Source organism: Podarcis tiliguerta, assembly GCF_965153285.1.
Source record: "Podarcis tiliguerta genome assembly, chromosome: 10".
NCBI classification, from domain to species: Eukaryota; Metazoa; Chordata; class Lepidosauria; order Squamata; family Lacertidae; genus Podarcis; species Podarcis tiliguerta.
In genome coordinates this window covers 64,846,944-64,990,664 of record NC_139543.1, presented here as the reverse complement: position 1 = coordinate 64,990,664, position 143,721 = coordinate 64,846,944, and the positions used below count along the sequence as shown (strand labels likewise).

At 46.4% G+C, this 143,721-nt stretch overlaps 1 protein-coding gene and 1 long non-coding RNA gene across 8 annotated transcripts in view; both read left to right on the top strand.

The window, feature by feature from the left end:
* Positions 1-54,647: 54,647 nt before the first annotated feature.
* Positions 54,648-130,689, top strand: GATA3 (GATA binding protein 3). 7 transcript variants are annotated; one of them, XM_083402279.1, is made up of 6 exons: positions 54,648-54,816; positions 73,726-74,406; positions 83,143-83,682; positions 108,507-108,652; positions 123,111-123,236; positions 129,312-130,689. In XM_083402279.1, exons 2-6 carry the CDS (start codon positions 74,166-74,168, stop codon positions 129,594-129,596), a joined length of 1,338 nt encoding a protein of 445 aa, XP_083258405.1. In that variant the 5' UTR covers positions 54,648-54,816; positions 73,726-74,165; the 3' UTR covers positions 129,597-130,689. The 7 variants fall into 7 exon arrangements, with proteins under 7 accessions (XP_083258405.1, XP_083258406.1, XP_083258410.1 ...); XM_083402280.1 differs by lacking the exon at positions 54,648-54,816 and adding an exon at positions 57,541-57,559; XM_083402284.1 differs by lacking the exon at positions 54,648-54,816 and adding an exon at positions 72,654-73,494 and having other exon boundaries at positions 129,320-129,515.
* A 12,819-nt stretch (positions 130,690-143,508) lies between these two features.
* The window catches only part of LOC310659275, a 22,989-nt gene continuing 22,776 nt past the window's right edge, over positions 143,509-143,721 (top strand). The window contains exon 1 of the long non-coding RNA XR_014502707.1: positions 143,509-143,721. This exon is cut by the window's right edge and continues 289 nt beyond it. This is a non-coding gene — a long non-coding RNA (uncharacterized lncRNA).

Here is a 143,721-nt window from a genome sequence, read left to right as displayed (position 1 = left end):
TGACAAACTGGAACGTGTCCAGAGGAGGGCAACCAAAATGGTCAAAGGCCTGGAAACGATGCCTTATGAGGAACGGCTAAGGGAGCTGGGCATGTTTAGCCTGGAGAAGAGGAGGTTAAGGGGTGATATGATAGCCATGTTCAAATATATAAAAGGATGTCACTTAGAGGAGGGAGAAAGGTTGTTTTCTGCTGCTCCAGGGAAGCGGACACAGAGCAATGGATCCAAACTACAAGAAAGAAGATTCCACCTAAACATTAGGAAGAACTTCCTGACAGTAAGAGCTGTTCGACAGTGGAATTTGCTGCCAAGGAGTGTGGTGGAGTCTCCTACTTTGGAGGTCTTTAAGCAGAGGCTTGACAACCATATGTCAGGAGTGCTCTGATGGTGTTTCCTGCTTGGCAGGGGGTTGGACTCGATGGCCCTTGTGGTCTATTCCAACTCTATGATTCTATTCTATGATTCTATGCGGTCCTGAGCCATTTAAGGCTCTATAGGTCAAAACTAGCACTTTGATTTGGGTCTGGAAACGAATTGACAGCCAGTGCAGTCGGACAAGGATTGGTGTAATATGCTCAAACCATCTTGCCACCAAATTCTACACTAGCTGAAGTTTCCGAGCCATCTTCGGCCCTACATAATGGTAATAATAATAATAATAATAATAGACTGTAAGGGCTCAGGCGGCCTTTAAACTCTGTGTGCTACCCAAGCAGAGCAGGCGAAAACAGCCACCTGGATTTCCCCCACCCACCTTAACAATGGTTTTCCGGATGGTAGTCAAGTGGAAAATACTCATGCAATCCACCCACGCCCAAGCGGTTGCAGTATCCGCAGCCACACATCACAACCACGTGGGACTGCAGTGCAGGAGTTGTCCCTTCACAGCTGGGGATGAGTGAAGGGTGCCTAAGTGAATCACAATTTGTACATACTGTGGCAGTGAGTTCCCCAGGTCAGCACTGTGTCCCATTAGATTCTGTTGCCTGCCTTGAGGCTCCCACGTAAAGCAACGGGATTGTGATTGATTTGCATGTTTGAAATATTTGACTGCTGTCCGTTACTCAGCATCCTGGTCGGAAGCCTCCCACTGAACACAGCGGGACTTGCTTCTGTGTGCATTTTTATTAATACAGTGCTACCTCGGGTTAAGTACTTAATTCGTTCCATAGGTCCATACTTAACTTGAAACTGTTCTTAACCTGAAGCACCACTTTAGCTAATGGGGCCTCCTGTTGCTGCCGTGCTGCCGGAGCACGATTTCTGTTCTCATCCTGAAGCAAAGTTCTTAACCTGAAGCACTATTTCTGGGTTAGCAGAGTCTGTAACCTGAAGCTTATGTAACCTGAAGCGTATGAAACCCGAGGTACCACTGTATATCCAGAGTGTTTCAATCTTCCCAAAGGTTTTGCTCTGAACTGATAACCTGCAAAAAACTTTTCTCCCCTTTCGTTCTTTCCATCACTTGGTTTGTTTCAGCTTTTCTCTCCCCCTCTTCCTCTTCGTTACCCCTTCCCACACGAAATTAGACTGAGGGCCACATGCAGTCCTCAGGTTGCAGGTTGCTCACCCCGATCTAAACAATAAAAGTACTGATGGACAGAAGCATTCCTCGGCCCAGTATACCTGAAGGAGCATCTCCACCCCCATCATTCTGCCCGGACGCTGAGGTCCAGCGCTGAGGGCCTTCTGGCGGTTCCCTCACTGTGAGAAGCAAAGCTACAGGGAACCAGGCAGAGGGCCTTTTCAGTAGTGGCACCCGCCCTGTGGAATGCCCTCCCACCAGATGTCAAAGAGAAAAACAACTACCTGACATTTAGAAGACATCTGAAGGCAGCCCTGTTCAGGGAAGTTTTTAATGTGTGACATTTTAATGTATTTTTAATCTTTGCTGGAAGCCACCCAGAATTTATTATTTGGGCGGGGTACAGATAATAAATTATTATAATTATAAATTATTATAACTAAGGGGCCAACACTGAAGAGGCCCTCTTCCCCAGTCAGCTGGAGGAGGACTTCTGAAGCAGATACTCAAAGATCATAGAATCGTTGTGTTGTAGAGTTGGAAGGGACTGTGAGGATCATCAAGTCCCCACCCCCTGCAATGCAGGGATCTGCTGCCCAACGTGGGGATCAAACCCAAGACCCTGATATTAAGAGTCTCATGTTCTACCGACTGAGCTACCCCAGTTGTACCACTCCTGGATACAGAAGAAAGCAGTGCCCTTCCTAAACACAGGGGTGGGCAACCAGTTGGCCTCCAACTCCCATCACCCCCCAGCTCACATGGCCAATGATCAGGGATGATGGGGGTTGTAGTCCAACAATATCTGAGAAGAAGGCACAGGTTGCTCACCCCTGCCTTGATATGGAGTTAGATCTTTCTTCAGCTCCCATAAAAGGGTCCAGGATCTGGAGAAAGAAGGGAACAAGGAATGAGAAAGTGTTGTGTTTTGGAGCTTGAATCATGCCCGGCTACATTTCCACAATTCCCTTAACAACTTAGGACCAGTTTACCTATGAGATCGTCTTACCCCACATGTGCCCTCTCGACCCCTTCAATCGGTGGAATTGGCACTACTGCAGGTGCCTCATAATACCCGTTCCACATTTGTAAGAATTCAATCTTTTAGGGTGGTGGCACCTAGACTTTGGAATTCCCTGCCTATTGAGATCAAGCAGGCCCTTCCACCGTCCTCTTTTCGGAGTCTTTAAAAACACTATTGTTTAGATGCGGGTGGCGCTGTGGGTTAAACCACAGAGCCTAGGGCTTGCCGATCAGAAGGTCGGCGGTTCGAATCCCCGCGATTGGGTGAGCTCCCGTTGCTCCGTCCCTGCTCCTGCCAACCTAGCAGTTCGAAAACATGACAAAGTGCAAGTAGATAAATACCGTATTTTTTTGCTCTATAAGACTCACTTTTTCCCTCCTAAAAAGTAAGTGGAAATGTGTGTGCATCTTATGGAGCGAATGCAGGCTGTGCAGCTATCCCAGAAGCCGGAACAGCAAGAGGGATTGCTGCTTTTGCTGCGCAGCGATCCCTCTTGTTGTTCTGGCTTCTGAGATTCAGAATATTTTTTTTCTTGTTTTCCTCCTCCAAAAACTAGGTGCATCTTATGGTCTGGTGCGTCTAAAGCGCAAAAAATACGGGTAAGTGCCACTCCAGCAGAAAGGTAAACGGCGTTTCTGTGCGCTGCTCTGGTTTGCCAGAAGCAGCTTAGTCATGCTGGCCATATGACGCGGAAGCTGTCTGCGGACAAACGTCGGCTCCCTTGACCAATAAAGCAAGATGAGTAGCACAACCCCAGAGTCAGCCGCGACTGGACCTAGTGGTCAGGGGTCCCTTTACCCATAAGGCACTTTCTGCATGTGCTGTAGAGGGAAGCAAGGGGCAGATGGGACTCATCCACCTGGGAAAGTAGCCCATTTAGGAGAAGTAAAACTCTGATCTGAAACCTCTGCTGCCTTGCGGGATATCTTTGGGAGAAGAAAAAGCTAGGGAGCAAATCCTATACAAATCTAGAGTCCCTAAGATGGTTGAATGGCTCCTTGTATGCCTCCTTGCAGCAACTCCTGCAGCCAAGCTGGTGCCAAACATATTAATCTGCTTTCCTTTGGACCACATCAGCGCAGTCGAGAGGGAGGTCTTGCTGTCTGGGCCACCCAGGACCTCCAGACACACTGTCCAGGCTTGTGCCCTGTTATGTACTGGGCTGAATCCTAGAATAATAGGATCCAGAATGCAGCAGTCTGATTGGTCCGCAGGAGCCACCCAATCCAGCTCCAGGTGGAAGTGAATCAGCGATTTGATTGGCCTGCAGGAGCAGCCAATCAGGCTTCTGGAGGAGGTGAATCCGCAACCTGATTGGCCTACAGGAGCAGCCCGGAATTAGCCAATCATGCGGGGCCCATTGTGTAAATAATGTATATATATAGCTAGACATTTTGGGGAAAGTTTCATTCATTGCTACAATGAGCTGAATAAAGAGCATAAAATTCACACTCGACTCTGAGTATATTTCATGCCCCAAGGAGGCTGCTAACACAGCAGTTTGGCTTCACTCCCAAAGGCGCACTCCATTGTCTCTTGAGACAAACGGATGCCCACAACAGCCTAGATGTTTAGAAAGCTGTGGTAGTTTTAGTTTGATTTAGTTTTTTTAATATGTATATGTTTTAAAGTATGGTTGTGACTTTTTCTTGTTGTTACTGGTTTATCTTTTGAGGGTTGTTGTTGTATTTTTTGCAATCAAGGAGTGTATAAATTATATGCAAAGAAATAAAGAGATAAACAATTCCGAGCATTGTGCCATTTTTCATTCCGAGCCTGTCTCTGTAACTCGAGAGATAAACCTTAAGAGATAAACATACATAAAGGGTAGTGCCTACACCTTAAGACTGTTTTTCCTGATTTCCAGGCCTCATTAATCTGCAGAGGAAATCATTTTCCCACAATGTAGGTCCTGGTTTGTTTTATAATATATGACGATAGACCATTAGAAGCTGTGAGCATTCCGGACTATAACGTCCTCTCACTTTTTCCACCCGTAAATCATCAACACATCCGACAGGCTCTCCTGATAGCGGCTTGATCCCCACATCAACTCCTCTATCTCTGATATTCCATTCATGCTGTTGTATCTTGCATGGACGGATGTGGAATGTCTAGCTATGACCCCAAGTCTGGAGGGATTCTCGGCAAGTTGATTTAATATATGCGTTCCACTTTTCCAAAAACAGTTCTGAGCTCAAAGGCGGTAAAGGGGGTTGTCACGAGAATAACAGCAAGGGGAAAACAAAAAACGTTACAATCACTCGGATCAAAAACGCAATAATGTATAGATAAGGCAAAAGAGCAGATTCGGCAAACGGTGAACGCAATTTGAGGCAAACTCGTAGCAATTCAAAGTACAGTGGTAGTTGGTACTCAAATGCCTTGGTTCCCAAACGCTGAAAACCCGGAAGTACCGTATTTTTTGCTCTATAAGACTCACTTTTCCCCTCCTAAAAAGTAAGGGGAAATGTGTGTGTGCGTCTTATGGAGCGAATGCAGGCTGCGCAGCTATCCCAGAAGCCAGAACAGCAAGAGGGATTGCTGCTTTCACTGTGCAGCAAACCCTCTTGCTGTTCTGGCTTCTGAGATTCAGAATATTTTTTTTCTTGTTTTTCTCCTCCAAAAACTAGGTGCGTCTTGTGGTCTGGTGCGTCTTATAGAGCAAAAAATACGGTAAGTGTTCCGGTTTTCGAACGTTTTTCAGAAGCCAAACATCTGATGCGGCTGTCAGCTGTTGTTTCTGGGGCACCTGCACCAATCAGAAGCTGTGCCTTGGTTTTTGAACATTTCAGAAGTCAAACGGACTTCCAGAACAGATTAAGTTTGGCACTTTTGTTTTTGCTATTTATTTTGTGTTTTTGTTTTTGAGGTTTTTTCAGTTAATTTGTTTTTGTGACTGTGTGAAACCCAGTTCAGCTACTGATTGATTGATTGATTGATTGATTGTGTGACTGTGGAAATGGATAAAAGCCCCCCCATCCAAACAATGACTATCATCACTGCAGATAAGAAAAAAAAATAATTTGAATTTTTATCATCTACAATAAAGTCTTATTTATTTTATAGTACAGTACATTGATTATTGCTTTCGTTTTATGGATCAATGGTATCATTAGTTCATGCTTCCTCAACCTCGGCCCTCCAGATGTTTTTGGCCTACAACTCCCATGATCCCTAGCTAGCAGGACCAGTGGTCAGGTATGCTGGGAATTGTAGTCTCAAAACATCCGGAGGGCCAAGGTTGAGGAAGCCTGAGTTAGTAAAATTCATGTTAAATTGCTGTTTTAGGGGTTGTTTTTAGAAGTCTGGAACGGATTAATCCATTTTGCATTAATTTCTATGGGAAAGCGTGCCTTGGTTGTTGTTTTTTATTAATTTTTTTATTAAATTTTCCAGCATACATTTATAGTATCCAATCTAAATTTATCACATTTTTTCTCTTTTAGACTTCCTTCAACCTCTCTGACAATCATCCATTATTCAAATTTTTAAATACGCATTTCCTAATTTTATATTGCATTTTATAAACCTTCACACACTTAGTTTTCATCAATACAATAGTCCTCTATCATTTACAGAACTTCTTGAAATCCCACTAGCGTTCTTTGCTCATCACATACACATTTCAGATAGTCTGAAAATTTTCCCCAGTCTTCAATGAACTTTTGATCTTGTATATATCTGATCTTTCCTGTTAGTTTGTCCAGTTCAGCATACTCCATCAGTTTCATTCTCCATTCTTCGAGCGTCGGCAGTTGTTCCTGTTTCCATTTTTGGGCCAATAATATTCTCGCTGCTGTTACTGCATATTGGAGAAGTTTACAGTCCATTCTATTTATTTCATTTCCTACTATTCCTAGAAGAAAAGCCTCTGGTTTCTTAACAAACGTATATTTCAACATCTTTTTCATCTCATTATATATCATTTCCTAGAAGCCCTTCACCTTCTTACAGTCCCACCACATATGATAAAATGTTCCTTCTTTTTCTTTACATTTCCAACACTTATTACATGTTTTATACATTTTTGCCAGTTTCACGGGTGTGATGTACCATCTATAAATCATTTTCATAACATTTTCCTTTAACGCAGTACATGCCGTAAATTTTATATTTTCATTCCACAGTTTTATCCAATTGTTAAACTGTATATTATAACCCAGATCTCTGACCCAGTGTATCATAACCGATTTAACTTCCTCATCTTTTGTATACCATTCTAGCAAGATTTTATACATCTTGGACAAAATTTTATTTTCATTGTTTATTATTTCTATTTGAAATTTCAATTCTTTTTCCTCATAACCTCTTTCTTTTAAGTCCTTTTTAAACATTTCGTTAACCTGATAATAATGCAACCAATCATACACATACTCTTTCACTTCTTCATAGGGTTTCATTTTCCATTTTCCTCCTTCCTTTATAATCAATTCTTTATATGTAATCCAGTTCCCCCTCATATTGACTTTCTTAAGACTCATAACTTCTAACGGAGATAGCCAGTGGGGAGTTCTTGATTCTAATAAACCTCTATATCTCTCCCATATTTCTATGAGAGATCTTCTAAAGATGTTGTTTTCGAAGCCTTTATGGATCTTTCTTTTCTCACACCATAGATATGCCAGCCAAATCTGTTATCCAAACCTTCTAAGTCCAATAACTCAGTATTTTTTAACTTTATCCATTCTTTCAACCAGCAGAGACATGAAGCTTCATAATATAATTTCAAGTCTGGCAGGGCAAAGCCTCCTCTTTCTTTCGCATCCGTTAATAACTTATACATAATTCTTGGCTTCTTACCCTGCCAGATATATCTTGAAATTGCTCTTTGCCACTCTTTAAATATCACTGTCCCCTTAATTATTGGAATTGTCTGAAATAAGAATAACATCTTTGGCAGCACACTCATCTTAATCGTTGAAATTCTCCCCCAAAAGGATAACTTCATTCGGCCTCACACCTCTAGATCTTTCTTTATTCCCTTCCGCACTGGCACATAATTATTCTGAAACAAATCAATACTCTTGGGGGTTAACCAGATTCCCAAGTATTTAACTTTTTTCACCACTTCTATCCCTGTTGCATTGTTTCTATCATACCTTGATCCATATTTTTTGCTAACATATTAGTTTTTTTCTTATTCAATATAAACCCTGCCACTTGACCAAATTGTTCAACTTCCTCCAAAACAACTTTTGAACTTTCCGGCAGTTCTTCCACTGTTATTACCAGATCATCAGCAAAGGCTTTTACTTTATATTCATTCCGGCCTACTGACACACCTTTTATTGCTTCATTTCTCCTTATTGAATTTAGGAAAATCTCCAGAACCATTGTGAATAACAATGGTGAAAGAGGACATCCTTGTCTCGTACCTTTTGATATTTTTAATTCTTCCGTAGTCATATTGTTTACAATCAGCTTAGCTCTTTGTTCAGTGTATATAGCTTTTATTCCATTAAAAAATTCATTCCCCACCTCCATGTGTTCTAAATTTTTTAACATAAAATCCCAAGATATATTATCAAAGGCCTTTTCTGCATCCACAAATATTAACACTGCTTGTTTCTCATTCCTGGCTGTCAGATATTCTAACAGATTGACTATATTCCTTATATTGTCCTTCATCTGTCTGCCAGGAAGGAAACCCACTTGATCTTTATGTATAACTTCTTGTAACACCTTTTTCAACCTCTTTGCTAAGATACTTGCAAATATTTTATAGTCCGTATTTAACAATGAAATAGGCCTATAATTTGGTTTTGGAATGCTCTGGTTTTAGAACAGACTTCCGGAACAGATAAAGTTTGAGAACCAAGGTACCACTGTATCAGAAATGGATGCTGTGGCAACTGTAGTTCGGCCAGGGTTGCTTGGAATTGTCATTCTGTGAGAGGTAGGCTGCAGCAGTGCCCGAAATTTTTTGAGGAGTGCAATGCACTTTGCATGTGTTTTAAAGGCCATGTCCATGCCTTAAAGTGCTTTAAACATTCCCTGCTTTCTCCAAAGGATTCTGGAAGCTGCAGTTTGCTAAGAGTGCTGAGAATTGTTGGGACACCCTCTAATCCCCTCCAAGAGTTACAGCTCCCAGAATGAATCCCTCCTTCCAGGGAATTCTGAGAATTGTAGCTCTGTGAGGTGAATAGGAAAGCCTCCTGAACAACTCCTGGCACCTTTAACAAACCACAGCTCCCATAATTTTTTTGCGGGGAGCCATGACTGTTTAAAAAAGGGATGCGGGTGGCACTGTGGTGTAAATCACTGAGCCTTGGGCTTGCAAGAAGGTTGCGGTTCGAATCCCAATGACGGGGTGAGCTCCCATTGCTCGGTCCCTGCTCCTGCCCACCTAGCAGTTCAAAAGCATGTCAAAGTGCAAGTAGATAAATAGGTACCACTCTGGCGGGAAGATAAATGGCGTTTCCGTGCACTGCTCTGGTGTTGGTGTTCTGTTGCGCCAGAAGCGGCTTAGTCATACTGGCCACATAACCCAGAAAAACGGTCTGTGGACAAATGCTGGCTCCCTCGGCCAGTAAAGCGAGATGAGCGCTGCAACCCCAGAGTCATTCGCGACTGAATTTATCTGTCAGGGGTCCTTTACCTTTACCTTTATGACTGTTTAAAGTGGTATTACAGCACTTTAATGATATTATGTGAATGTGTGTGTGTGTGTGTGTGTGTGTGATCCTCCATTTGATGGTGCAATGTTCCATTTCTCCTAAGGGAACAGTCTTCATTGGTTTTTAGTTATGCAAACTTCAGGTTCACCCAAGTTTCCTTATTGTTTCCTGCTGCCTGAAAGCTGGAAACAGAGGGGATTGCTATACCTTCCTCTATGAATTTATAGAAGCATTTTTGGAAAAGGCACTGTGGTCATTACAGACCCTCCAAGTGTCCCTATTTTCCAGGGACAGTCCAGGATTTACAGCAGCCATACCGGTTTCTGATTTGATCCCAGAATGTCCCGCTTTTCTTAGGACGATCCTATTTTCACTGAAGAAATGTTGGAGAGTTTGGAGTTATGTGACTCCTGAGCCAAGTAACTAGCTTTAGAAGACATCTGAAGGCAGCTCTGTATTGGGAAGTTTTTAATGTTTAATAATCTATTGTGTTTTTGTATATGCTGGAAGCTTCCCAGAGTGGCTGGGGCAACCTAGTCAGATGTTGTTGATGTTGTTGTTGTTTAGTCATTTATTTGTGTCCGACTCTTCGTGACCCCATGGACCATAGCACACCAGGCACTCCTGTCTTCCACTGCCTCCCGCAGTTTGGCCAAACTCATGTTTGTAGCTTCGAGAACACTGTCCAACCATCTCGTCCTTTGTTGTCCCCTTCTCCTTGTGGCCTCCATCTTTCCCTACATCAGGGTCTTTTCCAGGGAGTCTTCTCTTCTCATGAGGTGGCCAAAGTATTGGAGCCTCAGCTTCACGATCTGTCGTTCCAGTGAGCACTCAGGGCTGATTTCCTTCAGAATGGATCGGTTTGATCTTCTTGCAGTCCATGGGACTCTCAAGAGTCTCCTCCAGCACCATAATTCTAAAGCATCATTTTTTCTGCGATCAGCCATCTTTATGGTCCAGCTCTCACTTCCATACATCACTACTGGGAAAACCATAGCTTTAACTATACGGACCTTTGTCGGCAAGGTGATGTCTCTGCTTTTTAAGATGCTGTCTAGGTTTGTCATTGCTTTTCTCCCAAGAAGCAGGAGTCTTTTAATTTCGTGGCTGCTGTCACCATCTGCAGTGATCATGGAGCCCAAGAAAGTAAAATCTCTCACTGCCTCCATTTCTTCCCCTTCTATTGCTAGTCAGATGAGTGGGGTATAAATAATAAAATCATTGTAGCTGTTGTTGTTATGGAATAGGACATCCCTATTTCATCAGAGAAATGGTGGAGGGTGTGTCATTACTGGACCGTATCTTGGGTAGTTGTGGTTTTTACCTTTCAAACCCTAAATGGTCCTGGGTACTTGAAAGGGACTCATCGCAAGAGTTCAGAGCTAAGTTTGACTACAAGAGATGTCATAAGATGCATGATCATTGTCCCTTTGAAACTGCTTTCTTAGCAGTGAGGTTTTTCCAATTTTAGTCATCCTCTCCCCAACTTAGCTGGCTTCCTGGTTTCTCTTTTAATTATTGCTGACTTTAAAGTTGATATGGGTGCGTTTCTAAAAATGAGCTGCGATCTTAATCAATGTTAGCTGCTTCAAAGCCAAGGGGTGTTATCCAATTAAGTTATAGTCAGGCCAGGCCTATGGAAAAATAATAGCTTTAAGTTACTCCAGTCCATTGATTTTGGTGGGTCTACTCTATGATTAACACCGAACCTCTCTGTTTATTTATTTACATTTTTATAAACGCACACTTTGGCAGGAAATATAACAAGCTGGGATTTAGTGTAAAAGCAGAGGGTTAAACATATCCATGGCATATTAAAGAAAAACTGGTTGGTGGGGGGAAAATGTCACAATTCAAAAGCCAACTTAACGATACAAGTTTTTGGGCAGAGTTTCCAAAAGAGATGGTTAAGTTGTTTATGTATCCTGCTACAATCAGAATCCTGTATGTGCAGAAGTGGAAGGAAGAAGAAGTCTCAGCGAAAGAAGAATGGATTCTAAAGTTAATGGACTATGCAGAGATGGCAAAGTTGAAAGCAAAAAGAAGAGATCAAGAAAATGAGAACTTTGAATGAATGTTAGAAGAATGCTGGAATGAAGTTCTATGGTTTTAGCAGAAATGTTATAAAGAATTAAGCAAAAACTGATTGTTAATGGGCCAAAGTAGAAAATTTAAAGTTAGATTATGTTAAGATAAATTATAGAATAAAAAATTGAGAAAGATGGAAAGGATTTGCTGAAACAGCTAATTAAACTAGAATACAAAAAAGGGAGGTGTGAGGAGGTCGATGAAACAAGTAAATGAAAGGTAAAGATATGGAAATATTGGATGTGTTTTTAAATGTTTTTGTTTTTCTTGTTGTTTTGATGTATTGTTTTTTTGTTTTCCTTTTTATTTTTGATGTATTGTTTGTTAAATTTTTTATTTTTTTTTCTTTTCCTTTTTCCTTCTGCAACTATTAAACTTCTAATAAATATTATTTTAAAAAAAAAAGGAAATGAGAACTTTGTCGAAGAGGGGAGGTTCTTTTCAGCCTACTTGTGAATAAACTAGAGGCAAATGAAATCGCGAGCAGGATTTGAATAATAGGCAAGGGAAGGGGAATAAATGAATGATTGAAATATAAGTTGTAATAGAAAATAGAAAATAAACGGCGGTTATGGCCACAGATAAAAAGAATACAACAGGTACATCACGGACGTAAGGAAGGGAAGTCAAAATAAAAGAAAATACAGTGGTACCTTGGGTTAAGTACTTAATTCGTTCCGGAGGTCCGTTCTTAACCTGAAACTGTTCTTAATCTGAAGCACCACTTTAGCTAATGGGGCCTCCTGCTGCCGCTGCGTCGCCAGAGCAAGATTTGTGTTCTCATCCTGAAGCAAAGTTCTTAAACTGAGGTACTATTTCTGGGTTAGCGGAGTCTGTAACCTGAAGTGTCTGTAACCTGAAGCGTGTGTAACCCGAGGTATGTAACCCGAGTTTTTCCGCTCATTCTCTCCAACCCCCTTTTATTTCACTAGTCCCATAAACAGGAGACTGTCCAACACACACACACACACACACACACACACACACACACAGACACAACTTTTCAGATCCATACATTTCACTGATTTTACAATCATTTTGGCATTTTAAAACTTGACTTCCTTCCCCCTCTTTCTGCGGTTCCTTAAATTTATTTTTATTTATCTTCTACATACCCAAAGTCACTTAACTTACTCATTTATTTATCTTTTTGAAATGTATACTCTTATGTAACTGCAGGTTATTACAATAATCCTGCCAGTGCTTTTATCTGTTTACAATTTATCTGTAAATATTCAATAAACCATTTCCATTCTTTTATAACAAGTTCGTTATCTTGATTTCTTGTTTTTTTTCCCCTGGTAAGTTTCACCATTTCTGCATATTCCACAAGTTTCTGTATCCATTCTTCCTTTGCCGAGACTTCTGCTTCTTTCCATTTTGGGACAAGTCACATTCTTGCCACTGTGGTCGCAGGGAGACTTGTCCACTTTGAGATTCTCAATAACATACATTGGTACCTCAGGTTACAGACGCTTCAGGATACAGACTCCGCTAACCCAGAAATAGTACCTCGGGTTAAGAACTTTGCTTCAGGATGAGAACAGAAATCGCATGGCGGCAGCAGCGGGAGGCCCCATTAGCTAAAGTGGTACCTCAGGTTAAGAACAGTTTCAGGTTAAGAATGGACCTCCAGAATGAATTAAGTTCTTAACCCGAGGTACCACTGTACTCCGATCAAACTACAGTGGTACCTCAGGTTACATACGCTTCAGGTTACAGACATCGCTAACCCAGAAATAGTTCTTCAGGTTAAGAACTTTGCTTCAGGATGAGAACAGAAATTGTGCTCCGGCGGCGCAACAGCAGCAGGAGGCCCCATTTGCTAAAGTGGTGCTTCAGGTTAAGCACAGTTTCAGGTTAAGAACAGACCTCCGGAACGAATTAAGTACTTAACCTGAGGTACCACTGTAACTGTGCTGGCACAATGCACACAGGTGTGTGATGAACTGGGAACATGTGATCCACCTCTGGCATCGAGGGACCAAGAATCCGCCCTGGCACAAGGAACCTTCCTAAGATTTAATCATACTCCTATGGTTTAATTGATCATCCCTTTCAACAGCACGCTCAACAGCTACCCAACGCACGAGACGGACCACAACATTGTTTGCGAAAATTAAAAATAAAGAAATCTGGGGAGCTTTGGGGAAGAGAAGGGAATATATGGCAGATGTATCAACAAATTCTCTGCGCTAATTGATGGGGCTCTCTATACATCATCCTGTATAAAGGGCCCTTGCGCAGTAAATGCTGATGTTTCGAGCCGCCCAATAGCATTTTGTTAACAAGTAGATAACGGAGGAGCAAGACGTGTTTGTTTAGCTGCTTATAGATAAACCCCGCCGTGTCTTTGTTAAGTTCCCCTCCCCCACCCCCATGACTGATGGCAAACGCCGAATGCAATAAATAATACTCTAGAGCCCTGATTGGCTATCTGAATGTAGCGCATCGGATGCAACAGGGAATCTGCCGGAGAAACAGGCATGCATGATCACAGCGCATTTCCTTTCCTTGTGATCATTAAGGTAACAATAATAGGTCCAAAATAAATGCCAGGCAGAAAAAAGCATTCGGTGCGACACCAGGAAAAGGTGACCGAGTGGAAATAATAATAATAATAATAATAATAATAATAATAATAATAATAATAATAATAATAATTTATATCCCGCCCTCCCCAGCCGAAGCCAGGCTCATGGCGGCTAACAACACTAAAATAGTGCAACATTATAAAAATTAATTAAAATCAGAATTGATGGCAACCAGAAACTAAAGTTTTGTAAAGATTCCCAAAGGAGGGAGTCAGGCTGCACCCTGACCAAAGGCCTGGTGGAACAGCTCTGTCTTGCAGGCCCTGCGGAAAGATGTCAAGTCTTGCAGGGCCCTAGTCTCTTGTGACAGAGCGTTCCACCAGGTTGGAGCCGCAGCTGAAAAAGCCCTGGCTCTAGTTGAGGCCAGCCTAACCTCTCTGTGGCCTGGGACCTTCAAGATGTTTTTATTTGAAGACCGTAAGTTCCTCTGTGGGGCATACCAGGAGAGGCGGTCCCGTAGGTACAAGGGTCCTAGGCCGTATGTGATTACAGTGGTTCCATACCCACCAACATTTCTCCGATGAAAATATGGACATCCTAAGGAAAAGCGGGACATTCCGGTATCAAATCAAATCATTTTGTCCCTGCAAAATAAGAATTGTTTTGAAAATGAGAAATATTTTGGGGAGTGCCAAACTTTGTCCTTGCTTAGGGTGCCATATTGCCAAAGTCCACCTCTGTCAGTCATTCAGTCACATGGGAGAAAATGGGTCTGATTTATACAAGACACTGGGTGCTTAAAGACTATCAGAATTTCAGACTTATTTTTCTCAGGGCGTCCAATGGAAGGAGCAAAACTCGAGGCGGAGGAGCCAGCACCAAGGGAGCGAGCTATTTTCTGCTCAGTCTCAGAGGAATTGCTATTAGTTCCACCCTATGATCATCAGGCTCCAGCCCTGGGGCAATAGGAGCAGTCAGACTGCAGTCATAAACCCTCTGCTCTGATCCAGCTGGGCTCTGCCCCTTGACCTGACAAGTCCCACCTACTAACTGCCAAGCCCCACCCCCTGAGTCTCCAGTTCTAAACCTCAGGGAAAACTGGTGACCCCACCATCGTGGAATTCTGGGCCGTGGTCTCAAAGCATTGGTTGGGACAGGGATGGAGACCCTCTTGTTGCACTCCAACTCCCATCAGCCCCAATCAACATGGCCCATGTTGGGCCTTCTCGGTAGTGGTGCCGGCCCTGTGGAATGCCCTCCCATCAGATGTCAAAGAAATAAACAACCACAGTCATACTTTGGAAGTCAAATGGAATGCGTTCGACTTCCAAAAGTTTCGGAAAACAAAGTGCGGCTTCAGATTGGCTGCAAGAAGCTCCTGCAGCCAATCAGAAGCCGCGGAAGCCCCGTCGGATGTTCAGCTTCCAAAAATAGTTCAGGAGCCAAAAGTTTGGGAACCAAGCTGTTTGAAAACCAAGGTATGATTGTAGCTGACTTTTAGAAGACATCTGAAGGCAGCCCTGTTTAGGGAAGTTTTATTGTTTTATTGTGTTTTTAATATTCTGTTGGGAGCTGCCCAGAGTGGCTGGGGAAACCCAGCCAGATGGGGCTGGGTATGAATAACAAATTATTATTATCATTATTATCATTATCATCATCATAATCATTTCAGCTACAGAGCCGCACCCACCCAGTTAGGTGGTGACTCTTATGCCTTAAATGGACTCCATCTTTTCTGGCATCTTGTTGTTGGCATCTGTCTACCTTGAGAGACAATGGAGTAAGCCTCCAGGGGTGAAGTCTAACCATTGCATTAGCAGCCTGGAAGTGACCTTTCTAGGCGGCACAAGCCTGGGCAGTGTGCATGGAAGACCTGGGCTGCCCAGATGACAATACGCCTCTCTTGGCCTCATTCACACAGTCCAAAGGAAATCATTGCAACATATTTGCACCAGCTTGGCTGCAGGAGTTGCCGGATAATACCCATTATAATCAGATATTAAGGCGGATATCGGGTTTTTTGGATGGGAAAGCTAATATATTAACCCCTCCCTTCAAGCAACATGGTTCGTGCCATTCAAAAGCCTGGCTCCCTTTCATGCCCTACATTGATTTCTTGAACATTTTAATTTCCTTGTTTTTATTTATTTGGGGGGGGGGGTGTTGTTTTTTAAACTTCCCCACCGAACCGAAGGGACAAAAGGCAAACCAAAATCACTGATGTGAAGCCTGCCTGTGTAAACATGCTCTGCCCAGGCTCCAGGTTCTCGATTTGGCCTTATTTTTATTATTATTTTGTATGTGTATGCAATTCAGGAACAATATTATCTGCCTCCGTTATTGCGGCCTGCGTTGCTGGGTGCATGGCCCCCCTCCCTTCTCATTCACGGATATATATATATATGCAAGTGCCAAACTAGCATCTCAGTTAAGAAAAGGGAGTTGCAAGCAGAGGTTGCGGGGGGGTGGGGGCAGAGGAGGGACGGACAGAGGGAAACAAAGAATAAAAGTTTAATAAACGTGTGCTGTGCTGGGATGACTTTGCTGCGACCTTTGTTGCAAATGGTCTATGCAGGCGGAATAATGGTCTCCTTGCAGAGAGGGAAATGGCTTAGCGCTATCATGGTTGCCTCGGTAACCATCAGAGTTTCCATCTAGCAGAGAGAAATGAGTTATGAAAAGGCTTGAGTGAGGAAGGGATTAACACATGATCCCAGGGACAGCATGTCAATCAAAATCAGCGGAGAAATTACACTGCTGTATTTGAGAAATTTCTCCGGAAAGGCTCCCTTAGTGGGATACAGAATATATGTATATATTATACACACACATTGGTCGGAGGCGTATTTGTAGGCGGCAGCATCTATCTGTGTCCTCTGTGATGTGATATACGGGATCCGTCCTCCTGTCTGTTGCTCTTGATATATGTAGAAATATTATTACTGCATCATGATATGCCAGAATTTTTTTTCTTCTGTTGCGTTTTGTTCCGGGTATTTGGCTTTAAATGTTCAACAAGCTGCTGGCACTACATATATATTTGTAAGATGCTTAGAGTTTTATATATATCGGTAAAAAGTGATGAATAAATGCAATAAATGAATTGCATTGAATGAATGAATGAATTTAATAAATGAAAAAGCGATGAATAAAATCAATAAATAGAAATACATTTTTTGTTTGTGGACATTGAGATATATATTTTTTTTTGAGAAAGTGATGAATAAATGCAATAAAGAGAAATATGTGTTTTGTGCTTCTCAGATGGGGGGGGGGGTAGAAAATGATTTTTAAAAAGGAAATAGAAGATGATACCAGCCATTATGGTAAAGGGACCCCTGACCATTAGGTCCAGTCGTGGCCGACTCTGGGGCTGCGGTGCTCATCTCGCTTTACTGGCCGAGGGAGCCAGCGTACAGCTTCCGGGTCATGTGTCCAGCATGACCAAGCCGCTTCTGGCAAACCAGAGCAGTGAACGGAAACACCTTTTACCTTCCCGCCAGAGTGGTACCTATTTATCTACCTGCATTTTGACATGCTTTCGAACTGCTAGGTTGGCAGGAGCAGGGGCAGAGCAACGGGAGCTCACCCTGTCGCGGGGATTCAAACTGCTGACCTTCTGATCGGCAAGTCCTAGGCTCTGTGGTTTAACCCACAGTCCCACCAGTGTAGAAAGGCATTTATTTCAAGGAACCAGCATAAGGAAACGGATATTTGTGGTGTGTCCATACAGAGATATGTATCTCTATCAGGGATGGCTGCTGTGTTGTCCCATGCCAGGGTGTGTGTACAAATTAGCAGTTTAAAATGCAGTGAGGTTGTATCTCACACACACTGCCTTACAAGATGCAGTTGAACATCAGAGAGGGGGGTCAAGGTCCTTGCTCTGGGGAGGGGGGCGTCAGGAGCGGAAATGGCCGCACATGGGTCCACGTTCTTTCAGCGGCTAACATGGGCAAAGCCAAGCATCAGGAGTCGAGGGGAGAGCTGGAGCCCGAGGCGACCCCAGAGAAGTCATACCACGAGCTGGTGGAGAACATGAACGCCATCGCGCTGCCTCTGGCCTCCCGCAAGTCGACGCACAAGCTGTACAAGTTGGAGGATGGATGGCGGCTAATGGATTGAGGTTGAATCCTGACAAGACAGAAGTACTGCTTTTGGTGGACAGGGGGCGGGCTGGTGTGAAGGACTCCCTGGTCCTGAATGGGGTAACTGTGCCCCTGAAGGACCAGGTGCGCAGCCTGGGAGTCATTTTGGACTCACAGCTGGCCATGGAGGCACAGGTCAATTCTGTATCCAGGGCAGCTGTCTACCAGCTCCACCTGGTACGCAGGCTGAGACCCTACCTGCCCACAGACTGTCTTGCCGGAGTGGTGCATGCTCTAGTTATCTCCCTCTTGGACTACTGCAATGCGCTCTACGTGGGGCTACCTTTGAAGGTGACCCGGAAACTACAACTAATCCAGAATGTGGCAGCTAGACTGGTGACTGGGGGCGGCTGCCGAGATCACATAACACCGGTCTTGAAAGACCTCCATTGGCTCACAGTACGTCTCCAAGCACAATTCAAAGTGTTGGTGTTGACCTTTAAAGCCCTAAATGGCCACGGCCCAGTATACCTGAAGGAGCGTCTCCACCCCCATCGTTCTGCCCAGACACTGAGGTCCAGCACCGAGGGCCTTCTAGCGGTTCCCTCATTGTGAGAAGCAAAGTTACAGGGAACCAGGCAGAGGGCCTTCTCGGTAGTGGCACGCTCCCTGTGGAACGACCTCCCACCAGATGTCAAAGAGAAAAACAACTACCTGACATTCAGAAGACATCTTAAGGCAGCCCTGTTCAGGGAAGTTTTTAATGTATGACATCTTAGTGTATTTTTGGTCTTTGTGGAAGCCGCCCAAAGTGGCTGGGGAAACCCAGCCAGATGGGTGGGGTATAAATAATAAATTATTATTATTATTATTATTATTATATCAAGAAAGCATTGAAGGAGAAACAGATCCAGCATGGGGTGAAAGAGGTCCAGAAATTCATCAACAAAGGCGAAAAGGGGAACACAGTTCTTGCAGGAGACACACTTCCTGTTGATGTCTATTCCCACATCCCCATCATGGGTGAAGACAGGAGCCTTCCATATGTCTACATCCCTTCCAAAACGGACTTGGGAGCAACTGCAGGTTCAAAGCGACCAACGTGTGTTATCGTCATCAAGCCCCATGAGGAATATCAGGAAGCCCATGATAAGTGTATGGAGGAATCATAGAATCATAGAGTTGGAAGAGACCACAAGGGCCATCGAGTCCAACCCCCTGCCAAGCAGGAAACACCATCAGAGCACTCCTGACATATGGTTGTCAAGCCTCTGCTTAAAGACCTCCAAAGAAGGAGACTCCACCACACTCCTTGGCAGCAAATTCCACTGTCAAACAGCTCTTACTGTCAGGAAGTTCTTCCTAATGTTTAGGTGGAATCTTCTTTCTTGTAGTTTGGATCCATTGCTCCGTGTCCGCTTCTCTGGAGCAGCAGAAAACAACCTTTCTCCCTCCTCCATGTGACATCCTTTTATATATTTGAACATGGCTATCATATCACCCCTTAAACTCCTCTTCTCCAGGCTAAACATGCCCAGCTCCCTTAGCCGTTCCTCATAAGGCATCGTTTCCAGGCCTTTGACCATTTTGGTTGCCCTCCTCTGGACCCGTTCCAGTTTGTCAGTGTCCTTCTTGAACTGTGGTGCCCAGAACTGGACACAGTACTCCAGGTGAGGTCTGACCAGAGCAGAATACAGTGGCACTATTACTTCCCTTGATCTAGATGGATGTGGAGGCTCTTCCCCTCTCTTTGCGAAGAACATCAGTAAGAGATGCTACTAAGACGGACAAAGAGGCACTTGCCTGGGCAGTAGCATGACCCTGATTTTAGAGGAGCAGGTCAAGGAAGAGAATACTGCAATTGGCACTGTCACCAGCCCTGTGGCTCATACCCGCTTCAAGTGCCAGATATTAAGCAACTGATTTAGAAAGAAGTTATTGACTTGTCTTGCATCAAGGGAAGTTTGTGAATCTTGGGTGGAGAGATTAAACTAATTTTAAAGAAAGAGAGTGGGGGGCGAGATGACTTCACTTGACACCCACGACTTTTCCATTTCCCCGACTCCTACTGTGGCAAACTGCCTCACTAAAGAATGGGCGTGAGGCAACATGACCAGGTCTGGGTGATTTAAACTTAGGCGCTCCCTATCAGAAGCAGCTATGGATTAGGGGATTCTCTCTGTGTGCGGTTTTTGTTGTTTAGTCGTTTAGTCGTGTCCGACTCTTCGTGACCCCATGGACCAGAGCACGCCAGGCACTCCTGTCTTCCACTGCCTCCCGCAGTTTGGTCAAACTCATGCTGGTAGCTTCAGAAACACTGTCCAACCATCTCGCCCTCTGTCGTCCCCTTCTCCTTGTGCCCTCCATCTTTCCCAAAATCAGGGTCTTTTCCAGGGAGTCTTCTCTTCTCATAAGGTGGCCAAAGTATTGGAGCCTCAACTTCAGGATCTGTCCTTCCAGTGAGCACTCAGGGCTGATTTCCTTCAGAATGGATAGCTTTGATCTTCTTGCAGTCCATGGGACTCTCAAGAGTCTCCTCCAACACCATAATTCAAAAGCATCCATTCTTCAGCAATCAGCCTTCTTTATGGTCCAGCTCTCACTTCCATACATCACTATTGGGAAAACCATAGCTTTAACTATACGGACCTTTGTTGGCAAGGTGATGTCGGTAGCGGTTACTAAAATTCAGCAACAAGGTCAAGGACACTTACGGCTCAGTTGGTAGAATATGAGACTCTTAATCTTAGGGTTCTGGGTTTGAGTCCCACATTGGGTGAAAGATTCCTGCATTGCAGGGGGTTGGACTAGATTATCCTAGTGGTCCCTTCCAACTCTAAAATTCTATGACATCATCATTATTAATTGAATGTATATACCACCCTCAAGGCGGTTCACAGAATATTGTTTATTGTCTGGAGGAGGCATCCTGTAACCATGCATTTCTTGAACTGAGAATAAAGGTGAGGAATGATGGAAACAAAACTAGAATTTTACTAACAAACCCTCTCTGAGGGACGAAGCCTAGCCGTTTCGATAGTAAAGGCACAGCGCTTTGCTCCAGTCAAAACTTCTTAAGAACTTCACTTAACTTTCCTCTGTTTCTAACCAATCCAGTTCTACCCAGAATGGCTATCTGTTTGAAGCTGCCTATAACATGCCTCTAGCATGTTCCTAAGACGTCTCCCCTTCCCTATGCAAATTAAACCAGTTTGTCTTGTCTAACAAACCCCTTCTGTATACCTGAAGGAGCGTCTCCACCCCCATTGTTCTGCCTGGACGCTGAGGTCCAGTGCTGAGGGCCTTCTTGCGGTTCCCTCACTGTGAGAAGCAAAGCTACAGGGAACCAGGCAGAGGGCCTTCTCGGTAGTGGCACCCGCCCTGTGGAACACCCTCCCACCAGATGTCAAAGAGATAAACAATTACCTGACATTTAGAAGACATCTGAAGGCAGCCCTGTTCAGGGAAGTTTTTAATGTGTGACATTTTAATGCATTTTTAATCTTTGTTGGAAGCCGGCCAGAGTGGCTGGGGAAACCCAGCCAGATGGGCGAGGTACAAATAATAAATTATCATTGTTACTAACCATCCTATCTGAAGATGCCATTGGGACATTAGGCTTTCAAGGCAGCCACTCGACCACTCGGTTGCGACATCTCCAGGTAGGGCTGGGAGAGAATCCCGCCTGCAGTCCTGGAGAGCAGCTGCGGTCCAGTGTAGACATTATTGAGCTAGATCAGGCTTCCTCAAACTCAGCCCTCCAGATGTTTTGAGACTACAATTCCCATCATCCCTGACCACTGGTCCTGCTAGCTAGGGATCATGGGAGTTGTAGTCCAAAAACATCTGGAGGGCCAAGTTTGAGGAAGTCTGAGATAGATGGACCAATAGACTCATAGAGTTGGAAGGGACCCTGAGGGCCACGTAGGATGCAGGAATCTCAGCTAAAGTATCCATGACAGATGGTCATCCAACCTCCGCTTCAAACCTCCAAGGAAGGAGAGTCCACAATCTCCTGAGGGAGACTATTCCACTGTCACAGTTCTTCTTGGTGTTAACACTGCATTCCTGCAGGCCACCAGGGAATCAGCTGAAAGGCCATCAACATGGGATAAGACATCCCCTACCACTCTCTGGAAGCCATTTGGGTTCATTAAGTGGTAGGGATGGCTCATTTGAATCAGTCCTACCTCTCTGAGGAGGGGAAGGCTCACAGAGAAGTCTAGCTGCAGCAGGAAGTGATCTGACCATGCCACTTTTTTGGTGTAATGGAACTTAGTGTCAGATCACCCACTTCCATAGAGGTGAACATCAGATCTAAGGCATGTCTACGGCTATGAGTTGGGCCAAACTTATTTGGGGACAACCCCATGGAGGCCATGCTTTCCACAAAGTCCTGAGTGGCCCCTTGTAAGGTCGTGTTGGCATGGATGTTAAAATAAAGGTAAAAGGTAAAAGTAAAGGACCCCTGGACGGTTACATCCAGTCAAAGGGTTGCAGCGCTCATCTCGCTTTCAGGCCGAGGGAGCTGGCGTTTGTCCACAAACAGCTTTCCAGGTCATGTGGCCAGTATGACTAAACCGCTTCTGGTGCAACGGGACACCATGACGGAGACCAGAGCCCACAGAAATGCTGTTTACCTTCCTGCTGCAGTGGTACCTACCAGTGGCGTAGCGTGGGTTGTCAGCACCCGGGGCAAGGCAAGTAATTTGTGCCCCCTAACCCGTGGATTTGCGCCCCCTAACCCTAACCCCCAGATGTTGCACCCGGTGCGGCCGGCCCCCCTGCACCCCCCACGCTACGCCACTGGTACCTACTTATCTACTTGCACTGGCATGCTTTCAAACTGCTAAGTTGGCAGGAGCTGGGACAGAGCAATGGGAGCTCACTCTGTTGCAGGGATTCGAACCACCGACCTTCCAATCGGCAAGCCCAAGAGGCTCAGTGCTTTAGACCACAGCGCCGGACCATCAGACTAGGAGTCCCCCCCCCCTCCATGCAATAGTGTATCAGAGATGTGCAATGTAATCCTATTCATCCCTCTGGTTCATAGGGTTTACATCTGGGTAAGCCATGCATCGCAACCCTTAAAGGTTTTACTCAGAAGTAAGTCATATTGGTTTCGGTGGCAATTACTCCCTAGTAAGAGTAAGCCTTAACCTCCTTCATGCTGCCATGGTCAAATGAAAGGGCCAGTGAGATTCCAGAAAAATGAACCTTTGCTTTGCAATCTTCTTCACTCATGATGCGTTAAGTACTTATATACAGCAGCTATAGGACCATAAAGAAGGCTGATCGCCGAAGAATTGACGCTTTTGAATTATGGTGCTGGAGGAAACTCTTGAGAGTGCCATGGACTGCAAGAAGATCAAATGCATCCATTCTTAAGGAAATCAGCCCTGAGTGCTCACTGGAAGGACAGATCATGAAGCTGAGGCTCCAATACTTTGGCCACCTCATGAGAAGAGAAGACTCACTGGAAAAGACCCTGATGCTGGGAAAGATGGAGGGCACAAGGAGAAGGGGACAACAGAGGACGAGATGGTTAGACAGTGTTCTCGAAGCTACAAACATGAGTCTGACCAAACTGCGGGTGGCAGTGGAAGACAGGAGTGCCTGGCGTGCTCTGGTCCATGGGGTCACGAAGAGTCGGACACGACTGAACGACTAAACAACAACAAATAGGACTTTGACTGTAGGGTATTTGCATGTTGTATTCGATGAGCACGCAACCTGTGTACACAAACACTTGGGCTGCTCACTCCTACAACTATTGGCAGGTCATATCATTGAGGGGTGAGCTGTCTGTCTACCAGAGTACACAGTGACTGAGCTCTACAAATCAGCAAATGTACGCTATTCCACGCAAATACTCGCACACATAGGCGTAGCCAGGAGGGCAGCTGCCCTCCCAAATCAATAAAAATACATAGCTAACTGAAGTTCTGCCCTCTGCTAACAAAAGGGGAGATCACCTGTGCCTGGTTAAAGGGTAGCATGTGAACAAGTCCTCCGTCTTCTGTTTCATGCTAACCACCAATGTCCTGTGTGTTCAAATCAGTGTTAATTACAGCCTCTATATGATCACCGTTATCACCATCATAATAGTTGCAGTTCCCACTCCACCCCCATCGTTTTGCCCGGACGCTGAGGTCCAGCGCTGAGGCCCTTCTGGTGGTTCCCTCATTGCGAGAAGCAAAGCTACAGGGAACCAGGCAGAGGGCCTTCTCGGTGGTGGCGCCCGCCCTGTGGAACGCCCTCCCATCAGATGTCAAAGCGATAAATAACTACCTGACATTTAGAAGACATCTGAAGGCAGCCCTGTTCAGGGAAGTTTTTAATCTGTGATATTTTACTGTATTTTTTGTTTCTATGGAAGCCGCCCAGAGTGGCTGGGGAAACCCAGCCAGATGGGTGGGGTACAAATAATATATTATTATTATTATTATTATTATTATTATTATTATTATTACTATTCCCACTGATTGTCACACATATAGCATGGATGATGCTTTGCAGAACAACTTTTTTTAAAATAGCTTCCTGCCCCAAAGAGCTTGCAAATCAAAATATTGATAGAGAGGAAGATAAAGGGGAAATGAGTCATCGTTGTCGTCATCATCATCATCATCATTTATACCCCGCCCATTTGCCTGAGTTTCCCCAGCCACTCTGGGCAGCTTACAGCACATCAAAAATTGCAAAACATTAGACATTAAAATTTTCCCGATACAGGGTTGCCTTCAGGTGTCTTCTAAAAGTCAGATAGTTGTTTCTTTCCTTGACGTCTGATGGGAGGACGTTCCACAGGGCGGGCGCCACTACCAAGAAGGCCCTCTGCCTGGTCATACAACATATGGGAAGGGAGAAATTATGTACTGTATCAGCCTCTTATATCCTTTTTATTAATGGTAGCTAGGCTAGAGATAGCTAAAGCCTGGAAATTAGCAGAAACTATGACCCTGGAAGCAAGGCTCCATATCTGAAATGTGGCCAGAGTAACTGACCTTGGCAATGAAATTGTCCAATGGGAAAGCAAAGTTGGTGGATTCCGTTTCCCCCTCCCCCGCTGTGTTCTGGCACTCTTTTTCTGGATTATATTAACATAAACTGGGGGAAATTGTGCATTCTTTCCATTCTGGGACAAAAACTGACTTTGGAATCAAATAATAAATAAAATAATAAATAAAAATATCTGTCTCTTTGCTGCAGGAAGTAATGTATGCAATATAACTTGCTGAATTGGGTACTCTTAACTGAATCTGGGAGGGGAGGGGTAAGATTTGGAGTGGAATGTTACCCACTTTTGATTTGATTTACCTGACTAATTTTCAGCTATGCATTTTAGTGTGATTCATTGATGTGTTTGTTGTTTGTTTGGGTATTATTATTATTATTATTATTATCTGTCCTTCACACTAAGGACCCAGAGCAGCTTATAGCCATTCAAATACAACACTGAAATAACTTACAATCACAGAAATTAGGCAAGTCCTGAAAAATATACAGTGGTACCTTGGGTTAAGTACTTAATTCGTTCTGGAGCTCTGTTCTTAACCTGAAACTGTTCTTAACCTGAAGCACCACTTTAGCTAATGGGGCCTCCTGCTGCCACCGTGCCGCCGGAGCACGATTTCTGTTCTCAGCCTGATCAGTGTTTGCAGGGCAGCGGCTGAAGAAGGAGCCAAAAGGGGTTTCTTGTGTGTGTGATTCTTGTGGCTGATTAGCTGCTTTCCCTGGTCAAAGGTCAGAGGGGGCAGGGTTTCTGTTGAGGCAGGTGATTAGCTGTGGGAGGAGCTTATCAGTGTTTGCAGGGCAGCGGCTGAAGAAGGAGCCAAAAGGGGTTTCTTGTGTGTGTGATTCTTGTGGCTGATTAGCTGCTTTCCCTGGTCAAAGGTCAGAGGGGGCAGGGTTTCTGTTGAGGCAGGTGATTAGCTGTGGGAGGAGCTTATCAGTGTTTGCAGGGCAGCGGCTGAAGAAGGAGCCAAAAGGGGTTTCTTGTGTGTGTGATTCTTGTGGCTGATTAGCTGCTTTCCCTGGTCAAAGGTCAGAGGGGGCAGGGTTTCTGTTGAGGCAGGTGATTAGCTGTGGGAGGAGCTTATCAGTGTTTGCAGGGCAGCGGCTGAAGAAGGAGCCAAAAGGGGTTTCTTGTGTGTGTGATTCTTGTGGCTGATTAGCTGCTTTCCCTGGTCAAAGGTCAGAGGGGGCAGGGTTTCTGTTGAGGCAGGTGATTAGCTGTGGGAGGAGCTTATCAGTGTTTGCAGGGCAGCGGCTGAAGAAGGAGCCAAAAGGGGTTTCTTGTGTGTGTGATTCTTGTGGCTGATTAGCTGCTTTCCCTGGTCAAAGGTCAGAGGGGGCAGGGTTTCTGTTGAGGCAGGTGATTAGCTGTGGGAGGAGCTTATCAGTGTTTGCAGGGCAGCGGCTGAAGAAGGAGCCAAAAGGGGTTTCTTGTGTGTGTGATTCTTGTGGCTGATTAGCTGCTTTCCCTGGTCAAAGGTCAGAGGGGGCAGGGTTTCTGTTGAGGCAGGTGATTAGCTGTGGGAGGAGCTTATCAGTGTTTGCAGGGCAGCGGCTGAAGAAGGAGCCAAAAGGGGTTTCTTGTGTGTGTGATTCTTGTGGCTGATTAGCTGCTTTCCCTGGTCAAAGGTCAGAGGGGGCAGGGTTTCTGTTGAGGCAGGTGATTAGCTGTGGGAGGAGCTTATCAGTGTTTGCAGGGCAGCGGCTGAAGAAGGAGCCAAAAGGGGTTTCTTGTGTGTGTGATTCTTGTGGCTGATTAGCTGCTTTCCCTGGTCAAAGGTCAGAGGGGGCAGGGTTTCTGTTGAGGCAGGTGATTAGCTGTGGGAGGAGCTTATCAGTGTTTGCAGGGCAGCGGCTGAAGAAGGAGCCAAAAGGGGTTTCTTGTGTGTGTGATTCTTGTGGCTGATTAGCTGCTTTCCCTGGTCAAAGGTCAGAGGGGGCAGGGTTTCTGTTGAGGCAGGTGATTAGCTGTGGGAGGAGCTTATCAGTGTTTGCAGGGCAGCGGCTGAAGAAGGAGCCAAAAGGGGTTTCTTGTGTGTGTGATTCTTGTGGCTGATTAGCTGCTTTCCCTGGTCAAAGGTCAGAGGGGGCAGGGTTTCTGTTGAGGCAGGTGATTAGCTGTGGGAGGAGCTTATCAGTGTTTGCAGGGCAGCGGCTGAAGAAGGAGCCAAAAGGGGTTTCTTGTGTGTGTGATTCTTGTGGCTGATTAGCTGCTTTCCCTGGTCAAAGGTCAGAGGGGGCAGGGTTTCTGTTGAGGCAGGTGATTAGCTGTGGGAGGAGCTTATCAGTGTTTGCAGGGCAGCGGCTGAAGAAGGAGCCAAAAGGGGTTTCTTGTGTGTGTGATTCTTGTGGCTGATTAGCTGCTTTCCCTGGTCAAAGGTCAGAGGGGGCAGGGTTTCTGTTGAGGCAGGTGATTAGCTGTGGGAGGAGCTTATCAGTGTTTGCAGGGCAGCGGCTGAAGAAGGAGCCAAAAGGGGTTTCTTGTGTGTGTGATTCTTGTGGCTGATTAGCTGCTTTCCCTGGTCAAAGGTCAGAGGGGGCAGGGTTTCTGTTGAGGCAGGTGATTAGCTGTGGGAGGAGCTTATCAGTGTTTGCAGGGCAGCGGCTGAAGAAGGAGCCAAAAGGGGTTTCTTGTGTGTGTGATTCTTGTGGCTGATTAGCTGCTTTCCCTGGTCAAAGGTCAGAGGGGGCAGGGTTTCTGTTGAGGCAGGTGATTAGCTGTGGGAGGAGCTTATCAGTGTTTGCAGGGCAGCGGCTGAAGAAGGAGCCAAAAGGGGTTTCTTGTGTGTGTGATTCTTGTGGCTGATTAGCTGCTTTCCCTGGTCAAAGGTCAGAGGGGGCAGGGTTTCTGTTGAGGCAGGTGATTAGCTGTGGGAGGAGCTTATCAGTGTTTGCAGGGCAGCGGCTGAAGAAGGAGCCAAAAGGGGTTTCTTGTGTGTGTGATTCTTGTGGCTGATTAGCTGCTTTCCCTGGTCAAAGGTCAGAGGGGGCAGGGTTTCTGTTGAGGCAGGTGATTAGCTGTGGGAGGAGCTTATCAGTGTTTGCAGGGCAGCGGCTGAAGAAGGAGCCAAAAGGGGTTTCTTGTGTGTGTGATTCTTGTGGCTGATTAGCTGCTTTCCCTGGTCAAAGGTCAGAGGGGGCAGGGTTTCTGTTGAGGCAGGTGATTAGCTGTGGGAGGAGCTTATCAGTGTTTGCAGGGCAGCGGCTGAAGAAGGAGCCAAAAGGGGTTTCTTGTGTGTGTGATTCTTGTGGCTGATTAGCTGCTTTCCCTGGTCAAAGGTCAGAGGGGGCAGGGTTTCTGTTGAGGCAGGTGATTAGCTGTGGGAGGAGCTTATCAGTGTTTGCAGGGCAGCGGCTGAAGAAGGAGCCAAAAGGGGTTTCTTGTGTGTGTGATTCTTGTGGCTGATTAGCTGCTTTCCCTGGTCAAAGGTCAGAGGGGGCAGGGTTTCTGTTGAGGCAGGTGATTAGCTGTGGGAGGAGCTTATCAGTGTTTGCAGGGCAGCGGCTGAAGAAGGAGCCAAAAGGGGTTTCTTGTGTGTGTGATTCTTGTGGCTGATTAGCTGCTTTCCCTGGTCAAAGGTCAGAGGGGGCAGGGTTTCTGTTGAGGCAGGTGATTAGCTGTGGGAGGAGCTTATCAGTGTTTGCAGGGCAGCGGCTGAAGAAGGAGCCAAAAGGGGTTTCTTGTGTGTGTGATTCTTGTGGCTGATTAGCTGCTTTCCCTGGTCAAAGGTCAGAGGGGGCAGGGTTTCTGTTGAGGCAGGTGATTAGCTGTGGGAGGAGCTTATCAGTGTTTGCAGGGCAGCGGCTGAAGAAGGAGCCAAAAGGGGTTTCTTGTGTGTGTGATTCTTGTGGCTGATTAGCTGCTTTCCCTGGTCAAAGGTCAGAGGGGGCAGGGTTTCTGTTGAGGCAGGTGATTAGCTGTGGGAGGAGCTTATCAGTGTTTGCAGGGCAGCGGCGCGCGCCTATCGGCGCGCGCAGTTTGAACCATCTTTTAGATTTAGGGGAGCTAGTCTCAAGCCCAACGACACATTCTCAAGATGGAGGGGGAGGGAACAGCTGCAGTCGCCTGCGGTTCCTGCGCAATGTTTGCCATCTTGCCAAAGGTTGCAGGCAGCTTTACCTGCAGCAATTGCATGTTGATTGCCCTCCTAAAAGACAAAGTCCAGCAACTGGAGGAACGTGTAGCTACGCTCCAAAGAATTAGAGAGCTGGAGCTCTTCTTGGAAGCAACAGAGCACACCGTCTCCACCAAGGAGGAGACAGGGGACTCCCCTGAGAAGGAGGCTAGTTCACCAACACAGGAGCCCGATATGTGGAGAAACGTGACTCAAAGAAGTAGGAGGCCCAGGGTTCGCTCTGATTGTCTAGAAATACACAATCGCTTTGAGGTCCTCTCCCCTAGCATGGAAGACGAAGAGCAGACTCCATTTGAGGATCTCTCCCTCATTACAGTCGATCACGTATATGAAGATGAGCAGCAAAGTCAGTCCTCAGGGAATGTGCAGGCGACCTTGGAACGGACCGCTCACGGAAGAACCCTGACCAAACCTAAGAGAAGGCGTGTAGTGGTGATAGGGGATTCCTTACTGAGGGGAACAGAAGCAGTGATCTGTGGGCCTGACAAGATGTCTCGGGAAGTGTGCTGTCTCCCCAGGGCTAAGATCCAAGATGTAACTGAACGACTGCAAGGAATCATAAAACCCACTGACAAATACCCCTTCCTCTTGGTTCATGTGGGAACCAATGACACTGCAAGCAATAGCCTCCAGAAGATCAAAAGAGACTACGAGGCTCTGGGCAGGAAATTGAAGCAATTAAATGCACAAATCGTCATCTCATCTGTCCTCCCAGTTGAACGACGTGGCCCAGGGAGAGAGAGGAAAATAGTGGAAGTAAACAGCTGGCTTCGCAAATGGTGTAAACAGGAACGGTTTGGATTCTTAGATCACGGACTGCAGCTTCTTGAGGATGGACTTCTGGCAAGCGATGGGCTGCACCTCACAACGGTTGGGAGGAATGTTTTTGCCAAAAAACTAAGAAACCTCATCAGGAGGGCTTTAAACTGACTAATGCGGGGGAGGGAGACAGTGCTCCTGAAGGTAGGAGTCTATTAATTGATGAAGATGATCATCCAAATGTCATAGACCAAATGGAGCAAACAGCAAGCAGACCTAGTGGTGGGAGGAAAAAATCCTTAAATAAGAGACACGGGGGAATGACTAATGGACTTCAATGTCTGTACACTAATGCACAAAGCATGGGAAATAAACAAGATGAGCTTGAGCTCTTGGTACAGCAAACTAAATATGACATAATAGGCATCACTGAAACCTGGTGGGATAAGTCCCACGATTGGAATGTAAAAATGGAGGGATACAATCTATTTCAGAGAAACAGACCAGACAAGAAAGGAGGAGGAGTGGTGTTATATGTCAGGGATGTGTATACCTGTGAAGAGATCCAAGATTTAGAACCTCAAAGCCAAAGTGAGAGCATTTGGGTCAAAATTAAGGGAGAGAAGAATAATAGTGACCTCATTGTGGGAGTTTACTATAGATCCCCAAGCCAAACGGAGGACATAGATGATGCCTTCCTGGAACAGATGGCCAAGCATGCAAAAGGAAGGGAGATAGTAGTAATGGGGGACTTCAATTACCCAGATATTTGTTGGATGTCAAACTCAGCCAAGAGCATAAGGTCAAACAGATTCCTCACTGGCCTTGCAGACAACTTCATTGTCCAGAAAGTGGGAGAAGCAACAAGAGGAACAGCCATTTTAGATCTGGTCCTAACCAATGTCGATGACCTGGTTAATGGGGTAGAAGTGGAAGGATCATTAGGCGCAAGTGATCATGCTCTTCTGAAGTTTACTATACAACGGAAAGGAGCAGCCAAGCATACTAGGACTCAATTTCTTGACTTTAAGAAAGCCGACTTCATAAAACTTAGGGAAGTGCTGGGTGAGATCCCATGGACAGTAATACTAAAAGGAAAGGGAGTTCATGATGGCTGGGAGTTTGTTAAGAGGGAGATAGTAAAAGCACAACTTCAGGCAATACCAATGAGACGGAAACATGGAAGGTGCCTAAAGAAGCCAGGGTGGCTATCTAAAGAACTTTTAACTGAGTTAAGATTAAAAAAGGATGTGTACAAAAAATGGAAAAGGGGGGAAACCACCAAAGAGGAATTCAAACAAATAGCCAGCACGTGTAGACACAAAGTCAGAAAAGCTAAAGCACAGAATGAACTCAGGCTTGCTAGAGAGGTTAAAAGCAACAAAAAAGGCTTCTATGGGTATGTTCGTAGCAAAAGGAAGAACAAAGAAACAGTGGGGTCACTCAGAGGAGAAGATGGTGAAATGCAAACAGGGGACACAGAAAGGGCTGAACTCCTCAATGCCTTCTTTGCCTCAGTCTTCTCCGATAAAGAAAACAATGCCCGACCTGAAGAATTTGGAGGAAATGATTCAGCAGAGGAAACACAGCCCAGAATAACTAAGGAGATAGTACAAGAATACTTGGCTAGTTTAGATGTATTCAAGTCTCCAGGGCCAGATGAACTGCATCCAAGAGTATTAAAAGAACTGGCAGATGTGATCTCAGAACCACTGGCAGTCATCTTTGAGAATTCCTGGAGAACAGGCGAAGTCCCGGCAGACTGGAGGAGGGCAAATGTTGTCCCTATTTTCAAAAAGGGGAAAAGAGAGGACCCAAATAATTACCGCCCAGTCAGTCTAACATCAATACCAGGGAAGATTCTGGAGCAGATCATTAAGCAAACAATCTGTGAGCACCTAGAAAGGAATGCTGTGATCACCAATAGTCAGCATGGATTTCTGAAAAATAAGTCATGTCAGACTAACCTGATCTCATTTTTTGACAGAATTACAAGCCTGGTAGATGAAGGGAACGCAGTGGATGTAGTCTACCTTGATTTCAGCAAGGCATTTGACAAGGTGCCCCATGATATTCTTGTAAAGAAGCTGGTAAAATGCGGTCTTGACTATGCTACCACTCAGTGGATTTGTAACTGGCTGACTGACCGAACCCAAAGGGTGCTCATCAATGGTTCCTCTTCATCCTGGAGAAGAGTGACTAGTGGGGTGCCACAGGGTTCTGTCTTGGGCCCGGTCTTATTCAACATCTTTATCAACGACTTGGATGATGGACTCAAGGGCATTCTGATCAAATTTGCAGATGACACCAAACTGGGAGGGGTGGCTAACACCCCAGAAGACAGGATCACACTTCAAAATGACCTTGACAGATTAGAGAACTGGGCCAAAACAAACAAGATGAATTTTAACAGGGAGAAATGTAAAGTATTGCACTTGGGCAAAAAAAATGAGAGGCACAAATACAAGATGGGTGACACCTGGCTTGAGAGCAGTACATGTGAAAAGGATCTAGGAGTCTTGGTTGACCACAAACTTAACATGAGCCAACAGTGTGACGCGGCAGCTAAAAAAGCCAATGCAATTCTGGGCTGCATCAATAGGAGTATAGCATCTAGATCAAGGGAAGTTATAGTGCCACTGTATTCTGCTCTGGTCAGACCTCACCTGGAGTACTGTGTCCAGTTCTGGGCACCACAGTTCAAGAAGGACACTGACAAACTAGAACGTGTACAGAGGAGGGCAACCAAAATGGTCAAAGGCCTGGAAACAATGCCTTATGAGGATCGGCTAAGGGAGCTGGGCATGTTTAGCCTGGAGAAGAGGAGGTTAAGGGGTGATATGATAGCCATGTTCAAATATATAAAAGGATGTCACATAGAGGAGGGAGAAAGGTTGTTTTCTGCTGCTCCAGAGAAGCGGACACGGAGCAATGGATACAAACTACAAGAAAGAAGATTCCACCTAAACATTAGGAAGAACTTCCTGACAGTAAGAGCTGTTCGACAGTGGAATTTGCTGCCAAGGAGTGTGGTGGAGTCTCCTTCTTTGGAGGTCTTTAAGCAGAGGCTTGACAACCATATGTCAGGAGTGCTCTGATGGTGTTTCCTGCTTGGCAGGGGGTTGGACTCGATGACCCTTGTGGTCTCTTCCAACTCTATGATTCTATGATTCTATGATTCTATGATTCAAAGTTCTTAACCTGAAGCACTATTTCTGGGTTAGCGGAGTCTGTAACCTGAAGCGTATGCAACCTGAAGCGTATGTAACCCGAGGTACCACTGTACATCTCAGGTGCCAAAGGCCAGGGTGAAGTGGCAGATATTCAGCATTCACTGAAAGCTGTGTCATGAAGGTGCCAAGCACACCTCTTTTGAAAACCACAAGGGTAGCTGCCCACCTCTTCTGAAAGTTAGTTCTCAGAATTTTGCCACTGTGTGTTACCCTTGGGGACAAAATTGTTCCCCATCCCTGGTTTAACTAGCTCTACATTCTCTTCTCAAGAGTGACCAATCAGCTTTCCTGCCATTGCTTGTCCCCTGCACCTCAACAGCAACTGAAATTCAAAGGTATAGGTAAAAAGGTAAAGGACCCCTGGACGGTTAAGTCCAGTCAAAGGTGACTATGGGGTTGTGGCACTCATCTTGCTTTCAGGCCGAGGGAGCCGGCGCTTGTCCACAGACAGCTTTCTGGGTCATGTGGCCAGCAGAACTCACTTCTGGCACAATGGGACACCGTGACGGAAACCAAAGTGCACGGAAACGCCGTTTACCTTCCTGCTGCAGTGGTACCTATTTATCTACTTGTACTGGCGTGCTTTCAAACTGCTAGGTTGGCAGGAGCTGGGACTGAGCAACGGGAACTCACCCCGTCATGGGGATTCGAACCAGAACCTTCCGATCGGCAAGCCCAAGAGGCTCAGTGGTTTAGACCACAGCGCCACCCGCGTATACTCCCCTTGAGCATGGAGGTTCCATGGCTCACAGGACTGGGGTCCTCTTAGTGGGTGGTTCCCTAGATCAGATGGGTGGGCAATGTCTTGCTCTTGATGGGGTTGCACATTTGCACAACTTGGGGTTAGGTTACTTCCAGATCCTTTGCTGTCACTCGAGACTCAGGTGGCCTCAGTGGCCCGAAATGCCTTCCATTAGCTTGCGCTGGTGGCCCAGCTGCGCCCCTATCCGGACAGAGATAGCCTAACTTCTGTTGTCTAGGCTCTGGTAATCTTTAGGTTAGATTACTGCAACACGTTACACATGGAGCTTCTTCTGAAGATGGTTCCCAAACTTCAGCTGGTGCAGAATTCAGCAGACAGGTTGCTCATTGTAGCAAGACGGTTTGAGTATATTACACTGATCCTGGCCTGATTGCACTGGCTGCCAATTAGTTTCCGGGCCCAATTGAAAGTGCTGGTTTTGACCTATAAAGCCCTAAAAGGCTCAGGACTCCAATACCTAAAGGACTACCTCTCCCCATATAAACTGCCCCACATCCTGCAATAATCATCTGAGGCCCTTCCACAAAAAGTCTTGAGGGTGACAACACAAGAATGGGCCTTTTCTGTGGTGGCTCCTCACTTGTGCAATGCTCTCCCCAGGGAGGCTTGTCTGGCGCCTTCATTATATATATTTAGGCACTAGGCAAAATCAGTGTTCATCTCCCAGGCCTTTGACTGATTAAACTATCTGTGGGCTTTTAAACTGCGGTATATGTGCAGCCTTTTATTGGTTATTATGTTATATATTTTTGTGCTTTTATATTGTAAACTGCCCCGTAATCCCCCAACAAAGGACAGAATAGAAATTTGATTATTTAATAAATGTATAGCTATTTGTTGTTGTTTAGTCGTTTAGTCGTGTCCGACTCTTCGTGACCCCATGGACCAGAGCACGCCAGGCACTCCTGTCTTCCACTGCCTCCCGCAGTTTGGTCAAACTCATGCTGGTAGCTTCGAGAACACTGTCCATCTCGTTCTCTGTCGTCCCCTTCTCCTTGTGCCCCCCATCTTTCCTAACATCAGGGTCTTTTCCAGGGAGTCTTCTCTTCTCATGAGGTGGCCAAAGTATTGGAGCCTCAGCTTCACGATCTGTCCTTCCAGTGAGATGTATAACTATAATCATAACTATAACTGGTTATGATTATGTATGATAATGATTATGTATAACTATAATCATAGCTGTAACTGGTGACTGGTCTGTCTTCTAAGGATTGGTGATATCACATTTTAAATTAAGAGCCTTATGTGCTGGTTTGCATTATTTATTATTATTATTTAATCCCTTTTCTTACAAAATGACCCAAAGCAGCTTACAAACCGTTTCCTGCTTGGCAGGGGGTTGGACTCGATGGCCCTTGTGGTCTATTCCAACTCTATGATTCTATGATTCTATGAAACCCAATATAAACACTAAAACCAATTACCACAAACCAACCAATGAAAAACTACCCCCATCTCTACAAATAAAAAACAGGTCTTATAAGACTCACCCCACTAAAAGAGGCAACAGGTATCACATGATGGCTGCAACTTCCAACTGATGGTTTGCATGTGTGAAACAGAGACATCTCAGTTTTGATGTACAGGTACATGATCATACAGTTTCCATTATTGCTGGCAGAGAGGGCAGCTCATTCATAGATAGCACCAGAGGGAAAAGAAGGCGCAAGGGCCCCCATAAGGAACTTGCCCACCCCTCTCATTGCTGGACCTCTTGGTTTACTTATGTGCTCAGAATCTCCTTTCCTTTAATAAAATGTATGATTAATATACGGGTGGGGACACGGGTGGCGCTGTGGGTAAAAGCCTTAGCGCCTAGGGCTTGCCGATCGAAAGGTCGGCGGTTCGAATCCCCGCAGCGGGGTGCGCTCCCGTTGCTCGGTCCCAGTGCCTGCCAACCTAGCAGTTCGAAAGCACTCCCGGGTGCAAGCAGATAAATAGGGACCGCTTACTGGCGGGAAGGTAAACGGCGTTTCTGTGTGCTGCGCTGGTGCTGGCTCACCAGAGCAGCGATGTCACGCTGGCCACGTGACCCGGAAGTGTTTCCGGACAGCGCTGGCCCTTGGCCTCTTAAGTGAGATGGGCGCACAACCCTAGAGTCTGTCAAGACTGGCCTGTATGGGCAGGGGTAGCTTTACCTTTTTACCTATGATTAATATACACACTTTCTCACCCAGGTTCTTAAGTGGGTTTTAAAGAGGGAAGTTAAAAGAAGGCTAAAACTCATTTACGTATTTTAAGAAAATAGTTCTAACCCCGCCCCTTTTAGGGCAGAAGAAGTATATATATTTCCTGTTAAACAACAGCCCCCTACAGCAATACACCATCAAAGAAAAAAAGAGTTGTTAAAAACATCAGAAGCGGTTAGGTAAAGGGGGTTCTCTTTGCGCTCAGGCAACCAGCTCAGACCATGCCTTGTCGGTCTGGGGAAAAGGATGCAGCACCGCGGCGGAGTATCTGTCCTGCATGCAGAAGGGCTGGGAGAGACTCCCCGCCTGAAATCCTGAAGAACCAGATGGACTGTCTTCCGTACAAGGCAGCTTCGTATGTCCCGTGTTGAGGATGGGGGCTGTCTGTAACGCGAGATGGGTCTTTCTGCCTTTCTCAGAAAGAAACTGGAGGGGGGGAATCTGGCACGCGCGACAAGGCTCGCCCCTTGGCAAACGGCGCAGGTTACTGGAAATGCAGCCCGTGCGTAAAACGCCCACCCCAATCTTTCCCTCCCCTGTGGGCTGAAACCACTAGGCCGCCCTGCCTCTCCCCTTCCCACCCTTCCTGTTCCAAGCCCCTCTTCTTTCCCTGTGTCTTCCCAGAAGCCTCTGCTCCGGCCTCCGCGGCGGCTCCGGCTGCCCAGCCCGCCTTGACCTCGGGCCCCCCCTGCGCCACTACCATCGGCCTCCTTGACAGCGCTTCGCGGGGAAGCGCGCCTTGGCGCTGCTGCAGACCCCGGGCCAGCGCAGCCCTGAAACCCAAGCCCTCTGCGCGAAGGGCGGAGGGGAGCAGATCGCGAGAACCTGATAGCTGGAAACTCTAGTCCTCTCCAAAAGCTCCCTGGACGTCTCGGGGACGGATCAGGAGTCCGCCGAGCGCCAGCGAGTCGCCAGGCAGGGTGTAAACGTTAAATGTTCGCTATTTGTTCCAGGAGATTGGCATGAAAGTCGAGTCCCCTCGGCCTTTTCCCCGCCTCCTCCTCCTCTTTCCTTCTCTCTCTCCCCCACCTCGGATCTCACAAACACTCATTCATTAAGGACTTTAATAACCCTGCCGGCTAATAACAGCCCCGATTCTTTGCGCGCGCCTCCGCCTCCCCGCCCAGCACCAAATGTCCAGACACCGAGGAGGCAGAGCGAGGAAGAATGGAAAAGGATCTCCCTCGCGCGCTCTCGCCTTTCCCATTTACTCCAACTTTAATCTCTCTCGCCCGCTTTTGCCTATGCGTGTGGGTGGTGCGTCCATTTGCAGAGGCGTTAGTCAGTTTGCAGTTTTTTGTTGTTTAAAAAGCCCACAAGACAGAGAGGCTGTCTTTCGTGGCACCTTAAAGGCTGGAGTCCACTTTGTCTGTCGCTTGGCGGTCCTCAGAGAGAGGTAGATTACGCACACATGAGTGAAAAAAGTGCATGGTGTAAAAGTTGGAGTTTAATGGCACTAGAATGACGACCCCTTCGATTGCTGAAGGGTTCCTTTGCGGGTCTGTTCTGCATTATGTCCTTGGCGCAGAGTTATAGCGGGTTAGTGGTGGATCGATGACGAGCAGTCCACACACGTGTTCCCTCCTTATTAGCTGCGATGCAACATATAGATTTGCGCAAGGGCGTTGTGATGTGTGCAATTGTGCTATCCATCCTTTCCCTTTCCTTTCCTTTTCACAGCTGCCACACACAGGGTCGACCTTTTTCATTGTGCTATATCTCAGCTGCCCGAAGTTCTCCTTCCTGGTCAGTCCCTGCTAGTTCTGTACACACACGTGGTGAGGGTTTCTTGCCCTAGTGTGCTCCAGTTGGAGAACAGCCTTGACCAAAGGTGTCATGGGCTTTGAAGACGCCCGAACTCAGGACGCAAGGGAGAAACGTGCTAAGAGGAAGGCACGCTTGGCAAATCCACACCGTGATCAACTCCCGCCTGGAAACCAATGTCCCCACTGTGGAAGGACGTGTGGATCCAGAATTGGCCTCCACAGTCATAAGTTACGGACTTATTGTTAAAACCGTTTATGGAAGACAATCTTACTCAGCTACGAGTGATCGTCAAAGAAGAAGGGCTTCACTGTACAGCAGGGTTGAGGAACCTGAATCCCTCCAGATGTTGTTGAACTCCCAATTCCCAATTTTTGGAGCATCGCAGTTCTCCACCCCTCCCCACACTTTACACACATCCTTGTGTTGAACCACAACTCGCATTTCACGGAATCAGTGGCGTAGCGTGGGTTGTCAGCACCCGGGGCAAGGCAAGTAATTTGCACCCCCTAACCCGTGGATTTGCGCCCCTAACCCCCAGATGTTGCGCCCGGTGCGGCCGGCCCCCCTGCACCCCCCACGCTACGCCACTGCACGGAATCATAGAACTGCAGAGTTGGAAGGGACCACGGGGATCATCTAGTCCAACCCCCTGCATTGCAGGAATCTTTTGCCCAATGTGGCAAAAGTTGAACCCATAACTTGGAGTCTCATGCTGTACCGTTCTATGCTCATCTTCCCAGTCTGGAGAGATCCCTTTGGAGCACAATCACACTCACATTTTCGTAATCTTACCGTGAATAATTTTGTGTGGTCTGTAAACCATAGCTGTTGACGTTTCCCCCTTTTAAGGGAAATTCCCTTATTCCGAATAGGATTCCTCGCAAGAAAAGGGGAAAGTTGACAGCTATGCTCTAAACACAGGTGCCCCCCTCTTTGCCTCTAATTTGAGGTCTGCATTCCCCAACCTGGTGCCCTCTAGCTATTTCAAACTACAATTCCTACAGCTGCCTCGGGCTCATGGGAACTATAAAGTTCAAAATACATAACCCTGAACAAGTTGAAATGCATGGGTCCAAACACAAATCCTTGGGGCACCCCACTTCTTACATCCTTCTGAGTTGAGAACTGTCCATTTATTACTTTACTTTGCTTTCTGCTACCAGTTCATGAGGACTTGAGCTTCTGCCCTATTAAAGGTAAAGGGACCCCTGACCATTAGGTCCAGTCGTGACCGACTCTGGGGTTGCGGTGCTCATGTCGCTTTATTGGCTGAGGGAGCTGGCATACAGCTTCCGGGTCATGTGGCCAGCATGACTAAGCCGCTTCTAGCGAACCAGAGCAGCGCACGGAAACACAGTTTACCTTCCTGCCAGAGTGGTACCTATTTATCTACTTGCACTTGACGTGCTTTTGGACTACTAGGTTGGCAGGAGTAGGGACTGAGCAACGGGAGCTCACCCCGTTGCGGGGATTCGAACTGCCAACCTTCTGATCGGCAAGTCCTAGGCTCTGTGGTTTAACCCACAGCACCACCTGCATCCCTATTACTACTAAGTTTATTCAAAAACCTTTACTTGGGGACTTTGACAACAGCTTTCTGAATGTCCAAGCAAGCCCTATATCTCAGATATCCCTATCAGAATGCGTATTGACACTCACCCTGCAAAAGAACTCTAAAAGGTTAGTCAAATTGGAATTATCTTTGCAGAAGCCATTCTGATGAAGGCCCCAGTCTGACCAAAGCTGGGCCCTTTTAACCACCTGATCCCTTTTAACAGAAGCAGGCCCCATCCTTTCAAACGACCTTACTCCCAAGTAAAAGCATATAAGATTTCAACCACAGATAGCAATGTGAAAGATTACTGAAAGGAAAAAATGTGTGTGTTTTCTTGATTTCAATGAAGTGTTTATTCTCAAACAGGCAACTTAATTGATTTCAGTAAAATCTTTTTTTTTTAAAGGTTAGTGAGGACTGCAGCCTTAAATCGCCCCACTGAAACCAATGGGGCAGTCAAAGTCCTTCGTTCAGTCTGGATATTTTGTCCAGTGTCTTTAAAACGAATGTTCAGTACATAAATATGTATGTATTACTGATCATAAGATATAAACTAGGTTCTAAGTGAGTTTTCAAATGACTAATTTCCATTCAACAATGCAATAAACAGATATATTTTCTGCAATCAGTGACAAAGGTTTCGTTGCCCTGATTGGATCGCCACCCAATAATAGGCTGTTACTAAAAACGGGACTTTTTACTTTCACTCAGTATTGGGCCCCACCCAGCGAAAGTGAAACTATCTCCAGTCCTGATGAGTCCAGGGGCTTAAATCTCTGCGGTTAAACGCAACAGAACTTAAGGGTTCTGTACCCACTTACTCGTGAGTAAGCCCTATTGAGCGCAAAGGGCTTACTTCTGAGTAAAACATATAAAACGTCATCGCAAGGCTGCAAATCCCACTGAATTCAATGGGATTTACTTCTGAGAAGACATGGCTAGGCTTACATCGTTAGGTGTCCCTCTGTGACTGGATCGAGTCCAAGAGTATTTATTAGGATCGAGAGGCGGTTCATCTTAAATATGCGTGAGAACTCGTCGTCTGACTTTTAAAATTATTTTTTAAAAGAAGTATCCGGTGCAAACTTTTCCTTTGGAGTGTTTTTGGAAGAGAATAAAATCCGAACGGAGAAGTTGTAAACTACTTTGATATTTTTTTTAATGATAAAGCGGTATATATTAAATAAGTAAGTAAGTAAGAGCGACGGTTCTCCACACCACCGTCTCCTTAGTCTGGTTCCGCCCCTTCCGCCTCTGAATGTGACTACTCGAGAGTAAACGGTATGTGACGCATGCAAAAAAGAAGTTCTCTCCAGTCCTCAGTCCTCTAAGCCAAGCAGGCACGGGAGAACCTTTCGTTCTCCAGATGTTGACGAACTACAATTCCCATCTTCCCAGTCCATTGGCTGGTGCTGGCGGGAGTTGTAGTGCAGCAACGCCCGGAGGGCTAAAAGTTCCCCATGCCTGCTCTAAAGCAATTGCATCTTCTTCCACACCAGCCCCAACTCGGTTAATGAATGCAAATTCATTCCTCTTGAGGCTGCTTTCAGGCCTGTTAGTTCCAGTCACCTTAGAAGGTTGGTAGCTTGGTCCTGGACTATAAAAGAAGGCTGATAGCCGAAGAATGGATGCTTTTGAATTCTGGTGCTGGAGGAGACTCTTGAGAGTCCCATGGACTGCAAGAAGATCAAACCTCTCCATTCTGAAGGAAATCAGCCCTGAATGCTCACTGGAAGGACAGATCGTGAAGCTGAGGCTCCAAGACTTTGGCCACCTCATGAGAAGAGAAGACTCCCTGGAAAAGACCCTGATGTTGGGAAAGATGGAGGGCACAAGGAGAAGGGGAGGACAGAGGATGAGATGGTGGGACAGTGTTCTTGAAGCTACCAGCATGAGTTTGACCAAACTGCGGGAGGCAGTAGAAGACAGGAGTGCCTGGCGTGCTCTGGTCCATGGGGTCACGAAGAGTCGGACACGACTAAACGACTAAACAACAAAAGCTTGGTCCTACTAGAGCCAAGCCGGTTGAGTTTAAGCCAATACTCAGTATGGTTGCAATCTCTACACCAGTCAAATTCACAGCACAATTGGTGACTGTTGCCGCTGTTAGATCTTTTAGCGGGTTTAGCGCTGTCCAGACTTCTATAATGGGGTTAAAAAACAGGTCTCGGTCACCAAGTGGCTTACAATCACATTTTTGTTGTTTCTTTTCCCTTAGAAAAAAAGGAGACTTCGGTTTCATCCCAAGAATTTCATGTTAACTGGCTTATAGTCCTTGTTTTTTTTAATGTAATCCATTGATCCAAGGCAGGAGATTTAGGATCGGGATTATTTAGGAGTATATAGGAAGCCACTTAATTCTGTATATCACTCCTCTGAGTGATGGTTCTTGCTTCTTTCTTTTTTTGTACGGGGTAGATTTCGAACCCATCCACACACACACACACACACACACAATTTTTGTCTAGGGCTAAACGGATTCGATTCCACCTTAGCTATGGCCAAGACCGAAATCGGATGGGGCCCGGAACTCCAGATTCATTAATGCGGAGTAAAAGAACATTGGTCCGGATAGGTTCCGAATTAGACCCTTGGTGGTGAGGGCAGGAGCGGATGGTGTCAGGAAGTGCAGATCGGTTCATCGGAAATTGCGTTTCAATTCGACCCATCGGTTTCAATAGAATTAAACAGGCTTAATTTAAATGCAAGTCTTTCGGGGTGAAAGGGTTCAATATGAGGAATCACTGAAGTGCCCACATGAAAGGCAGTAAGTTCTCCTGCCGAGCTCCAATGCACTGACTTAACTTTCGATAAATGAGTTTTGGGCTGGCACGCTAGTGGGGATTGCCCTGGTCGCGTGGGCGTCTGGATAGTAAAATGCCTTGAATTTAATCTGCCTTTCACGCGCGACATTTCCCCTACAACAGCGTACAATAGCACTGGAAGAGTCCTTAGTATCCCAGGGGGGTTCAACCTCCGAGTAAAACGGGGTCTGGAGCGTGCGCGTCCTTGGAGGGGAAACGTCACGTGTGAAGATAATGGAATGGTCGCGTCCGGAAACCTGTGTCCCTCTAGATGCTGTTCGACTGCCACCTCCCTCAACCCCAGTCCGCACGACCAATGGGCAGGGGTGATGGTAGCTGTAGTTCAACAACGTCTGAAAGGGCACAGGTTCGAGAGCCGAAAACGCGCATCCTCCGGACTACTGGAACAGCCTCTTGAACTTGCTCCTTGATGGCCATCCCAAGCGGGAAAGGCCCAGATGCGGGGTTTGCTCGTCTCGGGACCATTCACACGTGCAAGTCAACACCCGAGAATGACGCCGTCACGTGTGAACCAACCCCTAGCCCTAGTATTTTCTTTCCAGTCCCGGGAGCGTTTAGGGTCTCCGCCTTACCTGGAAATGTCCCACTAAGACAAAACTTCACGGCTCTGTGGATGCACATCAAAGGAAACTTGCCGACATTGTGAGGTTTTATTTTTCTGGTTCAGTGATCGGATGGCGCCTGATAGCGGGTGACGATCAACCTTAGCCACGCTCAGAGTGTTAAATTGCCCATTGATTTCAATGGGCCCATTCTGAGTGTGTCCAGTGTTGGGTCTCGCCCAAAGTCTTCCTCCCATTTTGTCTGTGGGGAAGGACTCTCCTATTCACGCTCTCCTCCCCCCCTCCCTTTTTGAAATTTTCTGGTAAAAGGGTGGTGGTGTTTTCTTTCTTTCCTTTTTTTTAATGAACGGCAGATGTGAGATATTCAATATCCTATCGGGGACAGTCATAATATTGGAAGAGGGGAGGGGAAAAAAAGACTTGCCAGCCTCTGAAGATCCAAATTGCAGGCAAAACAAAGGGCGGGGGGATGAGGGAGAGGAGGGGAGGGGAGAAAGACCGGGAGATGCTCATCAGCTAATTACAACTGCAAATATTATGCAAATGGCGCTTGGCAGCGCAACCGAGGAGGCGAGTTTAAGAGCGGAGATAATGCGAGAAAATGAAACATGCATCCAAGCGCGGGAAAACGTCCAGGAGGATAGGTCCTCTGTGAGTCACGGTGGGGGGATATTGCCTTTATGGGTTTTGATTAAAGATTATCTAAATTCCATCTAGTTATATTGCACCTGGTATGTACCGCAGAGGATGCAATGTGCACAGGTATCTTGAGAATGCCATACCCGTCCATATTTGCAGTACTGTCATTAAATAATCGATGCTATGGGCAACCAAAACCGTAAAGGATCTAGAACATCTCCCCTGTGAGAAATGGTCCCGAGGCTTTTGACTTTAGGGGAGAAGGGGAAGACGTGGTTGAGGTGCAAACAATTAAGGCATGAGTGGGAGCCTAGTTGCCAATGCCCTGGGGTCCTGGGCACCTGAGCACCCACAAAATTCCCCACAAAGGGGCTGGGCACCCACAAATTTCGGTGCCATGGCCATGCATGCTGCACTCCTGAGTGGGAGAAAATGGATAGAGATCAGTTGTTGTTTTACTACAGCTTCCTCTAGTTAAACGAAGGGGATTTGTTCCCAGAAGAGGTAATAAGGACCACCAGCTAAGGGTGTCTTTAAAAGACAAGTAGGCAAATTCATGGAGGCCATGTCAACCTGCATAGCTCAGCTGGTTAGAGCATGGGTAGGCAAACTAAGGCCCGGGGACCGGATCCGGCCCAATTGCCTTCTAAATCCGGCCTGCGAACGGTCCGGGAATCAGTGTGTTTTTAAATGAGTAGAATGTGTCCTTTTATTTAAAATGCATCTCCCGGTTATTTGTGGGGCCTGCCTGGTGTTGTTACATGAGTAGAATGTGTGCTTTTATTTAAAATACATCTCTGGGTTATTTGTGGGGCATAGGAATTCATTCTTTTTTTCTCCAAAATAGTCCCGTCCCCCCGGCAGGTCTGAGGGACGGTGGACCTGCCCCCTGCTGAAAAAGTTTGCTGACCCCTTGGTTAGAGCATGGGGCTGATAATGGCAAGATGCAAGTTCGAGCCTTGTAATGGGGGCAGCTGCATATTCCTGTGTTGCAGAGGGTCCCTTCCAACTCTACAATTCTGTGACAAGGCTGTCGGTGGTTACAAGCCTGTGGCTGTTTCCCACCTTCTCAGTCACAGAAGCATTAGGCCTCTGGGAAATGCTAGTGGAGAGAGATTGCTGTTACGGTCAGGTGCCACTTTCGAGCTTCCCATTGCCCTCTGGCTGGCCACAGTGAGACGAAGATGCCGGACTTGGTGGGCCTTTCGTCTGATCCAGTTATAGGGCTCTGCTAACGCACCATATGGGAACACAGTATGGAGCTGGAAAGAGGGCAGAAACAAATAGGGAATGTAGTAAGGAAAAGGCTGCAGACTGTTCTGGTTCTTGTTTGTTTAGAGGTAGGAGACGGCACGAGGGACGCGGGTGGCACTGTGGGTTAAACCACAGAGCCTAGGACTTGCCAATCAGAAGGGTGGCAGTTCGAATCCCCGCGACAGGGTGAGCTCCCGTGGCTTGGTCCCAGCTCCTGCCAACCTAGCAGTTTGAAAGCACACCAGTGCAAGTAAATAAATAGGTACCGCTCCGGCGGGAAGGTAAACGGCATTTCCATGCGCTGCTCTGGTTCTCCAGAAGTGGCTTAGTCATGCTGGCCACATGACCTGGAAGCTGTACGCCGGCTTCCTCTGCCAGTAAAGCAAAATGAGCGCCACAACCCCAGAGTCGTCCACGACTGGACCTAATGGTCAGGGGTCCCTTCCCTTTAGGAGACGGCACAGCTTTTACAAAATTATATATAGCGAAGAGAAAGGAACCTGGCTTCTCCCAATGAAGCTGGATGGTTAGAAGGCTCAGGGCAGACAGGAGGAAGTATGATAATATCTTCACATAGCGCGAAGTTAAACTATGGAACTCTCTGCTCCAAGATGTGATGAGGGTCACCATCGTGGATGACTTTAAAAGGGGAATCTACAGAGTCAGGGGGGAAGAGGCTATCAATACCAGTCATGATAGCTATAGGTTACCTCTGAGACCAAAGGGAACATACATTTAACAATAATAATAATTATTTTATTATTTATACCCTGCCCACCTGTCTGGGTTGCCCCAGCCACTCTGGAAGGCTTCCAGCACATATAAAACATAATAAACTCTAGTTGCTAGGAAATGTGAATGTGGAGAGTGCTGTTGACCTCATGGACTTTGGCTTGATCTGGAGGAGTCACACACAGATGTATACTTCCCTACATACGCATACACGCAAGGTGTGGATATAAGGGCATCATACAGTCAGGACGTGTGGGTCCAGAATTGGCCTCCACAGTCACTTATGGACTCATTGTTAAAAACATATTTATGGAAGACAATCTTACTCGGCTATGAGAGATCGCCAAAGAAGAACAGTCAGACAACACAATCCTATGCATGTTGGCTCAGCTTTGCTGGGTGACAATGTCCCAAGGCTTGCAGTCAATGCTAAGCCCTGCTGATTTCAGTGGGAGAGGTTAAGCCAATAGAGAGATAAACCCAATGTGCTCAATGACACTAGGATGCCTGGATTTAAGCTGCCCTAGGCCCTGACCGGAAGCACATTCACTTGGTAATGAATTCCACTGAAATCAATTGGATTTACTGCCTAATAGTTTGAAGCAGGGTGCTAGTCCACATGATTTCAAGCATTCGGAATTCACTAGGTGTGGATGAGGCCAATATTCTGAACACATGTGTCAGTACTTGAACTACTTTTGCAAATACTGTAATGGCTTCCCTTGGGATTGTGTATGTGTGTGTGTAGGTAACACAATCTATGGATATGTTCCTAAGTAAAATCTAAGATACCTTAGCTTGAATCCATGGTTTTAACTTGAAATTTCTTGGGGAGGAAGGTCACAGAACATACTTCCTAGAAAGCCTTCAGGGACCAAACACTCCTTGCTCGCTTACTTGGGAGCAGCTTCCACTCAACTCCGCAGAACTTAAGCACACCTTGGCAAATTGCACTGTAAGCACGGAGAACCTTTGTTTACTAGTAAACAAGGAAGCCTGGACCATAAAGAAGGCTAATCGCAGAAGAATTGATGCTTTTGAATTATGGTGCTGGAGGAGACTCTTGAGAGTCCCATGGACTGCAAGAAGATCAAACCTCTCCATTCTGAAGGAAATCAGCCCTGAGTGCTCACTGGAAGGACAGATCCTGAAGCTGAGGCTCCAAGACTTTGGCCACCTCATGAGAAGAGAAGACTCCCTGGAAAAGACCCTGATGTTGGGAAAGATGGAGGGCACAAGGAGAAGGGGACGACAGAGGATGAGATGGTTGGACAGTGTTCTCGAAGCTACCAGCATGAGTTTGACCAAACTGCGGGAGACAGTGGAAGACAGGAGTGCCTGGCGTGCTCTGGTCCATGGGGTCACGAAGAGTCGGACACGACTAAACAACAACAAAACAAGGAAGCAAACAGAAACGATCACCTAGATCCCTCGTGGGTGGGGGGAGAGAGGATCAGCTCAATCTACCGCTTTGAAAAAGGATCGTGAGATCATTATCCTCCTTGCCTGTGTGTCTCCCCCCAGCCAGCCCCCTCATCCTTCGAGGAAGCGCTCTCTTTTTTTCTTTCTTTGATGCTCGCACGCGCGCCTGCTTGGAGAGACAAGGCGCGCGTGGGTTGAAGAGAGCGCTGGGAAGCCTCCAGCAATCAAGCCCATAATGAATCCGATTGGATGCTTTTTAGAAGGTTGCTGGCAAAGGGACGCCGCGCGTTAGGGAGCCTGACACCTTTCCTCTGCCGAGACGGGGGAAGCAAAACACACAGGGCCCCACCGAGGCACCTCTTGCGAGGCTGACAGGAGCTTGGGCGCGTTTCAAATGCGCACCGGCCAATTTAGAACCAGCCTTGATCCGGAGGCGTCAAGGGCAACTCAGGAGGGGGAATCGGAAAGGGCAACGAGCCCGCCGCCCCTCCCTTCCAAAAAAGGAAAAAACCCCTACCCACCAATTTTGGAACCGAGCCGGGAAATTTCCCTTCGCCCACTCCCCGCCACCGAATTGCAAACGACAAAGATGCTTTTTTTTAAAAAAAAAAGGGAATTCCTGCTGCACGGTTAACCAACGGCACAGAGGAAGTAAATAAGGCATTAGCTTATCGGAGGTGGGCTAAAGATAGGGACGTCGCGATCGCGGGTGGGTGTTAGGAAAATAAAGGTTCCTGCCGATTGGTGGTTCCTTTTCAGAGATGTTTGGCCTCGATCCCTCCTCGGGAGTAGTTCTCACTGAAACCAATGAGGTCTCCAGCAAGAGGAACTGTAGCCTTTAGCTAAACACGCCTGCTAGAGTGTAAGCCTCCTCGGGACTTATTCCTGATTAAAGAGGGGTAGGATCCGGCTTCACCAAAGCGGCTTTCCTTTTTTTGGGGGGGGGGGGTGAGCTGGAGGTCCTCTGAACGTGTCGCTAAGTGTCAACAGATTCCAACGCTCTCCCCACTTTCCCGATTTGCACGCATATAATAATTTCAGGGGAATACCTCTTTAAGTCTTGGCAAACGAGAAACAAACACGTCTCCGCGTTCATTTGCATACAAAGCAGCCAAAAGATTTGCTTCAACGAATTTGGAGGGGGGGGGGGGAGGAGAGAGAGAGAAAAAAGAGGGGAGGGCAGGGGTTCTGATTTATAAACAACAATGAAATCGGTCGTCCAAATGGCGAATCGATTTTTTCCCCTGTTGGTTTTCTGCACGTGTACTTGTGTTTGGGGAGGGGGTATATGAGGGCGGGAGGGGTTGAATAAGGAAAAGAAAAAGTATATAGACAATCACATTTTTTTATATAAAAAAGATGCAAATTCCACCTTATCTCGGCTTGGCTCTGTGCTTTCCTATATATATATATATAGAGCCAATCGATTTTTTTTTTTTCTTCATATATGTGCGCGGGAGGTGTGTATTTGTGAGGGACTAGTAAAAGGAGGGGGAAAAACCCTATACATTTTTTTTTATTTTTTTTTAACAGATGCAAATTTCATCTTATCTTAACTTGGCTTTGTGATATGTGTGTGTATGTGTGCGCCCCTTCGAACCCCCCTTCCGTAAAGTAAATAATGAAAAATTTAAACCCTTCTCCGTTCTGAGAACATAAGCGAGTCGATTTTGCTAATTTCGTGCTGAAATTGACACATTAATTAAAGAAGCAGTGAACATCTCGGTTTGGGGTATATCAGATCTATTTTATATTTTCCCCAATTAAAATTTGCTTTTTTTTAAAAAAAAGGAAGCAGTTTTTGCTGTCCCCAAAAAAGGGGGGAGAGTGGGGGGTGGGGGGAGAGAGAAAAAGAGGGCTCCTTCTTTTTCACAACGTTCCCCATCGCTTTCTGCCATCAGATCCATTGTGATGTATTAGATGCAATAAATTATCCCAAGTAACAAAACATTGGAAGCTGAAAGGTTGATAATCTGGAAACCAGAGATAAGAATTCATTATTCTGAATCATTATGAATCCAGCGTTGCCTCTGACTCCTTTCTTAATCAGCTCCTCTGATCCTGGATATGTGAGCGGCAAAGATAAGGACGAAATCATTTATAATTCTTCACCTCGCCTAATATTTTAAAATAAAGTCAGAGGCAAGGAAACGTCATAAAACACACGCGCCCGCACACGCGCGCACGCTCTCTCTCTCTCACACACACACAGACACGCGGGCGAAAAGATGGCAGGCTCAGAATGAAAAATCACTTCGACCTTACTTGAGCCCAACAGCAAGATTTAATTAACACCGCCGCCCCCACCCACTTAATCGCTACCCTCCCTCGATACAAACGTGCACTTATTTACACGTGTATTGGGAACCGAAATTTTAAATAACAGGAGACGTATATTTTTTTCAAGAGTGGGGATTTTCAAGTGTGCGTTTCTGTTTGTAGGAAATCTATAGCTACCTTCATTTATTCCAAAGGCATTGATTTAAACACACAAGCACACACATTTTTATTTTTTTAAATCCCCCATGTCTTCAATAGCAGACATGTTTTAATTCTAGGTCTAACGGAAATCATTTCTAAAGGCACAGACATAAAAGCAAGGAATCGATGGTGGGAAGAGAGGTAGAGGGAGAATAGTGATAAGGGGAGAGGGATCGTGGCAGAATTTAAAACAATTAAGAGCCTGCGATCCAGTGGGGTAGATTTGTTGCGCGAGTCCCATTGAAATGAATGGGAGTAATTCAGTTCGAATGGAACCGAGAACTGGTCCTCGTTCCCCTTCTATCACAGTGCTTGTGATAGCTCTGAGTGTGTGTGTGTGTGTGTGTGTGTGTGTGTGGACTGTGGTTACGCTGCTCCGGATCTTTAGCATGGCTCAAAGCCATCACACAAACTATGGCGCTAAATAAGCAGGGAGAGGAAATTATCGATAGGATTTCATCTCTGTTTGTGCTTGAGCATAACACGTGCGTGCGCCGGTTTGGGAGAAAACGTTGCACTCAGTTGGCGGCGGCCCTTTTACAATGTGAAGGGACCCCTGAAAACTCTTATGGAACGATTGCCATAAGGGGTGGTCCGGCAACGTAGGAAAAGAAGACGGCCTCGTTCAGGCGATGGTGACTGAGGTTATTGGGTGGCGAGAAGGTGAATGCACACGACCACATTTCACGAAGCTAGAGGAGAGAAAGATACCTGGTTCTGGAACAACCGGGGACGCAGTGAAAAACTCAGTGGTGGGCCTGTGTGCGTAGGCCTACCTTTAAGCAATACGTTGGGGATCAGGCCCCTAATCCCCTTCCCATGAACATGCTACACGTGAGAGTTACACGGATTTCCCAGAGTCTCTCCAATCCAGGCCTAAGGCTCTCGCCCTCCCATGCCGGCACACTTTCTGAGGAGCCCGTGGTACTGAACTCGGTGGGACTTACCGCCGAGTAAGCATGCAGGGCCTCACACAAAGTCCCAGTCTTAGTGCTCTAGTTAACGGTGGCGCCAGGATCGTGGCTTTTACGCTGGAATCCCACGCGCGCTCTCTCTCGCGCGCCCCCGCATATACACACGTGTGCGTTCCTGTGAAAAAGAGGTCATTCTCAGAAAACACGAATCCTATTCTATGATTTCTAAGCCAATGGTCTACCGCAATCAAACATCTACGCTCCAGCCATCCATCTAACTGGCGAGAGGGACTTAAATTGGTCCTCTTTCGTCTCAAGCCGCGTCAGTAACCTTTGAATCGCCTGCCAAAGCTTTCGGAGGGCTCTCTTTCTGTGCGTGTGAACGGAGGCGGAGAGCCACGTGGCTGCTTTCTGCTAGTACTAAGGGAGAAGCCGACCTCGGTGGGCTCGGTTCGGAGGCTGAGGAAGAACCCCCATTTATTTTGGGGTGGGTGGGAAGGATGGATGGAGACACCATCAGCCGAATGTGTGTCTCTCCCCAAGCCCTTTCCCAAACTGGGGACGTACTCGAGGATGTCACAATGAGCGAAATTACGCGTGTCAGTTTCCAGAGCGGGTGGGTTTGCCGAGACAGATAGTAGACAGCGCCACTGGGGAGGGAGACTTTCGCCTTATCACCCAAGACATCAACCGATCGCTTTCCTCCTTTCTTCCTTGCTTATCTATTTCCCATATATACCATTAATTTCATTCTCCAACCGCCACCCCCGCCATTTTCTTCATGGCACTGTGCTAACCCAATCTCAGGTTCTCTGTGTTTATGCCCCCCCCCCCCAATTTCTCTGGCGCCCTCCCATTCCCCAAATTCTCTTCCCTTCTTTCCCTGCAAATCCGCCTTTTGTGCTTACATTTCCAATTCCATTCAGTTTCAAGACCACCCCCTCTGCCTTACCCAACAGCGAGCCACTGATTTGTTTCTCTTATTGACATTATTATTATTTTTAAAGTTTATGATGATCCGTGAGTGGCATTTTTTTTTTGTTCCAGGCAGACACGCTGAGGCCGCCGCCGCCGCCTTCCCTCCCGCCCCCCCAAAACGATCTTTAATTTATTACCTTAATTGAATTTGTTTGCTAAAGATAGACGTGGACGTCAGATCGCGTTACCTTTCACCTTAGAAAGGGAGAGTCACTTAAGAAGTGGAGATAGGAAACTCCCCACGTCAACAGAAAAGAGGGGGGCGGGGAAGAGGGGACGGCGCGGGGAGAAGATATTTGCTAGGTATAAATGTGCTCATTTTACACCCCCTTGATTTAAGATTTCAGCGGAGGTCTGTGAGGGAAGCAGAGAATAAAAGCTCTTTCAACCCTGCTGAGAAACCCCACCTCTTCCGTTAGGGCAAAATATAGGGCGGTATTCAAACTAATAATAATAATAATAATAATAATAATAATAATAATGCTTCAGCCTTATTAAATTAAGCCTATAAGCAAAAAAGGATTCAATTTGCATCCGACTAGCATTGCCAGCTTGCACTGATGTTAAAAATAATCCATAGCCCAAGATGGGAAGTAAACAATATTAAACTGAGTACTGATTCCATTGGCCAGGACAAAGCCATTTGCGAAGAACGAGTTTACCTTCCCCAGAAAACAAACAAAAACAAATAAGCCTGGCTGCCTCTTTTGCTTAGTCAGTTTCAACCTCTGGCTCTCACGGCCTTGTGGTTTGTGAGTCTTCCCTAAACCCGACCGCCGTTTTCTGGTGTAAACTCAAGCAAATCTGAATACAGTTGGAAAATCAAACACATGCCGATTGGAAATCGTTATCATTTGACTTGTGGGGTGGGCGTTCGATGCTCTGGATTTATTGTGTGGGTCTTTTCCATACGTGTGTTTGTGTGTGTGCAACTTTACATCTGCGGAGATTTGAGCAGGATTGCGCAAATGAAAGGAGATGATTGATCGGTGCTCGTGTGTGTGTGTGTGTGTGTGAGAGAGAGAGAGAGAGAGAGAGAAAGAAAGAAAGAAAGAAAGAAAGAAAGAGAAATATTGCTGAGCAGAGAGCAAAGAGGAAGGCGGCATACCTACAGTGTCCAATGCGCTTTACACGCACGTGGCAAAGAAAAAGTGGATCTTTCCCCCGCGCGCGTGCTACGCGCATCTCAGCAGCCGCACTTCCCACTCCAAATCTTTTGTTCTTCTTTCTCTCATCGGCGATGGCCATGGACAATCTCCCCCCTCCCCTTCTTTTGTGAGACAGGAAAACATAGGCGCAGAAAGAACTTCCAGCCCTTAAACCAGGTGGAAATGAAGGGAATTAACCGGGCGTTCTGTTGCCCGCGTCCATGCCCGCCTTGATTCAAAGGAATCCATGGAACAGATGGTGGAAGAGAAATTGATCTCTCTGTGCGAGAGAGCGCATGTCTCGCGCATCATTATATCTTTTGTGCAGATTATATGTGCGTGCCCGCGCGCGCATGTGCACGCGCGTACATACACTAGGTATCTTACCTATATAATTAGTTGGATAGATATAGATGATAGGTAGATAGATAGATAGATAGATAGATAGATAGATAGATAGAAACTTGGAAAATCTTCAAAGATATTAACAGCCTCAGCTTTCGGGGAAATAAACCTTGTCTTTTCCTAACAATGTCAGTTCTAGCGAAAAAGTGAAGCTACCGGATTCTTACTTACAAGTAAATGCATTTAACATTGTGTTGAAAGGACACGTTTGCAGCCACCGGAAGGTTTCAGGGACTGAGAAAGACGAGTCCTTCTCCCCGCTCCTATTCTATTAGATTTAAATAGCTATAGCGGTTTGTATATGTCTCTGTGTGTCTGTGCAATTTATAGATCAGACAAGGTAAAAATAATAGGGGAACCCAAGGCTCTTTTTAATTTTTTTACGCTCACCATCTTTTCAAACGACCGGCGAGGAGGAGAAAGGGAGGGAGGGAAACGGGAGCCTGGCAAGGTCCTAACAACGGAATCAGGACATCTCTGTCGGCGGAGCAGGGGTTAAAAGTGGCCCTGCAGCTTCTAAGGAGCTAGAGGGAGGATTGTTGTGGTTGTCGCTGTTCTGAGTGTATAGTTTGGCCTCGGACAATGGCGAAGGACTTGACGTGGGTTTAGGGGCTGCTGCTGGCGAAAAATACCCCAAACTGCGGCCAGGGATTCCCCGTCGCCGCCTCCGGAGGCATTAAGAAGGTAAGAGGCTAAAGCTAAGTTAGAGATAAGACACTGTGTGTGTGTGTGTGTGTGTGTGTGTGTGTGTGTAAAAGACAGAGGGGAGGGGGGTTCTCTCCCATCAGTCTCCCCGCGGGGTGCTGCTGTTCCCTTCCAGGCCCTCGATCCGCAATCCACTTAAGCCAAACTGGTCCCAATCCTGAAACACCTTAATGCGCGTACGGGTGGGTGATCAAGCTGAACAATGGCATTTGCTCACAAGGGAATGTGTCACAAGGGTCGTGTGTACCCCCACCCAACCCCACGCTAAGTCTAATCGATTTCAGTCCAGCTTCTCCAGGGCGCGATTGGTGGACGTGAGCGTGTTTTGTCTCATTCCCCATCGCTGTTATGTCTGGATTCAGGCGCGGGGGCGCGCGCACGCTGGAGGAGAGGGGTCCTTGCTTGCCTCTCTCCTTCTCTCCCCCTCCCCCACCCCGCAACCCCCCGCATCTGGGCGTTAATTTGGGTGGGAAGAAAGCAAGAGACGTCATAAAACAAACAAACAATCGCGCGCGCAGAGTGATTTCTTGCGCCCACCCCGCATATCCCTCCGCCCTGAGAATCTTGCGAGCCGGGGTAGTTGCCTCCAGGGTGCTGGGAACTGGAGCTTTGCCAGGGGCTGAACTACAGTTCCCAGTATCCTTCGGGTAAGGGAACTATGCTTTTAAAGCTGCGGGGGTGTCTCCGGGTGGATGTTTCCGTGTCAGCTCCCTGCTCCCTAAATGCGCGCTTGATGGCGAGGACCCTCTCTCTCCCCCTCCAGAAAGCGCACCGTGCGCCCTAGATCCAGGTCGACTTTGGTCAATGACAAAAGCTTCCGACGCCAAGCCCCTCTGACGGCCCGCACGCTTCCCCCTGCTCCTGGCTCTTTTATTTGTTATTCCCCAAAGCCCCCGCGAGCTTTCCTGGCTACTCCTGCCTGTCTTTGTCAATCCTTCAGGCGACAGCGGCAGGCGGGCCCGGGCCGGGTTGATTCCATGACATCACATGCAGCTCCACTCGATTCCCGAAGAAGCCTCCTCCCCTCCCCTCCCCCTCCTCCTCTTCCCACCCCAAACCCCACCTGCGATTCGCGGGGTGGCTGCGTAAAGGCCCGCCCGTCCTCTTTTTCTCCCTCCCCTCCCCTCCTGCGTCTCTTTCACTCTTTCTCTGCCCTCTTTCCAACCCGGAAGCGCTCCGCTCTCTCTCTCTCTCGCAGGGTGGTGAGGAAGAGGAGGAGGAGGAGGGAGGAGGGAGGGAGGAGGAGCAGGGAGGTCAGAGAGATTTGGGCTGGGCGCTTGGAGGATGCGGATCACCCAGATCCCTCGATCTCGGCTTGGCAGCAGCTTCGGCGATGCGCACGGCCCCGACGGCGGCACCGGCAAGAACCGCGGGTGGACTCGGCTGCTTTTCCTGAGCGCACCTCTCCAGCAGATCGAGAGAAGATAAATCGCTCTCGGCGCTCGTTCCCAGGTCAGTGCAAAAAAAAAGAGAGAGCCGTTCCTCAGCTCTCCCTCGGCTTCTTCTCTTTGCGCGGTCTCTGGTTTTCCACGTGGGTCAACCCCGTCGAGAATCTCCTTCACAAGCCTGCATGGAACGGAACGATCCGTAAATAGTGTTTCTCAGGATGCACTCGGATGATATATTTCCACCCGTCCAACATCCTCTCTCTCCCCATCCCTCCTTCCCTCTTCGGTGACCTTGGAAGGGGACTTGGGAAGGTGGGTGAACCGGACTTTCCCCCTGTGAGATCAGATGACCTCTTGCAGGTTTCTCGACAGCCCCGACTCGGCTTGTGGCTAAGCCTCCGGACTGGGGTGGTGCTGGTCCTGGTGGAGCAGGGAGGGTGCTGGGGGGAGCAAGTCCACGCAAAATATCTGAAATCGCCCCTGGTTCTAAGCGAGAGAATGCAAACGGGAGACAGGCCCGCGTTTCGTAGAAAGCCTGCCGAACGCTCAGGAACCGAACCCCACATTTCCTTGGGGGTGAAATGATGGCCGGCAGGTATCTGCAAAGGCAGGCGCGATAACTGGGATGCATAATCTTGCGTGACATCCATCGCGTAGCCCAAGGGGATAATTTCGTCCTTGCATCGAAATAAAATCAAATGGATGCCGGGGATTTCTTTTTATTTAATTTTTTTTAAAAAAATAGTGTTTATTTAATTGATGCGAGTTTGCTGCTACCCTCCCTTGGGCCTTAGGAAGCGGCGAGCAATTTAAAAACACCGATACATTAATTCAATCAAATAAGGATATACGCTTATTTAACGCCCATAATACCTTCTCTAGCCTATGTCTTTTCATTAGGCTTGGAACATCGAGATAAAGCATCGCCCTTCTAATCTGTATGTATCCGTGAAGATACATATAGAGATTCCATAGAGATGCTTAAGAGATTCCATTGGAGTCTAGCCTAGACCATCGGGGAAAAATGCTCCCTGTCTCTTGTCAATTTCACTTTCAAGGTCCGCCTTTGTCTGCCTCCATCTTTGCAGTCCCGCCAGTTACTTTCCATCTTCCTTTAATCCGCTGTAAAATCTGCAAGCCCCCTTGCTATCCCTTCCACAATTTATACCAGCCGTGCCCTGCAAATAACGTCTGCGGGCTCGCTCCGATTCTGCTTCCTTCGCTTTGGTTATTCAGTAATTTGGCGTCACTGGTTCTCCTTCCTAAAACAATCAGGCAGGCACTCTCAGGATACTGAACACACCTGCATGTATCAACAATTCCGACTGCACCTTCTTCCAGTAGTAAATATGCAATTGGTTGTTTTTGTAATGGGATCGGAGAAATTAAGCACTGCAACTGTATTAAAATGCTAGCTCGGGGATATAAATATGCGTAGGAATAGAAACATGGAAGCGAGCGAGGGGAACGGATCCACCAAGAAATTACGCCGGAGAAGGAAACTCTTTAGTCCCAGCCGCTTTCAAAAGGCGCGTCCTCCTTTGCTTAAGTGCCGTGTGGATCCAGAAACAATCGCCCCTTGGCAGGCGCTGCTCGTATCAAAGGCACCCTTTTCTCCGGAGCCGTTTTAGCCTCTGGATTCTGTTGCGCGAGGTATTAAGGGCAGTGTTGCGTTAAGAAAGGAGGGACGGAGCGAGGGACACGAGACCCAGCCACCTGGGGCGTAATGATAACCGCAATTCAATTCGTGGACCTGAAAGGGGAATCTGGAAAGGACCCCTGAAATGTGTCAAGCCGGATTTGCAGAGAGGAGTCCTGTCTGGATACGACAGACCCGAGCTGGGGCGGCGGGAGTGTGGGGCTTGCGGAATTTTACGAAATTCATTTTGAACAGAGCTCGGGTCGTTGGAGAATCTGTGTGTGTGTGTTTTGTTCCCTTCGCGAGAAAGGATAAACAAAGAAGCCTGCATTTTGTTGGCGTAAAAAAGCGCGTGGGGAAGACTTTTATCGTAAGCAAGCGGCAAGCGTATTCCTGCGCATTCTCACACCCGCAATTGACAGATCGCTGTTTGAAAATGGGATCGGTGGGTGGGGGACAGAGGAGATGCCCGTGATGGCGAAATCTTTGCCGGGTCCTGCGTGCAACGCATTTGCTAAAGAGCTCCCTTTGCAAAGCGGTAGGTGTGCGCGTGCGAGACAGAACCGGAGTGGCCCTTTCTATATATATTGTTTCTAATTCGAATCCTTCTCGTTGGTTTCGCTGTGGAAATCCACGAGACTAATCTGGAACAAGGGGCTCGAGTTGCTGCAGTTCCTCCCCTTGGTTCACAGGCTTCCTTAGATCTGTGTATGAATGGAACAGTTTCTCCTAGCTCTGTCCTGTCCTCTCTCCTTTTTGAAACACCTAGCCTTTTTAATTTTTTCTGCTAATAAAGAAGTGATCCCCCATTTCGGCGCGTCCTTGACCGCGTCGCACGCGTGTTTGTTCAGCCGAGTACTCACGAGTCTCTTGACCCTCGCGGGTTTTCGGATTGACCCGGATCGTGAGTGTTGCTGACTTCGAAGGAAGTCAATTAAAAAAAAACAAAAAAATCAACGGAATTTCCTCCCACGCAAAAGGCAGAGCGGGGTGTGGAGAGGGGGAGGGAGCCGTAAGTATTCTGATACTTTCTTTGGAAGTAAGCTGACTTCAGCAACCGGCCTTCCAGGTAGGTGTGCTTATGATGCATTTGTGGACTTTTGCGGTCGCTAGATCGGAATTCACCGGCGTACGGCGACAGTTCCAGAGAAAGAGGAGACGGTTTCAGGTAGCTGCAGAAGTCCCCCATCTCTGTAGCTTGTTCTCTGGGCATGGATCCGCTTTCCAGGCATCCAGATCACATATTTTTGCTTTTTTTCTCTTTTTTTTTGGGGGGGGGTGCCTTTTGGCTTAATATACAATGAGCTTCCATCTGGGCATTTGCTTCGCTTATGGGCGCGCTTCGATCTATATTGCTTTGGGCAGAATCTGGCGGTTATGTCTTCCTGCGCAAACCCCACAGAAATGAAGGGGAACGATTTCCTGGAGGGTCGTGCGTTTCTTCGTTGCGATGCACTTCATTGTGTTGTGGGGGATGTAGAGATTCCTGCCAGCTGTGTGTGTGTGTGTTTGTGTGTGTGTGCGCGCGCGCGGGTCACAGAGATTTAAGCTCTCGAGGTTCTATGAAGTGCGTATTACTCTATGTTTCCAACTTAGCCGTCTTCGCTGGGTTGTGTGTGTGGGTGTCTCCTCGCAAGTGCTGTCTTCGTCGATGTCGCTTTGAATCGAGTCAGTTTCTCCTCTGGGCATCGAGAAGCGGCGCGTCTCCATCGCCCGCGCGTGTCACTTTCTCCGGGATTTCTCCAAGACTTCCGTGACCCGGTGAGTGTGCGAAAGCACACCTTGCTTAGGCACGCACTTTCGAGAAAAAGATGTGTCTGTGACCCCGCGTGCTAACCGTTCCGCCACACTTCACGACCCAGTTAAACAGGAGCGAGCGCTCAATGGGGCTTCTAGTCCAACCGCTGGAATATGTTGCCTGACATTACCCTAGAGAGGCTGTGGATCCGGCGCACAGAGATTTCAATGCAAAGATGATTGTGGCCGCCAATCTACTCCCCCCCCCCGAACCGTCCTGGGTCACTGGGCCAATTTTTCGCTCTTGAAGGAAAGTCACTACAGTCTGGTTTTTCTTTCCTTTTCACGTCGGCTTTCCAAAGCCGTTGATCCAAATAGCAATCCGAATGATCAGCTCCCTTTTGCTTCTAGAATTGATGGCGGTAGAAGTGAGCAGGTCCTCCCTCCCCCAAAAAAATTGGCTTCAGATGCCAGAAAAAAATGTGTGTGTGTGTGTGTGTGTGTGTGTGTGTGTGTGTGTGTGAATTTGCAGTGGCGCAGTGCCGTGGCTGACTACGGCTGACTTCAAACAAGGGGGCTATTCCAGGACAGTGATCACGGAGGTACCCATCACGCCCCCCACCCCACCCCATGCAAGAGGGAAGGTCTTTCCTTTGCTCCTCCTCTCATCGCTCTGTTCAGTTTTCTAAGGAAGCCCCCGAATGAAAAGATAGCCAGAGAGGGGGACCCAGAGGAAAGCAGTGACCTTTCCAAAACTGTACAGTGGACCATCATCCTATAGATGCGAAATTCCTTAAGGTTTCCAATGAATCATTCTTTAAATTACAGGGCAGCCCGCAATTCGGGATTAGTCGATAACAATCAGGTTCAGTACAAACTGGGCTGTTTTGGCAAGTCTATGAAATCACGTTTTGTTTTGTTTTTAAATGCTTTGTTAGTTGTAGGTATACTACTGACAAAGGTTTGTTCCAGGCTAATGAACCCAACCAAGAGGCTTCATTTAGAGTTTTAAATGGATGCGTGTACAGACACCTACGGTGTGCATATGTAGACACACCGAGATATTTCCGAATTGCATTTAGCATGTATATAGTGCTTTAGTATTCAAAGTGTTCATCTACATAAGGAATGAGCAACCTCTGGCCCCGCGGATGTTTTTGGAAGGTTTCTAAGCAGGCCTAGTTAGCATGGAGCGATGGTCAGGGATGATGGTAGTTGTGGTCCAACAAACATCTGGAAGGCCAAAGGTTCTGCAACTCTGAGCTACATCCCCAGAACAATCTGCACAACTATCCTCTAGGTGGGCTGGTGCTATCCTGCCCACACTGAGGATAAAAGTGAAGACTGACTTGGTTTACAGGTTTGTTTATTACCTGGGAGATTTATAGCAGGAGCAATATTAGAATCTAGGATTTATTGGCTCTGTCTATGTTCTCTCTTTCTCGTCTATCTGCCTGTCTGTCTGTCTCTATCTAAATAGCTTAAACAAGCACACCCACCAGATATTTAGAATAAATTTATTTCAGCTGGTTAACATGGAGACCAGGTATAAGACTAACTTCTCAAGAAGGCCTGGAGCTTCAGCTGAAACCAAGAACCTTGTATCTCTTATTGGAGAGAGCTCAGCCTTTCTTCCACATCCATTTCTAGAGAAGAGGCCGATTCAGAAATCAGGAATTCCTTCCTGTCTGTCACCTTTGTGCAGGCCTGCAAAGACCATGTGCTCACTCCACACAAGGTTCATGGGTTCTTATTTACCCTGCACCACCATCAACCCCCACCTCTCCTCTGTTTTTGACATGACAGGTCTGAACAGCAGAGAAACATCAACAAAAAACTTTGAGGGCTTGGTCCTCCCCCTTCCCCCCAAAAAAACCTCTTAGGCCTGGAAAGGTGCCTAAAAGATTAAGCCAAGATTAATTTCTTTGTTCAGTTACAGAAACTTCTTAGAAACCACAGGCCCTTCATGTACTATTCTAGAGGCCAGAGAATGTCTAGGTGTGTGTGGGGGATGGGGGAATTATTAATAGGTATCATTTTGATTGACAGCATGACACCATTCTAAGAGCATTATCTAAGAGCCGACGCATTCATAAACAAATCAATTTCAGGGTTGGGTTCCCAAGCAGGGTCAAAGGGCTGCTCTTAGAGGTACTCAAACCTTGCATTCAAGCAGCCACCATGTATTCCCCACCCCCCAATGCATTCCTCTTAGCTCCTTTCAAGCTCATAACAACCAGAAATACAAGTGCTCCGGATTCACACGTGGCAGCGAGCCCGCGGACACGACTCCCAATCCCACACTCGCGCAGAGCAGGTCTGAAGGAAAGCCGTCAGAATAAAAAAAGAATTCGGGGGTCTTGAGGAGAGTAAAGGTTGAGAGATCTATTGCCTTAAAATCGACGCGGGAAAGACAAGATCTTTATCTTGCGCCGGTTATATTTCCCAGAACTGCACGTTTCTGAAGACATCTCCGGATTCTTAGACATGTCTGCTCAGAAGCTTGAGCGAATGGGCTCAGGATTGTAGGTTTCAATAGAGAGAGCCTTTCTGACGAATTTCTTTTTAAACACCTACTGCTAAGTGGGGGGAGCGCGCGCGAGAGGCCGGCAGAGAGAAGCACTTTGTGTCGGTGTGTGTGTGAGAGAGATTTCACCACCTTCTCCTCTCTACGCGCGGTTTGTTCAAGTGCGCGTGCACACCACCGTGTGGACACAAACAAACAAGCAAGCAAGCAAGCAAGCAAGCGCGCAGGGGTATTTGTTCTTTTGGGAACAATTACGGAGAGAGGGCAACAAGGTGCCCAAAGTCGGTATCTGTTGACTTGCAAGCTGGTCTGCGTGTTGGCAGAGGGTGGGGAAGGGAAAGGAGCGAGTTGATGTGGTTGGTGATGGTTGTCGCTAGCTTAAACCCTCCACCCCCGACGCCGCGCACACTCCATTCACCAGGAAATCTTGTGGGATCTTCCTGGCTCCCAGCGGAGAAAGTGAAACTTAACTAGATCCAAAGTTGAAACTGACTGGATCCCCTAGGCAGCCTTGCAGTTTGCGAGGGGATACGCGGGGGCGAAGGGAGATCCCCGTGCAGATTCTAGAAAATTAACCCCCCCCCTTTTTTTTTAAAAAAAAAGCCCCCCTAAGCGTGCCTTGCGACGAGGTTGTTTCTTACTTTTCGACTCCCCCTAGTACAACCCCGTCTTCTTACCCTCTCTTGGGAATGTAGAAGGGGGAAGGGTCGCTTCCTGGACTGGTGGAGCCGGTTTGATTCTCCCGCATCTCACTTTTGCTTACTTTTTAAACTGTCCTGAAGGCAGCGGATCTTTTAATTTCAGAAAAAGGATTTTTTTTGGGGGGGGGGATGGTGGGTAGGAAAGAAAAGAAAAGAGAGAATATATATTTTTCTTCAGGCCTCCTCAGTGGCGTAGCGTGGGTTGTCAGCACCCGGGGCAAGGCAAGTAATTTGCGCCCCCTAACCCGTGGATTTTAGCACTGACTTTAGCACTGCGAGTGCGAGCGTGCCCCCCCCAGATGTTGCGCCCGGCGCGGCCGGCCCCCCTGCACCCCCCACGCTACGCCACTGGGCCTCCTTCCTACTCACCAACCATCTGCCCCCCTTCTCAAATCGGACTCTCCCCAAATTTTATTCTAGCAGTCAGACTTCTAGAGGTCTGAAAGAGGGTCTCCTCGGACCCCGCCCCCCACGTCTCTCCCGAGCTCTCGGGATCTTCGGAGGGAATCTGGTCACCCCGTCGGTGGCGGTGGAGGAAGATCATCCGAATCGAGACGATCGGATGCTGAGGAGTTATTTCGCTTCCTCTTTTTCTCCCTGCAATACGGACGACGTTTTTGACCCGTCAGGCTTGGTGCTTTCCAGGCTTCCACAGTTGGCAGAGAATGGAGAATCGATGAAGAAAGAAAGAAAGAAAGAAAGAGGGAAAACGTTATAGGAAAAAGCGCCAGAAAACCAATGAGAACGAAGGGCAAGCCTAGTTGAAAGCGATGAAGGGGTTATGCTCTCTCCGCGCTCAGACAGAGGGGGGGGGGGGCAGCCTTGCAGCCTCAATTAAGCATCTGTAAAGTCCCGTTGAGTTCAGTGGAAGCGCCGCAGCACGTGCTCGAACCGCTCTCCTTTGCCATCCCTGAGATACACTGATGCTCTTTTGAAACTTTGAAAAGCTGCTGTTTCCTTGATCGCCGGCACCTCCAAGCAGGGCTGGTCTAGGGGTGTCAGCGCCTCCACAGGGCAGGCAGGTAGGCAACAATCCCAGCCAAGCTTACCTGAGAGTAGCCCCCCCTCCCCATTGAATTCAATAGGACTTGCTTCTTTTGCGTTAGGCAGGCACTGTCAGGCTCGCTTGGTGTGACTCCTGCGTTAGGATCGCGCGGCTGAGCCGAAGCCCTCGGGTCCAGGCTTGCAGAGCTCACCAGGGTGCGCGGAAAGGCGACCCCTCCTCTTCCCCTTTCGGGTGTTTGGTTTTGATCGACGTTTCGGGCGCTGAACAACCGCTCCCTTTTGTCCCCCGCACCCCCCCCCCCGGACAGGGATTCAGGGCTCGCCTGTTTGGGTTGCTTTTGCAGAGATTGTTGTGTCTCACGTCTGTCTTCGCCGGGGAAGCGCGCGCCGTCCGGCTGCTTTTGGCAAGGAAGAAGCGACGCGCCCTTTTCTCCCGACCCCCACAAAAGTTGTCCCCGAATCCTCCCACTCCCGGGGAACCCGAGTTGCTTTGCGATGGGGTGGGGGCTGGGGGCTGGGAGAAGAGAAGCCTTCAGATCTCAGCCCTGGGCCGTGTCCCTTCCATAACCCTCCGATGCCTCGCTCGGGGCTGTTTACACAGCTTTACCTGCGCTGCGCTGCTTTCCCTGTCAAATCCCAGCCCAGTAAACGTAACATAATCCTATTCCAGTCAATTGTATGCGGGCTAAAAGAAGTTCGGCGACGGGATGAAGTGTGTGTGTGTGTGTGTGTGTGTGTGTGTGTGTGTGTGTTGCATGTGTGTATGTGTGCTCTCCGAGCCCCCCTCCTTTCTCCCCCAGCAAGGAGACAGGGAAATTCAGACCAGGTGCCAGTAATCTAGAAGGTCACAGAGGAACTCGGAGAGGCCAGGCGGTTTTGCTCTCTGTCAGCTAGCCCCGAGTTCTTTGGGACCCCTTTGCCTATACCTACCCATGCTTGAATGAAGGACACGTGCTGGGCATGCAGAAGGCCGCAGGTTCAATCCCCGCCCTCTCCACCTACAGGATCCCAAGGGCCAGGGAGGCGACTGGAATATAACACCCTCCCTCCCTTTTGAAAGCTGCTGTCCGTCAGAATAGATGCTTTACTGGTCTACCTTGGCTCGTGATAAACAGAACCACATTATTTTGTTAGCTACCTGATCACACTAGATCCGGCCCTTCTTCGGGGTGTGTGTGTGTGTGCATGTTTCTTCTTTAACATGCTCAGTGCTAGTTACAGGTAGGTAGCCGTGTTGGTCTGCCGTGGTCGAAACAAAACAAAACAAAACAAAAAACAAAACACAATAAAATTCCTTCCAGTAGCACCTTAGAGACCAACTAAGTTAGTTATTGGTATGAGCTTTCGTGTGCATGCACACTTCTTCAGATACATGCTCAGTGCTACAGTCCTATACACACTTAACTCGGGAACAAGTCCCATTGAGCCTGTTGAGACTTTACTTGCGAGGAGACGCGGATAGGATCGCAGTGCGCGCCGCTCGCTTTCTTGCTGAGCCATCTTCTTAGCTAATCAGAAGTCAAGCTCATTGGAATCAGTGGGGCTCACCCCTCCCTGGCAAGTGGGGTAGGACTGCAGCGCTACTCACACTGGCTGGTATAAGGATAGATCACCCCCATCCATTTAATCCACGAATAAATCACACCCCCCCCCTTAGAGATTGTCTGAGGTCCTGGCACATTGTTTTATCCCGGATTAGTGAATAAGGAATAACTGCTGGTTCCCTACTGATGCATCACTAGTGAGCATGAAGACACTGGATCTGTGTATGAAAGGGAAGGGGCAGAAACCCCGACTTTCCTTAAATTCCTGTATTGCAGGGGGTTGGACTAGATGACCCTTGGGTCCCTTCCAACTCTTACGATCCTATGTCTTTTGGCATGGTGGTGAAATGTAAAAGAGAGTTAAGAAAATGTCCCAGGCTAACTGACCAGCATTAAATTAGCCACCCCTGCAGTAGTATTGATTCTGGATCAAGTAATTCGGAGCACACTCAGACTGGAATGTGTAAACCACCCCCCTCCCTCAGACCTGGAATATCCTCCTCCCACTGAAGTCCGTGTACAACCTATTTATTTGAATGAATCAGCATCACACACCCGGCTCCCGCAGTTGCTGCACCGAGATTCTTAAAAAATAAGATACTGCACATCTTTACCGAAGTTTTCGTGACAAAACTCCCATAAATTTTAATTGTTGAAAACTGCAGAAACGTACTACGCAGAGCAAGACGGAAATAATTATATTTATTTTTTAAAGTAACAAGCACGCAACTACCACCCACGCAGAACCAAGTAGGAGAAGGCCTTTTATGTTGCTAAACAGTATGTTTAAAATGCCCAGGTACAGTGAAATAAGGGTCTTTTTTCCATTTTTTCAAAAGAGGTCTTCGGTTATAGCAAGGACTGGTCGTTTTGCAATCTCAAAAAGTTGATGCAGCTGTTCAGCTAGAAATGTTCATCGATTTTGTTTGATTTTTGTGTAGGTTTTTTAAAATAAAGATTTTAGGGAAAAGATCTCAGGACTATCGAGCGAAATAGGTTCCCCTGTGTGTGTTTGTGTGTATGTTGGTAGGGAACAGGGAGCAATATCTCTGTGTCATGTTGTGGTCATCTGTGTAGTTATTGGCTGGGAAAACCGGCTCTCCTCATGGTCTCCAGTGCGGATCTTTTCGGTTTGAAAGCTTTGGCGCGAGAGAACTTTAGGACCTGATCCGCGCAGGACGGAGCAGGAGAGTTCAGTGGAGGTCAGATGTCTGGTAAACGAACGATACTGTGGCTTGTGGACCTCGTTTTGCTGCAAGGACCCGGATGGTTGCTTGTGTTTGAAATTAGAAGCAAACTGCATTGAACTCAATGGGACTTGCTTCCAATAAATTGTTTTCTTCAGGATCAGACTATGCTCAAAGAAACAGGCACTTCCTTTCGCCTGATTTTGTTCCATTAAATTTGTTTGCAGTTTCCGAAGCAGATGTGCTTTCTGGGCAGTGTGTTTAATTTAGTTCAGGAGGACTTTCCTAGAATTAGAGGTTTAGGGAGCGATCCTACGCATCTCTACTCAGAAGAGAGTCCCATTGAGTTCAATTAAGCTTGCTTCCAAGTAATAAGATCGCACCTCCAGGATTTCAGTTTTGATGAACCTACCTTGGCACTATCTGGTGGGTACCTACCTACTTGACACGGAATATTTCAGACCAAAACAAACTCTTCCCGCGGAATTAAGGGTGTCTGCTAAAATGTTTTTAATTTTTTTGTTCACGTTCGAATGGCCCCCTCAATTCCTGAACTCTGACCGTGGTCATTACTCCGAAGTAATGAGAATGAGGGCTTAAGGGGAGTGGGTTATGGAAGCAAAAGAGATGTCAGAATATACTAGCCAAAGCCCACTTTATCTTCACAACAACCATGTGAGGCAAAAGAGCGACTGGCCCAGTTTACCGCAGAGCCTAGGGCGAACCTCAACTCTGCTCGCCTCCTCCAACCACTACACCGCACTGCCCGCTCCACTGAGCAGAATTGCGCTTCGCTTCGGAATGAACAGGACCCTCCATCTGAGAGCCAGCAGGTGAACATGCACCACACGCTTACAGCATTCCCCACCCAAAGAACCCTGGGAACCACCACGGAACTACAATTCCCAGCACCCTGAACAAACTACAGTTCCCAGGATTCTTAGGATGGGGGGAAAGCCATGTGCTTTAAGTGTTTAGTGCGTTTGCAGCCCGAGAGAAGCCGGGAGAGCGTGCGCGACCCTTTTTCACAAACAGTGCCCCATTTATCCTCGCTTTCCCTTCGGGCTCTGCTTCGCCTGGCTTCCCCCGGCTCCTTCTTCCCTGCCAGCTGGAAATTCGGTCTCTCGCTTCTCCTCCCTGCTCCGCCAGCAGGGGCTTTAATTGACAGTTTTGCCCTAATAGGAGCTCATTGTTGGCAGCAATTAGCAAAGCAACCAGTTTGGAGAAGGAGAGGGGGAGACGAGGATGGGGGAAGAGGGGCGTTTAATTCGATTTGAAGGTGAGGGGCGTGTGCCTGAGATCCCGGCCCGCGCTTGGTCGATCTTTTCCAGCTGAGAACGCCGGGAAAAGCCAAGGCAAGGGGGCTGCTTCGGAAAAAAAAGAGGAGTAGAGCGCAGAGAGAGGGCCCGTAGCCAAATGTTAATGAAGGATAGAGGAACAGCTTTGGCTGGCGACGCAAAGGGAAGGAGAGTGGGAGATTAATTCGCTCCAGAGCGCGCCGTTTAGAATTCGAATTTAGTGAAAGTGCCCAGGATGGACCACTCCGGATCTGCTTTAAGCCGATCATGGGGCCCCATCAGAGATCCCAACTTGAATAAAATATTGTGGGGGCCCAGGTAAGCCCTGCCCTCCACAACCGATCACATGGCACACGCACCATTTGAATGGCAATACCGATCAACTTGGGGGGAGGGCGGTCCTCTCAAATATTTTATTGTGGGGGCCGAAGCCCCCACGGACCCTAGGAGTTGGCTCCTATGAGCCCCATCCCTTGCAATCTTTTTTAGCGCGTTTGCTCGCAAGTAAGTCCCACTGAGCTGGATAGGGCACGCTCCCACGCCACTCCGCAAGGCGTGTATCCAGATTTGTAGCCTTTCTTGGCAGGGGGGGGGGGGGACACGACCCAACTAAATCCCAACTCATTAGACACTCCTAGGCTTGCTTCGAAGTGAATCCCATGGGGAAGGGAATCTCCCCGAAAGCCGAGAGGAGACTGAGATCGTCGCGTTTGCTTTTTAAATCGACCGGTTCAGTTTCGGTGGCTCAGGCTACCCAACTCCGTCTGTGTAGGGACTGGCGGGGGAGAGGTTTTGGAGAAGTTGCGGGTGCGCCTTTGTGCAGGAAAAAATGCCCCTCGAGAAAAAGGGAATTCCCCTCGGAATTCCGGAAGATTTGGCAAGCTTCGCCTTTCTCTAATGGAAAAAAGGTGCGTCTGTGAGTGATGAATAATCACTCGGAGGCGGCAGTTCTACACGCGCTCCTTTGACAGAAAACCCCACTCCCACCGACCTCGGTGGAACTTGCTCCTGAGTAAAAATGTCTTTCTGCAAACCGATTTTTTGCTCGCATTTGGAGAAGAGCGCGCGACTGCGTCTTCTCCGCGCTTAGGAAAGCGGGATAGGATTCCGAAACAAAACTAAACCTCCATGTGCGCTTATTCCGTAGTAGACTAAGTCGGATTGAATCTAGTTTAGATATGTTGAGAAGTTTCCCCTGAATAACATTTATGTGGGGAAATTTGGGGCGCCACTTCGCGTTATTTTGGCCTTCTCTTTTCTGTGTACACCTAGGCGGGTTCGCCTGGCAGTCAGTCTTGCTGAATTCAGAGTCTCTCTCTCTTTCATCTAAATGAGCGCGCGGGAATTTTCAAACCGTCTGACTCCTCTAGAGGAGTCCCATGGACGTCCGCCCGACTCAAGCCAGATAGAATAAATGCAATTATGTTAATGGCATGGGAACCGCATTCGGTTTGCCTGGTCAACAGATCTATTCCGCTCCTACCTTTAGCCACCTGGAGGAAAATAAGCCACACTTTTTGCAGCGCACTGCCTTACTCAGAAGTAAACCGTACTGAACTCAACGGGATTTACTTCTACGTAAAGAGTATCTCCTCAATCTGCAGCCCTTCGAATGGTGCTCAATGCCCTTGCGCCTGGGCGCCAAAATAAACATCAAATAAATGCATATATGACTGATGTCACGCAGGGCTACAGCTTGCATTTTAGAGGTCGGAAATGAATACGATGGTCTCGGCAACTTTCCTTCCATTCTCTTGGGTCTCCCAGTGGCCCCCTTCTGAGCACGTGCAGAGTGCCTTATTTATTTATTTCATTTGTACCCCCCTGTTTCTCCAAGGAACTCAAGGTGGCGCAGATACTCTCCCCCCCCCCCGCTGTTATCCCCCACCAACACTGCGGGGTAGGTTAGGTGGAGAGTGAGTGACTGCCCAAGGCCACCCAGTGAACGTCGTGGCTAAGTGGCGGATTTGAACCCAGGTCTCCCGGGTCCAGCACCCTAAATCATTGCACCACCCTGCTTGCCCAGGCTACCACCATTCCGCATGGCACCCCTTACACCGCGGAAGCATAATTGGATTCCTGAACCCCCCTCGCTTGAACTCAGTGGGCCTTCTGTGTGTGTAAACACACAAACACTGGGGGGGGGGGGATTTCCAGGCGGACCTCAGCTACTCTCCAACCTACCCACTTTTCTTTCTAACTGCATCATTTAAAGGACTTCTTCCCAAGCCCATGCCCTTGTAGGATCCAGGATGACCCAAACAGCATTCTGACTCAGTGTGGCGAGGGTAGTGTAACGTCTGTACGAGGAATCCCTCTTACACGTGTATCCAGTGCTGGGAACCATAGCGGGACTGCATTGAATGGCTCCTTCTATTTCCGCCCTCCCCACCCCGGTCACGCTCCTTTGGCCCCTCCCGGATGGGCACAATGGCCGTGACGTCAGCCCCCAGTGGCGTCGGCCAGGCTGGCCCAGGAAAGGGGCCTTCGGCAGAGCAGCCTCCCAATTACAACCGGTCAATCCAGTTACCAAGAGGGGAGGGAGAAGAGGAGAGATCTGCTCGCAATAAACCCCCCACCTTTACAGCAGCAGGCACGGTCGCTCCAGGTTTCCTCCGTTGCTGCGGTGGCTAAGAGGTTCTGGGTTCGAATCCACATACCCACTGAAGAGCTACTGAAGAGTAGCAATAATAATAATAATAATAATAATAATGTTGATGATGTCCCACCTAACAGGGCTGTTAGTTCATTGCTTTTTCCTGCTACGCCTTTTGTCCAGCGCGCGCAGAATGCGCCGCCCCTGATCCTCAAAACAATCTTGCGAGGTAGGCTAGGCTACATACTATGCATTAAAAACACATAATCTCCCCCCCCCCCTCCCAGGATCCCGGGGGAACTCTAGTTTGCCCTCGTACAGAGCTATAATCCACAGCACCCTTAGCAAACTGTAGTTCCCAGGATTCCAGGAGGGAAGTCATATGCTTTAAATGATGCTGAGTACGCAGCCTTGGTCCCAGGCATCCTAAATCTTATTTGGGAGGGAGAAGGCGGCGAATAACACCACCCCAAAAAGCCCTCCCCTCCCCAGAACCTGATATTATGTAGAGCTTGGGACCATCTTCAAAGAAAACTATTCTTTTCCTGTTTTATCTAATACAAACCGAGCCTTCTGAATAAGGACACGGGGATGAGCCATTTACATTTTGCCTGGAATACTTTTAAAAGTGACCAAAGCTCAACATTTTTAATCGTCTTATCTTTTTAAAAAACATTACAATTAATATTTTATGTGACCCAAGAGAGTGTGCGCTGAAAGATCACTTCATGCGCCCCTCCAAATACCAAGTGGGGATGAATAAAAAACAGGAAGGCAAGCCCTTCGATTAATCGACTTTATATACTTTTCGTTTAATCATTTAGTTGGGACAAGATTCCTCTGCGCCTGCAGCTAGGGACTTTTTACTCTTTCTTTTCCTCATTACTCCTGTTTTTAATAATAATAATAAAAACGCAATCCTAACCATCCTAACTAGGCAGATATGTCCTATTGAATTCAACTGAATTTACTCCCCAGGGGTTAGAATCGCAGCCTAAATCGCGGGAGAGCACTGGGTCAAATTTTTATTTTTTGAAGGGAAGGTGTCTCCCTTCCTCCAGAAAAACAACAACAACCCCATCCACCGACCTTTCTGCGTCAGTTATAGTTAGAGATTCACATGAAATGGTCTTGACAGATTTTTTGCCCACAGTGCAGTTCCGATTCATGCAGGAATCTCGCGACTGTGAATGAGGCAAAAATGTTAAGGCTCTTTTAACTGCCACAAAGAGTTAGCAAAGGGGACACATATATAGAATTGGGCCCTTATTTTCGGAATGGGTAAACAACAACAATAATTCAGGTCGTCTTTAGGCAGGCGACAAACATGTTTAATGACACTAATCGCGGGTTCCTGCTTGCTCTAAAGTTTTTAAAAATTATATTTTAAAGTGGGCATTATTTGTACGTTTCCGGGCTGCGATCTACAAACCCTGGGGGGAAAGTTCTTCTAAGCTTTACTCTGAGTAGACCCATTGAAATTAATCAACACGCCTAAATTCGGTCCATTAATCTCAAACGGGTCGGCTCTGAGTAAAAGTTAGTTGAATGCCACCCATTGCGATTCTTACTCCGAAGTAAGCCCCACTGTATTCAAAGGGACTCGCTGCTATCAAGGGTGCATAGGATCGTAGCCTCAATCCGGAGTCAATGACTGAGCGTCGGAAACATTTGGGTCTGCCCTGTCGGCGCCTGAGGATTACTGGTAGGGCTCTCAAAGAAGGGATTCCCCCTCCCCTTTTGGTTAGGAAAGTGTTAAATTACGCCCCAAGCAGCTCCTAGACATCTCTGATCACCAAAACAGACTGGAGATGCAAATCTGTCAGTGAAGGCAAAAAGGAAAAAAAAAGGGGAAATAAATCCTTGAACCCGATCCACAAACCAATTAAGCTGAAACATTAGGACCATTTCCCCGCACACTTAATTTAAAACTGATGTAGTAATAACTTTGGTGGAACTTCCATAGACTTCCAACGTCGTGGAGGCTACCATCCTCTGCGCATTTACACACCAGCAAAACACATTAAACTCAAGTGGGGCTTCCCTCTGTGAGTAAGCACGCTTACTCTCGGCCTGCATTAACACTAGTGAAACCAAATGCTTTCGCTTAACTGGGTAGTGGATCCTGCGAAGGAGATCTCTCTCTCTCTCTCTCAGTGTGTGTCTTATCCACACACACACATTTTTTTACATTAAAAACAAACAACGTCCAGCACAGGGACAATGACCACAATTAACAGAGCTCTATCTCTATATATATTTAAAAATGCAACTATTAGCATTTCAGAAACAAAGCCAATACTCGGGTCCCTTGCGCATATTTTAAATACTTGTCTAATTCTTCCCAGCAACAGTTTGATTTCCCCCAATTCAACCCAATTTATTGTATTGCAAGGTCTGCGCGAGTGGGAGAAAGGGCGACAAGAGAAGACGGGTGGAGCCGGGGTGGGGGAGCAGCGGAAAGGAAGACGATGCAACTTGTTGCGCTTTCAAAGAGAACAAAAACCCCACCACTACCCTTCAAAATAAATGCTCAGGGCGAAAATAGCTCCTCCGGGTTCTTGAGTTTGAATGAACCACTAGGGGATGCAATGGCTCAATGGAGAGAACGTTGAGAGAGTAGTTAAAAGTTCGAACGCCAGGCGAGCAGCCAATCGCTGACGGCTTTGGCCAGCAGACGGCTCTTGCTGCTTCCTGATTGGCTCTGAGAGTACCCCTTCCTTTCTCCTCCAGCCCCTTTCATTTTCACAAGCCAAGTGGCCCGTGGAGGAGCTCAGGGGCCGAAGCCTCTCCTACGGCTCAGCCTTCGCCTCTTCGGACCGATGCCGGATTATTATGGGGCAGTTAATGGCTGAGAACTGAAATCCACAAGTCAAATCCACTCCTAACTCCCCCACTTTCAGGCTTTCTCCCAGTGGCCCCCTTTCACCTGCAAGCAAGAACCCTAAACCCAGCTCCCTCCGGGGATTACATTGATATTTCCTCAGTTCTGTGCTCCTGAAAGAGGCTCGCCCTTTGCCGTTTCATTCTCGGCAGACCGCGAACGGGGGGAAAAAACACGTGTACTCCTTACTTGCTAAAGTCGAACTCGCCATTCTTTTAAATATTACCCCTCTCCGTTTGCCAAAGCACACTAGGGCTAGCTAGAGCTGATCAACTCTCACCCGCACCCGCTTTGTTTTGCGTGTGGACAGCCCACGAAGTACTAAATTCGCCCCTATTCCCTCACTTTCATCAGCTCAGAAAATGAGGCTAACTCGTATCCCAATATAAACAGCCACCCAGTTCAGTGTCCTTACATTGTATGGCGCCCAGTCCTTCCTCTGAAAGGATGATCTAATAAAATAAAAATCATTATTAATAATAGAGGGCTGATTCCTCCCCCCACCCCGCAAAAAATCATCAACTTATAGGAACTCAAACTTGAGATGGTTAAGTCTTTCTCCCTCGCCCTCAAAATGAGTTTATTTCTTTCCGGCTCCGGTACGCGTGGGTGGAGGGGAGGTGTGTTTTCTTTTTTGGGGGGGAGGAGGAAGAGGAGGGGAAGGGATCAGCCCCAGTTAGCTTTCTTCCTTCCCCCCCTCCCTGCCCGTCCCCCTGTCCCTCCTCGTTCAGGGACAGACTCCACCCCCTCCCTGTTGATGACACTGGAACCTCCTTAAGTTCTGTCTCGCCGCAGCTGTCTGTGGATACTGAGCCGGCTGGCGCCATCCTGGTTCTTTCAGAAATAATGCCTTCTCTTTAAAAAGAAAAAAAGAAAAAAGAAAAGCAAAAGAGAGAGAGAGAGAGGGAAGGAAGGAAGGAAGGAAGGGGGGGAGGGCAGGCGGGCAGGCGAGAGGTGGAGTGAAATGAGGAGGACAATTTGAGCCGATCAAGTTCTTCCCGGCTGTTTTCGCGCAACTTTTCCGAGGGTGCTTCTGCATTCATTTTTTCTTCCTTTCTTGTTTTCCTTCCTTCCTTCCTTTTCGGGCTCCTCGCACCCCGTAGTTTCTCCTCCCTTTCTCGTTTCTTCAGCATGCTCTTAGAAATAGCATTTTAAAACGTCCGCCAAGTTTTTTCTTTTTTTGGGGGGTGGGGGGCAACGTTTGCTGATTTTTGAAAGGGGGGAGGAGGAGGAGGAAGAGGAGGAGAGATGCTCCCCGCCGCAAAAAGCAGCCCCCACCGACCAACGCACTCCAAAACAACCTAAAAAAAAAGAGGGGGAAAGGAAGGCGAGGAGAGGGGGAAAGTAATCTCTTCAACAAACCAGAAAATCAATACTAAAAAATAAAACAAAAGCGAACTTCTCACCGCCGCTTCTGCAGGTGAAATTGGCCAAACAGAAGACTTTGCGGGAATCGGTGTATTTCTTTCTTTCTTTTTAAACCTGAGAGAGGGAGAGAGGCGAGAGGGTAGGACAGCGCGGCAGCGCAGGCTGAGCGCTCAGGGATCCCTGCGGCCAATTTCCCCGCGAGGCTGCGGAGATCGAAAGAGAAAGAAGCGAGATGGTGCCTTCGCTGGGCGGATAGGTGAGTCGCGAAGACTTGTTTGAAAAGGCGGGAGGGGGGAGATAAGAGAGGCACAGGAGGTGGACCTTTGCAGAGATCTCTTTGGGGCGGGGGGCGCATTTTCTGTGCGCGTAAATGAAAAAAATAAATAAATCCCAGTGTTTTAAAAGTTTTTAAAACCAAGTTTTTTCTCTCCCCCCCTCCTTTCTCTCTTTCTCTCTCTCCTTTTGTCCCCCCCCCCTTTCATTACAGGTGATCGACCCAAGGCAGGCAAGCTCTTTCCGAGGAGAGGAAAACTCCTCTTTGCCTCTCGTTGCTTTGCAGGCTCTCCCGCCCCCCCCCTCTCCAGCCACCCCCACCCATTTTGGGGGAGACGGTTATTTAAGCAACACCTTTTCCCTGCACCTAGACATTTTCCAAATCTCTCCCTCTCTCCAGTCCTTCGGGCGACTCACTTTGACGAACTTTTTTTTTGTGTGTGTGTGTTTCATTAATTCAGGTGTTGGCATTTGTAAAAAGTGATTTCCCCAGCCCAGTGTCTCTTTCCCCCGCTCCATTAAAAGAAAAAAAGATTTTTATTTTTTTTGCACTGGTGTGTGTGTGAGAGAGAGAGGGGAAGAGAGAGAGGCCAGACAAAAACTTTGTTGCAACCGACCAACCCAAACCCAGCCGCCACTGATCGTGAGAACAGGATGGAAGTAAGCACGGATCAGCCCCGGTGGGTAAGCCACCACCACCCGGCCGTCCTCAACGGACAGCACCCGGACTCCCACCACCCCGGACTGGGCCATTCCTACATGGATCCCACGCAGTATCCTCTGGCGGAGGAAGTGGATGTACTTTTTAACATCGACGGGCAAGGCAACCACGTCTCTCCGTATTACAGCAACTCCGTTCGGGCGACGGTGCAGCGCTACCCCCCGGCCCATCACGGTGAGTGCCAGGATCCTAGCAGATCCCAGGGAGGGCGACCGACCCGCTTCTCTCTTCCTCTCGCTTGCTTTCTCTCTCTGCCTTCCCTCCAACAAATGCTACATTTTGACAGCCAGCTATGAGCCCCGGAAACTAGACAGAGAAAAGCTGGCGCGCGCTCTCTCTCTGTGCTCTTTCTGCATGCTTGGTTTTCTAAACTGCTGATTTAATGCAAGCCCAAAAGCCATTAGCAACTGACAAGAGAGAGGATCGTTTCTGGGAAATACCAGGTCTGTGTCTCTCGCTCAGGCTCGGCCTTGTCCTGGTGGAAGAGGATGAGCTCTGGGCCTCTTTGCAAACCAGCCACGCTCCCCGCGTGGAAAGTGCTCCCTGCCGCCCCGATCTTGTAGCATGCTTTTAAAAATATTACTCGGGAAGCAAAACTCTCCCTTTTTTTTCTGGTTCAACGGGATTTTCTTCCCCAATACGCGCGCACTGGGTTACAGGCTGCGGTCGCGCCAGCTTCCCTTGGGATTTCCTTCCTCCCGTGTAAACGTGTCCTAAGATGTGCTGAATCCCCATTATTTGAGGAGAAACGACCCAATGGCCTCCGCGGAACCGGCTTGCACACACAAATCCGATTTGAACTGCAACCCGGTTGCAGCCGCTAACCTGGCAGCAAGCCCCACTAAAACTCAGCGGCGCTTCCTTCCGAGTAGACATGGCTCGCTTTGCAGCGTCAGGCTGAATGCCGATGCTTGCTTGGGCGGCGGGGACTGAGGCCCACGGAACTGAGCGCGAGGCTTACTTGCGAGTAAATGTTGGCCTAGGGGACAGGTTGTAACGTTTGTGGGTTAAAAGCAGCTTGGAAACTGGGTGGTGGATGGGGCTCATTTGGGCAAAAAGCAGGGGCTATCTAGTAGCCACACACTGAGGCATTTTGAAATCCTCATGGATTTCCGCAGGATCCACAAGCTTTTAAGAGGCGCCCGTCCCCTGCTCTTTTACCTAAGAGTAAATCCACTGCACACTGGTTTCCGAGTAAACGTGTCCCTTCTGCTGGGAGGTGGGTGGGTGACTGACTGGGTGCAGATCTTTGCTCTTTGAAAATATTTGACTAGCTGTTAGATCCTGCCGCTATTTTAATCCCTCGCCTTCATTATTACATCCGGAACTACGATCCGGAGCAGACAGGCTTCAGTGTAAACAAACAAACAAACAAACAGCCCATCAACTACGTTTACTCGGACGTAAAGTGAGCTGAAGCCGACCTCACTGAGGACTTTAAGACCGCATGCAAATAGTTTCAGAAGTTTGTCCTTAACAGAATTTGTGGCTAGTTAGGAACCCACACGGCTCCCCCACTCAGCCGCCCCCTGCTCACTTTGAAAGCCCCCCCCGCGCGTGTTTTTTAAATTATCCCTTGGCTGTCATTTCTAGTTTTTAATATTACTTGTAATGATGCCGCTGCAAAAGACAACAGGCTCCTTTTGACAGTGATTATGAAAGCACTTGGGAAAGAGAGAGAAGGGGAAAAAAAAAAACCTTCCCAGTTGGGCGATGAAAAGACAAACTTGAACCGTTCTAAACTAGAACTCTGGGAGGAAAAAAAAGAGAGAGAGATGTAATGACTTAGCCTCCGGGCTGAGATGTTAGAATTAAAAGCTGTCAGGGAAAATAAGTGATATGATTGTCTCCCTGGGACTTCGTCCTATTAGTATGTATGAATCTGTACTGAATATTCACAGAAGCAATACAATAGCACCTTGTCAGGACCTTCCAAGTCTGACAATGTGGCCTGCCAGTTTTCGGAGTGACACAGAACGCTTCCTCAAGCGGGATGGGAACAAAGTACAGGCAGTCAAAAGTTTCTCAAGTTTTTTTTTTTAATATACACATAGAAATATAAAGATATTAAAGTAGTGAGAAGCAGTGCAAGAGCCTGTGCCTGTCTACTTAGAAGTAAGGCCTACTGAGTTTGATGGAGCTTACTTCCAAGTCAACACGGCAGTCCGAGCCTCTTACCTGTTTCCCCAGGAACAGGTCCCTTTAATTTCTCAGGGATTGCAGCCTTTAACCGTGTGCTAAACAATCTGCTCCAAGCCAACTAAAAGTATTTAACTTTGGGCTGGGTCGTGCTCATTCCTGTTTGATTTTAGCATTCACCCTGAGGTGCTCTGTGTGGCTCCCAAACTCAACCACTTAGTTTGGTCTTTCTAAAAGGCTTAATTTACTCTCTCTCTCTCTGTGAAATTTTATTCTAGAATGAATTTTTAAAAGGGTGAAGAAATAATGCAGTAGGCAGGAATGTATCTATGCAGTTAAGGAGAGCACGATAAATTGGTGGGTGAGGAAGAAGAATATTTGTGAATATATATCTCAGAGATATATTCACCCCCCCCCAAAAAAATAATAAACCCCAAACTTTTCCAGCTGCAGATTTAGCTCTCGCTTTTCAAGCCCTTCTCTGGTTTCCCTCGCCCAAAAATTGGGAAATAAAGTTGGGGGTGGTGGAAGAGAACTAAATTTCCCCAAATGTTTTAAAGAGCAAAAAAAGGCCTCCTCCGCCTCCGGGGAACTGAATGAGCAATATTAATCCCTGATTAGTAATTGCCTTGCCCCGCTGTTAGTCTTTACAAGACATTTCAAAATATCGTTAACCCTTCCCCTCCGAGTTGCAAAACAATCGCTTTGATCTAACGTGAATTTGAGTGACTCTGACGCCGCTTGCCCAAGAGCGTTTTCACACCTGAGGACTAAACTGGGTTAGAAGGAAAATCTCTCTCCATACCCTCAGAAGAGTCTTCATTGTTCCAAAATACCCATGCGATTTAAAAATGGGTCCGTTTTCAAACACACCCTCGCCCCTACCGTCAACAATATGCACACAGGGCAGTATAGCTTGCGAGGGCTATTTCGTTTTTCTTGTGAAAGTTACCTAGTTTATCTCTTCTTGGGCAAACAGATCCAAGCCGCCCACCCCCGCAAACTCAGAGCCAAAGAATTTAGGGGTTTTGCTTGTTGCTGCTTCACCCTTGATTTAATTGGGACTGACTTCCAAAACGAACCTGGGAAGATCGTAGTTCTGGCTGCGTAGCAGGCAGGGGGACGCCAGTGGGTTTAAAAACAAAGATCCTAGCTTAACTTGGGTGGCTGGAGAGTGCTTGCTCCAGAACTTTGATTTCTTCATCCCAAAGTCTGGTTACAAAGCAAGAGTTTAGGTCGTTGTGCTTGCAAAATCTGCAACTATCTATCCACTCGGAATCGTCTCTGTATATTTGAACTCTCCGAATAATTCACAATATTAGGCAGCAACAGGAGAAAGCTGGCTTGAAAAGTTGCAGATTCCCCCTCCGTTTACCCATTAGAGTAGACTGCTCAAACCCCCCCCCCAGTCAGCTGCAACTTGGTCAATTAAAATAAAAGGTAATATGTTTTAGATCCTCAACCTGAACGCATTTTTAAAAAGAAGGAATGAATGCCTTTCTGATTTTTCCTCTCTGTGGAAAATGTCCTGGTTACATTTACTTGCAAGGAAGTCCCATGGATTTAAGAGGCACCTTAGCATGCGGTTAGTTAGGATTGGGGAGAGACTCTGTTAAAATCCTAACTTGGGAAACTGTAGAAGTCATTGATTTGAATGGGACCTTCTTGCTTCGGAATACATATAATAAGGATGTCCTCTTTCTCTCTGTATGAATGCTTTAAGCTTGAGCACGTACATGTTTACTCAGATGTAAGTCCCCTTGAGTTGAACAGGGCTCCTTTCAAAGGAAGTGTAAAAAGGAGAACCACCTCATTTTGGATCATTGGATAGTTTTCTGGTTCAAAAACCAACACAGGCAGGCTCAGGAAACTTTTAACCGCTACCATGAGAAATTCTTGTGGAAAAAGTAAAAATTGGAGCTGTCTGACTGACAGAGGTTTCTTTTTTTGGTGGGTGGGGGTGTGAAGAAGAAAGGAAAAGGAAAAACTTGCTCAAATAATTCTGCAAAATAATAATATAATTTAAAAAAAAGACATTTTCAGTCAATTTTTGGCATGTGTCGCTGAACGACATACTGGAAAACTGCCTTTCTTGCTTCGATCGTAAACCTATTAAATTGGAATTAATACTTCCAAGTACGTGGATTTAGCATGGTAATTTGTGTGTGGGAGGGGGGCTGCCACCCAGTCAGCCACAGGTTGACTTAAAATGTTTCTCATTGGTTTCAACAAGATGCTAGTTGCAATCCTTAACGTCATATGTGTCTACTTGGGAGTAATCCCCTTTGAGCACAAGGAGGCGACTGTGGAAACACAGGTATTTTGTATTTGCAATCATACAACAGGCCAGGTTTGCTGGTATCCATGCATGCTTATCTGGGAGTCGGTCTATGTAATTTGGTGGGACTTACTTCTGAGTAAATATGCAGCATTTTGGGACTGCATAGGGCTTTCTTAGAAAGGAGGCTGCAAGGTCCGAAACAGGATATTTTAATAATAACCAGGAATTTTAAAAGCCCATTTAAAAACATGTGTAGCGTTTGTTCTCTAAAGATTACTCCACTTTCACTCCCAAGTATGGCACAGGTTTGAAACTTGATTTCTGTGAGGTACAGGCATGATCCTAAACATGTTTCCTCAAAAGTAAAACCCCCTGAAGTCTATGGGGCTTGGTCCCAAGTAAAGTGTGACAGGATGGCTGCCTTATCAAGCATTTACTTAGCAGGAACTAAGACTGATTGAGTGGAGGTGTCTTACATCCGAGTAGATCTGCTTAGGATCAGGTTGTTGAAGTCCCAACTCCAATGCGTTGGGCTGATTTTTCTAGTGAACCTGATTTAAGTGCCCTGGGCTCCTTTTGGGGGAGAAGCGCAGGATATAAATTTAATGATTAGAATCATATGTATTACAAAGGTATGGGCAGGCAAAATCAGCGCTTCAAGAGGTAGGGAGCTGAAATAAGTCTGGCTTAAATCTATCCTTCTGGCCTAACTGGGTGATTATTCCTCCTGCCCGATGCTGTTCCCCTTGCTATCTTGCAAAAGGTGAGGAGTCCTCGTTATGGGTTTTTGCCAATTTCACGTGGCCTCCTGGTTCAAGAAGCCGTGTAGGATTGATTGGGGAAGGCCCATTAGCAGGGATTGATTTGTCCAAGGGGGGGGGGGTGAGTGGGGAACATTGGGAAGAGAGAGAAGGAAATCTGAAGGGGATCATTCACCAACAAGGAACGATTGTTCTCAGTTACACTTTACCTTAGAGTCCGTGTGAGAGTGTAAACACCGAATTGGAGCCTGTACGCGTGTTCACAGGCAACTTAGCTCCTGGTACATTTTATCCACGTTCGCGACATTCTTCTAGAGAAGCGTGCATAAGACCGTTGTCTTCTCACCTTCTTAAGAAGCACACAAACACGCAGGTAAACGGAAGGAAGGGCCCTTTCACATGGTACACAAACTCTGCTATGTTACGTACTCCTGTGGTCCTGGGCTTTCTGACCCAGCAGGGTTGCCAACTGATCAGAAAGGAAGTGAGTTGGCTTCCTCTTCTGCCTCGAGCAGAAGGCAGCCCGACACAGTACAGCATTCTCACCTGTTAATGCTTGTGCAACAAAAGCCTGCTGTTAAAGGCACAGCTACAGTGTCCAGTCGAAAAGTTGGCTGCATTACTGAGGAGGGCATCTTTAAGATCCTTTCCTTACACTGTTACATTTTAGGCATACACTTAAAAAAATGTCAGGTGTGAATAAATCATTAAACACCATTGAAACTTCCACTGAACTAAATCCAGAATTTTAAGGGGTTGGACTAGATGACCCGAGGGTTGCTTCCAATTCTACAATTTTACGATTCTATTATCAACTTGTATTTAAGATACAGAGGTAAATGTGTTGTGTGCTCATGCCTAGCCTAAGCATTTTTTACTTGGAAGTATTTTAAGCTCCACGGTAATCAGTGTAATGTACTTGCCTGTCAATGTTTAGCCTTAGGATTTAAGTGGGGTTTAGGGTCAGAAATCTACCCCCCCCCCCAAGCCTGAAGATGTAGATGTTAGTCCCATTTATTCCAAAAAGTTGTACTTCCAACTCTTGAATTTGAGATCTGAGTGTTGGAGAGTTTTGTCTTTGGGCCTGACCTAATCCAAGACACATTTCCGAGAAAAACAATTACCACTTTGTTGAATTTAATTTCAATTTACACGCCATCATAAAATCAGTAATGGATGATAAAATCCACCAGTTTGAAATGAGCCTGCCTTCTACATAGATGTCTTGTTTCCTTTTCATCTTGAAACATATTTACTCTAACACACCTGCCTCTATTCTGTTTGTTGACTACAACTGAGAATTCGCTTCCAAGTAAGTAGATTAATTTTTAAAACATGGAGAGGGGGAGGAAAACCTCAGACTGCTTAAAAAATAATAATAATCAAGTATTAGGTTTATGTAATTTCCCCACTGTATTTTAATAATACCAACAAAATATTCTTAAGGCAAAAGATCTGGTATCTTGACCTATTAGATTGTTGTTGGAATATGCTTTGCAACTTGAATGCATCAATTTTATGTAGCAATTCAAACTTTTGCCTCTTGTTTTCTCCATTCTCTGCTGCTGTCTTTCGCTTCAATACTGGGGTAACACTCCGTCTGGGATTATGTCGTGTGGGAACCTATTTATGAGAACTGAGGCTGTTCAGGTCTGGGGAGGGAGGGCAAATGCAGCTTCTGGATCTCTCTAAACCTCTGTTGAGCTCTCCCCAGTCCATATCCCTCACTGGTCCATACCAGCACCACTTCTGACTCTCCATGAATGCTTTTGACTGCATGGGATGTGGCTTTGAACTCTTGAGAATGCCCCTTTGTGCCTGGGTGGAGAGAGGTGTCTGTGTCTCAAAACCTCTGGCTTTTGCATGGCCTGTTGGACAAAGGCTCTATCCTCTGTAGCCTCGTCCACCACTGTCATGTGGCCCTCAGAAGCTTGTATTATGAGGGAATGTGGCCCTTCAGTGAAAAAAATGTCCCCCTCGATCTCTAAACACTGAGAGAGATCATTTAGCGTTTGGAGTAATGATCCCCACAGTGATGTGGGGAAAGGTAGAGGAGCGTCTATGGAAATCTACTAGTCCCACCGCCTAATTTTAGCAACATTATAGCCTTCTAAAAATAACAGCTGAAGGGGTTGAGTGCGAACGCAGCACAGAACCCAAATGGGTTCTACTCAGAGAAGACCCACTCAAATTAATAGACCTAAGTTAGTCACGTTCATTGATGTTGATGGGCCTATTCTGAGCATGAGTCATGTTGGAGACAAGACACAATTCCCATAACATTTGCTTCAAAGTAGTCCTATCGGAGACCACCCTGGAGAGAGGCAGCAATTTGATGCACACTTAATTTGTTAAACTTGTTGGAACTTACTTCTGAGTAGCCCTGTCCTGAATTGCAGTGTCAGTTGGGTCGGTACCATCACCATTCCTCTCCACTTTTGATCTCAGACTTCTATCCTGAGCAGGGCTATCCCAGCTATAGAGGCAAAAGAGACATTTGCCCAAGGTAGGACAGCAGGATTTCCACGGCTCCTGCTAAGTAAATGCCACCTCCTCTGAACTGGCAGGACGCAGAGGCTTTCAAGCGCTTGGGTGTGATTAGTCTTGCGCTCAAAGCGTTGGCATTTGGGTTTGAGAAGGTGGGTGGCAACGCTTCTGTTTTGCACATGGTAGCCAACGCTTCCTTCCTGTGAACCTCAAATCTTGAATCGATCGAGGGATTTCCGTTTTGGGTTGCCAGCAGATCTGTACTCAAGGCATTCCTCGACTGGAGCCCTGGGAGAGCACCCCTTTTGCATGCAGAAGGTCCCAGATTCAGTTCTTAGCATTGGCATCCAGTCCTGGGAATATTCCTGGTCTGAAACCCTGGAGAGCCGCTGCCTATGGAAAATACTGAGCTAACAATAACAATAATAATTATTTATTATTCGTACCCCACCCATCTGGTTGGGTTTCCCCAGCCACTCTGGGCAGCTTCCAACAAAATATTAAAATACAGTGATGCATCAAACTTTAAAAGCTTCCCTAAAGAGGGCTGCCTTCAGATGTCTTCTGAATGTCAGCTAGTTGTTTATCTCTTTGACATCTGATGGGAGGGCGTTCCACAGGGCGGGTGCCACTGCCGAGAAGGCCCTCTGCCTGGTTTCCTGTAACTTTGCTTCTCGCAATGAGGGAACCACCAGAAGGCCCTCGGCGCTGGACCTCAGCATCCGGGCAGAACGATGGGGGCCGAGACCGTTTAAGGTTTTAAAGGTCAGCACCAACACTTTGAATTGTGCTCGGAAACGTACTGGGAGCCAATGTAGGTCTTTCAAGACCGGTGCTATGTGGTCTTGGCAGCTGCCCCCAGTCACCAGTCTAGCTGCTGCATTCTGGATTAGTTAAAGTTTCTGGGTCACCTTCAAAGGGAGCCCCATATAGAGTGCATTGCAGTAGTCCAAGTGGGAGATAACCAGAGCATGCACCACTCTGGCGAGACAGTCTGTGGGCAGATAGGGTCTCAGCCTGTGTACCAGATGGAGCTGGTAGACAGCCGCCCTGGATACAGAATGGACCTGCGCCTGCATGGACAGCTGTGAGTCCAAAATGACTCCCAGCTAGATGGACTATTGGCTCGACTCTGTTGCAACTGAGCCCTTCTGACTCACAGGTCCCTAAGCTGTCCCACCACCCTACCTCCTTTGGGGAGACGTTGGCTAATGGGGATCTGCTTTTGTCTTTCTGTCCTAGCAGGTGGTCAGGTGTGCCGCCCGCCATTGCTGCATGGTTCTCTCCCTTGGCTGGATGGGAGCAAGGCTTTGGGAAGCCACCACAGCACCGCCCCATGGAACCTCAGCCCCTTCTCCAAGACCCCCATCCACCACAGCTCGCCTGGACCTCTCTCCGTCTACCCTCCGGCGTCCTCCTCCACTTTGTCTGCGGGCCACTCCAGCCCACACCTCTTCACCTTCCCGCCGACCCCTCCCAAAGATGTCTCCCCGGACCCCTCCATCTCCACCCCAGGCTCCACTGGGTCCAGCCGGCAAGAGGAAAAAGAGTGCATTAAGTACCAGGTGTCTCTGGCTGAAACCATGAAGCTGGAGTCTTCTCATTCCCGAAGCAGCATGGCCTCATTAGGAGGGGCCTCTTCCTCAGCTCATCACCCCATCTCCACTTACCCTTCCTACGTCCCTGAATACGGCTCTGGACTTTTCCCTCCCAGCAGCCTGCTGGGGGGATCGCCGACCGGTTTCGGGTGCAAATCCAGACCAAAAGCACGTTCCAGCACAGGTAGGGTCCTTGAAGGATTCTTAAACTGCTTCTGTTTCAGGTTCAGGAAAGACTTTTTTTTATTAAAGAATGAGCAAAGGTTATTGGCTGGGAGGAGTAATCATATGGGGCGAATGGGGGTTGTATGGGTTTTCAGCTGCAAATTCAGACCAAAGAGATTCCAGCGCAGGAAAGGTTCTAAATGGATGACCAGTTAGAAGCCAACTCTTGTTTTATTTTTAAAAAGAAGCCGAGGATTGTTATAAGCAGAAAGCAAACTCTGGCAATGCAAAGGTCAACAAAGGGATCAAGCAGATACCACAGAACCTTTCTTCCTAAAACACTGTTGCATTCCACAACAGTTGCAATATTTTGCTCTTCCTTTAGAAAGACCAGAACAAGCTAAGGTGGGTTTCCTGCTGGTCTCCCAGTCAGGGCTTGACCAAAGGTGGGGTGGGTTAGCTTTAACAATGTGACAAGAGCTCCAGGTTCTCCCAGGTTCTCCCACTATTCACTTTGACCATTTGCACACGAGAAACTCAACTGATTTTTAATGGGGATCATTTACCAGAAGAGGGAATCTTGAACGTGATTCCAGGAAACTCAGCGGGCCAACTAATTTTTTATATTTGCAGGGCTTATGCACTTTCTCTGTTTTATACACAGAGATATTTGATTTTATATCAGTTCCTGGCATTTAGAGACACAAATCTCTTCGGCCAGGGATCCAAATTTCACCGTTTGCAAAACGCTTAAACCGAACTATGCTGGTTTAACTACATTATGTCAATTTCGACTTCCTTTTCTTCCTCCAGTTGTTTTTTTTCCTGAATATAAAGCGGATTGGATTCTCGCCCCCCCCCCCAGCAAATGGCCGTTAACGCTTACTGAAATGTAGGTCCTATTGATTTCAATAGAACTTACTTCCGAGTAAGTGCACTTGGAATCCTTGCTGAAATTGATTGAAATGCCAGTTTTCTTGGCTTGACATGAGTTGCCTCAGATTTTATAAACCCTATTTTGAGCATGTTTGTTTAGGGAGCTGGTGAAGCAAACTTTGTTGATTTTGACGAAATGTTCGTCTGAGACAAAGTTCTTACAATTGCATTGCTCTGGAGTTTCATGAAATTAATTGGATCCATGTCTGAATAAACATGTTGGATAGGTGATTCAGCTTTCTCCTTATTATCACATGTGCTAAACCTCACTCACTCATACCACCCCACTCCTAGGTTCAGAAAGATTTGTACAAGGTGGTAGTGATTAAAAATGTTTTCCATACTCTACAGGTCAGTCCTTTCCCTTCCTTTTTGATTTTTGCCTCGTGGGAGAGAGGAGCAAAGAGCTGAATCAGATCTAAGCTGAAACATCACTTCCAGCCCCACACATTCAACAAGTGGGGCGGTCCTGATGTTCATGGGAGGGGGCTAATCCCAAATTCTCTAGAGCCAAATAAAGCATAGGACCAAGGGTCAGCAAACTTTTTCAGCAGGGGGCCGGTCCACTGTCCCTCAGACCTTGTGGGGGGCTGGACTATATTTTGGGGGGAAAATATGAATGAATTCCTATGCCCCACAAATAACCCAGAGATGCGTTTTAAATAAAAGCACACATTCTGCTCATGTAAAAACACCAGGCAGGCCCCACAAATTACCCAGAGATGCATTTTAAATAAAAGGACACATTCTACTCATGTAAAAACACGCTGATTCCCGGACTGTCCGTAGGCCAGATTTAGAAGGCAATTGGACCGGATCCGGCCCCTGGGCCTTTAGTTTGCCTACCCATGGCATAGGACATCACCCCACTCTGATGGGTGATTAAGGATCAATGCACCCATTTAATGCAGAGATTTCACTCCTATCTAATGGACTCCATTTTCACACCTCCACAAATGGCTGTTCAGCCACATACACACACTTTTTGGCTGGGCGTTCCTGTGCTGTGAACATTCAGCGAAACAGATATGACAGTGAAACTTGAGAGAGAGAATGTGGAATAGATACCGGGGATGGGGAACTTTGAGATGCTGTTAGACTACAACTCCCATTATCCCTGACCATTGGGTATGGTGGCTGGGGCTGATGGGAGCTGGAGTTCAGCAACATCTGGCAAGCCACAAGTTTCCCATCCTTGTTACATTCAATATGCTTGCCAACTTTTTAGCTTGGCTCGGTAGCTGACCCCTTTTAGCTGCAGTAGACATTAGGAGAGGCTCACGTTTATCTACTATTGTGAATGGTTTTAACTGGTTGGCAAAGGCACAAGAGCAAACCAGGCCAGTGTATTTTTCCAGTCAGTTGGCAATCTGTAAGAGTCTGATTGTGTGTTTGTCCAGCAGCCCTAATCCACTTACGGATTAAAACAGCAATCGCTTTGGCTGTTTTAGCTGAAATTGACACACCAGGTGGAACTTTGACACATGATTCTAAGCCATGGTTTAAGCCATGGATGAACAAACCATAGGTTAACTTATTTTATTTATTTATTAGATTTATATACCAACCTTTCACCAAAAGATCTCGGGGCGGTTCACACGATAAAAACATGAGATAAAAGCACAAATAAACCATGAGTTCTCCCCACAAACAAACCATGGCTTGCTTCTTCAAAGTTTGTTTTGTTTTCCAGCTGCTGCTCCTGCCTCATGCCTTTGCAGTGTGGTGAGAGTGGGGGAGATAAAACAAACCGAAGTTAAGGAAGGCTAGTGGTTTTACATGGAATCCACCATGGTTCAAAAGCCTACAATAAACCATGGCCTCAGATTGTGGTTTCTTACCAGTAAACAAACCATGGTTAAGCTGCTGAGCAGGATTCATGTGTATTCTAAGACATGGTTTAATAAACCGTAAATTAACAAACTCCCATTTAGCATATGTGTAAACCAGGCGATTCGCTTTCCCTCTGCTGTTTTCCCCCCAAGGACTCTTTTCTTTGTAAGCAGACACGCAAAACCAGAATGCACGATTCATTCGTTCCTCTTGCTCCTGTGTAAGCCTCATTCCCAACCTGCTTGCTAAACTTAGAAACTCATTTTAATTCACTTGAAGCTACCTGCTGCTAATTTGAACATTTCTGGAAAGCTGGTTTTTACATGCACAGAGAGAGAATGTGTGTGTGTGTGTGTGTGTGGTGTTGTTGGGGGACCACAAAAACCTAATGTGTTCCGGAAATGTTATTTATTGGTTCAGTGACTTCCTTATGCAGAGAAAAAAACTGGATAGGACTGTGTTCACTTTCCCCACTCAAAAGTCTCTCTCTGCACTTCCCCCAATTCTTTTCCCAGATCCCAGGAGCGAGTTTATTTTAAGTTGGTTTCTTTTTTTTTCTTTCTGTTGGGGGTGGGAGGGGGAGAAGGGGAACTACCTAAGAAAAGAGGGAAGTTTTGTTTAGACTGCCTGATCTGGGTCTGTCTCCAAAATGTTTCATAATCCATAGGCTATATAGTGAAAGAAAGCAAATTCGCCCAGGGAGGCAGTAGTGCTCAGCACAATTTCTAGAAAGTGTATTTTAGCAGGCCTTTGGGACTTGCTTGCAAGTTAATGGCCATGATCCACAGCAGAATTATATGCAGGTTTTTTTTGGTGCAGTCCTGAGCATCCTTGTTCAGGAGTCAGTTACTCTTTAGTAAGTCTGAGTGGGACCTCAGCTTCAAGTCTGTTGATTTTTGTGTGGACATCCTTACGTTGCACTGTGTTCAGAATCCAACCTTTTAACCACCCACTGCCATTGTGGTTTCAACAAGAAGCTTGGATCTGCAGCTGCTAGCTGATCACCATGTTTATCTCCCTGCTGTGAAAACCTAGACCAGTAGATCAAGCTGCTGTTAAGTGCAGAAGAGCAGGACACTTGGCAACACTAACTTCTGTTTTGTGATTCCTCCCCTGCCCTCCATCTTTGTACCAAAATCTTGGAAATATGCACCGAAATCAGTGGGGCTGGTCTCGGAATGAATGCCTTTAGGTTCCAGGCAGTTTGCATATTAAACAAAGACCAAAATAAGTCGCTCCCTCGCCTTTCCCCTATTCCTCCCCCCACGTTCTTCCTTTCCTCATTGAGACTCCTACAAGTAGATGTTGTCCAGCGTGAGTCAGATCAGTTTTCAGGGTTTTTCCAGGGTGACATTTACTCTGACTGTCTGAGCAGGGACTGTCTCTATTTAGCTGATATGTTTTAGCTAATCCAATTATTTTCAGACGGCTGCACGCGACAGTTACATTGTTTATCCAGCGCCAGGAACTTTAATAGAGTCCGGATGCGGTTAACAGTGACAAAAAGAAAGAAAGAAGTAAATGCAGAACTGCCTCTTTCTGTATATGCAAGCAGACTGGGTGTGTGTTTGTATGAGAGAGAGAGAGAAAGAAAGAAAGAAAGAAAGAAAAGAAAAGAAAGAAAGCAGAAGAGAATGAAAACTCAGATCTCCTGCCTTTCCGACTTCTAGCAACAGACCTCTGCACCTTTAACAACTGCCATGTCAGGCAGAAAAGGGAGAGAAGAGGCTTTCTCCACTGCTACTACAATCACGGCCATCATGGGTAGACTCGCAGAACTGTAGAGTTGGAAGGGACCACCATGATCATCTAGTCCAACCCCCTGCAGCGCAGGAGTCTTTTGCCCGACGTGGGGCTCGAACCCACGATGCCAAGATTAAGAGTCGCATGCTCTACCAACTGAGCTATCCATGTCATCGTGGTCCAGGGCAGGGCCACAGAGCACCTGCTTTGCTTGCAGAAGACTCCAGGTTCAATCCCTGGCAGGTAGGGCTGGGAGCATCCTGCCTCCTTGAAATCCCTGGAGAGCTGATCAGTGTAGAAGCCATTGTGCTGGATGAGCTGACGGTCTGATCCAGTATAAGACAGCTGCCTTTCTAGGCTTATTATGGGTAAGGGCCATAGTTCAGGGGTAGAGCATGCTGAAGGTCCCACGTAAGGCTTGAGAGCCACGGCCATTTAGTGCAGATAATACTGAACTGAGGCAGCTTCTTATGCTCCTGTGTCCCATGGATGATGTTTCCAGGGCCTACTGAGCTGAGATCCTGGGTGTAATTTCTAACCCACCCTCTTCTAGTGCTTAGGAGACCAGTGAGAAGGTGGGCGAAGGACCACAGGAGTTAGAACGGTCTGGTCTCCCTGTTGTGTTGTACTGAGTGTGCAGGGAATGTGCAGGCTGCATGTGATGGGTTGAGATGGCTCCCTTTTTTATCTTCTCTTTTTTGTCCAGGGACTCACACAGACACGGAGTGGCCTTGGCTGTGAGTCTCCAGTGCTGAACACACTTTGTGCTATGGGAACCAGTGGGATTTTTTGCCAAGTGGAAGGGTTTAAGATCAGGGTGCTTTGGATGCTACCAATGAGGTGTGTGTGTATATATGTGTGTTGGCTTCCCATTGGCTATTGTTGTAGACTACCCAGGTCTTTTGCTTGCTCCACTGGGTCTTCTTAGGTCCTTGGTATGGACAAGAAAGATGGTTGTCTTCTTCTTCTTCTTCTTCTTCTTCTTCTTCTTCTTCTTCTTCTTCTTCTTCTCCTCCTCCTCCTCCTCCTCCTCCTCCTCCTCCTCCTCCTCTCTGCCTAGGGAAGGCCTGTAGCTCCATGGTAGAGCATCCAGGTTGCATGTGAAGGGTTCCAGGTTCGAATTCTTAGCATCATCTCCAGGTAGGGCTAGGAATGTCCCCTATGCCAGACCCTACCAAGCCACTGCCACTCAGTGTGGACCTACTGTGCTAAATGGACTCAAGGCAACTTCCTCTGTTTCCGTGCAGAAGGATGTTAAGATATATGGAACTGCCTTATTATTCTGTATTCTATCACTGGTCCATCTAGCCACCAAACTGCCCACTGAGCAGGCTGAAGGTAGGTTTAGATCTGCAGAGCCAGCTCCAAGTTTGAGTGGGGGCTCATCCTATGTCAGTGGGCTTGCTTCAGTCTGGCGGCGGCAGCAGCTGACAGCTCTGTCTGGGAGCCACGGCTGAAGTTTCCCACAATGCCTCTGATGTAGCAATAGCTTCTTCTTTTTTGATGATGTTAGGAAAGGGTCTTAGCTCAGTAGCAGACCTTGCATGAAGGATGTTCAGTCCTAGGCATCTCCAGGTAGAGCTTGGAGGGATAATTGTCTGAAATCCTGGAGAGATAGGTCAGTGCTAGTCAGTGCGGAAAATAGAATAATAGAATTGTAGAGTTGGAAGGGTCCATGAGGACCATCTAGTCCAACCCCAATTTTTTGACCAATGTGAGACTCGAACCCACAACCCTGAGATTACAAATTTCATGCTCTACCGACTGAGCTATCCCAAGAGGAGGGCAAATACTGAGTAAGATGAACCAATGATCTGACTCTGTGCAGGGCACCTTCCTATGTCCCTATGTTCTTTCCATCTGTGTCTGAAAAAGCAGGTAGAAATGGCAAGGAGGAACAAAAGCAGGGTGAGGAGGTCAATATTAGCCTCCCCACCTGTGCAAAGGGTCTTGGCAGATACCTGCATGAAAGGACTGTGCAAACAGATTCCCAAGCTCAGAATGAGCTCTGGGGCACCCAATTCCATAAATTTAAGTGTGTGTCTTTGCACCTGCCTCTGATTCATGGACCTTGGCACTCTAGCGTAAGACACAAAGTAGGTCTTTCAGGTCTTCCCACTCTTAAAATCTCCAGTCCTGCTCCTGGAGATATTTTCACCTTAGAGGGCAGGGCTGAATCTTGTTGAGGTCGCCAACTTTCTCCTTAGTTGGGATTCCTGTGTTTTGAACACGCAGGCACTTAGCAGCTGAGCTAGGGAAGAAGCATCTTCTGTCCAAAAAATTATCTGCCACGACACCCGATTGCTAAAAGCGCAGGAGCTCTGTCAGAAAAGAAGGTGGCAACCCTAGGCATGCAGAGTCTGGACTGCGCCTTCTGCAAGACTTTGGAAAAAGCTTGTAGTATGGAATCATGCTTATTATTTTTTAAAGGCCTAGCTCTTTTCCGCCTTCGTTGCAAAAGTTCCCAAACAACCCGAAAGCCAGACATAACATTGTTGTATTGCAGAGAGCTGGGTTGAGTTTGGATCTCTGGCTGAGTGGAGGTGAAGGTCCAGAGATGGGAAAGGAAGGAGGCCCAGGCGAGATGGTGATGGAGAGGATCAGGAGAGATGCCCTGCCTTTTTGGTTTCTGCTGTTATTCTAGCTGTGTTGCGACTTGCTGGTGCTGTGCCTAACGTGGACCAAGAAATGGAACCAAAGAGGAAACTGCAAGCAGGTGACAGACACCTTTCTGGTTGCGGATCAGACAGACTCAGATAGGGCAGCTGGCTTCAAATGATTGCCTTATCATTGCCGGGTCTCTCTAACCGCCATCCCTCCTATCCTCTGACATCAAAGAGCCCAAGGCTGCTTTTCTTCTGGGGCAATCTGAGAACAAACGCTGACCACATTTTGCATTCTTGAGTGCTTCAGTTATCGTGCGCTTTGTCTGAGTAATGCTTACAATAACCTTGCAAGGTGGGGCCATTGCTTATTGATTTACGGAAAACATTTCTGTGCCGCGGTCTCATGAAATACGAAACATAAAGCACTGTCAAAAATAAAAAACAGGCAAACCCTGCAAATTGTGTTAACCAGAGAAACCAAAAAAAAAAAAAAAAAAAAAATGGGATGAGTGTAAGCATTAGGCATCAGTTTTAACTTTTATTCAGGAAAAAACCCCAAAGGAATGACTGCCTGTCTCTTGCTTTAGGGAAGTTCAGGTTTAGGGTGAGATTTGAATGGGGGGACTTGCTCACAGACCCAGGTGGGTGGCTGTTCCTAAGATAATATACCTGAGACAGCTTGGATGCCCATTAAGCACCAAATCAATGCTAAGGCTTTTCATGGTAGTCCGCTGCAATAAGGGGGTAGTAGATGGGATTCTCATTAATTACATTTGGACCCCACTTTTCTCTGCGAAGCTCAAGTTCTCAAACCTCCCCAATTATATTCTCACAGCTGCCCTGTGAGGCAGGTTGGGCTGAGTGATAAGTAGTGCTTTGGGGTCACCCAGAGAACTTCATGAGGATTTAAACCTGGTTTCTCCCCCCCCCCAGTCCTAATCTGACTCACACTATAAATCAGGAATTCTGTTGAGGGTCTGTCAGGGGCTACATGGCTGCGGTGGGCTGGGAACCTTCTCTCTCTCTCTCTCTCTCTCTCTCTCTCTCTCTCTCTCCTGCCACCCCCTTCTCTATTTCTCTCCCGCCCCTTCTGCCGCACTCCTTTCTGCTTAATTCGCTCCCACTTAAAACTAGGCCGTGTTTTCTCAGGCTACAGACTGCCCATCCCACGCTAACTACTACACCACACTGTCCCTCAGAGGAAGCATGAGATGAGCTTCCCATATCCAGCAGCTTGCTATATCCAGGCCTTTTGAAAGAGACAGGATTGTTTCCCAGAATGCACACGGGGAGCCCCATTCCCGTCCTACTTGTACTCTACCAAATTATTTCCATTTTACAGAGGAAGAACTGAGGCAGAGCAAGCAAGGGAGCCAGGGGTGTGGTGGTGGCGAAGCATTTTGCATTTTGGCCTTACGGCAGTCTGTGCGGACGCGGCGTCTGCTGGCGGTTAGGCGACCTTCTGGCATTTTATTGGGATGTGGAATCTGCCAGAGGTGATGGGTTGTGGTTCAGACTTCTGCTTTTCCCTCTACCCTGAGTTTCCTGCTTGCGTGTTTAACAGCAGTCTGAAGCGCAGAGGTGCAAAGGAGATGAAGCGTTTTGTCGGCCTGGCGAGTGGTGGTGAAAATTGCAAGCTCCATGGGCTAAAACGTTTGTGAACGCTTGCACAATGGAGTCTGCTCCATTAGAGCAGACCAGACACTGCTCTCGGTCTGCTTTTACTTTTTTGCCTCCATCGCTGCAGCCAGTTTGGGGGAGGATGACATTGACCACCAGATTCCTCCTCCTTTGTCTCCATGTTGCCTTTGCAAAACTCAGTGAACAGGAGCATGGGGACAAAAGTACAGTGGTATCTCTGGTTGCGAACGGGATCCGTTCCGGAGGCCCATTCGCAAGGTGAAAAGCCCGCAACCTGAAGCGCCGTAGCTGCACAGGTGCATGGTGCGATTTGGCGCTTGTGTGCATGCGCGAAGCACGATTTAGCGCTACTGTGCATGCGCGAGTGGCAAACCCCAGAAATAACCCTTTCCGGTACTTCCGGGTCACCCTGGGAAGCAACCTGAAAAAACGTAACATGAAGCAAATGTAACATGAGGTACGACTGTAGAATCAGTTGGTTCTGCCTGTCATTGGCTCTGGTTTTAACTAGCACAGGGCCTCATTCTGCTTCACGAATCCTGATGGGATTTGGCCTCCACTGGGGCCAGAGAAAGAAGATGCCTCGATGTCTGGGTAGCCATGCACCCTACTTTGCAGAGAACAATCCTCCATTAGAAGACAGACCTCGCTTGGAGTGAGTCCTCTCTTTTGGAAGGGCTGTCCAGTTGGTTTAAAGAGGGGGCAGCAGTTAGTACTAGGACTGGATGATATCTGGTTTTCCACGTCGTGACATATCTAAACATCGCGATACACCGATGTATCATGATGTCAGAAATAAAGATTGAGCTAAGTAGTGGCATTGGCTGGCTTCACGGTTTTCCGCACATTGTGATGTTTGCATAGTGCGCAGACACACACATCATAATTCGAGATATGCAGCCAGCTCAAAAATTATGAAACTGATATTGCAGCATCCTGGATAGCTCAGTTGGTTAGAGCATGGTGCTGATAATGGGACAGCTGCATATTCCTGCATTTTGGGCTAGTTGATGCTCAGGGCCATCCCCTCTACCAACCCTGTGATTCTGTGATATGGACGTCAAACTGGTTTTGCGCAATATATCGATATATCACCCAGCCCTAGTTAGTACCTGGACAGGTGATCTGTGGTTCCATTCTTACCCAACTATCGTGAGACGCATTGTGGTTCGATGATGAGTACACTTGTTGTTTGTTAATGAGTGTCTGCACATATGCAAATCTGTGTCTTGATTTGTCCGCTGTTTTCAGTGATGTGTTTCCTTTTTTCCACCAGCAACGTGAGTGACACCATCTTAGCAGGCTTTTGTTGTGTGGAATGCTGTGGAATGGCGGTATCCTGAAATGAGGAGCACATATTATATTCAGGGGTTGGGATGGGTTTACTTGTCTGCGGTTGGCAAGCCTTGAAAACGAGAGGTGCCTCTAAGAATATTCTAAGTGCAGAAAACACAGTAGGCTGGTTCTGTTGTTGGTCCGGTGTGAGGGATTATAGAGCTTTGGGTGGAGAGGGTCCTCAGCATTTCCACATAGGGCTTGGAAGAGTTTGTGCTCTAGAACCCTGGAGAGCCACTGTTGACCTGTGTAGACAATACTGTGCTAGATGAGCCCAATGGTCTTGGTTCCTTGGCCACCCCCCTCTGTTGGAGTTCAACACCCCATCACCAATGTAGCCTGCTATGATCCTGTTGCCACTGTTGAAATAAGACTATACTGCCTCTCCACTCCGCTTATGTATATTGGGAGGTGGCGGGCAAAATGGTTCTCAGCCCCAGGCGGCAAAATGTGTTGAGCTGAACCCAGTTTGTTCTTTGGAACTGCATGGCATGGTCTGATTTTTACTCTCAAGGAAACGGGCATCTGTGCATTTGTTTCGACACCTCTGTGTGCGCTAGGAAACCTCAATGCAAGGACAACCCTCCTATCTTTATGCACCCAGTACTTTTCCATTTCTGAAAAGTAGCTCTGCAGCACTCCGCAGACGGCAATGGGGAGTTCTGCTGGAGATAGCCAGGGAATCTACACTTCTGTCCCTTAAGTGCAGAACTGTACATTTGTCCCAAACAAATTCCAGGAGGGCTTCTAACCTGCAACAGAGGCCATGTCCACAAAGACTGCCATGAGGCCAAAATGCAAACATTCCAACCACGATGGCTTTGCCACCGCCACACCCCTGGCTCCCTTGCTTGCTCTGTTTCAGTTCTTCCTCTGTAAAATGGGGATAATTTTGTAGAGTACAAGTAGGACAGGAATGATGCAGTAGGGTTGCCAGCGTGCATTCTGGGAAATCACGCTGTCTCTTTCAAAAGCCCTGGATACAGGGAGCTACAGCAGCTTGGTTCACCTCCCCACTCCTCTGAGAGACAGTGTGGTGTAGTAACTCGCAGTCTGTAAGCCTGAGGAAACTCAGCCTAGTTTCAGGTGTGAGGGAAAGAGGCAGAAAGGGGAGAGATAGAAACAGAGAAGGGGGTGGCAGGAGAAGGGAAGAACGAAGGGTTGGCAGGGGAGAGAGAGAGAGATGGTGCCACTGCCATTCAGCCCCTGACAGATTCTGATCCAGGGAGTGTGGTCCTTAACAAAAGAACAATTCTGCACTGCTGACTTAAGAATGTAAGTCAGACTAGGACTGGGGGACCGGATTTAAATCCTCATGAAGCTCTCTAGGTGACCCCAAAGCACTCTGTATCACTCAGCCCAACCTACCTCACAAGGCAGCTGTGAGAATAAAATGGGGGAGGTTTGAGAACTTGAGCTTTTCGGAAAAAAGTAGGGTCCAAAAATAAATGATAATCCAAGTGACAGCCCTTAAGATATTTGAAGATGGCTATTGTATCTCCTCTCAGTCTCCTCTTTGCCAGGCTAACCATACACAGCTCCTTTAAGCGTTCCTCGTAAGGTTTAGTTTCCAGACCCTTGATCAACTTGGTTGCCCTCATCTGCACACGTTCCAGCTTGTCAACATCCTTCTGTAATTGTGGTGCCCAGAATTGGACACAGTATTCCAAGTGTGGTCTGACCAAGGCAGATTAGAATGGGACTATTACTTCCCTTGATTTGGACACTATACTTCTGTTGAGGCAGCCTAGAATAGCATTAGGGTTTTTTTGCTGCTGCGTCACACTGTTGACTCAGGTTAAGCTGGTGGTCCGCCAAGACCCCTAGATCCTTTTCACATGTACTGCTAGTAAGCCAGGTGTCCCCCATCTTATATTTGTGTATCTGGTCCTTCTGCCTAAGTGCAGAACCATACCTTTGTCCCTATTGAAATTCATTTTGTTAGCTTGTGCCTAACCAATCGATTAGAGGGATGGTTTTCTGATTAGAGAATGGTGTCTCCAGCAAATCTGGCTTGAGAAATCAGGTGTGGTTTTATGAATGGTTTCTTGGGCAGAAAGCAAACAGCTGAGGGGCTGGGGATTCTGGGTTCAGTGACCATCTGGCTAAGTAACTGCAGCAGTGATCCTTCAGAATCCAACTTCCCAAAATGCAACCTGGGCATAGTTGCTGTTTGTGGAAAGACCTACCTTCGTTGAACAGGTAGATTAGTCTGTCTGGGAATGATGGTTTACCCAATTGAAAGCACCCACGAATTGACTCATTTGGCTGAATGAGTCCTTTGCAGACAGGGGCACATTTGTCATAAGAGGAAATTGAATCACCTGCTAATATTCATAAGCGCTGTTATAACTGGGTGGAGGGCAGGATTGCATCAAAGAAGAGGCAGATCTAGGCTGGATCTAAGGAGGTTGCTTTGCTTCTGTTTATCTAGGTCAAATAAGAGATCAATGTAATAATTAAAAGAGGATTGTCGAACATGCAGTTCGGTTTCACTTGGAAGCAAGCCTGCCTTACCAGCTTCCTCGCCCAGAATTTATGTCTGCGCCTTTAATTTCTCCAGGATGCTCAGATGGGAAGCATTCATCTACCTTCTTGCCCATGTTTTCCCAGGCTGAGAGAGCACAGTCTTCCTCATCCTTGCAGGGCTTCCCAAACTTGGACTTCCCCAGCTGTTTTTGGACTACAGTTCCCATCATCCCTGACCACTGGTCCTGCTAGCTAGGGATGATGGGAGTTGTAGTCCAAAAACAGCTGGAGACTCAAGTTTGGGAAACACTGGTTAAGAACATAAGATGAGCTTTCTGGATCAGACCAATGGTTCCTCTAGTTCAGGATCCTGTACTCACAGTAGCCGACCAGATGCCTTTGGGAAACCAGCAAGTTGTACACAATAGCAGCTGTAACTGGAGTTGGTGGTTCTTAGGTAGGGTGCTGTGAACTGAAAAAACAAAAACTGGCCCTAATCCTGGGTCTTCAAGAGCAACTTCAACTTATTCCTGCATTGCAGGGGGTTGGACTAGATGACCCGTGGGGTCCCTTCCGACTCTACGACTTTATCGTTCTGCAAACTTGCTCTGCCTGCATTCTCAGCATGCTGTAAAAAGCTGGTTTCTCTGGAGATAAAGTTTTAATTAAAAAAAGGGGGATGGCTGGCCAGCCTGTTCTTAGGGGAAGGAGGAAGCAAGGTGGATATCCAGTTTTATTCATTGGGGGATATTAATTAGGAATTTTATTTACTTGATTACATTTATCCCCCTCCCCATTTTTATCCTCACGACAACCCTGTGAGGCAGGTTGGATCGAGAAAAAGGAACTGGTCCCAAGTCACACAGGGAGCTTTGTGGCTGAGTGGGGATTTGACCCGGGTTTCTCCGGGCTGAGCCTGACCCTCTGATCACACCGGGGTTATTCGCACATTACATTCAACGCGTGCGCAATCTGCGATCCCACTGTCAAGGTGTATACTCCCGTAGCTGTTCACATGTAACACCCAACACCTATGCAGTATGTGTGCCTGTTTACACAATATACAAATCAAGGGGTGTACAGCCCTTCGCACAAACACTTGTACCTATGTAAACTTGTACCTATGTAAAGATACCTTGTTGTTTAGTCGTTTAGTCGTGTCCGACTCTTCGTGACCCCATGGACCAGAGCACGCCAGGCACTCCTGTCTTCCACTGCCTCCCGCAGTTTGGTCAAACTCATGCTGGTAGCTTCGAGAACACTGTCCAACCATCTTGTCCTCTGTCGTCCCCTTCTCCTTGTGACCTCCATCTTTCCCAACATCAGGGTCTTTTCCAGGGAGTCTTCTCTTCTCATGAGGCGGCCAAAGTCTTGGAGCCTCAGCTTCAGGATCTGTCCTTCCAGTGAGCACTCAGGGCTGATTTCCTTCAGAATGGAGAGGTTGGATCTTCTTGCAGTCCATGGGACTCCTCCAGCACCATAATTCAAAAGCATCAAGCCACATGCTTGGGAAAGAGGAGGGATGTGTTTTACCTTATGCTTTGATAAATCCTTGGTGGGAAGAGAGCTAAGGGGTCTTTCAGGAGAAAGATGAACAGTGGTTGTGTATGCATGCAACAATGGTGTTCTTTTTTTCGATTTGCACGCATCCCATAGTTAAACTATGGAACTCTCTCCCAAAGGAGAAGATGATGGCCACCAACTTGATGGCTTGAAAGGAGGATTAGACAAATTAGGAGAGGGCTCCTGATGGCTACTAGCCAGGATGACTATGTCTCCATTGTTGGAGGCAGCACTGATTCCAGATTCCAGTTGCTGGAAACCACAGGAGGAGAGAGGGCTCTTGTGTTCTGATCCTGCATCTGGTTGGCCACTGGGAGAATAGGATACTGGATTAGATGGGCCATTGGCCTGATCCAGCAGCTGGTTCTTCTTATATGCAGTATCTCATAAGAAACAACAGGATAGGCACAGAGCAGACCTGGACTGTGGCCGACGTCACGGGTTCACTGCTTCCCAAACCAGTCATGAGAGTGCATTGGATGCGGAGTTAAATAGCCCAAGCAAGTCAAGACCCACATCTGAATCTTACCATGCTGGTCTTCTGTACTTGGGCTTTATGCTGGCTTGGATTTTAAAGATTTATTGAGGGTTTTTAACTGTATGATCATTGCTTTTGCTTCCTTTGCATGCTATGCCACTTGGAGGACTTGTTCACGAGCCATTGAAGAAACAGAAATAACTCCCCATTTTGTGGACTGTCCACATCATAGCTGCCAACTTTCCCCTTTTCTTGCGAGGAATCTTATTTGGAATAAGGGGATTTCCCTTAAAGAAAGGGAAAAGTTGACAGCTATGGTCCACATTGCTGCAGGGCAGAGAGACATGGTCAGGAATGAAGGCAGGCATCTCTAACCCTGACCTTCTTTTCCAGTGATTAATGAAATTTAATTTTTACAATCTGACCTCTCCAAGAGCGCTTTGATAGGCTGTGGGTGATGTTTCGGAAGGTAGAGGAAAGAACTGGGTTAATCTGAGTGGATGTTGGCTCAGCCCCATAAATCTTTCAGTTTGACAAAGTAAGATTTCGTCCGGCCATCCTCCATAACATGATCGCAAAGGGGGCAGTGGTGTGCAGTGGCTAGTTCATCTGAATGGGATCCAGGTGTCCCGGGTTCAGATCTATGCACTCAGCCATAAAGCTCCCTGGGAGACTTTGGGCTTGCCGCTGTCTTGCAACATTACCTGCTTCGCAGGGTTGTTGTGCGAGGGTGGTGAATGCTGCCTCGAAGGAAAGGCAGGTTAGAAATGAAATAACTCCTAGGACCTGGAATAAGTGCTCAGAGGAGATGCAATAACTTTTGGTGTGGCTGCCAAACACATCTGAGCCATACAAGGATACAAGGAGTGCAATAAACAGCTACATTGCTGCACCACTGGTTAGTCCAGGCCTCCCCAGCTGGTGACTTCCAGATGTTTTGGACCATTAATTTAATTTAATTTTTGGGGGAATATTTATATTCTACCCTTTGCACAAGCCGCAAGACAGCTTAAAACAAAATCAGATGTGACACAGAGAATCCCTAAAACAATGCAGTCCTTTTTAACACCACCATAGCTCATAAGAAATCATTAAATAGCAATTACCAATAGAAGCAGTTGAGCAGTCCATTTGTCTAATCATCTCTCTCCTTCCCCAAACACCTGCTGGAAAAGGTGCAGCTGCTGAAAACCATAGAGAGGGGGTCAGAGGTGCCTCAATAGAGAGTCCAACATGTTAGGAGCCACCACCGAAAAGGCCCTTCTCATATCAGCCCCAGCTAGTATGGCCCAACGGCCAGGAATGACGGGTATTGTAGTCTAAATCACCTAGAGAGTACCAGGCTGAGGAAGACTGGGTTTGTCCTTCCACAAGCAAGGCAAAATTGGGGTCTTTGATGATGGGCAGCTGGCTTTGCTTGCGGACGTATTATTTGCTATATTTTGCCATAGCAGGAGTGTTGTAGGCCTGGGCTTCTTTAAAGAGGTCCCAGAAGAGAAGGGCGGGGGGGGGGGGGGGGAGAAAGAAAAATGAGTTTGGATGAAGGATAGAAAGAGAATTGGCTGTAGCTGCAATGTGTTTCTTCTATGGTGGAAGAGACATGCGCTGAACAGAGAATGAGCCTTCCTATTTCAAGGACAAATTGCAAGTCGAATTTGAGCATGCTGTTTATGGATCTTCCCTGCAAATCCTATATATAGGCGGGCGACTTCACAAACTACGTAATTAGCTTTCTGAATTTGCTGGCGCAGGATGTGTCGATGGCTAGAAGCTTAAATGGCTTTGAAAAATGAGAGAGAGAGAGAGAGAGAGAGAGAGAGAGAGAGAGAGAGTGTCACAGAGGAAATGGAACCTCCTTGGATATTGGCCGTAATCTCCGAAGGGGGATCCTCCATAGATTGTGGCAGAATATTTACAAATTGATGCCGGAGATAAACACCAGTGCCTTCATTTCTTGCTGATAGGCTTCTGTTTGTTTGGAAATGGTCCAGCTAGATGGAGCACATTCTAGCTTTCCATTTCATGGTATCATTTTCCGCATGTATCTCTCTCAGCTGCAAGTTGTCTTCACAGCATTGCAGAGAGCCATTTCTTAACTCTGCACCGGCACAAAGTCCACCATCAAGAATATTTGGGAATTAGCCCTGTATGCTCAGCTGGGTTTTTGCCTTGCCCTTCCCTCGACAGCCCAAGGCTGTTGAGAAAGCCGCTTTGACATTTGGAGTGGTTTCAGATGGCAGCGTACAGCATGAGAGAAACACACGTAACTACAACATAGCAAAGTAGTCGTCACCGGTAAATAAAAGATTAAAAGAGATGCAACCAAATGGAACAATTTCCATGTACAGTACATCACAACAAGATCTGAAATGCAGATACGGAAACCCAACATCAACAACCCACCACCCAACAATAAATGAAGATACACACGGGAAGGTGATGGACATTCGATGAAGGGACCTTCATGAGAGGCAGGCAAGAGAATCTTCCTCAGGGTGTGAGGCTGAGGGAAGACAGGGAAACTCCCAGGTGATTGCTGGGTTCACTCTTCTGTATGTGGAATAAGGATTAAGATATAATTGTGATAGAGGGCTTGGTATTATATACACACATACAGTTGTGCCTTGGTTCTCGGACGCCTTGCGACTCAAACGTTTTGGCTCCCAAACGCTGCAAACCCGGAAGTAAGTGTTCCAGTTTGTGAACGTTTTTTGGAAGCCGAACGTCCGACGCAGCTTCTGATTGAGTGCAGGAAGCTCCTGCAGCCAATTGGAAGCCGTGCCTTGGTTTGCGAACGTTTTCAGAAGTCGAACGGACTTCTGGAACAGATTCGGTTTGAGAACCAAGGTATGGCTCCCCCTTTTTTCTTTTTGCCTTCTTCCTTTCTTTTCCTCTTGGTTTGTTTCTTTTCTCTCTCCTTTAGATTACTTCGGTTTTTATTGTATTTTATGTTGGAAAAAATCTCACCAAACCCCCACCCCCAATGAAGCCCCCAAACAGCACCCCAGTGTCCAGTGAGGGGTGGGAGGGGGAGAAGCAGAACATGGCTTGGAGTGGATGGTGGGTGTCGTCACTGCATCCTCATCCAAGGCAGATGTGAGGTGCCGCTGACAGCAGAGATGGCTCCACCAATGTCCTACTTCAGGTGATTCACCTGAGCAGCAGGGCTTAACAAGGGACCCACGTGAATCCCAGTCTGATGGCTATAACACCCCCCGCATCCCCAGCCAACATGGCCAATGCTCAGAGATGACGTGAGATGTAGTCTTGACAGTTTTGGGGGACCCACATTCGGGGAGGCTGCTTTCGTTTCTCACGGATGAGAGTGGTGTAGCTGGACTTCTTTTCCCATTGGGCTCGACACAAGCTCTGCTTTCGAACTCAGGATGTTATAGGCAATGTTGCTGCTTCTTCTTCTTCTTTGGCAATCCCTCGTAGCCGAGTAAGATTGTCTTCCATAATCACGGTTTGAACAGTGAGTCCGTAAGTGATTGTGGAGGCCAATTCTGGATCCACACGTCCTTCCACAGTGGGGACATAGGTTTCCAGTTGGGAGTTGATCACGATGAGGGTTTGCCAAACTTGCCTTCCTCTTATCTCGTTTCTCCCTTTCGTCTTGAGTTTGAGAGTCTTCAAAGCCCATGATACCTTTAGTAAAGGCTGTTCTCCAACTGGAGCGCTCACAGGCCAGTGTTTCCCAGTTGTCAGTGTTTATACTACATTTTTAAAGATTTGCCTTGAGAGTCTTTAAGCCTCTTTTGTCAAACATGAGCATTATGCTTTCCTTGCAGGATGGTTTTTTCACATTAGAAGTAAAATATCTGTTGCCTTGGGGACAACAGTAGGAGAGGGCTATTGTCCCCATGCCCTACTTGTGGGCCTCCTGAAAGCATCTAATTGGCTACTGCAGGGAAGAAGATGCTGGGTGAGGCAAGCCTTTGGTCTGATCCAGCTCTTCTCATGTTCTGCAGTTCATCAGATGTATGATTGTCAATTGTTGCAGATTCAAAACTGAAAGATGGTGTTGACCAGTGTTTATTTCATTTCTTTTTTAAAAAAGCTCTAGGGGCTTAGATCTTTTAATATTTCACCTATTCTGAAATCTTCGCATTTTGCTTTCTCATATTGCAAGACTTAGCAGTGACATTTAAAATTGCTCTAGTGCAAGTCAGAGACTGTTATAAATTCTGTCTACCGGCCTAGGAACTTTCCATCCCTAGTTGCAATCCTAAGCACTGTTGAATAGTGTGGGATCTTCTTCTGAGTAAACATGCATAGCACTGTGCTGCTAGTCATGGAATTGTAAAATTATAGAGTTGAAAGGGATCCCAAGGGTCATCTAGTCCACCCCCTGCAATGTAGAAATCTCAGTCAAAGCATCCATGACAGAAGGCCATCAAACCTCCAAGGAAGAAGAGTCCACAACCTTCTGAGGGAGTCTGTTCCACTGTTGAGCAGCTCTTACTGCTGGAAAGTTCATCTAGGGCAGCGGTTCTCAACCTGTGGGTCCCCAGATGTTGTTGGACTACAACTCCCATCATCCCTGAGCTCTGGCCTTGCTAGCTAGGGGTGATGGGAGTTGTAGTTCATCTGGGGACCCACAGGTTGAGAAAGGCTGTTCTAGAGGTTTAGCCAGAATCTCCTTTCTTGTAACTTGAATCCATTGGTTCGGGTCCTATCCTTCAGAGCAGCAGAATACAAGCATCCTCCATCCTCCATTTGACAATCCTTTATATATTTGAGGAAGGCTATTATGTCTCCTCTCAGTCTCCACTTTGCCAGGCTGAACATACCCAATTCCCTCAACTGTTCCTCATAAGGCTTGGTTTCCAGACCCTTGAACATCTTGGTTGCCCTCCTCTGCACACGTTCCAGCTTGTCAACACCCTTCTTAAATGGTGGTGCCCAGAACTGGACACAGTTTCCCAGGTGTGGTCAGCCCAAGGCAGAATAAAGTGGGACTATTACTTCCCTTCATCTGGACACTATAGTTCTGTTGATTCAGCCTAGAATAGCATTAGCATCAGTCCAGGTACTTGCGTCTAGGATAATTTGGTTTAAAAGTCCCTTACTCCTTGGCCCATTCAAAAAGTGACTGCTATTTACATGCCATTTATTACAACATTTACACTAACTTCTTCCTGAATGTATGTTAAAACTTCATTAACAACAGGAAGATGTTTAATGCTGGCATACGTTAACCTGCGTTGACCTGGATATTTTCACATGCTCCTATCAGTCTACAATGCAAATGTAAAACCTACCTTATTAGGATGTATACAATCTTCTGTGTTCTGCTGTGTGTTAACACCAAGAATGCATGCAAAGTTTTTAAAATCTTGCTCATGAAAACTGCATAAGCCTTATTGGACCCTAGCTTTGATATCGGCAGCTGAGGGTTGTTGTGGTTTTGGGGGGCACATTTTAGTTTGTTTACCTGCAGGGAAGCAGAGCTCTTGCATGATTCGATCTAGCAACTCAGGGTTTTGTGGGGCAAGGAGGTTAAGCTGCCTGGCTTTTTTCCAACAAACCAGTGAAAGGTTCAGATCTTGGCGAAGACGATGGGGTGGTGATGGGGGAGAGATCTGCCTTACTTTACAATATGGAAAGTGAAACAGATCAGAGAAAACAAAAGCTTGTTGCTGTTTAGTCGTTTAGTCGTGTCCGACTCTTCGTGACCCCATGGACCAGAGCATGCCAGGCACTCCTGTCTTCCACTGCCTCCCGCAGTTTGGTCAGACTCATGTTTGTAGCTTCGAGAACACTGTCCAACCATCTTGTCCTCTGTCGTCCACTTCTCCTTCTGCCTTCCATCTTTCCCAGCATCAGGGTCTTTTCCAGGGAGTCTTCTCTTCTCATGAAGTGGCCAAGGTATTGGAGCCTCAGCTTCAGGATCTGTCCTTCCAGTGAGCACTCAGGGCTAATTTCCTTAAGAATGGATGCGTTTGATCTTCTTGCAGTCTATGGGACTCTCAAGAGTCTCCTCCAGCACCATAATTCAAAAGCATCAATTCTTCGGCAATCAGCCTTCTTTATGGTCCAGTTCTCACTTCCATACATCACTACCGGGAAAACCATGGCTTTAACTATACGAACCTTTGTTGGCAAAACAAAAGCTACCAGGAAGCAAATAAGACTGAGTTCTTACCATCAGTTGAGAAAATGGTGCCATCTGTGTTGAGCTGGCCACACCATTATTATGCAATGTTCTTTTTCTGCAGAAACACAGCCTGAACATAAACGCTCCAAGTGTCCCTATGTTCCAGATTTACAGAAGCTGGTTTCTGATTTGATCCCAGAATGTCCTGCTTTTCCTTAGGATGCCCCAATTTTGGAGAGTACGGACTAGGGGGTCCTTATTTTCATCAGAGAGGTGTTGGAGGAGAAATCTCTACAGTGGTACCTTGGCTTTAGAACAGCTTAGTTTATGAACAACTTGGAAATAGAACGCTGCAAACCCGGAAGTAGGTGTTCTGGTTTGTGAACTTTGCCTTGGAAGCGGAACATGTTCCACTTCTTGTTGAGTTCTGTTTGTAAATTGAGTCCCCCGCTGCTAATCAGAGGCTTCCCGTTTAGTCTGTTGGTTGTTGAGTCCCAAGCACCTACACAACACAGAGGTGATATTTTGTTTTGCTATTTTTTTGCATGGCTTTTTCTTTTTTTTTACTGTGACTTGTTCTTCGTTTTATGGGACAAACTTGTGACTGTGGCTTGTGACTTCATTTTTGTGACTGTGACTTGTGACTTCGTTTTTGTGACTGTGGCTTGTGACTTCGTTTTTGTGACTTGTTTTTGTGACTGTGTGGAACCCAGTTCAGCTACTGATTGACTGATTGATTGTGTGACTGCGGAAATGGATAAAAAAACCCCATCCAAACTATGACTATCATCAGTGCATGTAAGAAAAAAAAATAATTTTAATTTTTACCATCTACAATACTGTCTTATTTATTTTATAGTACAGTACATTGATTATTTCTTTCATTTTATGGATCAATGGTCTTCTCATTAGATAGTAAAATTCATGTTAAATTGCTGTTTTAGAGGTTGTTTTTAAAAGTCTGGAATGGGTTAATCCATTTTGCATTACTTTCTATGGGAAAGCGTGCCTTGGTTTTGGAATGCTTTGGTTTTGGAAAGGACTTCTGAAACGGATTAAGTTTGAGAACCAAGGTTCCACTGTTTTTTCATTGGAGAAATGTTGGAGGGTATGAGAACAAATTTAAGAAAAGTGACCTCCCTTATCTGGATAGGCTTCTGAGTCCCAGAGCTGAGCAAACATTCTTGAGATTTACAGAGTGCATCATCCCTGACCAGTGACCATGCTGGCTGCTGATAGGACAACCTCTGGAGAGCCATAAGTTCTCTTTCCCATATCTCTCTCCAGATTTTGGATAGAATTGCGATTAAAATACAGAGCACACTTTGATTTGGAAAAGGAAGTGCAGTTATGCTCAAATGGACTCTGTTTACAGGAGGAGGCTGTTTCCTTGCCCCCCTTCCCTTAGGAAATAATTGTTCTTATTTTGTCACTTCTGCATTTGAGGGGGATACCTTTGCTGGTGTGAGTTGTTACAGTCTGTCAGTCTTCAAGGCTAAACCTTCTCCCCCAGTTACTAACACACCAGTCTCTGAGCATGGGGTGATGATGTGCAAGCGGAACATAGGGAAGCTGCCTTCTCCTGAGTCAGACCATTGATCCATGTAGCTCAGTGTCGTTGACACTGACAGGCAGCAATCCTCACATACCCTCTGACATTTCTGCAGTGAAAATGGGGACGTCCTATTCAACAGCAACAACAACACTCCGCCCATCTGACTGGGTTGCCCAAACCACTCTGGGCAGCTTCTTACATAACAAAAACTAAACATTAAAAAACTTCCCTGTACAGGGCTGCCTTCATACGTCTTCTAAAGGTTGTATAGTTACTTATTTCATTGGCTTGGGGGTTGCATAACTCCATACCCTCCAACATTTCTCTGATGAAAATAGGGACGTCCTAAGGAAAAGCGGGACATTCTGGGATCAAAACAGAAACTAGCTTCTGTAAATCCGGGACTGTCCCTGAAAACTAAGGACACTTGGGGGGGGGGTGTCTGGAATTTCGGGTGCTGTTTTGTCCCAGCTTTACCTGGAGACACCAGGGATGGAACCCAACATTTTCTGCATGCAAAACTGCTAAGTTATGGGGCCCTTCCCCTAGGGCTGTAATAAGCATTTTGTTGCTCTAGTGACTGCGCATCTAAATCCATGCACCCAAACACTAAAGCAGCATGCATTGCACAGACTGCCATTTGCTCCCTGCAGCTACTAAGATATGTATATTTTGAACTACTGACAACATCTTGTGGGAGACAATTACCCCATGCATATTAATGGCGACGGCATCTGTGAGCATTGATCGTTATGTAGTCAAATTGCCACCACCTGTGTGCAAGAGGGACATATCAGCAGGTTCAAGGGAATCCCAAGGTTTTCAGAAGCACTTAAAAAAACAACAACAACCATTAAGGAGAAACTTTTCCCCAAACAACTCATTGAAAGCCAAACATAGAATCATAGAATAGAATCATAGAATCATAGAGTTGGAAGAGACCACAAGGGCCATCGAGTCCAACCCCCTGCCAAGCAGGAAACACCATCAGAGCACTCCTGACATATGGTTGTCAAGCCTCTGCTTAAAGACCTCCAAAGAAGGAGACTCCACCACACTCCTTGGCAGCAAATTCCACTGTCGAACAGCTCTTACTGTCAGGAAGTTCTTCCTAATGTTTAGGTGGCATCTTCTTTCTTGTATTTTGGATCCATTGTTCCGTGTCCGCTTCTCTGGAGCAGCAGAAAACAACCTTTCTCCCTCCTCTATGTGACATCCTTTCATATATTTGAACATGGCTATCATATCACCCCTTAACCTCCTCTTCTCCAGGCTAAACATGCCCAGCTCCCTTAGCCGTTCCTCATAAGGCATCGTTTCCAGGCCTTTGACCATTTTGGTTGACCAAATCTGGTCACAGATTTGCTGAGTGTCTGTGGGATGAAGTGGGGAATGCAACAAGATATTCTGGAAAAGGGGCTGGCCGGCACATTGAGCAAGGATCCTCCATGACCCAACGTTTTGGTCACATCCAAATCATATCCAAAGAACCCAGGCAACTGTATTCACAAAGCTACAACCCCCAGAACCCTAAATAAGCCACATTTCCCAGGATTCTTTGGGGAGAAAGCCATGTGTTTTAAACCTGCTTTAAATTTACGGTGTGGATGCGAGCTTCGTTGCAGATCCAGCTCACATGATTTTCTATTATATTTTGAACCTAAAAGAAAGCCCACCCCCTTAGCTGTTAAATTATAGTGGAGTGAGTGAATACAATGTTCAGAAGACCAAGTGGAAGGTTTGATAGTAGTTTTGGGTATATTTTTCAGTTATTTCTTCGCATATAAAGTGTTGACAACATGAACAATGTACTACTGAACCAAAATGGCTCCACCCATAATGTAAATCAGGGTTTTTGAACTTGGGTCTCTAGCTTCTTTTGGACCACAATTCCCACAATCCCTGACCACTGGTCCTGCTAGATTTTTTTTTTAATGGGGCAGCAAGCATGATGGTTTAATTGCACCCAGCTTTTCCTGAAGTGCCTGCCTTTTGACCAGGGAGGGTTGGAAGTTGAGACAGGAGATAAATTTGGTTCAGGCCAGATTTTAATGTGAATCTACCCAATCCACACTTTCTGAAACAATATGTGAACTGGAAACTCGGCTTCCCTTCAAAATTTGCGCTTCCCTGAATGTTGCGATGTGGTTCTCCACCCAAATGACTTGTACGAAAACCTGAATTGTAGGGGAATAGTAGGCTGAAAGTGCATGCGTTAGGGAGAATAACAATAGGAAACGGATTCTGTTAGGAGGAATCTCTTGCAAAACTGTGTCTGCTTGGCAAAATTTTATACAGAAAGAATATGAAATGTTACAGGAGAAATTTGCACTGAAATGCTGATGAATTTTCATGGGAACTTAAAAAAAATTCACAAACTGCTGCAGGAATGTGGGGAACAAGAATTTAAGGTTGGCAAAATGAGAGAGTGAAGTCTAGAGATTCACCTAGCCCTAGTTGGAAGGGGAAGCTGAACTAGGTGGAGAAATTGCTAAGACCTCTTTCGATTCTCCCCCGCTCCCGCCTGTTAATTTTCTTGTGCCCTTGCTGTCCATCAATGAACTGTGTCCCCTCTTGTTTCCAGAAGGCAGGGAGTGTGTAAACTGTGGCGCTACCTCGACCCCCCTATGGAGGAGAGATGGTACGGGGCATTATCTGTGTAACGCCTGTGGACTGTATCATAAAATGAATGGGCAGAACCGCCCCCTGATAAAGCCGAAGAGAAGGCTGGTAAGTGACTTGACTCTCAAAAACTGCACTAACTTCTTATTTTTCTTTTTCTTCTCCCTCCCTGTCATGTTGTGTTTTTGAATTTCCTCAGCCCAAGATGGAGAACTTTCTGGAGGGAGTAGATTTGGGCACCCCCGCCCAAAGTCTTATCTGTCTGTACAGAAGAGGGTTTTTGAGAGAGCCCAAGCCCCCTTTTTCACTATGCCTGCCAAGTTATGTACCATTTCTATGTCTCTCTATATATCTCTTTTATTTTTTTATTTAAAAAAAGAATCGAGTAAGGGGTGGTGTTTTTTCTTCGGCGGTTTCAAGAAGGGGGTGGTTGAAGAAAGTGGGAGCTTGGGGGGCGGGCTGGGAAGCATGCGGTAGGCATGAAAAAAGAATCCATTTCATTGTAAAAAAAAAAAGGAATGTTTTGAAACTAGTTTTTCTCCAAAGTTGAAAGCGTCCTGGATTTAAAAGCAGTGCATCCGTTTCCCATTCATGACGCAGTTTCTGGAACTCCAAAAGGACTAGTTACTTTGGGATTACATTTTTTGTTTTAAATGCCACAGGATGGTATACAGTGTTCTCCATAGTCAAAGCAGACCCATCAAAATTAATACCGTCTGTCATTTTGCCCAGGTTATCCATGTCCCATAAAATTGGACCCTATTATTTCCAAATTCATGTTTTGACCTTCTCCATTTCAATTGGTCACCTAGTTCATGGTCTGGAGCACATGATGCGCACAATTGTGGGAACGCATCTTGGCCTCTTGGGATGGCTTCACACTCCAGACCTGCTGTGAGCGGGTTGTGTGCAGCTATGGCCGATTGCGCTTTTAGCAGGAAGTTACTCAACTCCTTTGGAACGGTGTTCAGTTATGGTGCTTATGTGCAACCCTAGACACGACAGTGCCGAAAGTCAACTTGACATGAGAGAAGAGCCAGTGCCCAGAGGGTTTTTCCAGTTGTCCTGTTATTTGCCCTTTGGAAACAACTGGAAGATTTCCAGACATGTTGGAACTGTGACTGCAGAACAGGCATGGCTAAGCTGTGTCTCTCCAAATGTTGTCAGACTTCAACTCCCATCAGCCTTAGCTAGCATGGCCAATGGCCAAGGATGATGGGAGCTGGAGTTCCACAAATCACAAGTGCTCTATGTGGGAATAAGCTCTGGGGATTGTACCAAGTCCACCTGATAAGGCAGTGTGTTTGCATCCATGCCTTTGGGAAGCCTGTTACTAAATCATGAAGGCTACTAAGTCACTTTGACTCCAGCACCTAGTTTTCAGAGGTAGACTATCTCTTGAACATGGAGGTTCCATTTAGTTATAGTTGCTCACGACCATTGGGAAACTTTTCATTCTGACAGGTATTCATACCTGCCCTCCTTGACTATTAGAACCTCAAAATTCTTTATAGCCTTATTTCCAATATAAGAGTATAACAATCGGCGTGGGAATCTTGTAAGAAGACCACAAAGCTGTGGCTCATGGAGAAACATGCATGTCCGAGGTGACCTCTAGTATGGATGACTCACTCAGTGGTGAAAGTTGTGAATCCTTACTTCCTTGGTTAAATTAGAAGCATATGATCAGAGGCATGAGTTGAACCGGCAGGTTTTTAATCTTCATTGTTTTTGGAGATTGATTTGTATTTGGAAGAGGCCCTGAACTGCAGGAGACTCAGAAGTTGGCTTAGTCAGTTGGCTTAGGGGTTGGGAGCCTGTGCCCCCTCCCCTGAGATATTGCTGGACCTCCAACTCCCATCACCAGTTGATCCACATTCTGAGATCTGCTGAGGGTGTTCTTGTCTGCGGTCCCACTAGCCAGTGTGTTCAGAGATGTGAGACACGGCCTTCTTGGTGGTGGTGCCCTGACTCTGGAATTCCCTCCTGCTAGGGGTGTGCTGCTGAGATGGCTTTCTGTTGTTTAGCTTGGAGGAATTGGTTAATCTATCTTGGAGATCTAGAGTGCCGTGTTATGCTGTTTTTATTTGTATTTTAAGGATTGCATGTTTAATATAGTTGGAAACTGCTTTGGGCCGTTTCAGCGAAAAGCAGTCTACAGGTTTTAGAAACGAAACAAGCATACTTCCTGAGGCCCAGAGGTTTTCTCCATCTCAGATAGATGCTAATGACAGTCCTTGTTTTTTGCGTGCTTGCTTGGCATTTGCCGAATTGAAAAGGAATGTTTTGTAAACAGATTGATGCCTTTGACAAGAGGTGTGCACGCATTGGTAGTCATAGTTCTGTCCAGTACTTTTTTTCTGGGAGGACGCATACCCCTAAACATTTTGTGAATCTAAGTTTGGCCTCATTGAGGGGCAGTATTTCAATATGAGTCAGAAAATGAGAGTACCCCTAAACTTTTTTTTTAAGAAAAACAGCACTGGTTCTGTCTGTGGTGTTTGACTTGTGGTGACCCATTCACACATGCCTAAATCTTTGATTTATGCTGCTGGTGATCCAGGGTCCAAGTCTACCTGAAGGAGCAACAGCCATTTGGACTCTGTAATAGTCATCTCAGGTCCTTATTCGTATGCCTCCTCCGTGAGAGGCCCGGAGGGTGGCTACACGAGAACAGGGCCTTCTCTGCAGTGGCTCCCCATTTGTGGAATGCCCTCCCCAGGGAGGCTCACATGTCACCACCATTACATATCTTTAGGTGGCAGGCAAAAACATTCCTCTTCTGCCAGGCCTTTGGCTAGTTAATCTACAGCCTACTAAGTTGTGTGTGTGTGGGGGGGGGGGTATTGTCTCTTGTTCGTTTTACTGGGTTATATAATTTTGTGTTTTTATATTGTAAACCACCCTGTGATCCTTGGATGCAGGACGGTATAGAAAATTTAATAATAATAATAAAAAATAATAATAATAATAATAATAATAAACCTAAATTTGCCCCCCATTCACAGAAGGGCTATCAGTAAATAATAGCCATTGACACCAAAGGAAAATTGCTTTGTGAGGGTTCAGAACTGTGTCAGGATCAGGTAGGGATGCCGTATTTTGAGGAGCAAAAAAAGAGAGGACACATTTGCCAACTTCTGCTTTTAACCATGGATGGCTATGACAACTCTCATTTTACATACCCATGAAAAAGAGGATGTGTCCTGGAAAAAGGGGACATATGGCAACCCCCTTGGGCTTCCCACAGACATCTTGGTGGCCACTGTGAGAATAGGATGCTGGTCTAGATGGGCTCTTCTTGTGATTTTACGAGTGCGCAGAGCAAAAAGAGGGGGCTCAGGTAAGGAGAACGGGGCTCTTCCTATCTCTGATGCTTACCTTCTTCCAGCTTCTTCTCCCACCAATGTTTCAGCTTGGAAGGAGAAAGATATTGGGGAGACCTTATCTCCCACCTGGCGGAGCGGGACCAAGAGAAGCAGCTTAGGGGAGGAACGTGAATTCAAAACTAGCCCATGGGGAAAGGGTTAAGCAGCCCCCTCCCCTGCCAGTGTTGCAGTCACAAATGGAAACCAACCCCCCCCTTGGCTGCTTTCGATTAGAAAAGAAAAAGGGGGGGGGGAATGCGAGGAAATTTATACATGACTGCGTGCACCGTGTCGTTTGGCCCTAAGGAAATAGGACATTTGTTTGTTTCTACATCTGTTTCTCTAAACGCTTTGGATGACTTACAATGCTGTTCCGATAGAAAAAGGGTTTCCGTGTGCGCGCTGTAAAATATTACGGGGTTGGGGGGCAGAGAGGGGAAACTGAGCGACTCCGGAGTGGGGTCTGCATGCAATGTCACCCTGTCCTTCTACTACCCCCAGTGTAGGGTCCTTCTCAGTTGCGACTGGGCTACCCAGGGTGTGTGGGGAGGATCCAGCACCCCCTGCGATGGCACCCCATATTGTAGCCCGTTTGCCCCCCAGAATGAGAAAGGGTTCACTGGCTTGAGACTCCTTCTGTAGCTACAGGGAGTGAACGGCCAGCCAGTGTTGACAATACAGAGCTAAAGGGTGCACCATGGCTCAGCGGTGGAGCTTTATGCTTTGTGTGCTGAGGATCCCGGGTTCAAATGCTGACATCCCCAGGTTCGAATGATGGGGTGGTTGTGGGAAGATTAGGTAAACAGACTGATGCCTGCAGTCCTGGAGAGGCACTGCTGGTTAAAGAAGACCAGGATTGAGGAACAGGTTTTTGATTCGAGGGCCATATTCTCTGCTTGGTAGTCTCTCAAGGGCCACATGCCCATAGTGGGTGGAGCTATGCATGTCAATGTTGCATGTGTACCTCAGGTTTCTTCCCAAAGAATCCTGGGAGTTGTAGTTCATTATGGGTAAAACATGAGGGCTAAAAGGCAGTTCCCAGTTCCCTGGAAGAAGGTACAGGGTTATAAAGACTAGGACTAGCCGCCTGAGAAACAGTTTCTATCCAAATGCGATTTTGGTTTTAAACGCAGTGAAAGGAGTCTCTAGGCACGCGGGTGGCACTGTGGGTTAAACCACAGAGCCTAGGGCTTGCCGATCGGAAGGTCGGTGGTTCGAATCCCCGCGACGGGGTGAGCTCCCGTTGCTCGGTCCCAGCTCCTGCCAACCTAGCAGTTCGAAAGCACGTCAAAGTGCGAGTAGATAAATAGGTACCACTCTGGCAGGAAGGTAAATGGTGTTTTGGTGCGCTGCTCTGGTTCGCCAGAAGCGGCTTAGTCCTGCTGGCCACATGACCCGGAAGCTGTACGCCGGCTCCCTCGGCCAATAAAGCGAGATGAGTGCCACAACCCCAGAGTCGTCCGTGACTGGACCTAATGGTCAGGGCTCCCTTTACCTTTAAGGAGTCTCTATGGGAGTATATTGTATTTTTAAAATGGCGTCTTAGAGTTTTTAGGGGGCTAACCAGGTTGGGATACCTGGGATACCTGGCTTGTTGGTTTTGAATGTCTTAGGTAGATCCTTTCTTTCTTTCTTTCTTTCTTTCTTTCTTTCTTTCTTTCTTTCTTTCTTTCTTTCTTTCTTTCTTTCTTTCTTTCTTTCTCGTTGTTCTGTATGGGACAATGACAATAAAGATTATCATATTATCGTATCTATCTTTTGGGGAACTGTGCTTTAAATGCATGGTGTTTGTGGAGACCCAGCCCAGGGGCCTTCTTCCTTTGAGTGCCCACACAAATTTCAGATTAACTTTCCACCTGCGAAAGCCAGACACCTGGGGAAGACCAACTCACCACTGCTGGTGAGAATAAAAGTGGTTTTTCGCTTTTTTCACCCCCTTCAGAGAAAGAGGTATAGATTTCCTGGCCCTCCCCCGTTTCCTTTTGACATGAATCACGAACAAAACTGGAGGTGCCACCTTGATCTTTTTCTGGCTCTTCCTTTTAATAGTGTCATAGAATTGTCAAGTTGGAAGGGGGTCCGTAGGGTCATCTAGTCCAACCCCCTGCAAATATGGGAATCACAGCTAAAGAATCCTTGAAAAGGGAAGCCATTGCTCTCCTTAACCAAGGAAGGTAATCTTTTTCTTTCCTTTACTGGGAAAAGCAAAACACCTACAAAGAACTGTTTTTGAGAGAGGACTTCAATTTGGTGCATCCCCTCCCCCTCAAATACCTCCTTTCCTTTCAACTTTCTAAACATAAATTCAGTGTACAAAAGCTAAACTCTTAAGAAATATCTGTGGATTGGAGATCATACATGATAAAGAGTTGTCCTTCTTTCTTCCCCCCTCCCCAGTCTTTACGGCTACAACAAGGATGGGGTTGGCCACATCTCCCTGGTCTCAGCCAGCATGGCCAATGGTGCTGGATGATGGGATTTGTAGTCCAGGAACACTGGGAGAGCCACATCTACCCAACCCTTACAACTGCCTTACGCTGCCTTACGTTTGTTTTCTCCTGCTCCAGAGGGCACAGTGCCAGATTTACGTATCAGCCAAACAAGCTATAGCTTAGGGCCCCACTCTTAATATAACTCTTCTTAATTGTATTTCAGTTCAACAATTAATTACTTTGATAAAATACATATTTTCTTATGTGCAAATGCCTTTCGAGACCACATAACACCAGTCTTGAAAGACGTACATTGACTCCCGGTATGTTTCCGAGCACAATTCAAAGTGTTGGTGCTGACCTTGAAAGTCCTAAATTGCCTCGGCCCAGTATACCTAAAGGAGCGTCTCCACTCTCATCGTCCAGCCTGGACACTGAGGTCCAGTGCCAAGGGCCTTCTGGTGGTTCCCTCACTGCAAAAAGCCAAGTTACAGGGAACCAGGCAGAGGGCCTTCTTGGTAGTGGCGCCTGCCCTCTGGAACGCCCTCTGACCAGATGTCAAAGAGAACAACAACTTCCAGACTTTTAGAAGACATCTGAAGGCAGCCTTGTTTAGAGAAGTTTTTAATATTTAATAGACCATTGTATTTTACTATTTTGTTGGAAGCCGCCCAGGGAGGCTGAGGAAACCCAGCCAGATGGGCAGGGTATAAATAAATAAATTATTATTATTATTAGGTCCATAAATCATCATGTAGCATATATTCAATGCAAAAAACAGTGACAATTTGTTGCTGACAAAGGACGGCTGGACATATAAAGGGCCCCATTACTTTCATTAGCTTAGGGCCTCATCAAACCTAAATCCGGCTCTGGGAATGTAGGATTCGAGCCAATGGCTTCAAATTACAGTGGTATCTCGGGTTAAGAACTTAATTCATTCTGGAGGTCTGTTCTTAACCTGAAACTGTTCTTAACCTGAAGCACCACTTTAGCTAATGGGGCCTCCTCCCGCTGCCGCTGCGCGATTTCGGTTCTCACCCTGCAGCAAAGTTCTTAACCCGAGGTACTATTTATGGGTTAGCGGAGTCTGTAACCTGAAGCATCTGTAACCTGAAGCGTCTGTAACCCGAGGTACCACTGTACATGGGAAGTGATTCCCACTAAACATCAGGGAAAGCTTTCTGACAGTAAGAGCTGTTTGACAGTGGAACAGTCTCCTTCGTGTGTGTGTTTGTGTGTGTGTGTGTGGACTCTTCTTTCTTGGAGCTCAACAATGCTCAAGAACTCCCCTAAGGAAGGGAAAAGGGTTCTTGCGCTCAGGTCCTGCTTGTAGGTTCTGCAGAGGCATCGGGTTGGCTGCTGTGAGAGCAGGATTTAGCTGGCCATAGATGTGCCACTGGCTTGGTCCAGCAGGTTCACATTACGTTCCCATACCATTGGTCTACTTAGCTCCGTATTGCTTCTGCAAGCTCAGATTGTTTTGCAAGCTCGCGATGGCTCCCCTGGAATGGCAGCAGCATGCCAGGATTTCAGCGCTGGGACCTTCTGCATGCAAAGCCGGACTATCGGTCTTTCCCTAAGAGGCTTGCGGCTGTTATTGGACTCGGGAGCTCTAGGCTTAAATCTCAAGGAAGTGGGACAGCACCAAGGGAGCAGGTTGATTTTCCTGCTTGGCATGAGAACGCAAGCTATTAGGCCCTGCCTCCTCTTCATCAGGCTCTGCCTCAAACCCTCAGGCACATTTCACTGGGCGCTTCCCTCAGACGAACGAGGCGCTATGCTTAGCTCCTCCTGAATCTCAGAGGCCTTCCAGCCTTCGTAGCACTCAAGGCAGATTGGCATGAGGCTTTGGTTGTATGCAGTGGCGTAGCGTGGGTTGTCAGCACCCGGGGCAAGGCAAGTAATTTGCGCCCCCTAACCCGGGGCAAGGCAAGTAATTTGTGCCCCCCCCGCTGCACTGTCCCTCCCCCAGATAGTCCCTCGCTCTCTCTCCGCACCACACCGCACGCCTGGCACCCTCCCCTCCACAGTGGGCGGCGACCCGGCGGCTCGGATCGGATTCGCACAGCCAGCACTGCAGTGAGAGAGAGAGCCGGGTAGGGGCAGAGAGCTGCGAGTGTGAGCGCGCCCCCCCAGATGTTACGCCCGGTGCGGCTGGCCCCCCCTGCACCCCCAACGCTACGCCACTGGTTGTATGGCATATCCTCAGACGCACAGACAATATAAGGACCCATAACAGAGAACCTTGGGAACTGCAGTTTCCCTCTTGCAGAGCTTCAGTTGCAAACTATAGCTCCCAGGAGTCTTTGGAAAGAAGGAACTGTGTTTAAAATGCCTGTTGTGTATGCAACCAGAGTCTGGGTGGGGGGGGGGGTACCGCTAGTGGCATCCACGCCACCAACTTCTTCTTTTCATTGGCATCCTTTTTTATTGTTCATATAATAATAGTAATTTATTATTTATACCCTGCCCACCTGGCTGGGCTTCCCCAGCCACTCTGGGTGGCTTCCAACCAAATATTAAAATACAGTAATACATCAAACACTAAAAGCTTCCCCAAACAGGGCTGCCTTCAGATGTCTTCTAAAAGTTTGGTAGTTGTCCTTCTCTTTGACATCTGGTGGGAGGGTGTTCCACAGGGCGGGCGCCACTACCGAGAAGGCCCTCTGCCTGGTTCCCTGTAACTTGGCTTCTCACAGTGAGGGAACCGCCAGAAGGCCCTCGGCGCTGGACCTCAGTGTCCGGGTAGAACCATGGGGGTGGAGACGCTTCTTCAGATATACTGGACCGAGGCCGTTTAGGGCTTTAAAGGTCAGCACCAACACTTTGAATTGTGCTTGGAAACATGCTGTTCAGGTCTCAGAGTGCAGCTTAGATTTTAATGACCAGTTCCAGGGCTGAGCCCTGCTGTCACCCTCGATTAAATTCTGCTCTCTGTCGTGTGATCATACGCCCTTTCCAGTCCTCTCTATATTAAGGTATCTTCAATATGAATTGATTTAACCATCTTCTGGATCGCCTAGCGTTCTGTACCGGCTGAGCTGATTGACATCCAACGCCCTTTAAAAATGTGTTGTGGAGCGGGGATTATTGGCTTGTTTTGTTTTTATTACGCATTCTGTATTTTTATATTGTGATTTTATGTTGCAACTGCCCTGGAACCTGCGGGTAGAGGGTGGTGTACATATTTAATAAATAATAATAATCATTTTACAAAACGCATTGCACCACAATGTGGCAGGTGTCTAAATCAATGTTGCCACATCCCCAAGGCATGGCAGAGATAACTTATGGTACCTCAAATAAGCTTTGCTACAGAACTCTGGTGTGCATCAGTCCTTAAAGCCAACGTCTACAGATGCCAAGGACTCAGTGCAGTTCAAGTTAAATGTATTTTGTTTCCACTGATTTCAGTATCAATTTTAAGCATGGCCTTAAAGCTCAAATTTGAATGGCCCTGGGCCAAACTGGAAGTGTGATATGTTTTCAAGGTATCCATGGCTGTGAATTTGGGGTTGTTGGTTTTTTGTCATTTTCTTCTATCCTCTGTGGAGCTAAGCATACTCCAAGATTGAGTGTGGATTTTTGGTAACTAGAATAGAGTTCAGCATCCTCAAACTCTTATATTGAAAAATAAGCAGATTCCTAGTCCCTAGGGTGACAAATCTAGGCTTTATAAGTGTGCGGGCAACAATGATTTGGTGAAAATTCAGTAGGCAGAGGTTGGTACACAGAATTGCCATTGGTTGCATATTTGCATGTGGGTGTAGAAGGCTGTCGGCAGAGGACTCTCTGTATACACATTTCCCTCTACCCTATGCAGTTACTGGGAGTTGCAGGTGGGCAGAGTGTGTTATCTCCTGCTTAGGGGTTTCCCATGGGCATCTAGTTGGCCACTGCAAGAACAAGATGCTGGACTAGGTGAGCCATTGGCCTGATCCTGCAGGCGTTTCCTGTGTTCCTAGTCTGTAACCGCCCAGCACAAGCAAAAAGAAATAACTGCAGATGGGCAAAATTACAGGATGCATTCTGCTTGCAGAATTCAGTTTTCCCTTGTGCATAAATTGCACCACTGTTGCACAGAATTCTGGTGGGTTTTTTGGGAGAGCACAGAACACATCCATTGACGGTTCTTGGCAGACATGTATATATTTTTTTTTAGGTTTGCTCTGCTTGCCTGGTGAGATGTATGCAATCATTGGACTTAAGTCCATTGATTTCACTGGAGGCTCATCCACTATACTTAACTTTTGCCCAAAGCTATTTAGGGACAGGTTTATGCTTTAAGATGCTTTGTCAGAGCAGGTTTCTTCCCCTCTTTTTCTTTTACCCCTGGTGCTTTCGATGCAAAAACCTGCTCTTTGATGCAGAATTGGAACAAACACCAATTCAGGTCTCCTGCCTGTTGCCATTTGCTCTGAATCAGCGATAAAAAGCGATTAATTTTTTTTAAAAAAAGTACTCTGACATTGCACTTTAAAGCACAGACCTGGGTCTCCAGCTGTTGTTGGACTACAACTCCCATGATCCCTAGCTAGCAGGACAAGTGGTCAGGGATGATGGGAATTGTAGTCCAAAAAACCCAGCTGGAGATGCAAGTTTGGGAAACCCTGCGTTAGTTGGACACCAGTGGCAGGAACAAAACCACACAGCCATTAAACTGTAGTTGAGGACAGAAGATGGGGTCCTATTCTATGGCATACTTAGCATCAGAATGAATGCGACTGCGAAGGATTACCCAGATAATTCTCTTTTACAGGAGCACAGCAGTTCAAAAAGCAGAGCACGCATGATACTTTGCAGATAGATGGGACCAGGTTCAACCCCCTGGCATTGCTAGTTAAGAGTAAGAATAACTGTTGCAGGCGAGGAGAGTTGCGAAAGCTTCTGTAAAATAGGTTACTGGGTGGACTGTTGGCCTGAAATGGTATAAAGTCTCTCCGTATGGACTGACGGAGTTTGTTAGTCATGGTATAATTGCGGCTGGAGCAAAGGGAACCTTATTTGGGAGACTGTTTTTCTATCATGTAGAACAACAAGATCAGTCCTTGTTTGTGGGTGTTTTTGAGCATTTGTTTATAGCAAACCTGTATGGGTTGCCTCTCCCTAGGAAAAAAATATGTTTGACAGAGGGGGTGGAATTCAGGGGCAATGGGAGAAAGCCTGGGATCTTCCGTTAAAAGGATCAGGGTTTGAGAAGAGTATTTTCTGCAGACCTGCTGCCTTGACAGTAAGGGTACCAGAATCGTGGGTTAGTCTGACCTGGTAAAAGGCAGTCTGTTAGGGGACCATTAACCATGCATGATTGTCTATCCAGGTGTTTCAAATCTCTCCCCTGTGGGCTCCTGTTGAGAGCCAGTGTGGAGCTGCTGGGTGACCTTGGGCTGGTCACACTTCTCTGAAGTCTCCCAGCCTCACTCATCTCACAGAGTGTTTGTTGTGGGGAGGAAGGGAAAGGAGATTGTTAGCCGCTTTGAGACGCCTGAAGGGGAGTGAAAGGCGGGATATCAAATCCAAACTCCTCCTCCTCCTCTTCTTCTTCTTCTTCTTCTTCTTCTTCTTCTTCTTCTTCTTCTTCTTCTTCTTCCTGTTAGGGTTGGGTAAGAAATGTGTTCACGTATTTTGTATGCAAACGTACAAAATGCCTGAACTGAAAACGCAGCCAATCCTCTAAATACACACTTGTCTGTGTTTTGCGGTGCAGGTCTTCAGCCCCCAAATGTGCACGTTTTAAGGAAAATTGACTACAAAGACGAAAAGAAAATGCATGCAAAATGGATAGAGAGTATACATATTAGGAAAAAATATGTGCAAAATGAATGTGAATTTCTGTGCAGACTTGAAAACAGTAATTTGCAAACGAATGCAGTTATGAGGTGGTCTGGATTTAAGATTGTGGAGAAACAGATTCTGCTTGTGGTCTTCCTATAGACTTCTGGTTGGTCCTTGTGGAAACAGAACTGCATGAGTCTTTGCCCTGACCCAGTAGATTCTTGTATTCTTATTTCTCCATCTCTAGTCTCCTTACATTGTTGATGGTGTTAATTTTGCCTTAGTGGGCCATACATAGAGTTCAGTTCACCTGTTCTATAATGAGCAGCAATTTCACCAGCACCACCAGTGCAATGTTATAGAATTCTATAACATCTGCACTGAAAGCAGCTACTTTGGCACCGGTGGGGTTCTGCCGTAGCCTTAAACTCACGACGCAGGAGCAGGTTTAAAAAAAAAATTGGTGTGACTTACGGGTTTATGACTGTGGCGTTAAGACGACGCATCCTTTGCACTGCAAGCCTTTTGATATCCTCTTATTGGAACAACCAGCCTTCACCCAGCCAATCACGTACACAAAAGACTTTAAGAATTACTTTTGGCAAAGATGCCTCTATGATTCATTCTTTGGCAAAACTGCCTATTCTTTTCCATTTGTGATGCAGGAATCTCTTGGAGTATGAATATATGCTTTATATTTCCAATCCCCACATGCGAAAACAACAAGGCTCCTTCCACGTTGCGAAAGATTGCTAAGCCGTTACAATAATTTCAGCATGACAGCTTAATGATTTGGTATTCCACACTGTGGAATACACTGGCTTTTCCTCATTTTTGCTATTTGATGTGACACAGCGGGGACATGATTTTTGCCTTGCTCTTCTCCTAAGGGACACAGGCTCTCCGTATGACTTTCTTAAAAAATGAGGCAGTGCCTCTTAAAATCAACAATAGGGATTCTGTTCCCCCAGGATGGGATGGTGGATTCCTTCACAATGGTGGAACAGGCTAACTCCATACCCTCCAACATTTCTCCGTTGAAAATAGGGATAATGCATAATAATAATAATAATGATAATAATAATAATTTTACTATTTATACCCCACCCATCTGACTGGGTTGCCCCAGCCACTCTGAGCAGCTTCCAACGTATATAAAAACATAAAAAACTTCCCTATACAGGGCTGCCTTCAGATGGCTCCGGAGTCGCATAGCTCCAAACCCTCCAACATTTCTCCGCTGAAAATAGGGACACCCTAAGGAAAAGCGGGACATTCCGAATCAGGAACTGGGACGGCTTCTGTTAATCCAGGACTGCCTCTGGAAAAAGAGGGGCACTTGGGGGGTCTGTCAGGTCTGGGGGCAGAGCAGTTATTAATTAATGCCTCAACACTTACCTCCCTCCAATCTCCAGGTTCTGGGGATGGGGAGATGATTCTGTATCCTTGCACATCATTCTATAACTAGGGTGGCCTTTCACAGAGACATAGAATTGGAAGGGACAGGGACCCTAAAGTTTATCTAGTCCAATCCTCATTGACCTCAGGCAGCGTGGCTATTGCTCAGGGATGAAAGGCACTTATTTCTTCACAATGCAGACATGGTGTGTGTGTGTTAAAGGATGTGGTGTGCCTCTGAAAAACAAAACAAAAACAGGTTTCTAGAAAACTAGGTGCCAGGAAGAAGGGTTTGACACACTGTGTGTGTGTGTGTGTGTGTGTGTGTGTAATGATTCACGCCAGTATGTGAGTTCCCCAGCCCTGAAGTCTGAACTGGGACAGTCCACAAAGGTAAGAAACTAAGCTTTGTGCAAAACCTGGGCTGGAATGACTCCCGACTCCTGTGGAACGGAACACCTAAAACACAGGCCGGATTTCCCTAACATTACAGTTTCCTGGCTGCTTGTTATGGCTGCTTTATTTCAGACATGATTCTGGCCTCTTTGCATTTTCTAAACGCCTGCCAAAAAGATCCGTATACAACCTGGTGCATGTGCTAGTCAGCTAAACTAAAAGATCATAATCCAACAAGATTTGGGGATGCAAGACTTGATACTTTAAAGTAGCTTTTAAAACCAAGTCAAGAAGTTGGATAGCAGTCAGTGGACTCTTGTCACTTCCATGTCATTTTCTTTCTAGGATATGATGCAATGTTTTTTTTGAGAGAGAGTAGATGTAAGGTAAATGGCAGGCTAAGAGCCCACATTCTCTTTTAAATCCCTGGTCAGCCAGGAGTGTTCTAGCGGGCTTTACACAAGTCCTTTAGTTCAGTTGCCTACCTGTAAAATGGGCATAATAAAACTGGCCCTTTGTATGGTGATATTATTGCCACTTTGTACATATTTCTGAAATCCTTGGCTTTCAAAATCAGTTTCTGGAGAATCAACTTGACTTAATACTCCAGGCTTAAATTAAGCTACTGATTTAAGGCAGGGAGATTGGACAAGCTAGATGGTGCTGCGATGTTGTTGTCTTCTGAAAACGTGTATTAACTAGCAAGTCTGTTCCAAAATCCCCATTACTGGTGCACAAAGGGTTTTTGCACATTCATAATTTTTCTAGACTCCTCATATTTAGGAAACCATTTTCTCTAATAAATAAATAAAAAAGTATCAAGAGAATTGTTGAGTATTTTTAGTTGGTGTTGTAGAAGGGAACAACCCCAGCGAAAAAAAGTAAATTTTGCATGGCTCATGCATAACAGATGATGTGCGCTGTTACTTTGATGCAATTAATCAATGGGAAATCCATGGATACAATACACTGTGGATAGAACACAACCCAAGTCATCGTCAACCTCTTAATACTTTGTTTCAGAGCTGCAAGATGCATAAATATATATATACAGAATGTGAGCAAATGCCCACATCCCTGTAATGTCCTACTTATCATGGCAAATGTCTGCAATTGACTACAATTCACTGCTTTGGATATACATCAATGCACCATGACATCTTTGTAACGCGCCTGTTTTTTCTTTTTCTACCCCAGTCAGCGGCAAGAAGGGCAGGAACATCGTGCGCAAATTGCCAGACCACCACCACCACCCTGTGGAGGAGGAACGCCAACGGAGACCCCGTGTGCAACGCCTGTGGGCTGTATTACAAGCTCCACAATGTAAGTGAGGCGGTAACTCTCAGAAGAATACCTTTTGGGGTTTAAACTAGGGTAGAATATATTTCCTGGCTTGCGTGTGGACAGGCAAACCACAGAACTTTATCTCACCAGCTCCTGCTTGGAGGCCCCTTTAGCTGAAGACAGTGCACTTCAATGCACACTGAGGCGCTTCAGCGAACTCTAACGCACTCTGAATGAAGCTGTGCTAGTCAGGTGTAAATGGGCCCCATAGTGACTTCATGGTATTGTAACATATAAAGGGAAGCAAGAGAAGTCAAGCTGACAGTCCTTTTAATGGGGCTGCACATTGTATGGAATGCTGGTTGGAAGACATAATAATAATAATAATAATAATAATAACATTTTAATTCTGCCCTCTAATTTGATCAGGGAAAGTGAAAATGATTTGCTTCCCAACCGTTTATCCTCATAACAACCCTGTAAAGTAGGATAGGCTGAGGAAAGGTGATTGGAAAAAGGTCACCGGGGAGCTTCACGCATGAGTGAGATTTGAACCCAGGTCTTCTTAGGTCCTAGTCCAGTAGTTTAACATTGAGGTATTGGCTAGTCAGTGTTCCCCAACCTTGGGCCTCCAGCTGTTTTTGGACTACAATTCCCATCATCCTTGACCACTGGTCTTGCTAGCGAGGGATGATGGGAGTTGTAGTCCAAAAACAGCTGGAGGCCCAAGGTTGGGGAACACTGGGCTAGATAATACATTCTTCTAACCAAAATGAAAATTTCCTGATTAGAAAGGTAGCAGATAGAAAGGGACCCTTTACAGGTTGCATCTCGATTCTTGCTAGGGTTGCCATCCATTTTTCCCCTCCCAAAACTCCTGAGGCACAAAGAACTGCCAGACCAGCTGAAAATTAGCAGGCGCAGTGTATTCTCATCACCACACTGTCTCCACAAGATGGGAAAAGGGCCCTCGTTAAATTTCTCTCTGTCGGATGGTAGCCAAAGTATTAGAGGCCCTACAGGGCGGGAAAAAGAAGGCAACCCTAATATTCTCACAAAGCTCTGGAACATTTTTCTTGAGCCCCTGCTTCAAGGGGAAGGGGGAAAGAAAGAAAGTGACACAAGCAATTCTCCAAAAGAAGGGAATCTGATTTTGTCCGGTCTGCTTTGGCTGTGTTGGGGTGCTTTTAGTACATCTGACATTCTTTTAAATCAATGTGTTTGTGGGAGCGAGAGAGGCTATTGTTTCATTGCATCTTTTGCCCTTGTTTTTAATTATGTATTTTGCGTTTTTATGCTGTGAACCGCACCGATGAACGGTTTTTAAAACACAAATCTAATCAAATCAATAAATAAAACAATGCTCATAAAAAGAGATGGGGAAATTTATATGAAAAGGTGTATCCTGCAACAAAATGTACCAGGGTGGAATGCTGGCCAATGAGCTGTGCCCTATACTAGCACACTCCATTCCACCCTGCGTTGTCTCTCACCTCCCCGTAGCAGCCAGTCAGTACTCCATGCCCTTTGAGCATGCTATTTTGGGAAGTTTCTGTCCCCCCCCACCCCGGGGAGGTTTCCTCTTAAGTTTTTGCACTCATCTCAAACCTTGGGTTTTCCCCAAGCTACTTAAAACCCCCTTGCATGGATGCAGTTTCAGTTATTCAAGGACTGGTGCTGAGAGGTGACATGATAGACATTTACAAAATGGTGCATGGGATAGAGGAAGTGAGCAGAGAAAAGGTTTTCTTCCTCTCTCATAAAATTAGAACTCGCAGACATCCAGTGTTGGAAAATCCATGATGTATAAAAGGAAGTGCTTCATGCAGTGCACAGTTCGGCTATGGAACTCACTGCCACTGGAAGCAGTAATGGCCACCAGCTTGGATGGCTTTAGAAATGGATGGAGCAGTGCTTCTGAATCCCAGTTGCTGGGAACCACTGATTGGCCACTGCAAGAACAGGATGTTGGACTTGATGGGCCATTGACGTGGTCCAGTAGTCTTTTTCTACAATCACATGCTAGAATAACATTGCTATTTATATATCTGATAGGGTGCCCTACCTCGAAACAAAATTAAAAAATTCCTTCCAGTAGCACCTTAAAGGTAAAGAGACTGACTCTGGGGTTGCGGCGCTCATCTTGTTTATTGGCCGAGGGAGCCGACGTACAGCTTCCGGGTCATGTGGCCAGCATGACTAAGCCGCTTCTGGCGAACCAGAGCAACGCACGGAAACGCCGTTTACCTTCCCGCCAGAGCGGTACCTATTTATCTACTTGCACTTTGACGTGCTTTCAAACTGCTAGGTTGGCAGGAGCTGGGACCGAGCAACGGGAGCTCACCCCGTTGCGGGGATTCGAACCACCAGCCTTCTGATCGGCAAGTCCTAGGCTCTGAGGTTTAACCCACAGCGCCACCCACGTCCCTAAGTAGTTGGTCTCTAAGTAGCACCTTAGAGACCAACTGAGTTTGTTATTGGTATGAGCTTTCCTGTGCATGCACACGTCTTCAGATACTGGAGGGAATTTTTTTTGTTTTGTTTTGTTTCGACTACGGCAGACCAACACGGCCACCTACCTGTAACTGGTGCCCTACCTTGCATTTGAAGGGCTCTCGGAGGGCATTCCTGTGTTTGAGGGAGTCTTTTATCTGAAGGACTGCCTGAAACCAAGTCTGGTTTAAAAGACCGAGAAGCATTAGAAAGGGAGGTTTTGCCCGTCAGCCACTTGGCAGCTGGGCACGCCTGCACGATTAGTGCTTCTGTTTATGATACAGTCTTTATAATTTGCTGCCCTGGGCTGCTTTGGAAGGAAGGGCGGGATATAAATTTAATGAACAAATAACGAACTTGCAAATGTTATGCAAATTTGAACCTTTTGCTTTGGGGATGCACGCTCTCTCTCCCTTTGACAATGCATAAGTGGCACCCCCAAAATATGCTGCCTGGTAGACTTTGTTCCCATATCTAGGTGTAAAGGCAGCTACAAAAGCGCACCACCCTTAAGGAAATGACTGAAAAGAATCGTCTTATAGTGACAGCAGTAATAGCAGAGCTCTAGCACTAGAGTTGGCAGTTTGAATCCCCGCGACGGGGTGAGCTCCCGTTGCTCGGTCCCTGCTCCTGCCAACCTAGCAGTTCAAAAACACAAAGTGCAAGTAGATAAATAGGTACCGCTCTGGCGGGAAGGTAAACGGCATTTCTGTGCGCTGCTCTGGTTCGCCAGAAGCGGCTTAGTCATGCTGGCCACATGACCCGGAAGTTATACGCCGGCTCTCTTGGCCAGTAAAGCGAGATGAGCGCCGCAAACCCAGAGTCATCTGCGACTGGACCTAATGGTCAGGGGTCCCTTTACCTTTAGCACTAGAGTAATGCGGATGGGGGCAGCGGGGTGAGATTTTTCAATTGCTTTGTACGATGTCCCTTGCACTTTTTTATTTTTAAAAAATCGATTTCTCACTTTTATGTGAGGCTTTAAAAAAAGTATTTTGCCCTCGGCAACTTTCACACAACCCCCCTTCAAAACCAGGGGGGGTTGGTTGTGGGGTGGTGCTTTTAATGCATGTATTCATTTCTGAATTTAAACCAGGTCAGCTTCCACCTTTCCCCCTCTACTTCCACCACTCCTGGGCGAGTAAATGTTTTTGCACGAAAGAAAAATAGAGACACGCTCCCCCCCCCCCGGCATAATTATGTGAATCATACAGTGACTTTATTGATATTAAAATGCTGCTTTTTTTTGGATCTGGAATTGAGTGACACTGGCATATTTATGCTGTGAGCTGTCCTGAGATCTATGGGTATAGGGCAGTATACAAATTTAATAATAGTAGTAATAATAATAATAATCTCCCAACATGCCAACCCAGCTCATTTCTTGGCTCTGTTGTTGCAACTTCATCTCTCCCACAAATTTTGTCTGACCTCCCATGGCTGTGTTTCTGTTCTCATGTGAATTGGGTAGTTCTTGTCAGGAGTTCAGCCTACACTCAAGTAGGACGTGCTTTCGAACTGGCAGAGACACATGCCCGACTGGCATGATTGTTCGGGAGCTTCAAAAGCTTTCTTCAGCTCAAATGTCACAGCGACCGATGCCAACAGAGATTGGCACACTTAGGGATCCGCAGAGTTTGTGCAGTTGTGTAACAGACCTCAGCAACTCAGCATTTTGGCTAATCTACTTTATTTACATATAAACATACACGGAGCACTGCAACGTGGCTCCCTCTCTCTCTAGCATCAGACAGCAAAGAGAAAATGAACAAATAGTCCCATTTCATGGAACACAGTAACACAATCATCCTGTTTCCGTCACTTCCCACTCTGTGGAGTCAAAACATATACCGTCATGTGATAGACAAAAATCCCATGACTGCATTCATGGAGCAGGGATTCCAACAGTTCTGCCTTTAAATGCAAACTGCACTGAAATCTCCCCCATACCGAAACACAACCCACCAGTTAAGGACTAAAGTTAAGGAAAAGGCCTTAATGCCAGGTCAGACTGTTGGTCTATTTAGCTTAGTATTGTCTACACTGACTGGCAGAGGCTCTCAAAGGTTTCAAAATGGGTTGAACTTGGGACCTTCTGCATTCAAGGCATATGTCCTCCTGCCAAGCTGCTCCCTTTTAGCGATTAATGAGACATTTGCTACCAGCAGAGCACATCCAGTTAAAACTGCTTTAGTCCGTGTTGAGAAAGGAAGGTGTTCGTAAACCACAGGCCTACTTTTTTAAAACAACAACAACAAAGCAAACAAGCCCCAAACCACCTGCAGATCACAAGGTCTTTTGGTTAGAGGTTCAAGTTGATTTGTTGAGGAAGCTGTCCTCCTTTCCCCTGCCGTGGTACCGTAGAAAAGGGTGAGAGATCACCGCAACAAGTTTGGGGAAATATATTTTCAGGGGTTTGTCAGGGAAAGAGGGTCAGCCCAGTTGATGGGAGAAAAAAGGACGAGAGTATACTAAACAGCATATTTGGGGGTTCGGTAACTGGAAAGCTTAAGAGAGAGGTGTTTTCTTTACCTTTTATTTGGTGTTTTAAAGAATGTACATTGATAATAAAAAGAACATTTTGCATAAAACGGGGGGAAATGGGAAGAAGAAAAGACAAATACAATTCTCGTTGATTCAGCAATACAGTCAAACCTCAGTTGTCGGACGTAATCTGTTCTGGAAGCCCATTCGGCTTCCGAAACATTCGACACCCGAGGCGTGGCTTCTGATTGGTTGCAGGAATTCCCTGCACTCAAGCGGAAGCTGTGTCAGATGTTTGGCTTCTGGAAAACGCTCGAAAATTGGAGCATTTACTTCTGGGTTTTCGGCGTTCACGAACCAAAATGTTCCAAAATGGAGGCGTTCGGGAGGTGAGGTTTGACGGTAGAAAAGGAAATTACTGGTGATTGATAGATTTCCAAAACGACTTCACCCCCTTTGCAATTAAATACATTCAATCAAACATATGGCATAAGGGGTATATGGATTTAAACTTTTCACATTTGAGTGACTCTCGAGTCAGATTTGCAGCTTTTGGGTCCTTTTGCTTGTGTCACTGTTCGGTTTTAGATGCCAGAAGTCCAGCTGGACTTACTTCCTTACTCTTTAGATGGCAATATGTATTCCTTCACATGCTTCAAAACATGGGCCTCCAGCCTTGCTCTGTTTGAGGGTCTCTCTGCTGTCTGTGCCCAATTAGACCCAGAATTTATATCCCCCAAATCCCATCCTGACAGATAGGAATTACCACATTTTTCGCTCCATAAGACTCACCAGACCACAAGATGCACCTAGTTTTTGGAGGAGGAAAACAAGAAAAAAAATATTCTGAATCTCAGAAGCCAGAACAGCAAGAGGGATCGCTGCGCAGTGAAAGCAGCAGTCCCTCTTGCTGTTCTGGCTTCTGGAATAGCTGCACAGCCTGCATTCACTCCATAACACACACACACACATTTCCCCTTACTTTTTAGGAGGGAAAAACTGAGTCTTATAGAGCAAAAAATACGGTAGTTTTATTTGAAACATTTTGCCCTATGCAGCTTTTGGAGGAGGAGGAGTTGGGAGGGCTGGTGGGGAGACGAGACGGCCCCACAAAAAGATTAATTGATTTTTGTTTAGATTAACAGACCCCTGACTATGAAGAAGGAAGGCATCCAGACCCGAAACCGAAAAATGTCTAGCAAGTCGAAAAAGTGCAAAAAGGTCCACGACACCTTGGACGATTTCCCTAAGGGCGGCTCCTTCAACCCTGCCGCCCTGTCGAGACACATGTCTTCCATCAGTCACATTTCGCCCTTCAGCCACTCGGGTCACATGCTAACCACACCCACCCCGATGCACCCGCCCTCCAGCTTGTCCTTCGGACCTCACCACCCGTCCAGTATGGTCACCGCCATGGGCTAAGATCGCGCCCGAGAGAGAGACTTAAATCCCCGCTGCGATGCTTCCTTTCCTTTTTTTAAGTTCTCAGAACGAGAGGTACGTTGATAATCCTTGCCTCGTTAAGAGGCGAGAGCGCTTCCCCCTCGGCACACGAATGGACAAGGGCACAGAAAGAAAAAACGAAATCATTAAAAGTTGGACGGAGGCGTAGAAACGAAAACCCCCCAGAGCAAATGTCGTGGGGAGGTGAACTCTTGGGCGCTTTTCCTCAAGTGTCTTTTGCGTCGCCAGCCACCAAATTTGGGGTCCCATTTGTGAATAAACCATTCTGACGCAAGTCCGCTCTTGAACTGGGTTTCTAGGGTCGCGAAGAAGAGATGGCAGGCTGCCCACCCCCAAATCCCAAACCTTCCCCCCCCACTCGCTCCCCCAAAGACAAGCAGATTGATGCTGAACACTGTATAACTTATATTGTAAGAAATTCTGTACATTTTTGAAGAACACTCTTGACATCTGCTTAGCTGTAAAAAAAAAAAAAAAAAAAAGGAAAGGAAAGGAAATTGGCTTGTTGGTCAAATGAAATAATGAGTTGAATGTTTTCCTGGTACGGACTGAGAAGAACGAGGTTGGACCGGCATATGGACAAACTGCCACTTGCGTTTTTTGCTCTCTCTCTCTCTTTCTCTCTCTCTCTCTCTCTTTCTTCACTCACTGGCTCAAGTTGTTTTGACGCATTAAAAAAATAAATTAATCCAAGTTGTAGGCAAATCATGCATTCCAGGCTACGGGGCCTCTGAACAATAGGGGATGTTTTTGTTTTTGAAGGGTTTCAGGGCAGTTGGTGTGACATTCAGCTTGTAGCTGCGGCGAGTTTGTCCAGGCCTTATACGCATTGTGAACAAGTTCCTGTAATTGTTGTTTGTATGTATAATTCAAAGCACCAAAATAATAATAATAAAAAAACGAGATGTAGATTTATTTCATCCTATGATACAGACTGAATGGTTGTATAAATTTTACTTACTGCTAGTGTTAAGAACTGCGCTTTTGATTTTGTTTTCATATTTTCCCCCTCTTTTTTTTTTGGAGAATAAACTAGATTAAATTCTGTTGATTTCTTGTCTGCTTATGCTTTTGGAGTGATGTTCAAAGGTTCTTTCTGTGTGCGTGTGTGTCCGTGTGCCTCTGCTTCCATGGAAAGGCAGAAAAGGATTTGGTCTCAGGCCCTAGGATTCTCGGGATCCAGGATTTTAAGACCAGCATCATCGAAACAAGTTTAAAGGCTTGTAGGAATATAGGAAGCTACTGTGGACCAAGTCAGGACACCAGTCCATCCAGATCAGAATGGTCTACACTGCTGGTCTTCTACTGGTTGGGTGGGAACCCAATAGTGGGTCATGGCCAGATCCAAGGTGGGTCGCAACAGAAGCGTCACCACCATTCAGATATATGGGGAAAGAGTAAGAAACGGGTCTCCAAATTCAGGGTAGGTTAGAATGTTAGAGTTAAAAGCTGGTGGATTAGGGGAATGCTGTGGATGTAATATATCTTACAATCATAGAGTTGGAAGGGGCAACAAGGAATGTCTAGTCCAACCCCCTGTAATGTAGGAATCTTTTGCCCAATGCAGGGATCGAATTCACGACCCTGAGCCTAGAAGTTTCATGCTCTACTGAATGAGTTTTATTTCAATAAGGCTTGCGGCAAAGTTCCCCAATATATTCTTTTTGGAGAAGCGTGGGAAATGTGGACTGGACGAAGTAACTGTTAGGCTGATTTGTAGCTGGTTGACTGAACCTAAATAGTACTCACTAATGGTTCCTCACCGTCCTGGAAACAGTGACAAGTGGGGTGCTGCTGGGTTCTGTCCTGGGCCCGTCGTCGTTCAACGTCTTTACAAACAACTTGGAAGAAGGAATTGAGGGGATGCTCATCAAATATGCAGATGACGCAAAACTGGGAGGGGTGGCTAATGCTGCAGAAGAGAGAATTGAGATTCAAGATGGCTTTAAGTGGCCGCCGAGACCACATAACACCGGTCTTGAAAGACCTGCATTGGCTTCCAGTACGTTTCCGAGCACAGTTCAAAGTGTTGGTGTTGACCTTTAAAGCCCTAAACGGCCTCGGCCCAGTATAGCTGAAGGAGCATCTCCACCCCCCATTGTTCAACTCGGACACTGTGATCCAGCTCCGAGGGCCTTCTGGTGGTTCCCTCACTGTGAGAAGTGAGGTTACAGGGAACCAGGCAGAGGCATTCTCAGTAGTGGTGCCCGCCCTGTGGAACGCTCTCCCACCAGATGTCAAAGAGAAAAACAACTACCAGACTTTTAGAAGACACCTGAAGGCAGCCCTGTTTAGGGAAGCTTTTAATGTTTAATAGACTATTGTATTTTAATAGTTTGTTGGAAGCCGCCCAGAGTGGCTGGGGAAACCCAGCCAGATGGGTGGGATATAAATAAAATAAAATAATATTAACAGATTGGAGAACTGGGCCCTAATTAACAAAATATATTTCAATAGGGACAAAGGTAAGGTTCTGCACTTAGGCAGGAAGAATCAGCTGCACAAGTATAAGATGGGGGATACCTGGCTTGCCAGTAGTACATGTAGAAAGGATCTATGGGTCCTGGTGGACTGCAAGCTTAACACGAGTCAACAGTGTGATGCAGCAGCAAAAAATCTAATGCTATTCTAGGCTGCATCCACAGAAGTCTAGTGTCCATATCAAGGGAAGTAATAGTCCCGCTCTTTTCTGCTTTGGTCAGGCCACACCTGGAATACTGTGTCTAGTTCTGGGCATCCCAATTTAAGGAGGATATTGACAAGCTGGAACAGTGGGTATGGGCGATTACTGCAAAACCACAAACCTATACCTTGCCACCATGTTTGCTCCTATAGCTTGCTAGGATGAGTTTGGCTGAACAGTACAACCCTCTCTTAACATGGTATGGCTTCCTTTAATTCTTGTTTGTTTAAAGAACCAGACCTAGAAAACACAAATAAAGATTAGAAAATTATTTCCCTCATCCAATGACATACTTCAATACATACCTGTGACTTTGACCATTTGCACCAAGTATCACAGAGTTAAGCATCTTTTGATCTCATTAATTCACCTGTCTGTATTTACCAGGAACACTTTGTATTTTCTGGTTTCTGTCCCTTCTTGATCCCTTCTGTGTCCCAAGAGGAGGCACTTCTGGTCTCTTCCCACCCTTGTTCCCTATGTAGATCTTCACTCTGCCCTCCTTCCCTGGCTGGGGGATGGGTGCCATTTTGTGGCTTGCTTCAGGCGCTAAAATGTATTGGGCCAAACCTGTACTGCACAAAAGGAGAGCCACCACCAAGAAGGCCCTGTGCAGAATTCATCTTACGAAGAATGGCAGTTTTTATTAATGCCTCCCCCCCCAGCCAAAAACTAATCAGGCTTCTGGTCCTTATGGCTGCTAGTATATACACGAGAGAGTATGTGGGAAAAGCTGGCTGAAATCTTTAAAGTCAGAAAGACAGCCGAATAAAATTCCCAGTGGTTTGAGGTGAGACTTTCATTACTAGTAAAACCAGAATCAGTGATGCAAAACTGAGACCACAAAAGTGGCGGTGGGGAAAATGTACAATAAACAATGCAAAATAAGGTAAATTATGCTGACTTTCCTAGTTCGCACAATAGTTTATTTGTTTATCTCAACAGTTTGTACAGTACTCAGTTGCCATTATCTCTGTATAATTTTATTAAATTTTCTGTTTTACAATTTAAAACACTCGTTTTACATCCTTAAGATACCAGTGACTTCCCTTCTTCTCTTTCCATGGTTGTCATAAAACCCTGCATATTTTACAAAAAATGATACCATTCGGTATTTCATTACTACATCCAGTTGCCATTGTCTCTAAGCAGTGTACAAGTAAAACACAACAGAATAAAGATTAAAGAACAGATTATTGTTATATTTTCATCAGAATATTTTCTATATCTGAACACGCACACAAACCTTTTTTCTGAATAATTTGGCTTTGCTTGGGCATGGTGCTTTTTTGTTTTAAAGCCCAGATTATGTATAGAATTATAGAATGGTAGAGTTGGAAGGGATGCAAGACTGTCTTGTCCACCTTTCTCCAATGCAGGAATCATCTTCTTCTTCTTTGGCCATCACTCGTAGCTGAGTAAGATTGTCTTCCATAAACATAGTTTTAACAATGAGTCTGTAAGTGATTGTGGAGGCCAATTCTGGACCCACACGTCCTTTCACAGTGGGGACATTGGTTTCCGGGTGGGAGTTGATCACGGTGTGGATTTGCCAAGAGTGCCTTCCTCTTCCTAGCACGTTTCTCCCTTGTGTCCTGAGTTCGAGTGTCTTCAAAGCCCATGACACCTTTGGTAAAGGCTGTTCTCCAACTGGAGCGCTCGCAGGCCAGTGTTTCCCAGTTGTCAGTGTTTATACTACATTTTTTTAGATTTGCCTTGAGACAGTCTTTAAACCTCTTTTGTTGACCACCAGCATTACGCTTTCCATTTTTAAGTTCGGAATAGAGTAGTTTACAAATGCAGGAATCACAGCTAATGTCCCCCTAAGAGGTACACATAAGACCAGGGTACCAGCCCTCTGCCCCACCTGCAAATGTTGTATTTGCTGGAGCAGGGTGTACAGTTCCCCAACCACTTGGGTTTAACCGTTTCAGTGCTGGCAAATAGTGACTCCCCCTCCCACAATTGCCGGCTTGGCGACATCACCTGGGTTTGATGGTCTGGCGAATGCGCAACATTCCACACACAGCTGCACTGAAGCGCGAGAAAGGATTAACTGTGTCACTCTTGCCAGGATCGATGCTCTGCCACCCTCTCTTGTCAGCAGCGAAAAGCATGATGGAATGGGAACGCTCACAAGCCCTTCCACTGAATTGTCCAAAATGTGCTGTCTTTCCTCCTAGTAGGTTGACCGACAAAGAACCTGTCAACCCATTCTGGGTGATCAATAAAAGCTGCTCTGTGCCTCTGTTGCTCTGAAGACAGACCTTCCTAGAAGGAGACAAGATCGTGGAATGCAATCTTCTCTTTCTCCAGAACAAAGCTTTGGGATTTGGGAACAAAGCTTTGGTGAGCTCCAGATGTTCTGGAGGTGGGGCTGATGGGAGCTCAGAACATCTGGAGGGTACCAAATGGCAGAAAATGTGAATTTAAGAAGATGCTTAAAGTTGTTATTCCCAAGACGCCTGCAGCATTTCTTCTGGGAGTTATAAGGGCAGAGGTTCGAAAGGTTGTTTATATATGCCAGTACTGCAGCTAGAATCCTGTATGCACAGAAGTGGAAAGAATAAGAAGTCCCAATTTTAAAGTTAATAGATTATGCAGAGATGGCGAAGTTGACAGCAAAACAAGAGATCTAAAGGATGAGAACTTTACGGGCTAATTATGGGCTAAAATTCACTAAGGGGAGCTGGGTTTGAGGGATGGAATTGAGGTTTTCCTTTGGGTCACCTAAGGCCAGGGGTATCTGAATGGCTGGTATTAAAGTTGAACTTTCTTTGGACTCTACAATGTACTGTCATACGCTGGTCTTGCATCCCTGTGTAGCATTAGACAGTCATCTGTCTAAATTCCCATTGGATGTAAAAGCTGCTCAATTTTCATCACTTTTGCATTGGGTTGATAAGAGAATTACCCAATCCAAAATACCCCCTTTTTCGGTTTCATATGTCTTTGTAAAAAACCCAAAACGCCACTATTGAAAGGGAAAATGATCTTGCAAAGCTTCCAAATTCTTCTTTCTTTAATGCTCATGGTCCTAAAATTTTAAGACAGTTTTAAGGGGTTCAAGGTTTCTTTTCTTTAAAAATTTAATCCATTTAATGGATAATAGGTTAATCAACTACAGCTTTAGTCAATTAATCAGAAGGCGATTTTTGGGCGGGTTAAAAGAACACTTGTTGGAGGCTATTTTGGTTCTGGTGTGCTGTCGCAACAGGGAATAACAAAGAAACCCTCACCACAATACATTCTGTCTGATCAAATTTTATTTTCCTCCTTCTCGAAACATTTTGTCTATTAGATTTCAATCTAGTCTACTCTTCCGTCAGCATATTAGAAAAGCACATTTGGAGGCCTGGCGACGTGCAAGAGTGTTTAATCAGTCCATCAGTTCTAAAAGTCAGCAATTATTCAGCTAAAAATTTTCCTTGTTATTTCTATGTCATGCAGGGGCACAATTTTTCAGGGGGCATGAACCAGGTGCCCCCCCAGGTGCCCCTTCTTGTGGTTTCCAGTGACTAGTGTTCAGAAACATTGCTGTCTCCAATTGTGGAGGCAGGGCATAGCGCTCATGGCTAGTAGTCATCCATAGTTTTCTCCTTCATGAATTTGTCTCACCATCTTTTGAAGCCATCCAAGTTGGTGGCCGTTACTGCCTCCTGTAGGATTGGGTTCCACCGTTTGTGCGCTGTGAGGGGAGGAATATTGGGCTGACATTTTTTAAAAAAAAATAAAATTTCTGTTTTACAATTTAAAATATTCATTTAAACAACCTTACAATACCAATGACTTCCCTTCTTTTCTTTCCATGGTTCATTTTGCATAACATAAATCCCTGCATATTTTTTATAAACTAAGCCATTCAGTATTCCATTATTACATCCATCAAAATTTATTTTTTGATGGTTGCCAATGGTTGCCATCAATTTGATTTGAATTAATTTTATAATGATTTTAGAATGTTGTATTATTTTATTGTTGTTAGCCGCCCTGAGCCCAGCTTCGGCTGGGGAGGGCGGGATATAAATAAAATATTATTATTATTATTATTATTATTATTATTATTATTATTATTATCATTATTATCATTATTATCATTATTTACACTGTTGTATTTATCTTAATGCTGCCAACGTTTTCAAGTGTACACAACTTCCCCACACATATTCAATAAACATTTTCCAATCTTCTTTCTTCTTGTTCTCTTATTCTATAAGTTCAGTCTGCAAGCTGCACATATTCCATCAGTTTAGGTTGCCATTCTTCTTTTGTTGGGACTTCGCTTGTTTCCCATTTTGGGGCTAACCAAACATGGGCCGCAGAAGTGGCATACATAAATAACCTTTCCCCCCCTCACTTGGGAAGTTCCATCTGAATTATATCCAACAGAAAGGACTCTGTGTTGTTGTTTTTTTGGGGAAAGTGCTTTTAAACATTTTTTTCAATTCATTATAAATTATTTCCCAATACTCTTTTACCCTTTTCCAGGTCCACCACATAAGTTGGGGTAACATTTTGAACTGTGGGTGAGGAGTGGAAGAAACCTTCAAGGTTTGAACTTCGGGTCTAGCTGTTCCTGAAGTAAATGGTCAGGCAGATAAACCACGCTCCCCAAAACCCAATTTGGTCTCTCTTTTTGGCCTTCGCAGTCCCACACCCCTCTTCCTTCCCTCCACTTACCTACTTTTCTATCTCTTAGCTAAATTACAAAAGGCTGAAGATCTGGACCATGGGTAGGCAAACTAAGGCCTGGGGGCCGGATCTGGCCCAATCGCCTTCTCAGTCTGGCCCGTGGATGGTCTGGGAATCAGCATGTTTTTACATGAGTAGAATGTGCCCTTTTATTTAAAGTGCACCTCTGGGTTATTTGTGGGGCCTGCCTGGTGTTTTTACATGAGTAGAATGTGTGCTTTTATTTAAAATGCATTTCTGGGTTATTTGTGGGGCATAGGAATTTGTTCAATTTTTATTTCAAAATATAGTCCGGCCCCCCACAAGGTCTGAGGGACAGTGGACCGACCCCCTGCTGAAAAAGTTCACTGACCCCTGATCTGGATGTTTCCCCCCTTCTCAGAGGGCGGCATCATACCTCTGGGTGACCTATCTCTCAACCGTCCTCTCCCAGAAGTGGAGCAGCTATTTAGATGACAGCTACAGCTGTTGAAAGACAGGGGTGATAAATAATATTGAAAACCATGCTTCTCCTCTGCTCCAGGCAGGATCTGAAAATCACAGGCAAAGAAAGCTGGGGGGGGGGGGGAGACACCCAGGACTTGCCAAAATGTGACAACTTCAGCAAAGTCAGCTTCAAAACAAGGCACATTTCAAATGTTTGCTGCACCTTCACAAAGACCACAAGCAGAATTTTTTTCCTGGCTGTATTTTGCACCAGAGTGCGGCCACAAAGTGTATGAGATAACGAAAATGGGGATGTTTCTGACTTCAGCTTCTGAAGTCTATTTTCAGTGCAGCCAGGCTCAAAGCGCATTCCCAGGGTGGACAACAACAATCCCCAGAGTTCTGTGTGAAATCATACTATTAATAATATTATTATTATTTATATGCCACCTGTCTGATTGGGTTGCCCCAGCCACTCTGGGAGACTCCCAACAAAAAAATAGTAAAAACACAACATCAAACACTACAATCTTCCCTGAATTTATGTATGTATGTATGTATTTGTCTGTCTGTTTGCTTGTTTGTTTGTACCTAACAAGGAAAAGGGATTGACTGTTAAGTTAGTCTGGGAACTGCTGTTCTGGGAAGGATATGTTGTTGTTGTTTAGTCGTTTAGTCGTGTCCGACTCTTCGTGACCCCATGGACCAGAGCATGCCAGGCACTCCTGTCTTCCACTGCCTCCCGCAGTTTGGTCAAACTCATGTTGGTAGCTTCGAGAACACTGTCCATCCATCTCGTCCTCTGTCCTCCCCTTCTCCTTGTGCCCTCCATCTTTCCCAACATCAGGGTCTTTTCCAGGGAGTCTTCTCTTTTCATGAGGTGGCCAAAGTATTGGAGCCTCAGCTTCAGGATCTGTCCTTCTAGTGAGCACTCAGGGCTGATTTCCTTCAGAATGGAGAGGTTTGATCTTCTTGCAGTCCATGGGACTCCCAAGAGTCTCCTCCAGCACCAGAATTCAAAAGCATCCATTCTTCGGCGATCAGCCTTCTTTATGGTCCAGCTCTCACTTCCATACTTCCATATGGAAATGAGAGCTGGGAAGGATATAGGGCTCTCCTATCAACTCTCAGCAGCCTTAACAAGTTGCAGCTCCCAGAATAATTGGAGGAGGGAGACATATTTGTTTAACATAGTATTGCAATGCTTTAAATGTATGGAGTAGATGTCCCCTCCAGAATCCTGGGCGCTGTCATCTCCCCACCCACAGAACTACAATTCCCAGCACCCTTAACAATCTACAGTTTCCAGGATTCTCTGGGATAAGCCAGCTTTCAATGTAAGCTGTGTATGCAGATGGAGTGCAGCCAGAGAGTGGTAGCTATTTTGAATTCGTTAATGTACAGCGGGGCCAGCTCTACCATTGGCAGAGTTGGGCGGCTGCCTCAGGTGGCGCATAACAAGGGGCAGGCGATGGCAGTGAGATGTGGGAACCATAGGCCCTGTCCTGCACCTCCTAATGCAGTCTTTTGCCCTCCTTTAATCAGTAAGGATCAGTTGCTGCTCCAATAAGCTTCTTTATATGTTGAAAGGGTCAGAACCACCATGTCCTCTGCCTCAGGTTTGGTCTTCAGGAGAGAAACTGTGTACGCCACCTTCAACACCTTGGAGAAAAAGGAGTAATAATAATAATAATAATAATAATAATAATAATTTATTATTTATACCTCGCCCATCTGGCTGGGTTTCCTCAGCCACTCTAGGTGGCTTCCAATAAAATATGAAAATACAATGGTCTGTTAAACATTAAAAGCTTCCCTAAACAAGGCTGCCTTCAGATGTCTTCTAAAAGTTTGGTAGTTATTTTTCTCTTTGACATCTGGTGGGAGGGCATTCCACAGGGTGGGCGCCACTACTGAGAAGCCCCTCTGCCTGGTTCCCTATAACTTGGCTTCTTGCAGTGAGGGGACCGCCAGAAGGCCCTCAGTGCTGGACCTCAGTGTCTGGACAGAATGATGGAGGTGGAGACGCTCCTTCAGGTATACTGGACCATTTAGGGCTTTAAAGGTCAGCACCAACACTTATCAGACCCAGAAACCTCCCCCCCTATATAAATTCACACTTGACTCTAATTTTAGTTTTGGTTTCTGGCAGAATTTAGACCACAACTTTATTGATTACAGAAAGTGACTAGTTGCATAGGCTCTGGTTTGACTAGCTCCCTGCCAGGTAGGTAGTGCTGACCCAGGGCTCCAGCATAGGTCAGCCAAGGGTGAACACCTGGATAAGCGGAAAGCTGGGAACAGGCTATCTCTGCCACCCAAATGTCTCCCCCCTGGACTCAGGCATGGGCACAACCCCCTTCTCAGGAGTTGACCAAACCATCGAGTCCCTGGATTCCTTTAATGGAATATCCTTCACACAGGGATGGCAAGAGTGTTCTCCCATCCCTATCACCTGAACCAGAGCCTATCCACAACCTTACAAGTTGTGACGATTTGCTACGTGGCAGGCGAAACCCAAATGGCACCAGCCAATCAGCCAAGTGGGGAAAATTCCTTCCGTGCCCCTGTCCCAACGACAGACGACACATGACGGCATAGCAAGGTCAAGCGCAGCAAGCCCTAAAAGTAGGGAGAGATGGGCATGTGTTCCAAATGCATGCGCCAAAATAGGTCCCTTGATCCATTTGGACTCTGCCCCATTGGCCTGATTGAACCCAGCATCGAGGGACCTCCAATCAGGTGTTGTGGCTGACCAATTGAACCCACCCACAACACAGGGTGTTGGTTTCCAGGTCTCACCGCAATACGTGCCCTCTTTAAGGGAGGACCCGATTTCTTCAAAACCATTATTTTATTGCTTCTCTAGAAGAGCCAAGGTGTTTGTCAAAACACAAAACAGCAACAAAAGCACAACATGCTTGTGCATTATCGGGATTACTAGGGATGGGAATGTGGAGAGGTGTTTAAATTTTCTCCACCTTTTCTCTGGCACCGACCTTTGCATAAAGCTGCCTTTGTTGAAGACGAAAATGAGGTCACCCTATGGGATAGGATTTGCAAAACAGGCGCTTGTGCCAGGACTTAATGTGCCACAGAGGCAAAGTAGACTTGCCCAGAATGAAAGACGGCTGCCCTCTGAGAGCCCTACAAGTTCAAACAAATTACCAGAAGGTTAAACTGGGGAGGGTGTCCTTTGATCCAGACAAATAACTGAGAGCTACCTGTGCTCACACTGTTTTATTGGGGGTATTATAAAGTCCTTTCGTAGGAGAACATTTGCCAAATATATATAAGTATCCGATTCCAAATTAAAATGTGCCGACAGAACGATTTCTTGTGCCTTCCACACAGGCAAATTCCCTCTTGAGTCACCTTGTCACAGAAAAAAGACCTTTGGGCAAGTGACCTCAGAGAATTAGAGCTTCAGCGAATATTCTGCCTCTCTGATTTTCTGGGAGAGGTTAACCATTTCAGTGAGCTGCCCCTTCAAAATATTCAGATTGGAGTGGGCAACATAAGACTTGGAAGCCACATTAGCTTTCTTCTTTCTGGCCCTTGAGTCTCTCTCCAAGCCACACCCCTTCTCCTTAGGCCACACCCCTCACCAGTCTTGTGTCATACCCTCTTCGAGTGTTTGTGGCCTGGCTTGAATGCATCATTGAACTCTGTTAATGTTTTATCTTGCCTGAGTGCAGAATAGAAAAGCATGTGTTTGTAGAAGCTAGCCTCAGGGCCGTCTTAAGCATATTCAGCGCCGAGGTGCAAAGATCCGTCTCCTCCTGCGGAGGCTTGGGAAGGAAGCTGCAAGCTCGCCATATATAATAACATAGCATTTGGAAGAAACTAAACTGCAGTGGAATGGAAATGGCGGTGCTTGTGGCAAATAAAGGTCAGAATGGAAATCGCTGCCTGTTTATGTCCCTAGCTGAGAGACATGTGGCAAAGGATGAACCCTTTTTCATGGCATCAGATATGCAGCACTCACAGGACATAGAAGCAGGATGTTTGAACTGGACCTTGGCAACAAAATATGGTCCAGAATGATATACAGTTGCATGCCATCCACCCAACATAATTAGATACCAACAGTAAATAACTCTGCGTGTTAAGTACAGATATAAGGCAGAAAACTGTTCCAAGCCAATATTGGGAGGCTGGGACCAGGGATAAATTGAAGAGTCAATTTCTGTTCCATGTCAATTTTGCACACGCACACATATTAAACACACACATTGTATCAGTACTTTTTCTTTTTCTTTTAGGGGGTACGAAAGGGTACACAGTACCAACACCACTTTTTGTTAGAATCATAGAATCATAGAATCATAGAGTTAGAAGAGACCACAAGGGCCATCGAGTCCAACCCCCTGCCAAGCAGGAAACACCATCAGAGCACTCCTGACATATGGCTGTCAAGCCTCTGCTTAAAGACCTCCAAAGAAGGAGACTCCACCACACTCCCTGGCAGCAAATTCCACTGTCGAACAGCTCTTACTGTCAGGAAGTTCTTCCTCATGTTTAGGTGGAATCTTCTTTCTTGTAGTTTGGATCCATTGCTCCGTGCCTGTTTCTCTGGAGCAGCAGAAAACAACCTTTCTCAACCTTTGTTGTTGTTAAGAAGTGTGGCACCTACTCTAACAACTTCATGGCGAGTAACATCACCTATTCTTCCAGAAAAAAGCACTGCATTGTATCACAAATTTAAATACTATAGGTATTTTATCAGAACATATGCATTTCTGTGCACTGCTTAGAGATATTTTGAACAGATTAAGCAGCATAGAAATAAAATGATCAATTTCTAAATGTATGGCATTCTAAAATATGCATTTCAAAGGCATTTGAGTACATTTCTTAAGCCAAGAACCATATAACGATGCTCAGAGAAGTGAAAAATACAAAGGATTGTTATGCTCTGATCTAGGGGTGCCAACCTGAATATTTATATATTTATTGGGGGGGAAGATAAGCCCTGCCCTCCATAAACCGTTCACATGATGTGGCCTGCACACATCATCTGAATGGCAATGCCCATCAACTTTGGGGGTCCTGGTCCCCTCAAATATTTAATGGGGGGGATTCTGGATTAGTTGTAGTTTCCAGGTCACCTTCAAAGGTAGCCCCACGTAGAGCGCATTGCAGTAGTCCAAGCGGGAGATAACTGGAGCATGCACCACTCTGGCAAGACAGTCTGTGTGCAGGTAGGGTCTCAGCCTGCATACCAGATGGAGCTCATAGACAGCTGCCCTGGACACAGAAATATGCTGAAATATGGCTTCCCTTTATGAAGTATTCAAATGAACACCCCAATGACTGGCACCCACCAGATTTATGGGGAAATTTGATGTATTAGTCTTCTGTACTGGGGGAGGGGGAAACCCCTTGGCCCCTAGGAGTTGGCTCCTGTGTTCTTATCCAAGCATGAGGCCAAACCAAGTTGGCTACTTTAAAAACTCAGGCCAAACTAAATTTAAAACAAAATCATTAAAATGTAAAGCAGATCTTCGATTCCCAGCATGGGAGCCGGGCCCTCTGTAGCCTGCGCTCTGATCCCACGCCGGCTATGCCACATGTCTTTAGGGACTTGGCGCTTCTCAAAGATACCTGTAAATGCCTTGATTGAAGTATCTGTGCCGAGATTAATTTGGAGGCAATTTAGGCGAGGTTTGGCTTGGAAACGGGTCACCCGGGATCACGGGCGTGAGAATTTCTCTGTCTCCCCTCCAACATATTTGAAAAGAATCACCCAGCCTGATATCCTCAAACCAAACCAGACCTTCTCCAAAAGCTCAACTACTTCAGGGGACTAGGGCAAGACTCAACAACGCAAGTCCCTTGAGTGGAACTCTTGAGAGCCAAAACTCATATGCATGCTAAGGAGAGGATTCCAATGTGACGGAGATCTGCAACTTGTCTCCTAGATCTAATTTAGAGTATAGATTAAAATTGGAAGACTCTGCATGTCCTAAACGACGGCTCCCTCTGAGCCAATAATAAGAGGGAGTGGCGCATGTATCTGTGGCACAGCACTCCACTTGCCTTAAGACAGGAATATAAGTTGCTTTATTATTAGGTTTTTTTTTTATAAAGAAAAGGCAAGATTTCTCCAGCAAGATATTGTCTCTTCCCCTCTCTTCCACGGCACAGCTGCAGAAACTGCTGGGAACACACACGGAGCTTCAGCCCTGCCGTTGACTTCGCAGACGACCAGGGTGGCGCGGCTGGGCTGGCGCCACAAAATCACAGTCTTGGAAGAGCTTAAAGAGAGAGCGAAGGACA

Bases quoted from the DNA above. Each gene is read 5' to 3' on its own strand.
- GATA3 (XM_083402279.1), top strand. From the start codon at position 74,166: ATGGAAGTAAGCACGGATCAGCCCCGGTGGGTAAGCCACCACCACCCG. The intron at 83,683-108,506 runs GTAGGGTCCTTG...TCTTGTTTCCAG, and splicing joins AAAAGCACGTTCCAGCACAG to AAGGCAGGGAGTGTGTAAAC. The intron at 108,653-123,110 runs GTAAGTGACTTG...TTTCTACCCCAG, and splicing joins TAAAGCCGAAGAGAAGGCTG to TCAGCGGCAAGAAGGGCAGG.